General features: G+C 49.0%; 1 protein-coding gene across 1 annotated transcript; it reads right to left on the bottom strand.

Moving 5' to 3' along the window:
• Positions 1-7580: 7580 nt before the first annotated feature.
• GRIK4 (glutamate ionotropic receptor kainate type subunit 4) lies at positions 7581-118229 on the bottom strand (the record flags this gene model as incomplete). Its single annotated transcript, XM_080357828.1, has 19 exons — positions 118133-118229; positions 76952-77116; positions 70846-70943; positions 67920-68085; positions 62927-63105; positions 60158-60211; positions 48781-48942; positions 45099-45251; positions 43614-43718; positions 35787-35894; positions 34372-34575; positions 25545-25658; positions 19122-19231; positions 16517-16690; positions 15306-15471; positions 13327-13552; positions 11897-12025; positions 8755-8873; positions 7581-7946 (listed from the first exon to the last, which is right to left on the bottom strand). The coding sequence occupies exons 1-19, from the start codon at positions 118212-118214 to the stop codon at positions 7581-7583; spliced, it is 2880 nt and encodes a 959-aa protein (XP_080213954.1). The 5' UTR covers positions 118215-118229.
• Between the last annotated feature and the right edge of the window lie 4813 nt (positions 118230-123042).

Raw genomic sequence — 123042 nt, 5'->3', positions numbered from 1 at the left:
TGAAGGAAACCACTGGAATACGAGCACAGACTCCCCTAATTCCACTCCCATCTGATCTTTCAAACAAACAAACAAAAGTGCGGGTACTCTTGGAAAATTACCTGAGACAGAGAATCAAACGCAGCCTGTGAAAAATCAAACAGTTAATTACTCGCTATGTTGATAAATAAAAGCTGGCCTCATTCTAGTCGGAGTGAGGCTGCTAAACCCAATTAATCCCGACCCGCAGTAATAACACCTGACAGATCTGTGTCCAGGGGAGCGGTGTCACCGTCACACACGGGGACATGGACACACCGAGACTGTGGAATTTCTCCGTGTAGGCTCTGCTGCTTATCGCAATAATTTTCCCTATATTTTAATCACCAGAAGATGTAGGGGAGAGGATTTGAAACATGCGCAATTTTCTACCTATTTTCTGTAGCGTCTTGATGCGTTCGCTTCTGGGTTCGGCAACCACGACTTTCTTCATCCTTGGAGATTATTCTTCAATTCCTCAGAGAGCCTTCAATTTTCTCGCAAATCTCCCTTTCGCTAATTTAAACATTTTGGGGCAATTTCATGATTTAATAACGAGAAATAAAATTGGAGATTTACTAAAAGTTGAGCGAAGACCCTTCATTTCATCGGGGGATTAAGAAGGGAGTTAAAGGTGAGAATCCTGTTAGCCACGCTGGCCTAACCTGAGCCCAGTCCTAAGAGATACTGAGCACTTTCTGCTCCCATCAAAGCCGGACTCAGAGCACATTGCAGATTTGGGCCCCTTAGGACACAGTTCTAGCATCTAAATCCAAATCATCGCTGTCTCATATATATTTTACTAATAACTTTAAAGCTCGACTTCATTTAGCACGAGCGCCAGCTGATCAAGTCCAAGCGGCTTCTCGCTACACCATTAATTTAAGGTAACAATTCGCTAAGATCTTTGGTTCCGCGTAAGCGCTTCCCAAATCACTTCAGCCTCTGTCAATTATCTGAGACTAAGGCACCTTGAAGTTACTTTTCAGAGCAAACGTTACTCCACGGTCGTAATTCTGAAATATTATCAATAGCCAAAAGACAGGAACAATACAGCCTTCAGCTTTAGAAATTCAGAATGCGCATTCAAACACAGAAATACCAAATAAATCAGTCCTGGGGCAGTTGGATTTTCATAATTTGCCATGTTCATAGGACCAAATGGACCTTGAGCCTTTTATTCGTTTGATCTCATTTTGGGAATGGCTGCTATGAGATAAAGGCGGCTTTCTCAGGTAGCGCTGCAGTGGTGCTGGCGATCAGATAACGCCTGGCAAATCAAATCTCACACATCTCATCTTGGACCGTGTTTTCCAGTCTGTTCAGTCAGACAAAAGGGGCACAGAAATGAGTCCAGACATGAATTTTCCAGCTCCTCCTCTGCCAAATGCTCCGGGTTTGTAACCAGCCTGACTTTGGAATGGGACTTTGGCTGGGAGAACAGGACAAAACCAGAGTGAGACGCTGACTCTTCGTGTCTTGCGTGTCTAACAACTCCACCACAGGTCTGGATCGCGCTGGGAGAACCGCGCTGAGCATGTGGGCTGCCAGCAGCCCAAATAATTAACCGTTAATGTTAGCAAACACTTGGCACATCTCCCTTCACAAACACGAACAGATCAAACCTTGCCAGACCCCCTCCAGTCCTACGCGTTAATCCAAAGAGTTTCCTCCGCTCTATTCTTTGACGGGTTATTTAGTAAACACGGCGAGGTTGGGAAATACTCGGGTCATCCCCATTTTCAGATGCCGAGTGGAAAAGTGATGTCCCAAAGCCCCAGCGAGTGCTGCCGGTGCAGATGTTCTGGTCTCTCAGCACCTCAAATCTGGGCTTGGTGGCATTTTTGCCACCCTTGCTGCTGCTTTCTAACAGTTTTATGGACACGATTTTGTCCAAAAATAAAAAAGGGGGGGAGGGATTCATTACAGAATAATGATGCCCCCTTGAAATACAGAGTCCACATGGGAGAGTTGTAACGCAACGTCTTGGTATCACTCACAAGGGTGTTTGCTGGAGACTCTGGAAGAACAATGGGGTAGATCAAACATCTTAGTGCTCAGCTGGGAATAAGAGGTCTTATCTTCCCCTAGTTCTTCCCCTCATTTGCATTCGCTTTTGGCTTCGAAATAAATGGCCTTAAATCTCAGCTGGGCAAGAACTAAGCCTAAAAAGCCACAAGACTACGCTCCTGAACATTTCCAGGGAGTTGAGGCAAAAGCTAAGCCGAGGCTTTTTTTCTGAGACTGAAGAGGAGCATTTGGGGGATGAATAGGAAAGAGAAAGGTGCTTGGAAGACAGAGACAGAGGAAGAGAAAAGAAGGAAGATAAGGGGTTTGACAAAGCACAGGTCTCGCCCAAAATTGTCTAAATTGCCTCCTCAGCACCAATGTCTATGAAATTCCCCCTTACCCTGATGGGCCATGGGAAGAGCCTCCATCCACGCTTTAGACGCCAACACACATTTTCTCTCCCTTGCACCCTAAGCTCAACACCGACAACACAAGCACCACAATAAAAAACAACGGAAAGTCTGTACAGATCGATCAACGCATGAAAAAACACCACTCTGAAATAGCCTAAGTCAAGAAACAAGAATTGTTAGGCCTTTCCATTGTAATAGACCCGTATTCATCACACTGGGAAGGGTACTTTTTAAAGGCAAATGGCCAGCTAGTCCCTTTGATACATGGAGATCCTTCAAGATAGGTATGATATAGAAAACCCGGGCAGAAGATACGTGCTGGCTAATCTGACAGTTATCTCCTTTATGGCCAACTAGTGTCATTTCAGTCTTTGAGAACTGCCAGCTACACTGATAACTGCAGAACTGCACACAGCAGAAGAGAAAGCCTTTGTTAATTAAGCTGGCTTCATTTTCTTCCTGATGTGGCCTCAGCAGGGCTTCCAGAGCTGCTGATGGAGCGGCCACGTCTCGGCGGCGAGGCCGGAGATGCTCATCTGCTGGTTTAATCTGGGATAAAACATTGCGGTCCTGCCACAAATCAGACTATTAACTCAGCTTTCCTTGGAGAGAAAAATAAAATCTCAGTCCCTATTAATTTAGTTACTAATTTCCTCAGATTTGCAGCTTTTTGTTGATTAAGCTCTTACTCTAGTGCCCATACCCAGGTTCCTCTTCCTTTTTGTCAGCAACAGGACTAAATCTTGACGGACGCATCTGCACAAAGACAAATGGTAACTAGTGAGAAAGCACAAGTAAGACTGTGTTAGTGAGTGTAAAACTTCAGCTGTACAAGGTAACCATATTGTTAATGGCTTTTATATACTAAGACCATCAAAAAATACATGTTCTATTTGGGGTCTCTTGGAGGGCCCCAGGGTGTCTTCTCCGGACTGGAAAGGAGGAAATCCTCATGCAACTAAATGTTTGTGATTTCCCACAAAAGAACAATCTACAGGAATTTATTTGTTCGAATTTCAAGGTAATTTAAAAATCATATATATCAATAGTGTTGCTGATAATTAATACTGAGAAAATGGGTAGTAAATCATTGGAGGCACAAGAAACATATACTGGATGTGGTTGCCACCCCCAGTCTTTGACAATCCCCTTCCTCGGCACGCACAGCCCTGCCCATTGTTTAATGCCACTGACACGGGGCTGATTTTTGCCCGTGTAGGATCAGGTTCTGGAGGAGCCCGTTTATACCGAATGCATCAGTGCCGCTCTGCACCCAGAAAAGTTCGGCTCTGTGTTTCCAATCAGCGGCCATGAAGCTCTACTGGGGTTTCTGGAACTGCGGGTGCTTTATCTTGTTCGGCAAGGAGGGACAAAACCCGAGTATGAGCCCAAACTTACTTGTCACCATCTCTGATGGCTGTTTGCAGCTCCTTTTGCAGATCACTGGCCTGATTCTGCCTCTGCTTTTGCCTCTAGGTATCACTGGGCTGTTTTCCTTGCTTTGGAGAGTCTGCCTGGCTCCCACAGTGCTGCTTTTCCTCTCAAGTCAAAGCCATATTTTATGCACAAGAAATTCATCACGTTCATTGGATACACAAGTGAAGCAGAGGAGATACACACATATCTCAGAGCTAAATGAAACAAGAGCCGATGGAGGGGACTTTGGTCACTCATGCCAGCCTTTTCATAGCTAAATCATGACAGTGTCACCCCAAACACAACACCAAAGCAACCAAGATTTGCTTCTTGGTTCTTTCATAGGCTTAGAAAGCAGCCATCATGCAGCCCCACTATACAGCTCTCACCGGCAGGTCCCTTCCTTTTCCCAATGGTCTTGACCATTCAGAGTCATCCCTCAAGCACCAAACCCAGTTACCTACACTCCTGTCCCGGCCGCCCTGTGCCCACAGCCGCCGTTCCCGGTGCTGGGGTATCTCCACCAGCTTACACACGACTGCTGGGACTCACACCCCTTCCAGGCTCCAGAACTCAGAATCTCTATAGAAAACAAGAAGGCAAACAACAGCTCTTTTCTTTGCCTCTTCCTCCACTTTTGGGTCAGTTCCCTCTTCGGGTTCAAGGAGAGAAGCGGAGCTGACGGGGCAGAAGAATGGAAGATTTCTCTGGATCTGAAATGGTTAAAAGGATTCCTGCCTCAGGAATCTAAGGTCTAAAGGGGTCAGTCTCTATTTTATAATTTATAGCTCACCATCCTTCTTCCCAAAATCCTGTGGGCTCTCACAGTTCACAGAACGACCCTTTTCTATGTTGCTTATGCCGCTTAGTTCAGTAAATGCCCCCAGGCCGGTCCGAGCCTTCACCTACACAACCCCCAGGGAGAAGAAAGCTGCTTATCATCAGGTGAAAATGGAACTGCCGGGAATAACAACACAAACACGGGGTTTAGTGCATGAAGATAGATCCCCACTCTTCGTTAGGAGCCTCCCAGACTCCTGCCAGCCCATCAGGGTAGGAGAACCGGCTTGTCACCCAACAGGGGGCTCCAGCAGGATCAAGCGAAACAGCTAGAGGGGATAAAGCCAAGTATTGCATTCTATTTGATCTAATCTTTGGCTGCCAGTGGAATTCGCAGAGATATCTTACTAGAATTACTCAAGTTTCATCAGATGGCAATACCAGGAAAGTGCCTTTTGGATGGCGAACCAGATCCTGACCCACATTAGCATTGGGGCCGGCTGAGCAAAAGAGCCCCCACAATCGTTTCAAAGAGCAAGAGAGAACATGCGAGATGTAAACCCACCTGGGCACTGAAATGCATACGAGTGCACACCCGGGGATACGCACAGCGCTGTCTGCAGGGATTTACCGGTGAGCAGAAAACACAGGACCTACGGGGACACTCGAAAAGGCATCCAAGTGAGAGCAGCTTGTATCCACCCACCCCTCTTCTGAGGTCCATTTCTGCTCTGAGTGAAAACACTCCGAACGTTTGAAAAAGAAGACAAGAGGGGCATAAAAAATAATCTCTTTAAAATACAGAGCCGGATATAAAATCACCATACAGGCGGAGCAAGCTGGTGGGAGAGATAAAAAGCAAAGACAGGGAGAAACCAGGTGGTTTCTCATAATTTTTTCCCTGACATCTTCCATCTGAACAGACGACTGCGAGATCTTTGCAGAAGCAGAGAAATCATGTCTGGCTCTGTCAAGATCCCTCTTTATTCACCGCGGTGAAAAAAGCATCAGGTCTGATAAATGATTAATGGGGCCTTTTCTCCTGCTAATCTGTAAATAAATTTTAAAAAGCAGTTTCTTTTTGATGAATATATTCTGCTGCTCGTAAAAACGTGTCGGCCTTTAAACACAAGACAGGCGCGCTCAGAGAGCTCTGGTGGTGCTGTCAGTGCGTTTAAAGCCGGTTTTGCCGACTTACCTGAGGATCTGCCCCTCCGGCCCCACGCACCCCCACCTCATCTCACTGCTCTGTTTGCTCAGTGGGAGGCAAAACTCCCACATACTTATAAATAAGAAGGCGAGAAAGCACCTTAATGAACGTATCATATGATACTGTATGCAACAAGCTCTCCTGGTTGCACGAGCGCTCTCTGAATACACATTTTACTCTCGCCGTGCGGCAGATGCTTCAAACTGCGCTGCTCTCGCTCATGGTTCTTTCTCCCCTTACCACCACGTGTCTCGGGGTTTGTTTTGGCCTTTCTGTCTCCTGTTTCCGTTCAACTACAGACAACGGGCATGCTCGGGACCTGCGAGAGCCAAAGCGCCTCTTCCCTTGCCGCGGGGCAGTTGCTGGGTTGCTCCCTCAGCAGACGGGTCTCAAACAGTTTCAGGACTTTTGTGAGTGTGGACAGGGAAGGAAAGAGGGGAAAAAAAAAGCATGATTATACAAGGACATCTTTTATTTCAGTACATTCAAGACAAAAAGAAAAGAAAACAATTCAAGAACAGGATGTACCTTCACTCAAGGCTTTATCTCCCCTGCCCCTCTCCATTGTCGTCTCTTTCCTTTTACAACCAGAAATTGCATAGAATTTGTGTTTTTTTCAATCAGAAAATTAAACCCCTCCGTGTAAAAGCCACGTCAGTACCAAGCAGAGGGTGAGCTGCTGCTGTTGCTAGGGAAGTCACTGTTTTCCTCGCACCAGATCCCAGGCTAATGGTTTCCTTCATGGTCGCTGCTAGAGATGGGCTGCAAGTCACCCTTGAGTCTGATGATGCTCCATGGGCCACAGAGCTCAGAGTCGCTTGTTTGGGGACGTGCAGAGCGCGGGCCGCGGACGTTTGGTGGGACAGGGCAGCTCCCACCTCACCTGCCCCAAAAGGTTCCCCCACCCACACCCCAAAACCAGAAATGAAAATAAAAAGCAAAAGAGAACTCCAGAACTAAACAAAAGACACAGAACCCCTGAAATTCCAGGCGTTTCAAGGCCTCTTTGAGTTCACTGTGTTGGTTGGTTTGTTTTTGGCATTGTAATATATATATATATATAAGTTTGTATATATATATATTTATATAGATTTATTTTAACAACTCCTCAAACAGACTTTTCAGCAAATGCTGCTTCTCACAGGGAGTGTGTCCCATCCCTCCTTCCCTCCCTCGGTCCACCTGCCACGTTCCAAAAAGGAAGAAGAGTTCAGCACCTGAAACCTGGTGCCTTGGAGACTAGGTCCTGACATACCCAAAATAAACCCAAACAAAATAATGACTCTTCCCTTCCCATCCCTTTTCCACACCAAATAAGAACGCCCTCCCCCCCGCCCTTGGAGAACATCCCTCGGTAAGTCTATGTCCTTTCTCCTGGCCTGCGGTGAAGTTCCACGAGCCGTTCTTGCCCCTGAGTGGGCTGCATCTGCTACACCAGTTACGCACCAGGTCCCTCCGTCCTGTCCCGGAGCTGCGTGGTGGCACGGGGACAATTCTAGGAGACAGGTCAGCCGGAGGAACTCGCTCCTGCTTGGGGTTTCGGCGAGACGCGCGTCCCCTTGGACACCGAAACCAAAGCCGGGTCTGCGCCTCAGCCCACAGGTCCGCCTTGCTCTGGAGAAGCTGGGTAACTGCTTTTAATTTAAAAAACGAGTTGATATTGTACAAGTCCGTGTTCTGTAAAATGGAACAGGACCCTCTCGGCCCACCCCGGCGCCCCTCCCGCCCCAGCGTTACTCGGGCTCGCTGCTGTTGGTGGTTTTCTCCCACTCCAGGCTCTCCTCGCTCTGCGCGGGTGAGCCCGCGGACGGCCGTGCCCGGAGCCCCTGAAAGCGGCGGCACTCGGGGCACACTCGGATGTGCGTGCACCCTCGGGCGACCAGGGCGGCTTCTTGCGCCAGTCTTTGTGCCAGGGGATCTGGCTCCCCGCCACTGCACAGCTTCCCATTGCTGAGCGTGGTTGTGCTGCGGGCTCGGCGTTCCTCCGGGATAACGGGGCGAGTCCGTATCATCCCCCCTCGCCTCCGCCGAGGGTGGAAACTGTCCTTGCAGAGGATGATGTTGCGCAGCTCCGTCACCATTTCTTGGCACACCGACACCTGGAAGGCAGAGCCGAGACACACTGCTCACCTAAGCCAGCCACGAGAGCTGCGGCTGCTCTGGATTCCGATGCCAAAGTGTTAGCGACTCGGTGTTTAATCTGGCCACTGGATTTCGACACAAACGCTTGGATATTCATGCTGCATTTAACCCAACAGGTTCTGCCTCTTATCAGAGATCCTGCTGTATTCTGGATCCCCAAAACAACACAAGATCCAAACCTAGGGCATGTCGAAATGCTCAGATGATCCCAGAATGTTAGAGACTGGAAGGGCCCTGGAAAGCTCATCCAGTGCAATCCCCCCATGGAGCAGGAACACCCAGATGAGGTTACACAGGAAGGTGTCCAGGCGGGTTGGAATGTCTGCAGAGAAGGAGACTCCACAACCCCCTGGGCAGCCTGGGCCAGGCTCTGCCACCCTCACCCCAACAAGTTGCTTCTCCTCTTTCACTGGAACCTCCTGTGTTCCAGTTTGCACCCATTGCCCCTTGTCCTGTCCCTCGTTGTCACCCAGAAGAGCCTGGCTCCATCCTCCTGACAATGATAATCCCCTCTCCAAGAAAGGTACCTGGACATTGTACACATCCTTCACCCTTTCCAAAGCCCTTGCAGCATCCTTACAGCCTCGATCTTAGTAGGAGGGCATGAGAAGCTCATACATTTTAGACCCAGCCCAATGTACCTAACTTTTGAGGTCTCACTATTAGGAATGCTCACCTCAGCCTGGGTGCATGACTTGCACTGCTGAGCACCCCACACATAGCAATAAACAAGCACTAACCCCTCAGGATGCTTTCAGGTCCTACCTCTGACTGTTCAGAGTGCCGAAGGCTCCATAAAAACTCCAGCATTGCCATAAAAATTGCTACAATTAAGCCACAGATGAGAACCACGAAGATTCCACCAATATTCTCCATTCCCAGGCCTAAAATAAAGCAGAAGAGACAACGCTGTGGAGAGGCAGACACAACATAAATTGCAAGCACCGCTGTACAGCCATCCCAAGTCTTTGCTGTTTAGTTGGCATTGCAGATACCCAGCCAGGCGCCAAAACCACATCGCCAGCACCGTCCTATTAATAGTTAACCGTGTGATTCAGATGGCAAACTGAACGACTTGCAATAACTGCACGATCGAAGATGTGTTCGCAGAAATGATGATTTTGCAGATAAACAGCAAGTACATTGGAGGGAAGTACAAAGCAATTTGTGGACAAAACGAAAACAGGGGAAAAAAATGAGAGATCAATCGGGCACATTAATCCCTGCAAATTATTCACCCAGCTCGAGTTGCTTTGAACTTCGCAAAGGCAGATGAGCAATATTGTTAAAGAAGGAGAGATGAAGAAGACAAGAAAGGGCTTTAAGGGAAGCTGGCACCAAGAAAAGCTCCTTTGATTGCATTACAAAGTGCTGGTGAAAAATTATTGCAGCTGCTTGTACTGCAGCAGCAAGGAGAGGTTCCAAACGGGACCAGGACCCAACAGCCTCACTTGATTGCTAAAAAGCACGCGGTGCTTTGCACCGAGGTGACTGTATGAGGCCATTACTCAACAACAACATCTATAAAAATCTTCCTCTCCCCTCTGTAACATTAAATCAAAGTGTAAGAATCAATGATTTATTGACTTAATCTCCGCGTGGCTTTTAGACATAAAATCTCACCAAAATCCTTGTAAATCGCTGACCTGTTTTGTTCTAAAACTTAGCAGGTCACATTTCTCCCTCCTCCTCTGTCATTCTTTTGGCATCACCTCCGGAGCAATCTAGTGACTCTTTAAATCAGCCCCTTGCAGAGAAACATTTCCACTAAGACAGCAATTGCAGGGCAGAAAACACCCATAATCACAATTTAGACCCAAGATAAAGGCCATTCTCTCCTCCCAGCAGCTCTTGGATTTGAATTTAGGGCCAGTATCAGCCTCTACATCCTTCTGTCATTCTACCTGGGGGCAACCTCAGACATCCATTCCTGAGCTCATCTGAGAGGTATTTCCTTCCTCTGTGTACACACACCAGCAGGCTACAGCCTCCCTCACTGCCCAAACTGAGAAGGTGAACCATGACCAAGGGCACAAATCAGCAGAAAAACTTGTGCATGGTCACAAAACAAACTGAGTGGTGCCAGAAACAACCCAGGAGCCTGCTCGCAGCTCCCCTTCCCAAGCCATCTCAAACCAGCCCACAGACTAGATTCCACTTCAGAGCTGCTTTTTGCACAGTCCACGGAGGAAGAGACTCCCATGCGCTTGCTCACCTTCAAAAGTAACTCCTTTCATAGCTTATTGCCTTGCCCTGTGACCTGATGACTGACACAGAATCCCAGAGTGTCAGGGGTTGAAGGGCCCTGGAAAGCTCATCCAGTGCAATCCCCCCATGGAGCAGGAACACCCAGATGAGGTTACACAGGAAGGTGTCCAGGCGGGTTGGAATGTCTGCACAGAAGGAGACTCCACAACCCCCTGGGCAGCCTGGGCCAGGCTCTGCCACCCTCACCCCAACAAGTTGCTTCTCCTCTTTCACTGGAACCTCCTGTGTTCCCGTTTGCAGCCATTGCCCCTTGTCCTGTCCCTGGTTGTCACCAGCAGAGCCTGGCTCCATCCTCCTGACACTGCCCCTTTCCATCTTGATCCCCAGCAATGAGTCCCCCCTCAGTGTCCTCTTGTCCAGCTCCAGAGCCCCAGCTCCCTCAGCCTTTCCTCCCACGGGAGATGCTCCACTCCCTGCAGCATCTTGGTGGCTGCGCTGGACTCTCTGCAGCAGTTCCCTGTCCTGCTGGAACTGAGGGGCCACAGCTGGACACAAGATTCCAGGTGTGGTCTCCCCAGGGCAGAGCAGAGGGGCAGGAGAACCTCTCTGACCTACTGACCACCCCCTTCTAACCCACCCCAGGTCCCATTGGCTTCCTGGCCACAAGGGCCCAGTGCTGGCTCATGGTCACCCTGCTGTCCCCAGGACCCCCAGCTCCCTTTCCCTACACTGCTCTCCAACAGCTCGTTCCCCATCTCATACTGGAACCTGAGGTTGCTCCTGCCCAGATGCAAAACCCTCTACTTGCCCTTGTTATATTAAATGTTTCCCCGCCCAGCTCTCCAGGAACTCACTTACACTGGGCCAACACCTTCTGCTTCCAGAGCAAGAGCCAGGGCTGCCTGTGGCACAGCGCAGCCCAACGAGGAGCACCAGCTTATGGTCCCTGCAGGGTCTCGTCCAGCCTGGCTCACAAACTGCACACACAGAGGCACCTACACCTGCTGCAATGTCAGTAAAACCTGCAAGTAAAGCCTGGCTTGGCTCTCAGGAAGGTCACACGACCGTCCTTGCGACTGGGGGACCTGCTGGCCTCCCAGAAAACGCATGCTGAGGAAAGGGTGACTGTCAAAGCTAAAAAATGCAGCAACTGCCTTAAGCTGGCAACTGCTCTCACGCTGGGACATCAGCCTAATGTGGTAGCTTTTATAGCAATTTGCATAGCATTACCCGAAAGAATTTGCTCCTCAGTTTACAGATGTACTGCTAAAGTCCCCGTGTCCCCTCTCCCGGCTGTTCAAAAGGCGCTTTCACTTGGAGCCATTAACCAGCGGGCCTGTGGTGGAGATCCATCTCCCCTGAAGGAACCCCAGATTTTGGTCTGATCCCTTTAGCCATCCATTTTCCCATGTAATGCTGCAGACATTCATTAGAAGCTAATTTACCCTCCATATGCCTTCAATATTTGTCATTTGGTTGTTCCCGCTCCCTCTGCCCCAGGCAAAAACACACAGCATGAGGCACAGCAGAGCTGTTTGGCTTTCTCCTTGAATTGCCAAGGAAGGAATCTCAGCTCAGAAGAAGGGGAAAAAGTAATTCTCAGGCAGAAGACCTGGCAGTGCTCATGTGCAGATGGACGTTCATCCTTGTCCTGCCGGCAAGGACACTTCTCCTGGCTGGCCCCTTCGGCACGGCTTACCTTTGGCTCTGTGGTCCTCCTCTTTGGGGCACTTGCCTCCTTCCCACCACTTTCGCTTCAGGATTTCCAGGCGGTTGTTCTCTTGCAGCTGCAGAATGGCCAGGTCAAAGTCATCACGGAACACAGAGCCTGCAACACCGAGAGGTGCGTGCTAAGGCACTGCTTCCACCAGCCTTCCATCCCCACTCATCCCCGCCACGGTGCCCGACTACATCAGTGCGTGTGAGCCCCTGGAACCCACAGCCTCCCTCCTGGGACCATCACAACTGCTTAATGCCATTTGCAGACAATAATTTTCCGTGCCCAGCAAGACGCGCACAGGCCGTTTGAAGAGGTCTGTTCCAAGGGGGAGCTTTGGCTTCAGGCTCTGAACAGTCTCGCTCAAATCCTCCTTCCCTCCAACTGGTGCAAGCAGCACATTCAACCTACGCATAAGCCCAAGTGTTCACGCTATGGGAGGCTCGGTACCGAGCTTCCCTGCAGCCTTGATGATGCCTCTGACCTGAGATGCAGAAGAAAGGCCGTGGGAAAGACCACAGTTCTCCCCGTAACCCTGCACTATTGTCCCAGCGAGCAGCTTTCTGCTCTTCTTATCTGCTTCAATTTCACTGTTTAACAAGACAATGTCAGAACAAATTTAAGTCCTGAAAGTAAGGATTTGTACTCGTGATCAGGTTATTGTGACTTTACAAGCTTACGCATGTTAACTAAACTACAGTGACTGTTTGTGCGACTGTTCTTATGTAATTCAGCTTAACTTTGCATTGCTAAGTGCAGGTGCTTCGGGGTTAGGAACAAGGCTTCTTGAGCCCATCCAAAAGATCAGCCTATCGCTTGGAATAACAACCACTACATCCTTTTTCTGCGCTGCCCTGGGAGATGATGTTCTCTCACTACCTCTCCTGCTTGAAAGACAAAAACCCTGCATTTGTTAAACCTGATTACTAGGTGAGATAGGCACTGAACTGCCCAATTCTCTCTGTTCTGGAGTTTTGAGAACCACCAGCTGTTAAGAGACTTGTGCTAAAAACTATTCATACAAGAGTTGCAACAGCATTACTTTTGCAGTACTTCTAAGGTAAAACGAGGAACACGAAACGATTGAAAAACACTGGTTCAAAAGGGAAACAAGTCAGCAAAGAGCACATATGCAGAAAACAAGCAGCAATTTTGAAACATCTTTCACATGAATTATTTAAACAGCCGCAGTCGTGTGTCACATGGCTCTGGACCAGAGCAGGGTCTCGTACATCTGGCTCTGAGCGTGCACCTCGAGCAATTGCAACGGATTTGCTTTTCATTCTGAGATAAAAACAACCCTGGGCAGAGCTGTGAAACGTGACGTTGGCTTTAGAGCCGGTTCAGCCTTTGAAACGCTCCGGTCCTCTGCCGACAGCTGAGAAGGACTAGAATTTGTCTTCACTGCCTACCGACGGGCATGCCAATCCCGTAGCCCTTGGTGTCCAGAAGGCCCCCGACCTGCGTGAGGTTGCAATTGCGCTGACGATAATACTCGTTCATGGTGGACTCCAGCAGGAAGGCGTAATTGGAGTTCAGCACGCGCGCGATCCCTTCCTCCGTGCTCTTCACAAAGACGCTGGGCTGCTTGGAGTACATGTAGTTCCACATCCGCTGGTACGTCTGGTAGCGCGAGTTCTGCAGGAGGAAGGGGGCAAGCACAGCTAAGCTGGGAGCACCTCGTCACAAACTCCAAATTAGGCACCATCGTGAAAAGGCCGCAAAGGAGTCAAAGCAGATTTGGTGCTAAATTTAAAAAGGACTTAGATCCCCAGCCTCCATGTATTCCAATGAGATTTAGAGGCCCAGCTATCTTGGTGGACTCGAGACTTTGTTGGCAAAGCTGGGCATGAAATGCATACCTAATTTCAATAGGTTCCAGCAAAGCTCTTTGCATAAATTCAATTTTAGAAAAATACGTGTTTTCCATAACAGTCTATCAAAACCACACAAAAAAATAAGAAGAAATAGCTCGTGCGTGACTGATTTAAACCACTGAATGCTCCCTGTACAGCTCACATCCTATCATCTGTCACTGGGACCTTGTGCTTAACAGTTCATCAGTGTCAGAGCCAAACGCCATCACCCTGAAAAGGGCACGGAGGGCTGGGGGCAGCGCCAAAGCTCTTTGGAGCTTGTTACTCCCTGAATCCAGATTTTGTTTCACCTCTCATGGCGCAAATTGAAGTACCTGCTTAAGAAAACAGGAGCCTTTCCATTGACTGCAGTAAACTAGAGCTCAACCAGCCCCAAATCCTCAGAATATGGTGGTGGTTGAACCCACCTTGGTTTGAAGGAGAGAAAAGCCAACTATGGTTAATCTTGCTTGCAAAGAGCAAAGAGCAAAACCCGCTTGCACAAGGACTGAATTAAAACACACTCGGGTGGGCTCGTTTTCTGTGGCAGACGAGCGTTGCAAACGGTACAAGAACATCTTTAGCTATTTTTTTCTCCGATACCAGAAACTCCAGCGCCCGCCACGCAGCACAGAGCAACACGCAGGAATTTCAACTTGAAAGCCTTCCTGAAAAGAACTGAGTGCCTCATATACAAACCACCTTAATCACTTGGGTTCGGTTCAGCTCATTTTAGATGTAACGTTTTGCTTAGAAGTAGCTTTTTGCCAAATCCCTGAAGGGCGTAAAGTCGGGCTGAAAAGCTCAGGCCCACTCGAGGGATTTCTCAGACTTCCCGATTCAGTTCAGACTCAGAGGGGGGGAAAAGCGAGAAAAGCTTTCTGTCCCCTCAGAATTTCAACATGTAATAAATAAATAATCCTCAAGCAGTTATTTGTGCATTCAGAGCACTGCAGAAAAGACTCATTCATTTATTTATTTCCCTTCTGAATAGAAAAGGGAAGATAAAAATTAAACTGGGCTAAATGGCAAGCAGAAGTTTACATGCACTTGGCTGCTTTGTTTTCAGTGCACTGACCACACAGACCCCAGAACTTCCATGTATGTCATAGCCTACCTGCGGTTTGCAAATGTTTCTTTGCTTACCTACCCAGCCTGAGGGACTCTCATATAAAAGCCAAGATCACATCAAATCCACATAGAGACCCATAGAAATCTCACTGCAAATGGTCATTTGCTGAAGAATGCGTTATGCCATCACTGTGACACAGGGATGTGCACCATTTTCCCAACCACGCAGTGACTCTTCAAGTGTTAAAAGTTACTTTCTATGTCTGGGCAGGAAGGTTTGCTCATCCAAGATCCAGCAGAGATGTCCTGATCCCACCTGCTGCCCCACAAAACCCACCTTCCCTGCCCTCCACTATGTGCCCCCACCATCCTTCCCATCATCACCCTCTGCGGGTCTAGCGGTGACGTCCAAATCGGATTAAAGGCTGCACCCCCTGCCCAGTTAGCAAAAGAATGGGGTTTACTTGGAAGAAGGTCATGCTGGAGCCGCCGTGAATGGTGCCGTACTCGATGGCTGTCTGGTCAGCCAGGTCATCTACGGATTCGATGGGGACATCCATGCGCTGCACAGTGAGGAAGGCAGCCAGGTTGGCCGTGTAGGAGGAGATGATGATCAAGGTGAACGCCCACCTGGGGAAAGGGGGAGGTGAGATGGTGACCTGAGGTTCACAGAACCCCAGAATGTCAGGGGTTGGAAGGGCCCTGGAAAGCTCATCCAGTGCAATCCCCCCATGGAGCAGGAACACCCAGATGAGGTTACACAGGAAGGTGTCCAGGCGGGTTGGAATGTCTGCACAGAAGGAGACTCCACAACCCCCTGGGCAGCCTGGGCCAGGCTCTGCCACCCTCACCCCAACAAGTTGCTTCTCCTCTTTCACTGGAACCTCCTGTGTTCCCGTTTGCACCCATTGCCCCTTGTCCTGTCCCTGGTTGTCACCAGCAGAGCCTGGCTCCATCCTCCTGACACTGCCCCTTTCCATCTTGATCCCCAGCAATGAGTCCCCCCTCAGTGTCCTCTTGTCCAGCTCCAGAGCCCCAGCTCCCTCAGCCTTTCCTCACACGGGAGATGCTCCACTCCCTGCAGCATCTTGGTGGCTGCGCTGGACTCTCTGCAGCAGTTCCCTGTCCTGCTGGAACTGAGGGGCCACAGCTGGACACAAGATTCCAGGTGTGGTCTCCCCAGGGCAGAGCAGAGGGGCAGGAGAACCTCTCTGACCTACTGACCACCCCCTTCTAACCCACCCCAGGTCCCATTGGCTTCCTGGCCACAAGGGCCAGTGCTGGCTCAGCCACAGCACCGGGTATTCGCAGCTGGTCTCCCTGCTTAGCTTCCAAGATCACACAAGATCAGGCATTCTCAGTTAGTATGGCTGTATATATTATATATATGTATGTATGTATGTATGTATATATATGTAGGTATGTGTGTGTGTATAGATATAGATATAGATATATAGATATAGATATAGATATAGATGATATAGATATGTTCCCCAAGTATATCCTGATAGTATCTGAACTAAACCCTTTTTTCAAGGGCAGAGCAGAGGGGCAGGAGAACCTCTCTGACCTACTGCCCCCTGGCTTCTAACCCACCCCAGGTACCATTGGCCTGATCGCCATCCCCACCCTGCACCTGTTTCTGCCCAGAAAAAGACCCCCAGACCCTCCTTACCAGACGCCGCTGACGCAGCGCGTGGACAAGGCTTGGGGGGCGATGGTGGAGCCCTGCTGCATGAACCCCCCGACTGGAAACCACAAGCTGTTGCCGAGAGAGTATTGATTCACCAGGAGATTGCACCGGCCTTGCGAGCAGGGGTGGGGGCTGTACCACTCGTACGGCGTCAATCTGAAATGACAAGAAACGGGCAGCTGAGGTACTTGACTGCGAAACAGGGTAAAGCAAAAAAGAAAAGCTGTGAAGCCCTAACTCTCCTGGAGGCGGATTTTTCTGAGGAGGAAGCTCTTTGCTGTCAATTGATGCCCAGGGCTCAGAGCTGTGTGAAATGCTTGCTCTAAGATTCAGAAGCCAGAGGCTTTCTTGTAAAGATTTGCAAAAGGTTTCAGAGGCTCTGCTGAAAACCTGCGCACGGGCGGCAGGGAAGCCGGAGCCCTGCGTGCAAATCTGTAGGGCAGACAAAGCCCAGCCATCATTCCAGATGTGCACGGACTCGATGTGAAATGGAAATCAAACATCGTCGGCTGTGTTCCCTGCTGGAGAGCGAGCATCAACGGGGAGTTCAAAAGAGAAGAGTGTGAGACATGACTGCATGACACCATCAAGAAAAATAACTGTACTGGTGTAAATGGTTGCTCTGAGAAATACCTGATTGCCATGGCAAGGTCTACACCCTCATTTGAAGCCATGTGCCGGTGTTACAAAGCATCGCACCCTTTCAGTGCTCACAGGACAGCGCTGGGAATCTGAATTAACTAACAACCTGTCACTGAAATCACTGCAGCCTAGATCGCTGGGTTTTGCTGTTCCAAATTGTCAGTTTCTTGGTTGCTAAGAAAATCTTCCAGCTCCTGTGCTGCAGTTCATTACATTGCTAATGGTTAACAAAGCTGCTACCTGGGAGGGCTCTGCCAGCTCAGGCGGCATTTAACCAAAATAAGGTGTTTCCCTTCGTTTCTGCGTCTCCCACCTCGCGGAGACGCCAGCGAGGTGGACGATATTTCTCGAAGATTTCCTCTGGTTGGATCAAGCACTAGAAGTAAAACTCACCACTCTGGGAGAGTCTTCTGCAATTCACAGGGTCAAAAGCTCCTCACTGCTGGGCCAGGCAGAGAGCGGCCTCCAAACCTCCATCTCCAGCGGGAAGCCACATAAAGGCACCTTTTTTGGAGGATCTTGTTTAAAATATGAGGACGGGGCTAAAGAGGCGCCAAATCTCAATCTGCAGAGAGCATCAGGCTGCATTATTCAATGGTTTCTCCAGACCTACGTTTCTGAGGCTGTGATGGCATTCGAGTAAACCATTAAAGCCCTATCAGGATGACAACTTTAGCCATGCTAAGGAACCAAGTGGCAGCACAGCTCAATTTTTTGTGGTGAGAACTGGGTATTAACCATGTGCCGAAACAGCCTTCAAGTCCTGAACGTGTCTTTGGTACAGATTGCCAGGAGACAGTTTGTGCCTGAAAAGGCCCATCTATGTCACCGGTTTGTTGGGAGGTCAAGGAAACCAGCAACGGTCCCCTCGGCAGGAGATGCGCAGCAGAGAAGCACGCAGTGATATATTTTAAGGCTGATTTAAATTAGTCATAGGGAAACGGAACTGAGAGCTGTCAAGCAAGGCTCTGCACATCAACCAAGAGGCAGCTGAAAGATACTAATGAACTTTCTTTTTCTGTACCCGCTGGGTTTTACAGGGCCAGAGGAAGCAAACACCACTGCTGGAATTTGCATTAATATCTCTGAATGCATTTCACAGAATCCAGAATGTGAGGGGTTGAAGGGCCCTGGAAAGCTCACCCAGTGCAATCCCCCCATGGAGCAGGAACACCCAGACGAGGTTACACAGGAAGGTGTCCAGGCGGGTTGGAATGTCTGCACAGAAGGAGACTCCACAACCCCCTGGGCAGCCTGGGCCAGGCTCTGCCACCCTCACCCCAACAAGTTGCTTCTCCTCTTTCACTGGAACCTCCTGTGTTCCCGTTTGCACCCATTGCCCCTTGTCCTGTCCCTGGTTGTCACCAGCAGAGCCTGGCTCCATCCTCCTGACACTGCCCCTTTCCATCTTGATCCCCAGCAATGAGTCCCCCCTCAGTGTCCTCTTGTCCAGCTCCAGAGCCCCAGCTCCCTCAGCCTTTCCTCCCACGGGAGATGCTCCACTCCCTGCAGCATCTTGGTGGCTCTTTTTCTGCACACGCTGGTTTTACGGGGCCAGAGGAAGCAAATGCCCTGACTGATATTTGCATTAACATCTCTGAATGCATTTGCTGGTACCCACCAGCTTCCACCCTCCTGTGCAAGGCAAGCGCTTGGTTTATCTCTTGAAAACCAACCTCCTACAGGGACCAGCACCATTTGCAGCACCCGCCCTGCTCCCAAACCTTCTCCCACCCTCCCCACGCAGCTCCCATCACCGTCACCCACCGCTGTGGCCACGCACGCTCCCGCATCCCGGTGTCACGTCTGCACGGGGGGACACCGGAACATGCCCCCTCCACACTGGTGGCCTGGGGGATGTCCCCGTGTCCCCCACGGGTCTGGCAGCGTGACGTGACGCTAGATGGCACCGCGAGGAAGGAAAAGGCACCGCCGGTCACATTACCGAGCCACCAAGAAGAGGACGCAGCTGACGGCCAGGTAGGCGAGCAGCATGAAGAGCCAAACCCCGGGGGAAAAGGGATCCAGGAACGAGAAGTAGCCGGGTTTGCGGCCCTGCGAGGGAAACAAAGAGTTTGAGCTGCTTTATTTCAACAAATTAAACAGCCCGTTCTGAAAACAACACAGAAACGCACCTGCCTTGATGCTGACAACGCATGGGAGGGGAAATAAATGAAGCGGGGGTTTGCAAAAGGGACACCAAATGCAACAAATAACCGAGTCCTGCAGCATCTCCCTGCTGGCATCCGTCTCCCAAGACTGTTCTCCCCACCTCAACTGTTTCAAGCAAAGAAAGGGGTGAACTGATAGACAAATGGAGACAAAGGAGTCGTGTGCGGAGCCCTTGGTGGGCAGGAGGAGACTCGCCTGAGTTCAGAGGTGGGTGGAATGGTTTGCAAATTCAGAGGGGGGGAAATATCTTTTGTGCAAAAAGGGAGAGAAAAAAGATACATTTGCAATGTTTCTGGTTTTCTTTCTTCAGCCTTGAAATGTCTCCTCTCTACAAAACTCAATGAAATTATTACTTTTATCTCAGGGAGCGTGGTATTTTTATCTCCGAGATGCGTCAGAATTTCCTGTTTTTTCTCAGCAAACCACCTTTCCTCGCAAAGTTAAGCCTCGCTGCTAGAAAAAAGCAGGTTGGTCTTCTCTCAAAGCACCTTAAATTTTCACAGTTTCCACTGAAACCTTGTCAAATGCAGCAAAATTCGTGCAGAGGGATGCTCGCTTTCTAGAAGTATCTCAAAAGCTGAACGTCTCCCATTTTTGGTGACCATATTCTCGCCCCACCAGCAGCTCTGCTGGAAGAAGAGGCCACTAATTCACCTCCGAGCACACTCAGTGTCACCACGGGGGACAAGAGGAGAGGTGAAATAGAGCACAAGCCACAGGGCTGAAGAACTGTGTTCTCCCCTTGCTCTCTGTGCAACTTGTGGTGTTCAGCGCCCCCCTGAACACCCCGAATGCTGCAAAGCGCTCGGGCGATGCTCATCTATCTACCTTGGGCATCTTTATTGTGTCCTCTAAACAGCTCCCAGCAAAACCACGCAAATCCTCACAAAGGGCTACAGGCTTGATTAACCCTGCGGGAATACGAGCATCACAAAACCTCCAGCTGTATCTTCTGCCCCAAACCACAAAGTCAGTCCTGGCATCACAAAACCTCCATCGCCTGTAACCGGGAAGCTGCCCACAAGTCAGAGCCCCTGTGAAGGCTTTTACTGTAAATCCAACGTGGAAATGGCCTTTCAGCACATCCCGGCCAGGCTGTCGGTGTTATTTCTTACCGGCACCGTGCTCTATTGTGTGCTGAGAACATCGATCACTGTTTGCTCGCTCCAGCACGGCAGCTGCTCCGCTGTAGATCGCTCGCTTCACACAAAACCTGCTGCCGGGGATCATCTTTGACACACAGAGGCCTCATTTTTCCCTAGTTTGCTGCTTTACCCTCCCCATCTGTAACACCACATAAACCAATAATAGCTGGTAATAAATACCACCTAAACTCAATTGCCATAGCAAACCCAGAACCATCAAAGACCAAGAGCCCTTGTATTTTAAAGCTGTGCTTAATCCCAAGGTGGTAAATAATTTTCTGTTTTCACAAAGTCTCCAGGAAACACAGACTCAAGACCAGGACTTTAAATTCCATTTCTATTAAAAACCACTATTTTACTACTGAAGTATTTGTAATCTTATGCAAAAACTCAGTTTCACAAGGTCTTGGTGGTTCTTCTGAACGCTAAGTTGTTGCTAGAAAAGGCGATAGTTGTTGCACAAAAATCTTCCTCTACTTAAAATATCTCAGATACTGTGATATTCTCAGCTCCAGTCACCAGCTGGGACCGGAACATCCCAGAAACCTTCTCCAGCAAACTCTGCCCTGCATGAAGCGAAGAACCCCCACACCATAACCTCCTGTCCCTGTGTCCATAAGGACAAGAGGAGTTTGAGCTTGGGATCTACATGAGCTTTTTTAGACATTCTGGCCTATTAAGTCTTTTAGCAAATAAAAGAGTTAATGATCCACGGGTCAGACCTCCCTGCAGCCGTTCCCAGGTTACAGCCACTTCCTAAGAAAAGGTTCAGCTTCATCGGGGTATCATTTCAGAGCCTCTCTTGAAGACGCGGTCTCTCTTCTGTACCAGCTTATCTCACCATACTTGGTACAAGGTGAAGTACATAGAGTGAAAGATCCCGTGTCCGTTTGTCCTTCCTCCTTTTTGCTCAGTTGGTGCTGTGCTCTCCTTTCCCAGCTAAGCTGGCTCACTCGCCTCTCTCTTCCGCAGGTGGAGCAAGAACTGAGGCGCTGGGAACCTGCAAGGGGTGCAGTTTGCTCTCACCCGCCAAACCGGAGCTTCTCCAAAGCCGTTGCGGGCAGCCCATCCCTCCCCAGCACCCCTTGGCCGGGGCTCCCTCGCGAGATGCTCCTGTAAGCACGTGCCTTCCTGTAATTAAAGCCTTAATGTCTTCTCTATGCTTCTGGGCCAGTTTGTCAATAAATCACACTCGTTAAGGAAACTGCGTTGGAAGCTTTGAGTCTCAGGCTTGGCAATGACTCTCTCCCGTGACTTTACAGTAGTAGTAGTTCTGGTTCTTTTCAGCTACAGTCATTTGCAGGCTGCTGCTACATATTCTTTTCATTCACAGTTGTGGATAAGAATAAAGATATTCTGTTCCCACGGAGGGCACAAACTCTCTCTTATCTGTCTGTTTTGAAGATGGGAATGACAATATCTGGAGTCTGTCAGATATTTTTAGCCAGTCTCAATACAGCTTTGTTAATTGGAAGAGCTATTTTTCCCCTGGAATAGTAATGTTCAAAACGTCCAATAATTGATGAAGGCCTACTGCAAATCCTCAGATGGAAGCAGAAGAGGTTCATTTACCCTCCCTAGTTGTTCCTGGGAGTCTTCATTTTCACCCAGAGAGAACCGGTGTTCTGGGCAGATGTCACTTCTCGGGGTTTGTCCCTAAAAAGGCAGGTGGGAGAACTCGCTTCTGTCTCTATGGGTGGAGGGAAAGCAAGAAAGCTGCCCGGGAGGGCAGGAACGGGAGGCAGGTGAGCAGAGCAGCGCGGGGCGTCAGGAGGGATGCTCAGTGCATTCGCCTCGGCTGTTGAGCCTCCTCGGGCTGGCACAAAGGAGCTATTCATTCAATCCTCCTCATTTTATAAGTCTGCTGCAGCAATCAAGTAGAAACACTCCAAGCCTCGGTTCACTTGGCCTAAACTCAGCTACTCCAGCGTGCTCACCCCATCTGCATTTCCTCACCTTAAGGTAGAGCACAGGAATGATTTTCAGGGCTGATGAGCCAGAATCATGCGCTAGCTACTCCCTCGTTCCCCGCCACAGAGGCAGGTGAGCAAAAGCCTGTGTATGCCACAAATAAAGCTGATTTTCCCCACCTCTCCATGCAGAAACAGCACCGGGCACCTGATTCCAGCCCTGTGCCAAGCTCAGGACTCGTCATCCATCTCCTGCCTTCCACGCGTCCCACCAGATGGTCAGAATGGGAACATCATAAAACAAAGCGAGCGTTTTCTCTTAGCCTGCAACTCAGAAAGCCTATTAGAGTCCCCGTGTCAGAAATCCATACTTGATTATGTCACAACAAGTGAAATTGAGAAAAATGACAGCCCCATTTAAAGCTGCCATATTCGGTTATGCGTGATAAGAGACACACGCGCTGTGGTGGCTGGAGGGGGGAGGAGAAAGGGGGAAGAAATCATTTGCCACTGGAGTTGCATGGGAATGAAAATAAAATGTCATTGCGCTAGGAGGAGACCAGAGCACGGAGGCAATTTCTCCAAAAGAGATTTGTTGTTATTTATTAGGCGCTGTGATTAACATACGTCAGCTGCAATTCTTGACACTGCAGAGGAGTTTGTGGGGTGGGGAAGGGGAGGGAGGGGGCAGGAGCAGATGGGGCTGTGGGGCTGCTCTGTAAATCACAGCCGTAAAGATAAACCAGAGCAATCAGCTACCTTGCCTTGTTACATCAACATGAACCAGTTTAATTGCCACTCGGCTCTCAGACACGCTCCTCGAGCTGAGCAGGAAAGGTTTGGAAAAGAGGGGCCAAGATCTGGAGAACTAGAACTCCATATAACCAGAACTACATATAACTACATACTAACTACATGTAACTATAACTCCATATCTGAAGACAGTGGCAAAAGGAACAGACAAGCTTACCTGACTGGAAATAGTACTATTTTGTGACTTAAAGTTTCAAAAGCATCTTCAAATATCCAAAAGTTTGGGGTTTCCTTGAGTTTGTGCGTGTGTCTCCCGGGTAAATAAATTGGCTCCTCCCACCATTACAACCCTTTTATCACACTTAGATATATTTCAGTAGTGTGGTACTACTGATTTTAGTATGTTTCCACATAGAATGCTCTGTATTTTTAGGGTTACTTTGATGAGCTGGGGGTCTAAGATAAGTAAAGTATGACAGGATGGGACACTACACTTCATACTTATCCCTTCTTCTACTTGGTTATCTTGGAAGTGATGGAATCAGAGCAGGTGTTTTTGACTGCACACAGATCATCATCCACACAACATTATCTTTCCCCCTTTATCCATTCTCAAGCAAAGGGGTGCACACAATGACATGTGTAGCACATACAGAAAAAGCTTCCTCTGCTAAAACGTTATTCCCTTTGGCCAAGAACTAATCAGTTGATGTAAACGGTCGCCACGGATGCTCTGCATCCCCCTTGCCACCCTGCCTGGGTCACTGGGCAGCTCCACGTCCTACCTGGGTCCTTCACGGGGCTGTTTGGCAAACACTTTTAAAGACTGTAATTGCTAATCCTGCTCAGTTTGGGAAGGGCAGGCTGGAACGTGGCCGTGTTGCATTACTGTGGTACCAGCACAAGCGGCAGATGGTCCCTGCCCTAAACAACTTACACTCTAAGTGGATGTGTCAGACACGTTTATATCGGGTGCACAGAGAGGCAGCAGCAAACACCTTGGACTTACACGTGTAAACCATGCACTAATATTCCTGTGTTTCCTCAGGAGGGAGCAACTGTTTGGAGAGTGATGCCTTGTTAAGGTACTTGCTGAACGTTATCGTGGAAATCAGAGGCAGAACACACATCGTACGCAATCCCTACACTTGCAAAATGCATGTGAGGAAGCAAGAAACTCCATGATAATCCCAGCCAAGTGACACTTGCAGCAACACCTCACACATCCACGGGCAGGTGAAAAAGCAAGTATAACAGGACAGGGACAGTTATGTTGGATTTGGGGAGCTTGAGGAGTCTTACTAATCGATTCATTAACTCATTGGTGCTAAATTCCTCACTTACCAGAGGAAACAGAATCTTAACTAGATTGTAATTACTTATTTGTTCTTGGCAGGAGCTGTGATGTATGTGCAGGTTCGTTTGTGTTCGTACCAAACGCTGCATCCTTAGCAGCCTTCGGAACAGAGCAGAGGCGGCTTGCACTGCTTTATCCTTTTGGTTGCTGTTGTTGAGCTGATGGGAAACTAAGACTGAAATGTGCATCACACCCAGCGCCCTACAGAGCACATCTCCAAAAATGCAGATTGGGAATAACACAACACCCTGTTGCAAAGTGTAAGGGGTGTTTAATGAAGGAATGTTGTTTTTACAAAACTAAGGAGCCGGTGCCTGATCCCGGGGAGCGCGGGGGGAAGGACTGAGATACATCAGACTATAAATCCTTAATTTAAAACAAAGTCTCTTCAAACTAATCCTGGAATGCAACCGAAACCCGTATTTACAAGTTAATCTAGGGGAAGGAACCCATATTTAAAATTGATTGATAAGGGGAAGGGTATTGTTCGAATTAAATGAATGAAACAGGTAAACTGAGGCAGGGTTAGGTGGTCTGTAAAACCTTAAGTACCAACCACTGGGGAACAGGGAGGGAAATTGTGGCCGGGATTTTGGGGGGATATAAACAGGGGCTTTTTGCCCTATTACATGTGCCGATCTTCATGTAGAACACCCGGTCTTGCAAAACCATTATGAAAATATGCAAGAGAATCTACGAGAACTTAATACAAGTATTGTCTATGCGAAGCAGGGAGCATCAAAGAGCAAGGGCTGCTGAATTTTAGGGTGAACAAGTGAGAAAAGGGAAATTAGAGCAGGGAAACGGAGCATCCCGGCTCTGCCTCCCCATCAGTCTCCTCAGCCTACGTGCACATGGATGGTGACACAAGGCAGAAAGACGGCGAAAAGAACTAAAGAAAGGTCAAGCACATTCACGTTTGAATAAGAAACCAAAATATTGTTATGAGTCATTCATTTTTCTTCCGTAACGAGGCACGTTTGCAGGGAAATAATGGAGGGACGTAAACGGTCATAAAATAAGTCTCTTACCATATGAACTCGGTAGAGAATGCTAATTCCCAAAGTCATGAACGGCTTAGAGAAATCAATCACCTTCTCTCGCTCCGCCGTGATCGTCAGCCCCGCCACGGCCAGGTCCGCTTTCTGGAGAGAAAAGAGAGCAGAAATCAGTCCCAAGAGCCAGCAAAGGGATGGGGTGATGGCCACTAGTTCGGACTGCGCCCCTCTCACCGCGTGTTGCTTTATAACGTAGGTAGGGGAGCGTAACAGAGCAGCAGCATTACCCGCACAACCCCATTACATGAAGTTTACAAGCCCGCCAACCCCAGACTTCCAGAATTCCAGATCAGTTCTCCCCCAATATTCAGAGGAATGGCATCAAAATTTCCAAATTGACTTGCGAAGCAAATGAGATTAGGGGAAAAAATAACAATAATTTCTCCCAGTGTTAATACCATTGCAATACAGATAAGGGATTTGAATTTTAAATATTATTTTTTATGACTATAGCCCTTTTAATGTCTGTAATTGCTTTCTGTAAAAATGAAACCTCCTCCATTCTCTTATACATTTGTTTGCCTGCTTTGCAGGGTGATGATTATGCAAGTGGAAAAAGGGAAGAGGAGGAAAAGAAAAGCTACTCGCACTTCTCGTCCCTAAGTTTCATAAGGCAGAAGCCAAGGCACCGTCAGGCCCAAAGAACCAGCAAAATACGGCGCTTATCGCCCCGGATCCACGCGCTAATTGTAAATGTAGCGCACAAAGGCAAAGTGACCGCAAACCTGCCCGGTTCGGGTGGTGTTTCACAGTCCGCTCAGGGCTGTTCTGTTGTACAAGCCCACTGCCAGGTTTTTGCAATTGTTTCCAAGCAGCTATTACAGATTCCTAGGAGGTTCAGGCTGGAATGAATTATGAGCGAGGGAGAATTGCTGCCTTGCCAGACATTTACCCACAGGGTTTTTTAAAAGGCACCAATAATCACAACGTGGTGTGTGAGCAATTGAGCCCTATGTAAACACCAGCAGATTACTAAGATGGGATCAGTTCATCTGTGGAACATGGCGTGTGAGGAATTTTATCCGCAAGGAAAGCCTCAAGCTTGCTAAACCCCTCTTGTCTAGACTTAAAAGAGTTTCAGGTGCTATTGTCCAGGGTACAGCTCTCCCAGCAAGGGTGCTGTGAAGATACAGCTTATTCTGACAGCAGATTTCTCCTCTCAGGTCTCCAAACTGAACACCATTCTACCCGCAAAGTCGTAGACTAAATAGATGGTAAACAGGCCACATCAAAGGTGTTTCATGCAAAAGCTCTAAGGACATTTCCATTCCCACCCAGGGGCCAATATAAAGGTGCTGCTGAAAGGAGCGGCGCGGTCCCCAGGTCTACCCAGCTAAAGCACCACCAGGTCTACCCAGCTAAATCACCACCAGGTCTACCCAGCTAAAGCACCACCAGGTCTACCCAGCTAAATCACCACCAGGTCTACCCAGCTAAATCACCACCAGGTCTACCCAGCTAAATCACCACCAGGTCTACCCAGCTAAATCACCACCAGGTCTACCCAGCTAAATCACCGCCAGGTTTACCCACCTAAATCACCACCAGGTCTACCCAGCTAAGTCAAGGAAAATGCACTCCGGTTATTCCCTGTTATCCTTTGGGACCCTTCCAAATCCGTAGGTAGCAACATCGTGAAAGCTGCTTTTCCCTACGCAAAATATAATGCAAATCCATCCCCCTCCCTTTGCCTACAGAGCAGAAACTCAGTGCAGCAGAGTTTTGTTTCCAGGTCCCTTCTCTCACCTCCAGAGGGTCCTGCCATTCCATTAATTTCTGACAGCAATAAACTTTCCTCTGGGAACAGCACGCAATGTATCCTCTGCCTGAATAGCATCCATTTCGTGCTTTCGACTTTGCCTCCTGATGTTCACAAAACTTGGTGTGATGCACGGAGGTCAGTGTATCTTAGTTAGAGGGGAGCTCTGCAAACCTGAGTGCTCGCCAGCCCTCCTCTCCTCAAAACGGGTGGGAGTTGGCATTTTATAGGCTGAATCACGCGCTGGGGAAGAAAAGGATTTTGCTTTGTGCTTCTGCGCTCTGTCCACAGCTGGGCCCGGGGAAAGGGGAACAGGAGATAAGGGATGGGGGGAAGAGGGGCAAACACTGTCATTTTCATCCTTCCAGCACAGTTGTGGCTATAAATATCAGCATGAAATAGGCTTAGGAAAAGACCCAGAGCACTTTGGGAGTAGAGACAGGCGCTTCTTTAACAAAAGGCTGCTTAAACAAGGCCAAACTCTTGCTAGGTGAGAGGAAACCCAGGTGGGCTGGTGTCTGAGATAAAAGCATGAGCTGCCACCACCATACCTGGCATTAACCGTGGATCTGCCTGCGTGAGCAGACAGGCTCGCGCTGCCACTGGAAAGGGTGTTAAACACGGGGGCTGAGCCGGGCTCCTGAAGAGGAACAACAATTAAGCAGCCTTAAGAAGTAAATTGCAGGGACTGCCAGTCCGGAGGAGGCAGCCGCCTCCTCGCTGCAGATGCTGACAAGGCTCATCTGGGCGCTAATGGTGATGAATGGGGCCTGACGTCAGCCCAGCCCGGCAGAGCATCCCACGGAATGTCAGGGGTTGGAAGGGCCCTGGAAAGCTCACCCAGTGCAACCCCCCCATGGAGCAGGAACACCCAGATGAGGTTACACAGGAAGGTGTCCAGGCGGGTTGGAATGTCTGCACAGAAGGAGACTCCACAACCCCCTGGGCAGCCTGGGCCAGGCTCTGCCACCCTCACCCCAACAAGTTGCTTCTCCTCTTTCACTGGAACCTCCTGTGTTCCAGTTTGCACCCACTGCCCCTTGTCCTGTCCCTGGTTGTCACCAGCAGAGCCTGGCTCCATCCTCCTGACACTGCCCCTTTCCATCTTGATCCCCAGCAATGAGTCCCCCCTCAGTGTCCTCTTGTCCAGCTCCAGAGCCCCAGCTCCCTCAGCCTTTCCTCACACGGGAGATGCTCCACTCCCTGCAGCATCTTGGTGGCTGCGCTGGACTCTCTGCAGCAGTTCCCTGTCCTGCTGGAACTGAGGGGCCACAGCTGGACACAAGATTCCAGGTGTGGTCTCCCCAGGGCAGAGCAGAGGGGCAGGAGAACCTCTCTGACCTACACCACCCCTTGTCAAGCTACGGAAACAAAACACAATGAGAAAGTCCAAGGGGTGTAAGGGTTTGGGGCTGTCTCTGTGTCAAACAGAGGGAAAACCAGCTCAAAGGGCAGCTCTGGGTGCACAAGGCATGATGCAGATGCTTGTTCCCCTGGAAACCTTGCACTAAACACCTGGCAGGAGGTGACCCTGCTTTAAGCAAGGGTGACTCCAGAGGTCCCCTCCAACCTCTGCTACTCTGCGCAACTCTGCAAAACAAGCAGCAGCCACTGCACAGCGGTTTGGCTGCAACCTGCTCGCCCGGGCAGCAGCAATGACAGAGCAATCTCTCTGCATCTGCAGATCTGTCCCACGGCACGACGGGTACGGCTCGGCCGCCGGATCAATGTACACATTGCTTCTGCTCCAGCTGCCCAGCTGAGCTGACAGGAGCTATTTCGGGTTGTGCAGCTCCTCCCCCAGGAGCGAGCGGCAGCCAGGTTGTGAGCTCGGATGCATATTCTTGCATTTATAAGGAGGGTCACTCGAAGCTGCTGTTTGGTTTTGTGGGGATTTTTAAGGATGTGTACAAATTCTGCCATATGAAAAGCGACAGCTTGAAAGCCCTGGAGGCTGCAGCCCTCTATTTAAGCCACAATGAGGGATGGGATGACCAGCATCAGTGCAGACGTCACCGCCAAGCCTACCTTCACCCATGGACTGTCTCTAGGGGTGGGAGGAAAAGGGCTGTGCCAGGTGTTCCATGGCTAAAGCCAGTTCAGGCAAAGCACCAAGAACTGGGACCCTAAGCTGCCACAGAACCCAACCGGCTTCCAGCCCAGCCGTGGGTTCATGTGCGACTTTGGCAGAACCAGCAGCGCGGTGCAAACGCCGCTGCCCGTCCCCTCGCTGCGTTTGCTCGCCAGCCCACGCTCCCTCGCTTCCCCACTCCCCCTCACTCCCCCCATGTCACACTTGCCAGCGCGACAGCGTGCAAACAGACTCCCCCTCCTTTCCTTCACCCCCGCACAGCTCTCCTCACTGAGCACCCACCGCCGAGCCGAGAGCAGGACGCTGCCAGCTCTCAAATATCTTCTCCCTCCCTTCCCCTTCCTGCTATTCCCCGTCTTCGGAGCAGTTGAAGGGAGGGGGATTGTACAGCACCACTTGGTTACCAGCAAGAAAGATGGAAGCACCATCACCCCAAAGTTTCAACGTCCTTTCAGTTCTTGTTCTTGCTCCTCCCAAGGCCACGAGATGAACAACTATGTCTCCTTCACTTTAAAAAGAGCTCTGACCACCACTGGTCCCAACCAGATTCAAACCACTGGCACAGATAACAAAGATCCAGCATTATTGCACAGAATCTCACTCCGCAAATGATCCTGTGCAGAAAGGAGCTTGCTGTCCCCAATGACCTGCTCCTCACTCTGTGCCTTCTATTGCAGCACCAGGTACACCTGCCCTGGAAAGACTCACAGATCTGCTGTGTTACCATCACCCCACGTGAATACAAACCTGAAAGAAGCCTGGGCAGCTGATGCAGGCTGCACAAAACACACTCAGCACACTCCCTCTGGGGCTGCTTCATCCGTCCCATCCCCTGCACCCTGTCGCAGGCGAGCAGACCAGGTCCTGTGCAGAAGGGACCGTCACCTCCTGCTGGTACCCGACAGACAGGGTGCTGATCCCTGCTGCACCACGGGGAGCTTTCTCAGAGGTCTGGCAGCAAAACTGCAGCATCTGGTTCCTGCCAATACAGCTTCCTAACAAAACCGAACCACAGCACCTCCCCTGAGCTCAGCTCTGCTCTCAGGGGCTTTCCTGAGACGGGGACGTTCAGGAACTGTTGCTGAGGCATCTCTTAGACATGAGCCCGTCTCCTCAGGGAGGAGCAAGGGAGCCGATGCTACTGACACAGCAAGTGAAACAGAACAAGGAGAAAGCTGTCACGTTGCCTTAAAAATACATCCGTTGGCTTGTATCAGACTACAGAATTCATTTCAGCTCCAGGGTGTGCTGGAGAGAATGAGAAAGGGAAGAGCAGGCAACCATCAGGGACTCTGACCCGGAGACTGTACTGCAGCAGGAAGGAGCAAGACGTAATTCTTCCAGCCCTATTGCTCCCTAAGGCTGAAACACCAAAAATTAGGAGATGGGAAGATTTGCTGCTCCTGCTTGTTTGCTTGTTACAGATAGCACGCGTGTACGGTGTCAGGCGGACTGCTAGGGATGGCAACTGTCTGTGCGGGAGCCGGACGGGCTGACAGGGACCGGAGAGCCGCTTCACCCCCTTGCTCGCTCAGGGGATGCGCAGGGTGTTTGTCTCCCTGCTCCGCATGCGCAGAGGGACCAATTAGCTCAGCGTTTTCTGAATTTGTGGCATCTTTCACTCGGGAACGGGCTTGAGCCCTTGCAAGTGATTTCTCACCAGCCAGATCTCCATCAGCTGATCACAAGGTGCAGGTCTCCTGACCTGATGCTGAGTCTGCTGACCTGGACACAAGAGTCTCTACAGCTCATCCACTCACCCCTCGACCCATCCCAGTCCCCCTCTTCTTTAGCATTTCATTTAGTTTTTTGAGCAGGTCTGGTGAATTTGGGTCAAGAACAAATTTATGTTTATATAGCATCCTTCTCAATCATATCACAGCGCACAATTAGCTGTAATGGAATTTTCAGCACTTAGGAATAAATCAATAGCTGGTTAATTTAGAAGCAATAAAATGAAACACTTTTCCCATACAGCCTATAGTCGCTCTGAGGAGATTCGGTGCCACGGGGGGATAACGAAGACAAAAAAAGCACTGGCAAGGTATTGCATGGAGTTGGATCATTTTCCGACCCTCTGGTCCTGCACACTGAGTGCATGTGGGTCCAGCCTCACTGTCTGACAGCTGATCAGGGTCAAGAAGGAATCCATTTCCTATAATAATACAGCATTGCAGGGAGAGATAGATGCTGAGCTTCTGTTTTGGGTACAAAACAAGGGGCTGGAACTGAGAACAAACCCCCTTGGGCTCTGAAATGACCTCAGAAAGCAACGTCCCCAGCAGCCCTGAATAAACACAACATGGGCAGGTCTGCCCCGGCTGACCTGAGCCAAAGGCCCTGGGGCTGATCAAAGCCTTGCTGCAACCATTAAAAAAACTCTAAAGTGCCCAGAAAGAGCAAATCAGAGAAAGCTTTTTCTCTTCAATTTTTGATTCAGCTTCACACAGGCTTTGCCAGCTCTGCCCTGCTGAAATAGAAGTCAAAATCCTCCTAAATAAGGCTCAAGCCGCAAAAGAAACAAATAGTTTCCATGTGAAGCTGAAGTTAAAACACTTATCTCTACAGAAAAACATCCCTCCGGAAGCTCCCGTTTAACAGAGAGGCACTGCCGAGGTTAGTAGGCCAAAAACTCAACGGCTGTTCCCTTCCTTTGTTTGCGTAGATCACACGCTGCTCTCTGCACCTTCCTTCTTGCCTCCCAAAAGAAACCTTGCAGAACTGTAATTGTGCGTGTGTATACACGTACACACAAAGATATGTATAAAAACTATGCTAATAGCCCAGAGCATTTGCAAACAACTGTGCAGAAGGCTCTTTAGAAGACACTCACCCTTTATATATTGATCCCCAGGAATGAGTCCCCCCTCAGTGTCCTCTTGTCCAGCTCCAGAGCCCCAGCTCCCTCAGCCTTTCCTCACACGGGAGATGCTCCACTCCCTGCAGCATCTTGGTGGCTGCGCTGGACTCTCTGCAGCAGTTCCCTGTCCTGCTGGAACTGAGGGGCCACAGCTGGACACAAGATTCCAGGTGTGGTCTCCCCAGGGCAGAGCAGAGGGGCAGGAGAACCTCTCTGACCTACTGACCACCCCCTTCTAACCCACCCCAGGTCCCATTGGCTTCCTGGCCACAAGGGCCCAGTGCTGGCTCAGCCCACAGCACTCGCTATTCCCAGCTGGTCTCCCATCCAAGTACTGACCGGGCCTGGCCCTGCTTAGCTTACGAGATCAGACAAGATCAGGAGTTCTCAGGTTGGTATGGCTGTATATATATATATTATATATATACACAATCATGTATATATGTGTATATATATGTGTGTGTGTGTGTGTGTATATATATATATATAATATATATACACAATCATGTATGTATGTGTATATATATGTGTGTGTGTGTGTGTGTATATATATATAGATATAAAAATATATATGTTCCCCAAGTATATCCTGATAGTATCTGAACTAAACAGTGCTGGCTCATGGTCATCCTGCTGTCACCAGGACCCCCAGCTCCTCTTTCCCTACGCTGATCTCTCACAGGTCGTTCTCCAACTTATACTGGAACCTGAAGTTGCTCCTGCCCAGATACAAGACTCTACACTTGCCCTTGTTGTATTTCATTTAATTTTTCTCCGCCCAACGCTCCAACGTAAAGGAGGAGTGTCAGGAGGATGGAGCCAGGCTCTGCTGGTGACAACCAGGGACAGGACAAGGGGCAATGGGTGCAAACGGCAACACAGGAGGTTCCAGTGAAAGAGGAGAAGCAACTTGTTGGGGTGAGGGTGGCAGAGCCTGGCCCAGGCTGCCCAGGGGGTTGTGGAGTCTCCTTCTGTGCAGACATTCCAACCCGCCTGGACACCTTCCTGTGTAACCTCATCTGGGTGTTCCTGCTCCATGGGGGGATTGCACTGGATGAGCTTTCTAGGGCCCTTCAACCCCGCACATTCTGGGATCTTTCAGAGATGTTGCTCATCTCCCACAGCCGGGATGAGAAGCTCCAGCAGGACCCTGGAGCTGCAGGGGTCGCATTCAGGCCCTCGTTTCTCCGCTTTGCAGGAGGGACGTGCCTGTGTTGTGAGGATAATGACGGGGTGGCTCAGGGGCTCCTCACTCACCGTGGTGTGGATTATCACAAATACACCTCGGCGCGGATTTCCCACCAGCTGAGAAACTGTCACTGGGTTCTCACAGGTAATAACATGGCAGGGTAGAAATCAGCGAGCAAGGAAGTATTGGTTTAAACAACGTCAGTCTTAATGTTAGCTTTGGCTAAGCCTATTTTACTAGGGATCTCTGAGCATTTCCTGAACTGTAGTTAAGCTTCAGGATCCCCGGGGAAGGAGGAAAACAAAGAGCAGGGGGGGTAGCGGCTGACTGAGCACACAGGTATGCAGAGGTGTTGTCAAACCCAGAAAAGCATTCAGCTTTCAGCCTAGCTGCTGTGCAACAATACCACGAAAAGATCGCACTCCACGCGCTTCAAGCAAACAAAAAACACAGTTGTCTCCACAGACAATACTCAAAGTCAAGGAGCTCAACTGGATCTGCCAAAACTTTGCTGGGTAGAAATGTGATTCTTACTTTCTTCCCTCCCAAGCAGTGTGGGTTTTTTAAGTCTTCTTCAGCTTCTACCAACCCGTGCCAGAGCCTGCGTGTGTTCCTGTTTCGAGTTTTCATTAGTTTTTCCACTGGGAACAAAAAATAATCCATTTTGTAGCAAGCTCTTACGCAGGGACCTCAGAGTCCAAGCCTCCCTGTCACATCAACACAACAAATACATTTGCCATGGGGAGCACACATTAAATGGAGATGCTCTGGTCAAAGCCTCACAAATGGACTAAAACCTCCATCCATCCCTATCATCCTGGAGCGCTTAATAAAGCATCAAGGCTTTTCATTGCCAAGTCCCGCCAGAGCACAGTTAAAAAGAGCAGCTAATTCACTTACCCGAGCAATCAGCTCCCCGACCATCCCTGTCCATGTGCCGTTTGCCTCGGGGACTCCGTACACACCATCGCCAACGAGGTGGATCTTATAGTTGAAACGCAGGATCTCGGCCAGCTCCTTCAGCATGTCCACGCAGAAGCCCTCGTAGCGGTCGTTGCCCTCCAGCTCCTGATGGTTCCACTTCAGCATTAAGTAAGGGTTTTCCTGCAGTGAAACTGGGCAGCTGTCATTCCCATCTTAGCCGAGGCGTCCCAGCAGCGCGGCGTCGAGCACGGGGCAGCACCGGCGTGGCCAAAACCCTCATAAGGGGCAGCCAAACCAACCTCCCATCCCAATACATCCCCCTCAACCAGGGAGACATTAAAGCCATTTCACACAGAACACAAACCCCTAGGTTTGTGTCTCAGCCTCCAAGTTGAGCACCAAAACCAATACAACTGCATCCTTGCCTCCTCACATTACTGGGCAAAACAAATTCTTTCATCAATAACAATCCATCAGACATGCTCCCTTCTTTCTTCTTGTAATTCATTTGTAAAATTAACAGCACCGCATACATAACCTCCGAGAAAAATAATTGATCCCGCTGCCCTGGATAGGAGCCACTTTATGGGATGCTGGCAACGATTACAATTTCATGCATACATGCAGGTTTATGTGAGACGTTCCAGTGGACAAAACCAAAAGAGAATGAAAGAAAACAAAGCAGAAAAGTTATCGCCCGATGTAAGAGTTTATTTCTTTGCCACCTTTTGGACTAAGGAAAATTAACCATCTACTCGCTCAGCATGTGCTACCAATTAGTCGGACTAATTAATGGCAGACTGCTGGGAAACCGAGCAACATTCTTTATCAGCGTAGGAAAGAAGGCCAAGTTGGCTTCTGATGTTTAAAGTTACTTGCAGGAAAGAGATATAAGGTATCTTATAAGAGATAATCATGGGACGGGCAGCACCCAGAAGGAGAATTTGTTGACTATGGACAGGGTGCCTGTCGATGTGAAGTCTTGGTTCATACAAGTTCTACCCATCTTGGCCAATTTCAGTAATTTTATGGGTAGAAGGGACAAGTGTCCCTTCCAACTTACCAGCTGTACGTAAAACAAGAACATCGTTCAGAGATGAATGTAAAATGGCAACTTATTCCAGTCCCAGCCCTCTCCCCAGCTGCTTCTGAACTCATCAAATATCATTTCCATATGAAACATCAACTTGAGTTTAATTACACTGTCATGAATTGTCCTCAGTGCTGTAATTAGAGATTTGATCGGCTGTTCTTTATGAAATCAGTGTGCAATGCTGCATGCTGGGGGCCAAGGGGGGTAGGAAGAGGGAATAATATTCTAGCTGATTGACACCCCTAAGCGCTGGGCTGGCGAAGAGCTAACGGGAACTGTAGGTGACCCCCTCACTTACCAGGATGGTGGTGACAATGAGGGTGGTGTTGAACAGACTGTCTGATATGTTGGAGGAGAAGATCCTGTTGTCCATGCTGAGTCCTTCAGAAACGTGCCAGTGGCCGATCTGGAGAGATAAACAGCACAATAAGGGATTTTACAGGGCAAATTACTGCACACACCCGCCATATGGCTCTGGTGAGCGACAACCATCGAGCTGGCCCTGGAAGAGGTCTTTAGGAATGCTCCATTACCTTTACAGCGTACCCCGCAACAGGATGGCACAGAGATTAACCCGCCGGCACATGGCCCCAGCACACCCCTACCTGCGTTACAATGCTGAAAACTTTGTTCAAAGGCTGCCCAAAAGCGAGCAAAACCTCTTACTGTGAGTGTCACTGCCATTAGTCAAAGGTTGGTACAGGCACTGTGATTTCCTTGGAGGAAAACGCCACTTCATGGGGAGCATCAGAGCATCGCAGCTTCCATTGCAAGCCCAGAGCAGCAGTGTTGACAAGGGGCAGACGCCTTCCAGCTCCACCTTGGCAGCAGGTGGTGAAACAAAGCCACGTTCTCCGCGGTGCTGCACCGTGACTCATCTCCTCTATCTGTAATGGATGCCAACTACTATGATTAAGCATCTCCAAACCCTTTGATTCAGGCTCATCGCAGCCAACAGCTCCATGGACGGCCTAATTCACCCATCCGAGCATCGCTGTGGCTGCAGCAAACCTAATTCCCGGCGCCGGTGGGGGGTGGCAGTGCCCCGGCGCTTGGGAGGACATCGTGACTCAGCTGTGATGCAACACGACCAGCCGCTGCCTTCAGCCGGGGGGAGGAATATTCAACAAAACCTAATTTTAACTTCAAGAGCCTAATCTCCCTCCCTCAGAGCTCTGGGCAGAGAGATCAGCACCTCCAGCAGCTTGTTCGGAGCATGCAAATTAGGCTCTGGCTCTCTTATGCTCCCTAAAAGAGCCTGTGTGTTTTCTCATGGGCAGAGCGGTGGCTGAGGGAGGCCACCTCCCTCCGAGACACCTTCTCTCTCCTTTTTCTCCTGCAAAGCTTCTCTTCTGCCATACCAGGTCCCAGCCCTCTGTGTGCTGGATTCCTGAGTCCTCTGACACCACTGAAGCGAGCTGCTGTGACCCTAAAAGGTAGTGGGTGACCCCAACACGCAGGGGTGTCTTCAGGGCTCCTCCATAGCCATAGTGCCAGAGCAAAGCCATTTCCAGCTCCCTCTCGCTGACAGGAGCCGTCTCAGGCAGGTCTAAGGCAGGTTATCCTCTCACTGTGCCACGGTTGTCAGGGTGGTAGGAACAAATTGATTTCTCTTCCGTCAAAGAGTAATCTTATTATGTTCAAAGAGGTGGGTGGAAGGCGACGCGGAGCTCCAGGCCAGGCGGGTGCACTGCCGGGGAAATGAATGGGAGGCACGCTGATTTACACCGCCCCAGGATTGACTCCGTGCACTCAGTAGCTTTTCTTGGCAGCGCTTTGCCTCTGGCATGACTGATGGCTCCAGGACTTCAGAGTCACTTCCCAGCTTGTGCATCCGAGCCAAATGCGACCTGAAACTTCAGCTCTGCTGCCGTCAGCAGACTGAATCGCTCCGGACGTTGAGGAAAGGGCCAGGTCTTTCCTTCTCTGTTGGTTGCTGTTGGTGCAAATCCAGCCCAAGCGACTGAGAAGCCATTACAAAAGTTTCCAACCTGTGAGGTGTCCCAAATCTGGTCTCCTCATCATTACACACGAGGAGCCGCGGGAAGTGTGAACAGGACGGCTCACACTCAATGGCTCTGCAGAAGGAAAGCAGGCAGGGAAAGCCGAGGAGTCATTCGGAGATTATTCATGCGAACTGCCAGCTCAGACCCTTCTCACCCTCCTAAAAGTCCCTTCCATGGCAAGGACCTCTGAATGTGCTTGGAACTCAACGCTCAGAGGCTTCTCGGCAACAGGAGAAGGGGCTGGGGGTATTAGCCTCACCGACAGACAGGGAGACGGAGCACAGTGACAATATGTCGGAGCAGATCTTGGGCAACCTGTTCTCTTGACAGCTTGTAGTGGCTTAACTACCATCAAGCTCGTAGCATCACGTAGCGCAGGACTCATCTCTGGGAACAACAGCCCAAAACTGGGAGGTTTACCATGTACTGGTGGACAAGGAGCCCCTGAAGCGCAGCTGTAAGTGGCCTGTACAGGGTCTGCATCGGCGTGACGGGATGGATTTATCTCCGCTCTCCGCATAAAGGTGCTTGAGTCTTGCTGTGATTGCCGAACAACAGACCCTCTGTGGCGATTGCCTCTCGAGTGAGCCATCAGTCATAAACATTGCCTAATTTTTTCTTCTCCCACGTTTCACAACCAGAGATTAGTGACAGATTAACTTTAATTTTAACAGCCCTTGCTGTTCTCAAATTTGTCCCTCCCCTGCTGGCACACTGAGACTAATTGACTGCCTGCTCTGACAGCGCAGTGGGTTTGACCTTGCTTTAACACAGCACCAACGCCAAAACCTCCTGTGTTTCAGGGTTCTTCCACCCCATCCTGGCTCGTTCCAGCTCACCACTGTCCCCCTTGCAGTATGACAAAGCCACTAATTAACTCCTCAGACTGTTTTTAAAGTGTAATGTGTCCGAAGAAGCTTGGCATCCTCAGATCTCTCCCTCTCCTGCAAGATGGATGTCAAGGTGATTTTAATCATCTCTATCTACATATAAAGAGCCTCTGAAAAACAGAAAACATGTTCATCTGCAAAATGTGTTAGAAAACAATCAAATGCTCTACATGGACATGGATAAGAAGATCCTGTTGTTAAGGCTTTGGACTAGGACTTGAGTGTATAGGACTTGGGATTTTTTAGTAGTGGATGTGATTGGTCTGTATAAATACACCAGGTGGAGGAGGCCCATAGCAAAGAGGTAGAACAGCTTTTGAAGCTGAAGTGATAGCGTTGGCACAAAAATAAACAGATATAAACCAGCCAGGAATAAACAGGCTGAAAATTAGAAGAGTGTTTCTAATGATCAGAGGAGCTGAAGTGGTGGCATACACCTTTCCCAGAAGAGCAGCAAGGGCAATGCAACCACCTGGTTGCAAGTCAGAGCTCGCTACCTTTGCAGGATTCTATGCCCTCGTGGCCTGGGTGGAAACAGTTCCATTCACGTCCTCATCTCCAGGCAGGTCTGTCTTGTTGTATGTCCTTGTTATAGGCAGGGAGAAAACACTCACAGTTGCAGTGTGAACCAGCCCAAAGAGCCTCGGGCGAGCAGGGAAGTGTCATTGCTGGTGACACTGCCCCATCCCCGCGGGCAGGCAAGGTCTCTCAATTAGCTGCTCTGCAAAAGGCGTTGTTCGGATCGATGGCACTTAAAGATTTCGCATCTCTGCAGAAAATCACCAGCGGCTAACGCCGCGCCAGTGAGGCTTCCCCAGCTCGCTGCTTCAGTCCTTCGGCTCCTCCGTTCAGACGCAGCCACGTTAGCGATGCCTGGGCTTTCCTGTGGCGCGCAATGACAAAATACCACTCAAGCTAATGATTTTAATGAAGTCTTCTGCTCAGTGCCCCGCAGGCCTGCACGGCAGCCGATGGCGGGGAGAGACGACACAGCAAGACCTCTCCATAAGCTTCAGAGGCACTTCCCACCCCCACACCCCAGGTAAAAATTAAGGTAGAGCCAGCTCTGAATACAAGTGTCACAAAACAGGCAGGGGAGCACCACTGCAATGAACCCAGGGACCTTCTGGGCTCTGATTAGCACTGTCCTACAGATTGGGCTCATCACCTCACCTTCCTCTGTGTCGCCAGGAAAAGGAATGACTGCAAAAAGCTATCATCTCTCATCAAGCCAGCTTTTGGAAAAAGACTGTGCCAGGGCAAGATTGAATTAAGTAGGTACTTGGTACATGGTGCCCTCATTGGCCTGAAGAGGAGGGAACTGAGGGGCATCTGGGGAGGGAAAGAGCATAAAACAAATGAGGGAAAGCACTCAGGACACTGCACAGCTCTGCCATGGAGCTGGCACTTCTGAAGGACAGAACCGCAAGACTGACGCCAGCAAGGCAAGCGGGAGAAGCTTCCTGCACAGAAGTCAGCATGGAACACAGAAAACACCGTTAACACCTGTACAAACAGGAGACGCACTCAACCCACTCGAGGCCACACGGCAACCCCCAAGAGGTCACAAAATGGCCCCAGAATGTCAGGGGTTGGAAGGGCCCTGGAAAGCCCATCCAGTGCAATCCCCCCATGGAGCAGGAACACCCAGATGAGGTTACACAGGAAGGTGTCCAGGCGGGTTGGAATGTCTGCACAGAAGGAGACTCCACAACCCCCTGGGCAGCCTGGGCCAGGCTCTGCCACCCTCACCCCAACAAGTTGCTTCTCCTCTTTCACTGGAACCTCCTGTGTTCCCGTTTGCACCCATTGCCCCTTGTCCTGTCCCTGGTTGTCACCAGCAGAGCCTGGCTCCATCCTCCTGACACTGCCCCTTTCCATCTTGATCCCCAGCAATGAGTCCCCCCTCAGTGTCCTCTTGTCCAGCTCCAGAGCCCCAGCTCCCTCAGCCTTTCCTCACACGGGAGATGCTCCACTCCCTGCAGCATCTTGGTGGCTGCGCTGGACTCTCTGCAGCAGTTCCCTGTCCTGCTGGAGCTGAGGGGCCACAGCTGGACACAAGATTCCAGGTGTGGTCCCTTCAGATGACATGACTGACACCTGGCCTGGCCCAGGCAGGACCTGGTGGTGACACACACCGAGCTCGCTGGGTCCTGGCGGGGCAAATACATTCAGCTCTTGGCAGGATCTGTCCCTGAACTCTTGCTGGAGGTAACAGCTAAAGGGGAACAAGCCCTATCGAGACTGATTAGCCGCTTCTAAGTTAAAAAGGTTTGATGCAGCAGGGATTGCGGAGGGTCTCAGAGCCATCAGCCGGTAACTCATCCGTATCTCATCAACATGCCAATTAGACACCCTCGTCACTTCCACTGCTCTGTCTCGGGACACCAGCAAAGCATTCAGCTAAGTGGCAACTAATTGGCTGCGCCTCGGACCAGGCAAGAGCACGAGGTCACAGGCAGAGATGGGGACAACGTGACAGCGGTTTCCCCACCTCTCCTCTCACCTTCCTTGGGCTGTATCAATCACAGCCCCTCTTCATTCCCTCCTGCTGTTAAGCTGCCAGACCTCAGCTCTTGGTTTACTGCAGATCACTGCGCTGAAACCAGAGGGGTGTGCTGCAATATTTTTTAAAGGGGCAAAGAAAGGGAAAATATAAAAAAAAAGATGACATTTACAAGCTCAGTCCTTGTCAGATATATGGATCACCAACACATTAATGAGTCTGTGCTTTATCGCGCATCCTATGAACAGAGAGCAGCTCTCATATGGCTGGGGAAAAATTTCCACTAGTTAAGCTAAATCAGGCAAAGACACGTTTGGTGCGTTACATAAACGTATTAAAAATTGGATGTCAAAAAGCCCTGTCTCTCCTTGCCCAAAAGCAACAGCGAGTTAGAAAATCTAAGTGTCTGTAATTTGTTTGCTGGCTGGATCAGCTTCAAAATTTGGTGACTCCTCTATCGAAGCTGATGAGCTGGAAGTCCCAGCAGCTTTGATGGATGGAAGGAGAGAGATGAGCAGAGAGAAAGAGAGAAACGGGCAGCGAGCGTGAGCTTGATTAAAAATAAGGAGTGAACACGAGTGTTTCAAACAAGAGCCTGAGCAGATCAGTTCATATAACCCTTGGGAACAAGATTGTTTCCAGGATGTGAATTTCTGTTCTTTACCCCATCCCCTCACAGCGGGCTTAATTAAATTATTTCTAATTATTTATTTAGTCATTTTTATTACAAGAAGCTGCATTGCTGAGAAGAAAATAACCATCTATAGCACAACAGCATGTAACTCGTCCACCCCAGACTATGTTCTGTAAAGAGGTTTTAGACCTGTACAGTACTGCCATGAACCATATGTTGACCTAAAGAAAACGGGAAGAGCAACAGTATCTCCAAAGTGTCAGAAAATGTTAAACATTCAAACTTGTTTCCACATGGACCAAATGACGTGCCATATTCAAATACAAATCCTCTTGTCGTCAAAAGCCGTGACCATGTTAGAATGCACCAGTTCTTTGCATGCTATAGCAACGTTGCTGGTCAAGAAACCAGTTTCTGGCACAGTGCTATTTGTAGTTACTTTGGCTTTTTCTGAGAGACTGCAAATAATAAGACGGAGACATTATCCCCTTGTGAATACATTTAACTTTCCATTCAGCTATAGCTTTATGCAGCATGCCTGTAGATAAGGGTGGCAGCAAACAAGCATTGAAGCTTAAAGAACATTTTTAAAATAAGTACCAAGGCCTAATATTCGTTCTGAAACAGTCTGCTTTATTTTCAGGGAATACTGTTTACCTCAGTTGTCTTGATTTCCTCTTGGCAGTGACTGAGAGGAGTGGGCACGATCAGGAAGGGACTTATCAGCACCCTCTGATGGGAGATGCGCAAAGCTTAGTCCCAGCGCAGCTTTCCTGGGTGCCTCTGGAACACGAAGCTGCTTGTTTCCCGAGCCGTTGTGTGCAACAGGTCAAAAAAGGTTTGGTGTCAGCACGGCTTGCGGGGAAGAGCTGAGGGCAGATCAGGCTGCAGTCAGAGCTCCCTGCAAATCATTGCTCCAAGAGGACCTGTGTGTTCCATGTGAAGTCCCTGCCACGTTTAAACACATCAAAACCAGAGCTGTCCTAGCGAGGTTTACAGCGTTTTCTTCCCGAATGCACGCTCTTATTAATGCAGACGGGCTTGGATCTGTCACTTTTGCTCAGCATATGATGGGGTTGGGAAATATTAAAAGGGCATTGGTGCTGTGAGAGATCTGACTGTGGGGAAAACGCCACCCTGATCCCCGCTCGCGCAGCTAAAGGCGGCATCAAAGCTGAGGTGTGGCTTGACAGGTAAGAACCGGCAGGCAACATCCCTGCCAAGGCTAAAATTCACTGCTGCCCGACCAGGAGGGATTTCCCAACGCCAAAATGCTCTGTTGCTATGGGGTGAGATACAACAGCTTTTGTTCTCTGCCAGCATCGAGGAGAAGTGGCGATTGCTGAGAAAAGGGCAGGGAAATAAGACAGAAGAAAACCTGTTTGCTGAGACTTCCATTTTTTTCCAGAATGAGGTTTGGATTTACCAGGAAACCCCACATTTCTTGGGCTTGTGTCACATAATCTCAAGGGTTTGATATCTGTGGCCCCAAATGATTATTCTTAACCTCAGCTGAAGCCAGAAAATACCACCCAGACATAAAGAACAAGCAGAAAAGGGACTAACACCACGAGGAATCTACGAGCACTGAGAAAAAAGCAAATGAGAGTTTGAGCTCAGCAAACCCATTACAGAGGAACACGCACCATAAACCGGGAGGTGAATTATCTTGTACTTGCTTCTGTGCACCAGGCTGGGGAGAGACAGTGGAGAACATGGGAATGCCCCCTTTGTTTTCCCTCCCAAAAGCAGTTGTTCGGAAAGGTACATAAGTACCTTTTACTTTGGTCCATTTCATGGGAAATTATCCCATTTTCCCCCCATACAAACAGCTTTGAGTACATGTGTTTCCATAAGCTTAAGAACAAAAGTTTATGGAGCATGAGCTTGTATCTAGCACATGGTTTATGACCTGAATTATCTCCTGCACAGCAGGGTTACTGTGACAGGACAGATACTGGCTCTAACGTCACCACCTCCAGGGCCTGATACATTAGGTCGACTCTAAATTATCTCAAGACACGTCCTTGATTAAGTGAAACGCGCTGTGTTTGCCACCCCAGGCCCAGCAAGAGCTCTCGTGACGTACCTGTCGGAAGCCGCTGCGCGTGTGCTGCAGGATCTTCAGGGCGTAGTTGGATCGCTGACCTTTGCTGTTGAACTCGATGTGGCCGGTGAGACCTTCCAATTCTACCTGTCCAAGAGACAATGAGTTGGAATCATGGAATCATGGAATCGTTTAGGTTGGAAAAGACACCAGCTTTTCACTGTGTCGTCGTAGAATCATTTTGGTTGGAAGAGACCCTCAGGATCATCGAGTCCAACCATAACCTGACTCCAGCACTAAACCACGTCCCTAAGAACCGCTGAAACCCCTCCAGGGATGGTGGCTGCACCACTGCCCTGGGCAGCCCATTCCGATGCCCGAAAACACTTTCTGTGAATAACTTTTTCCTAATATCAAATCTGAACCTCCCCTGGTGCAGCTCGAGGCCATTTCCTCTCATATCACTTGTTACTTGGGAGAAGAGACCAACACTCTCCATGCTACAACCTCCTTTCAGGTAGTTGAGATATATATCTATATATAGATATATATACATATACACACATTGTCTAGGAGGATGACAGGCAGTCAGCATTTGTACTTCCTAACCAGTCACAAACTGTTCTGTCTCTTGTGCCATCATCTAGGAGGAAAATAAAAAACATCATAATTTTTTGGGGCACTATTCAAGGCACCATTCGCATGCTTAGTCCATCACTGTTAAGCCTTTGCCAAATTTGGTGCACAAGCAGAGGCCAACATGCTACAATTCCTGACCAACACACAATACGAGTCGCCCCATCAACTGCTCACAGGTTTAATGGAGATCACAGTTATTCATCACGTCTGCAAAACACACCAATAAGCCATAACGGCTCATTCCCTTACTTACTCGTACTGAAACGCTAGCTGGGGATTCCTCCACAAACCGTTACGTTATTTCGCTGCATCTCATGACCATTGCACCCCAAACAGATTCAGAAAACACTTTTCTTCTGCGTGGTCAAGCCCAGCTCTGAGGAATCACTTTGACAAACTCCAACTGTTTCACAAGGCTGAAATTTCAGGGTCTGAAATCAGAACTAGGTCTGAAATCAGAACTAGACTTGATCAGTTCCAGCAACCACACTTTTGAGTTCAAAGAACCTCAAACCTCTTCACAGGGAAACTCACCTCTTGCCACTGTGCTCTAAGCAATTGTATTGCATGACCTTATATCAACTCAAGTTCACTCGAAACGGAGCTCAAATCACTTAGAAGCATTCATACTTAAAAAAAATAGAAATCATTGAATTCCATTTTTTCTGCAGCAAAGCCTGAAAAACTGAGAGTTTCATGTCGTTCCAAGGCCGGTGACAAACCAGCCCTCAGATCTCCTCTCTTTTCATTCCCAGTTCTACCTTCAAACAGACCGGCGCTGTGCTCGAGAGCTGTGCCAGCACCAGCGTGTACATACACGCCTTTTGCTTCCAGCAGTGACGAGCGCTCCCTCCTATAACACACCAGCAAACTTCAGTCCCTTCTCACCATTCTCAGGTAGTTCATCAGGCTGGTGCCGTGCTGCCAGATCTGGGCAGACCCACAGGACAGCGGCTTCACCCCGATCTCCTGGCTCCGGTTCAGCTCCTGCACGGCGGTCACCACGGCATACACGGCATCGAACAGCAGGGCGGAGGAGAGCTGTGGGGAAAGGGATGAAAAATGCTGAGAATGGAAGGCAAAAACGGAGCTTGAAGAGAGGGCTCCATCCGCAACCTCAGTGGGGATCAGCAAGGAGCACAATCCTTGGCCTCCTCCATGTAGGACATTCTGCTCCAGCAAAACGGCACCCGTCTGAGGGCAGGGAGAACATAAGCACTTGCAGGTCTGAACTGCTGTGCCTGCAAAGGCACCACTGGGGAAGTGTAGTCCCATTGCCAGCCCCAGTCCCGCTCCCCGTATGTTACGTTTCTCCTCTTCTTTGCTTGCTTGCTTCCTTACCTTCTGCGCCTCTGCTTGCTTGCTCCTCAAGGTATCTTTATCATTATCATCCTTCTATCTTTGATGACCCCTGATCAATCCGATGGCCAGGGGGGAACACTCCTGAGAGCATGAAGATTGTGAAGTTCTAACAAAATAGGCGGCTGGGCAGAATAAAGGTCACGTGCGTGTGCCCACAGAAAGAAAGATGACTGTGTTGCTTCAGAGAGCTGTTCTTACCACTGCTACGGATGGCAGATCCATGGGAAATGAGGCTTTGCTAGATCTGCTTCTCATACAACTACGTCTTGGCTTTCGGACTCCATGGAGACCATCCGGTCCCTCCGGTTTGCTGCTGGCTGTGACCTGCTCTGTAATGGCATTGCTGAAGCAATGTCCAGAATCACAGGACTCGGCCCCTCTCCTTCCCACCTTTAATCAGATTTCTTTGTCCACCAAGCCTCCCAAACCACGCTTTTCACCCATGCACAACCGGTCCAATATTTTTATCTGGTTACTAATCAGCCATTTGCTCTCTCGTGTTTGCTGTTGTGACTAAGATTTCACTTCTGATTACTGTCACCTCCTGGCCCTGCTGGAATTAAGCCGTTGCAGCTCATTACTATCAAGGCTACATTTTCCTCATGGTTACTTCTGAGAGCATCCGCATCCTTTTACCACGCCAGCTCCCGCAAGGGGTTCGAGTCTCTAGCCCAGAGCTCCCTTCCCCTGTTTGTGACTTAGAGCACTTGAGCAGTATCCACATCCCCTGCTCCTCCCAAACCCTGACTGGGTTTATTCTCGTCTGTCAGTGGCCCTGCAGAGACAATCTCGCCCCGTTCAATCATCCCAACCAACCTTTGGCTTCGACTGCGTTACTAATTGCAGCAGAGTGAGCCAGGCTTAACCCTGTTTGATCTGACTCAGATCAGTGGTAAGATCATTGACCATAACGGCCTGGGATTAGGCAGTTAACAAGCAGCACAAAACATTATAATACAAGTTAAAAGACATGATTCCAGCCTCATGCTTGCGAAACCCCAAACACCGGCTCTAATAGCACCAGGAACCCCTCACTTTTCTAACCTATATTTACTCTGTCACATTTCTCCTGCATGGATTTATTGAATCCATCTTACACAAGCAGCAACCAAGGACTTTCCACTCAACTTGACTGGCACCTGTCAGTCTTGCATTTGACCCTTCTCCCTACCTTTGTTTGTTGCCTTCAGTACAAGTTCCTTTCTTAGTAGGAAGCTCTTTAGCATATATTTAATTTTAACCGTGGAACAAAGCCCATTCAGGTTGCCACATCCAACTAGCAAATGCCTTCCTGAATCAGGAACCACATAAATACAAGTTGACCAAACGAAAATGTTATGAGAGCAAACAAAACCCCAAAGTTTCACCATCTAATACCAAATGAGAACATTGGCCCAGCATTTTTAATTGTCTCCTGCTGGGTTTTCATTTCCATTTTCCCTGAGCAGTTAATGATCTCTTATTAGCTGGTTAGCAAGAGACTTGTAGATCTTAGCAAAGCATTTGACATTATTGATTGGAATATTTTACTCCTTAGCCTCGAACAATTTGTTAGGATTTCTGGCAGCCCCCTTACGATTTCAAGCAATTTCGGGTTTGCAGAGTGGGTTGTGATGCACAGGATCAAGTCCTTGTAGCAGCGAATACAAGTCCCTGCCGTACCCTCAACGTACCTCTTTTATTTTACTTTTTATTGCAGTTTTCCTCAGGAACATCGCATTTCCATTCAACTTTCTTCACGCCACCTATAAAATCTCGCACTACTACTACATTTTAAACCACAGCTTTGTCACCATGTCACCAAAAGCCAGTTTGCCTGTTAACTACCAGCAGGTTAAGCAGAGTCAGGTGGAAGATCCCACTTGATTAGTTATTTAAGGATATCTCCCACGTGAAGGCCACGTTTCACAGTGAACTGATCTCTAGGGAAATATGAACAGGTTTGGCTAGTTAGTGGTTTTTTTCTTCTCTTCCTAAAACATTATTATGTGTATCTTTGCCCCCAAACATAACATGAAGAATTAAAACCATTAAAATCCTGTGAAACAGACTTGACAATCTGGGTTTTATTCAATGACATAAACACTTAATTACAAACATCTGTTTTAGCCTAACTTCTAATTACCTAATCTAGCCATCTGTAATTTGAATGATTTTCTCTGATTTCCTTTCTTTGCGATGTGATTAATGAGAATGGCGTTGGAGCAAGCAGCTCCCTCCTCCTTCCTCAGACGCTTTCTCAGCTCGACCAAGCAAGCCCTGGGAGTTTGCGGCTCACAGGAACCCTCCCTCCTGTCACTTCCAGCTGTTGAGCTTGCTTTTCCCTTTTTAGCATGAGATATTCGCTTCTCAGCACTAAAGAGGGACGTTCTTACGCAGAGAGATGCGCTCTAGGAGCCACATTTCCAACGGCAGAGACAATCCATGGATCTTGAACTCCACGTGCAGCCAATAGGATGTGGAGCTCCGTATTTTGCCCGCTTAAGATCACTTTCTAGTGATAATAAGGACGTTTTCAGCAGCACGCAGCTGCCACAGGTTGTCAAGAGGACTCTGAGTTCATTAAAAATGATGCAAAAGGTTCCACTGCTGACGTTTCCTCTTTCCCTGGCCCCAGCTCCAGCTGTGGCTCCCTGTGGCCCCAATTTGGCAAATCTGCTTTGCAAACCTTCCCAGTAATGAAGGGTCTTTAGGGAAGGTTTCAGTGCTGATCTGCACACTTCTCAGGGAGAAGTTAGAGCACACAAGGCTACACAGCCCCTTGGCACCTGCCTAAGCCGTTTGCATCCACACTCCCTCTTTTCCTACAAGAAAACACACAGGGACAAATTTCACACTCAATCAGGGCTGCATCATCCCCTGCACTTACATAAAACAGAATTTAAATTAAGATTAGGCTTGAATTCCAGGCTGCACAGCCGTTCAAGTACAGACAAGCCTTCCAAAGCTCCATGTGGTGCGCCAAGGTCCATTTGGGTGACCAAAGTCTTTCAGGATCACTTTAATATTCTCCAGATCAGGAGGTTCCCCATAAGTCACAGCTGGATACCTCTCCTACCTCCTTAGCTAAGGTTCATGCTTCCCATTCCTGGAGCATCATCTCACCAAGACCTACAACCATGGGAGCCAATCCAAGCCTGGAGCTGTGCCTAAGCTCCTTAGTACAGAGCCTGCTTGGATTAAATAATTAGTGAAGGACTTTACTTACTGCTGGCCCGGTAAAAGGAGCGTGATCGCAGTTCTCCTGCCAGGACTGGTTGAGGCTCTGGACAAACTCTTGGAAGAAAGCGTGAGACTGGTTGAAAATGGAAAAGCCCAGGATGTTGACTCGGTCGTCCATCTGGCTGTCCAGGCGCTGCAGGGAAAACTCCTAAAGCAGCCCAAACCAGAAAACACGGTTAGAGAAGAAAACAAGCTCCAAAAATCTTCAGAAACACTCAACAGCTTTGAAGGGAAGACGGGACCACACAGCTACGAGAACCTGTGTGTGGAACCTACGTTGAGGCTGAAATCCACCCACCAGCGGGCACACAGAGCCTGGGTGCTAATGCCTGTCTCAGGCTTTTAATGAAGGTGTCAGCCAGGTCCAGGACATTATTGCACAAGTTCCACAGGGAGACCAAAACACCTCCAAGGCAGCTTTTCATTTCTGAGTGCTGGTTCCTGCAAACCACGTTCTTCTTTGAGGCTCATAAACCAGCTCACGTGGCAGACGATCCCCATGAAAACACGCTGTGCCTGGGTATTGCTGTGGCTGAGAGCCACGGACAGACAATGGTTGTCCACCCAAACCTGGGGCAGAAGGGATCCCCGGGCCACCGAGACCACCAGACTGCGGAGACCCATGTCTGGGGGGAAATTTATGTCCTTCCTTTACTATTTTTAGTAAAATAGTAGATAGCTGGACCCAAACCTAGACAGCAAACATCATGTGCTGAGTGAAGCTGCTCTAACAGCACCACATCCAATTCAGGACATCAAGTCTAAGCTGCTAAATGAAATGAAATCCTGTCCTGCTGCTTCGTGCCATCTGTGGATGGTGAGAAGCCGCTTTGCCTGCGAGGCTTTGGTGCAGGGCCCATCCTCTTGTATTTCTGAAGAGCAAAGTGGCAGGATGTATGTAAAAAAAGGGCAAAAAGGGAGAGCTCTGTTTTGCTACTCATGTCAATGGAAGCAGCTACACGACAAAGCCAGCTTCCTGGAGGAGAGTCCAGCCCTCCTTGTCCTATTAGCAGGAAATAATGGTGCCTTCCTCACTAATTTCTCTTTTGCTAATTGCTAAAATGGAGTGAGAAGGTGGGAATAATAGTTTCAGAAACTGCTGGATGCCCATTCTCTTTCATCACTAATACGGATGTCTTTTGGCTCTGTGGACTAGGAGATCTCAGTGAGTCAAGTCATTTTTCATCTTTCCCGGGTAGGAACAATGTCTGTAAACCTCCGAAACATGGAGTTACAAGCCTATTCCAGCACAGCGAACTCCCACGAGAACGCGATCAGACGCAGGATTAAGTGCATTTTGGACACAACCGCATTAACGTTAGGTAACGTGAAATTGCCTGTGAACTATTGATTCATTTGAATGATATTATCCTCCTGCCTTCCTGACAGGTTATCCGTTTACCCACAGCAGCCTGTCAGCCCGCGCGACGAGGGCAGATGGCTAATGAGGACCTGGGCCCGAGGAGATCCTGGATGCAAGCAGAGCAGCAGGAGATTTGTGGAGCCCCTGAACAATACTCCTTCCCCCCAGGCAGAGCCAAGAGGCAAATTGTGCTGGGCACAGCTGCCAGACTGCCCTCCTGGCTTCGGTAGAGCAGGAAGAGAATGAGATGTTATGTAGCAAAACAGCCACAGAGTCCACGGCTTCAGTCTCAGGCCAGACAACCCCAGTCTCAAGGCAGCTGAAATTAGTGCCTTTACTCACTACACCTTTTCTCCCCTGGAAACGTTTCTAAGCTTTCGAGGTTGCGGAGGCCCTGGCAAGTTTGTTACGCTCTGCTCCCCGAATCTGCGATTCCTGGGGAAGGGAACACCCTGCTGTCCTCACTTCCCATGGGGGAAACTGAGGCACGGGCACCACTTGGCCGGCCGCAGCAGTCGCAAGGCTGAACCCGCAGCATTAGGAGAAACGTGGAGCTGGCAAGTTCTAAACTCTACTCTTTGCTTTTCCACTGACTCTTCCAGTCGCCTCAAGCTGGACACGTGAATTCTCTCCCTGCTTCCCATCTGGTGGTAACATTTGATTACCGCTGTCACAAAGGCACCAAGTAGATGAATCTCTCAACCAACCTTTCAGCTTCTAAAGATCTCTACAAGTGCAAAGCTCTCTGGAGTATATTATTGAAACAAGTTGTCTGATTCCAGTTGTGTGTTCATAGTACAAAGCCAGAAACTTAGCCCTAGTTCTGCACCAATAATTTTACCAGAGTGGGAAATCAAGTGATCTAACTATTCTCGGAGTTCGGCACAGCTTTGGAAACAAATAAGCCATCATTTAAGCACAAGATTTCATACTAGAGCATTTTCTTTTAGAAGTCATCTTGCTCTTCTTCCCCACGGACACAACAGTTTGCTCGGGTTCAAATGTTAACAGCAGCTTTTTCCCAGCTCCCATTAGCGGCGGCTGGTCGCTGCAAGCTTCAGTCTTTTCCAGCAGCCAACGCTCTCTCTATGTGTCTTTTTCTAGGCAAGCCTCCAGCTGCAGAAACCCCTGCTCCTGCTGCTGTCACACTCATAAAGCATCCACCTCTGCAACACACATGGCCTGGATGCGACCCCGTCCCTCCACTGCTCCCTCCGCTCCAGCTCTGACTCTCTGCCTTGCGACGTTTTTCCATCAGACGTGCACAAGAGCGTTCTGCTGGCCCAGGTCAGAATCGAGCAAATGAGCCGCGAGCTGCCTATGCAATGAGATGGAGATAAACCATCCTTGGGGGACACACTTCATTTGCAATAGGATAAGAGAGATTTGGTAAGGTCAGGGCTGCTACGGGGGTTGAGAGCATCGAGGTACTGCAGTCGCTGCCGGCTCAGCTTCTGTCCCTGCTTGTTGTTTTTCCTTTCCTAGCTGGTCATTCACCACGCTTGACATTCCCAAACCCACGTTTTACAAACACAAACTGATTTGCCATTCAAGGCCTGCAGCGCTCGGGTGGTTTCCAGAGCTCGACACCCCATCCATCAGCCCTGCCCTCCGCATGGCGAGAGAGAAAAGGGGTGGAAAACCCTTCTCCTGGACATGATCTCAGACGGCTCCTCTCACCATGTGTTTGCACACAAGTCTTAACACATTTACCTTTTCAAACATCAGACGGAGGCAGAGAAATACTGCTCAGATTTGAGAAGCAAGACTCGGCACGTGAACGGCTCCGCAGCGAGCGCGCAGGGATTCTGTGTCAGATCCAAGGGCTTCTCATTGAGATGTACTGAAGCTGACTTTTGCCTAAGTTAGGAAGAATTTTAAGCAGCCCGAGCACAATTAGGATATACATAGCTGACCCTGACTGCTAGGCAAAGCTGGTGGGGCTGGGGCTTACACAGAACAGTTTCACGGCCACTTCTCTCCTCACACAGTCACTCTTCCTTATCTGCAGCGCGGGCGGATGCTCTGGCAGGCTGGAAGGTGGCTTTCCAGAGCAAGGAGTCATCATGAAAATAACTCACTGCTGTCAGCAGACTCTGGTTAACGGGCTCCAAGGCTGGTGTGCTTGGCCCAGGCTCCTCCACCTGTGCAAACTCAGCTTTGGAACCACACACTTCCAGGCAATTCCTGGTGAATTAAAGAGATGGGTGCACCCAGCGTCTCCCCAATCACCTCCTGTTCCACTGCCCATAACTTTTTCCCTGTCCTCACACTGAAAGAGGAGATGACCAGCATTTTGCCCATCTCAGACCAGCTTCTTTATGCCAAGCAGGGCAACCTGAGCTACAAAGACCATCAAAATACCACGCCAAGGCTAATTTCAGGTACATAAATCCTGGTTGCCTGAATTCTTCCCCCTCTTTTCAGTCTGGTTTTTAAAGCACCCACCAAAAGTCAATATTCTGTTTCCTGAGATCTCAGGAAAACTAAGCCCTGAGGGTCCGGCAGCCAAAATTAATGAACTTGTACAGAAGAAAGGTCCCCAGGCTTTGCTCAAATCACAGCAAATTCTGCAGCAGCACCAGACAATTACAGTGTAGATATTCTGACTTCTACTACAGGCCTGCAACCACTAAATATGCGGTGTTAAATAACAACACTTAGCAATTCTATAGCACTCTATATTTTCCAAGTGCTAGGCACACATTAGCTAATTGAATACAAAGGGGTTCCCTGGGAGACGGCACTGGAGGAGTTATTAGAGGATGAAGTCACTCTTGGGTTTCTGAGCTTCATGCGGCACTCGACCTGCATTCCCGCTTTACAGCAGCAGACAAAACCTACCGAGTGACCCGAACGTTTGATCATCAGGAGAACCTGGCTAATAAAAGCCACACAGCCACGTGCTGTAATTCATGATTTTAAAGCTTGGATTTCCTGGCGTCGCTCGCTGTGACTTACGACCAGGAGTTTGATAGGCTATAGCTTCCGTTCCGTTAGGAACACAAACTCATGAGGTACAAGCGTATTACCCAGTGCAATGTGTGCATCTGGATCACGTGCCAGCCGATCCCAACCAGGACTCAGCACCCGCAAACCTCCTCCCGCCTCGGGCTGCACTGGCGGGTTTCTGGTGGCAATCCTCCTCCCGCCCTGCCCGCTGTGCTCTGGCTCTGTAACACAACAGCAGCACCACGCTGCCTCTCATCTTGCCACAGCACAGTGCCACGGGGGCTCCTGCCAGGAATACAGAGGGGGAAACTGAGGCACAGAGGAAAAAACAGCAAGAGATTAAAAACCTGCCTAAGAGAGACACGGATAAAATACTGAGGCTGTGAAGCATATAACTAACGAAGTGTCCTCCCAAATCCGCACCTAAGTGTTCCACTCCCAGACTAAAGCAGACCTCACAAATCATGTCCCGCTGCCACACATCCTCCCAAGGATGGAGGCTTGGCGTGGAAAGGGCATTATTAGTGCCACACCAGGCTGCCTGATAAGCAAATGTTTTTGAAAGCGCGGTGCTGCGAACCCTGGAGACTCCCCTGCTCTCCCTTCGGCTCCCGGTTATTGCTCACCCCGCAGCGGCCAGGCGGCCGGTTTGCTATTCAGCGCTGCGCACCGGCTGCTGAGCCTCTTCCAGCTTTATCGATTTAGCCAGTGATATTGTTCAGCATCCCATTTGTGTGCGCGGAACCTCGCTCCCTGACTCGATTCTTATCACATTTTTAATAAGCCAGATCACCTGGGAGCAGGGAGGCAGCAGCCACTGCCCACACGCTGGAGACAAGCGGAAAGATGGGCTCGTTGCATTTTCAGGGACTTCAAGACCTTCCCACGCACAACGTGCTTGACCTCATTCCATCCCAAGCCCCTGGAAGGAGTAGGATTTGCTCAATTCGGCCTACACTGACACTAATATGTTCCCCTTCCTCCTTTCTCTTGCTCACACACACGTTTACCTTCCTCTAAATTACTGCAAGGACTTCATTGGATTTTTGGATCTGTCCCATTCCCCTCAGATCCAGGATCTGACCCTCTGATGGCAGCGAAGGCTGATTTACAATAGGCACAGGGTCCAGAACACGCTGTACTGTTCCTCCTCTATTTTTATGTGGGATGGGAAGGACAATACTGGGCCAAGGCTTCCATTTCTCTATTATTGAGCCCTCAACGCTGGCAAAACTTCCATTTCAAGAGTATTTGTCGCTTAGGAAAGCTGTCACCCTCCAAACACACGCAGTTCCCATAGTGAGACTGCCTGGCAGCTTTTATGCAGAAGCTCATGCAAAGTCAGCACAGCTCTAGAGGCTTCATTGCCGACACCGCCGGATGCCAATGATGTGCATCGTTATTCCCCATTTGAAGGCTAAGCAGAGAAGATAAAGTATTGGTTCTTGGGGCCCAGGGTGGCAGGACTAGTGGGCTCAGTCCAAAGGGGCAGAAAGTACCATCCTAGTCCTATTTACAACAAGTCACAGAATCACAGACTGGACTGGGTTGGAAAAGCCCTCAGAGATCATCCAGTCCAACCCTCGGTCCAGCTCCAGTCCATTGACTAGATCACGGCACTAAGTGCCATGTCCAATCTCAGTTTACAAACCTCCAGGGACGGTGAGTCCAGCACCTCCCTGGGCAGCCATTCCAATGCCTGACCACTCTCTGCACAGAATTGCTTTCTAATCTCCAGCCTCAATTTCCCCTGGCAGAGTTGCAGCCCATGGCCCCTTGTCCTATTGCTGATGCCTGGGAGAAGAGCCCAATCCCCACCTGGCTACAACTGCCCTTCAGGTAGTTCTAGAGAGTGCTGAGCTCAGCTCTGAGCCTCCTCTTCTCCAGACTGAACAAGCCCAGCTCCCTCAGCCTCTCCCCATAGGGCTTGTGCTCAAGTCCCTTCCCCAGTCGTGTTGCTCTTCTCTGGACCCTGGTGCAGCTGCTCTGCTATTATTCCTGTTTTCCCAGCTAAGGCATGACCACGCTGAGGCTGCAGCAAGACTCACGGACACAGGGGGAGCAGAAGAACCGCTCTGCCTCCAGGGACACCCAAACCAGCAGCTAAACCAAAGGTTCCTCGCAAGAAGCTTGAAAAGACCTTGAGGCTCCTGCGGCACCGAGGTGTTCACAGTTCTTCAGTCTGGCACCAGTGACCAATTTCTCCCCCGAGATCATGGCAGCTCCTCTGTTAGATGTCGCAGTGGAGAAGAGGCCTCTCTGGATCCTGCTGAGCCTGGTCATCGCTCCTCAGCTCCTCCAAGAACACATTTATTTATTTACTCAAGTGAGCATTATTATGTTAAGTGCTTTATGGTTTTCTTGAAAGGCTCAGGTTATTTATAAACGATTGACAGAGTCGATAGGTTTATAATGGGCCACATGCAAAAATCAATTTCTATAGAAGAAAAAAAAGTCATCACAGCAACAAATTGTGGCCTTTTAGTAGGTAAGTGGATGTGGGAGATGGACCCAAAGCACTGTTATTTGGCCATTCATGTAGTTAAAGAGGAATTGTGATCTCACTGAAGGTGGGGACAATTTAGCGGAACTGTCTATATATATAATCCGGTTGCTTGGACAAAGTTGATGCATCACAAAAGCATCAGAGTGTGCCATGTGTAAGGATGGGTCTTTTACCTCCTCATGCAAGGAGAGCTATTACATTTTGGAGGCTGTTCTTCAAACAAGAGCAATTTAGGAAAACACATTGCCCACACGTTTAGAAAAAGCAATTTACTGCAACTTCTCTGCAGGGAGCGTGAGGTTTGAAGAGTGACAAACCCTCAGACAGCAAGGAGGTCAAGTGCTAATGCTGGGACCTGGAAAGCACAGCTCGTGCAAAACAAGGGGTGGAAAGTCTGAAAGACAAATAGGACATGACAGCACGAGGGCAGAGGAAAAGAGAGAGGTTTGCTCTCGCAGCAGAGGGCCCGGGCTGTATGTGAGAGAATGATTTACTCGATAACTGGAAAGCAAGCACAGCATGGACTCCGAACAACACATAAAGAAGATCCAAGACAGGTAAGGTAGCACAGGCAGCAAAATGCAGAGAGGTACAGTTATTGCTCTGTCTAAATCCTCCTTTCCTCACGCTACCTCCAACTAGGAGAAATTGCTTTGGCACCCTCGCAAAAACCTGATTTGTGTGCCCTGCTACCACATGCCACTGGAAATACGAACCATAAATCCAGGGGATGATCGGGGCTCTACAAAAACCGTTCGCATCAGCTACCGGGAAGCAGGAAGGCTGGCTGGGCTGCAAGGAAAATTTGTCAAAGCGCAACAAGAGAGTCCGTGTTCTTCCCTCATGCTAGAGCGCAATGGAACGCACAACCTGGCAGAACCAGACACAAAAAGACACCAAGAGAAGGTAATTTCACAAAGCAGGACTAAAAACCCTCTGCTTTACACCATGCCCTCCTTCCAAGGGATGTTCCCATAATGACGAGCTACTAAAGAAATGTGTGATGTTGTCCGGGTGATTTGGATACTTGTTTCCCCTCCGGTTCCAACAGGGTACCCAGGATGACAATTCAGCTTTGGAAACCTCACCCTATAGGAAAGACCAACCTCTTTACAAGTCACTAAACACAGAATCAAAAACAGGAAACACAAAACCAAACGAAAACTGATTTATCCAGTCTCTGGAAATTGAATACGGCAGCTGTTTTATCAGCAACACCACCTCCACACAATATTGTCGGTGAACAAAACTGCATCTAATGAATAGACCATCTGACTCAAGGCACTAGTAAAACTCCTTTATACCTTCCTTCTTACAGTATAATTTTAATTGTTTCAATTATTTGCATCTAATCTCCTTGATAAATGCTTCGAAATTTAAATCCAGCCTGAGGTCCATATGTTAAATTAAAAAAAAAAAAGAGAGAGAAAGAAAAAGAAAACAAACAACAAAAACAAGAACAAGCTACACAGAATTAACAGGCTAGAAGAATTAATTGTAGCACAGGATCTTGGAGGCATCCAGCATCCCCCTCCTCTGCGCTGCCCATTTCAAGGATTCCCAGCACCTGGAGGAACATTGTTTTTCTATACACAACAGCCTGCTTGCAGTGGTCTATTTATGCACTGGCATTATGATTACTATTTCTACTATTATTATTATTATGGAGCACACCATGATTCCCTTACACAAGCACTATATTTTATATATGTATATATAAAATATGTACAGCCATACCACTCTGAGAATGCCCAATCCCATCTGATCTCAGAAGCTAAGCAGGGTCAGGCCCGGTCAGTACTTGGATGGGAGACCAGCTGGGAATAGCGGGTGCTGTGGGCTGAGCCAGCACTGGGCCCTTGTGGCCAGGAAGCCAATGGGACCTGGGGTGGGTTAGAAGGGGGTGGTCAGTAGGTCAGAGAGGTTCTCCTGCCCCTCTGCTCTGCCCTGGGGAGACCACACCTGGAATCTTGTGTCCAGCTGTGGCCCCTCAGTTCCAGCAGGACAGGGAACTGCTGCAGAGAGTCCAGCGCAGCCACCAAGATGCTGCAGGGAGTGGAGCATCTCCCGTGTGAGGAAAGGCTGAGGGAGCTGGGGCTCTGGAGCTGGACAAGAGGACACTGAGGGGGGACTCATTGCTGGGGATCAAGATGGAAAGGGGCAGTGTCAGGAGGATGGAGCCAGGCTCTGCTGGTGACAACCAGGGACAGGACAAGGGGCAATGGGTGCAAACGGGAACACAGGAGGTTCCAGTGAAAGAGGAGAAGCAAGTTGTTGGGGTGAGGGTGGCAGAGCCTGGCCCAGGCTGCCCAGGGGGTTGTGGAGTCTCCTTCTGTGCAGACATTCCAACCCGCCTGGACACCTTCCTGTGTAACCTCATCTGGGTGTTCCTGCTCCATGGGGGGATTGCACTGGATGAGCTTTCCAGGGCCATTCAACCCCTCACACCCTGTGATTCTGTGATTCTGTTGCTGACAAAAAGGCTCCCTTGAGCTGGCTGAAGGAGGCTGATAATGAATTTGCACACAGCAAATTAGCCCATGGATATTTTTACATCAGCCTGCTCGCCTCGGCTCCGATGGAAATGCGCTGGGGGCCGAGGTCTTCCTCCTCATTTGCTCCCGCTGCCTCCTGCCACATCTGCTCTCCCGCACCACGGCCTCCCTGGCTGACTCTACCGGCACTTGTTGGGCCCCGAATCGCACCCGTCACCCCCGAATCGCTCTCCCCATGGACCAGTGTCAGGGACCTGCAGCAACTTGCCTCCATCTAACGCTCCGCAGAGAGAAGCGCTGCGATACACAACGAGCTCTTGGCTGAGATGCGCTTATTAAATAAAATTAACGCTAGAAGACAGAAACTGAATTCCCCTCTAGTGCCACAGGGCAGGTGTTTAATTCAGCATTTCATCCCCTTTTCTTTTTTTTTCCTGAAATATTTTTCCATCTCTAAGCAGCTTAATGCTAAACAGACTGTCTATTCCCCTTCTGATGGGTTCTCCCTCCATTTAAAGCCATCTTTTTGCTTGCTCTCCTCGACAGCAGTTCTCTATGATTTTATCTTTTCTATTAGGCAGTGACTGCGAAACCTCAGAGGGTTCATTAGGAGCTTGATAATCCCTCCAGATTTATTAGTCTAAATTGCTCACTCCCATCTCTCATTCCCATTTAAATATTACTAATTTCCTTCAACGTCTCTTCCATCTGCCCAGGTTTTGCCCGATGTCACCTTTCTTTAAAGGTCCCTGCCAAAAATCCAGTTAGTTCTGCTGAGGGCTGGTCTTTTGGCCAAGTGGTGAAACAACGTGGGTAAACAGATTGATTTCCTGCGAGAGTGAATGGCAACAGAATTCATTTCTTCCCCACCTGCCATAACTGCATCACGCTAGATGAATGGGCCTCAAAGACAAATTTCATCTCGCGACCTTGAGCAAACGCTTCATCACACCCTTGGTCAAAACCAGCCTGGTGGTGCTGGTGGCAGCGGGGAGCTTAATTTTTCCAGTTATTCCTGTTGTCTGAGCACCACCCAAGAACACTGACTCCACCATTTCTATTTGCGCATCCACGGCGATGTGCAAATAAAATCCATTGCTATGTGCACAGTCCTGGCTTCGCCTGTCCCTGCTGCACGGGTACAGAGCAAGGTGAAGACCTACAGAGTGGGAACCAGAATGTGATTAGTTCAGGTAGGACGCTAGTAGATTTTTCTATTTCTTTGCATTTTTATCTCTCCTGACATCTCCTTTCTCTGTCCCCATCGCTCTCCTGGCTCTCACTCCCTCCATTTCCCTCCTGCCCCCTCCTCCTCTCCACTCCAGCTCTCCTGCCCACAGGTTTGGCTCCATCCGCTCCCGTCTGTCTCCCACCCAAACACAAAGCGTGATTCAGCTCTCGGCTTTCCTGGCACACACGCACCCTGGCATAAATATTAATAGAAATTAGAGAATATGAGTATCATTCGGGGTTGGAAGGCACCTCCACTTAATCATCCAGCCCATCCTGCCGCACTCAGGTTTCCATCCTCCCCACACCTACATTAATATCTGGTCTCGCTGGCGGTGGCGTCTCCCCCACACCATTTCACAGCCTGTTAAGAGCCTTGTAGCTCTGCAGCGAGAGAAGTTGCCCTGATGTTTATTCTGGGTTTCCCTCCGCTGCTGTCGAGGCCCATTACTCCTTGTTTAGCGCAGCGTTCAGGGATTTCACCGCGCAATTCCCCCATTAATGTTATTAGTAGCTATAAAGCCAAATCACCTGGGGCTGTGCTGAAGACGTACCCTGCTCTGACTCTGAGCATTTATGGTGCCACCCTTTGCCTTGCACAGCCGCGCTCAGAGGCACAGCAAAGCGTGCAGTGGCCTCCAAACACACACCCCAAGCCAAGGCTTGCTCTGAGCGGTGCTTGGGTTTGCAGGGAGACACCTCTGTGTGTACCACAAACACGTGGCTCTTCCCAACGCTCCCACGGGCTGGAGGGATCAGCTCCCATTAACATGACTCTACACGCACACGGGGGAAAAGCCGAGAAAAAACGTCTTACCAGATTAGTGAAGATATACGTGTAATAGGCAGACGCCATTCCCAGTTCAGCTGCCTGTGAAGGAGAGGAAAGGAGATTAGACCAGAGCCTGACAATCTTCAATCTCCACTCCGGCACGGCAGAGACCGGGCCACATTTGCTTTTTCATCCTTATCGCTCCCTGCAAGTGCAGGGAAGGGTGGGACACAGCAACACGATTTGACCCATGAAATTAAAGTCTGGGGAACCAATTTTTCAGCAGGACTGAGCCTACCTCAGGTCTCCTCTTTGCGACAGCACTGACAAAGCACCTGGCACAGAGAAACCACCCAACGCTGCACCAGGCACAGCTCCGGCCCCCCGGGACCCTCCGGTGTCCCGTGGGATGGGGGTTCCTTGGGTGTATTGTGCATTCGGAGGAACGTGAGGTTGGCCGGGGTTTGCTGCTTTGTTCCCCTGTGCAACTATCAACATCTTTTTGAACATAACGAGGGAAAGCAGCAGTCGAGAGAGCTCGGGGCTTGTCTCCTTTCACAGAGAGCGAGGCGGAAAAAGCTCTTCTGGAGCTGCAGAAAAAGGACAGTCATCCCAGCGGTGGCTTTCCCACGTGTATCAGTCAGATTTGGGCTCCAGTCCCACAAATTAATCATCATTAATGAAACCTAGTAACTCAGACTGTTCTTCAGAATTTAGACAGGGTAGCGATAGCCACAAAACTAGACAAAAGAGGGTGGAAGTGTATGGAGATGCAGAGACAAGGACACAGATTTTTCCATGAGATGATCTGTTTTATAGACCACAGACCAGATCATCGAAGCCCATATCCAAAATTCTCAGTATGCAAGGAGCTTATTGTGGGAACAGATGCTCAGAAAAGTGGGGGATTAATCTGCAGATCCTCCTGAAAGCCAATGTTTCACTGCCAAGCACAGCTGGTCTCAAATGATGCTTCCGGACCTCGGCAAAGAGGTTTTTGCATCACCCAGGACCACACAGAGGAACTGGAGGCTGGGAGGGAAGGACCAGCATCCCCTTCCTTGCTTTTATTCCCTTTCCACCTCTCCGAGGAAGCTTCAGGATGGCAACAAGAGAGAAAGAAGGAAAGATACAGAGGAGAAGCGGCTTGGATCACACCTCTCCCTGTTCCTGCCTGTTCTTTACCCATTTCTGTGCAAAACCAAGGTCATCACCATTGCGGTGGCTTAGGTCTGGCTGCACCCAGCCTTTTGGTTGCACATTGTCACCCCGTCCCTTGCACAGGTGGCAAACCGGACACAACGCTTTGGCCACAAGAGCACCACGACTCCTGAGAAGGCTGCCGACCCGCCTCCTAGCCAGCTTTCCAGCCAGCTGCTGCGTTTTGAAGCCCCTACACAATAAAACCTGGCACCCACTTCCCTCCCTTCTCCCCTTCTGGAGCCAGCGATAATGTCAGCTCTCCCTCTGACCCACTTTGAAGTCGGCGCGTTCGATTTCAAGGGCAGAAAATCAAAGCGAGCGACAAAGAGCTTCCTGCGAGCATCGCTCCCACCATTTCACGTGCCCGCTGGCAGGTGGGCGAACGGGACAGGCTGGTAATTGAGGAAGCAACCGTGTGTCTCCAGCCCATATGCGGAGGCTAAGAGATGAGAAAATGCAATTTCTCTCGCTGTCCGAGGCCAGGACTGGTCTCCTGAGACAGGTTTGACACAAGGCACTTTCAAATCAATAGTGCAGGGGCCAAGGATGCACCTATTTGCTCACCACGACTTCATCCCCTGTTCAGTTTGTAGCTCTGTAAAGAAAACACTTTGCAGCCCTCCCAAGGTGCAAGGAGTTGCCAGATCAGCTCATTATTTATTACCTTCCATCCCTCCAATCCTCCAGCCAGGAAGACTACATTAGGTTTTACTGAACTGCTGAAAAATCACGGCAATCTCTGACATCTTTATCAGGCTTGGCAGAAGGATGCTGGAGCGGGGAAGGGATTGCGGTGCCCGAAGAGCGCTGTGGGAAGTCACTATAGCAACAGAGGAGGGGGACAGCCCTCAGCAGCACAAAATAGGGACCAGGAGACAGAAAACAAACAAAAGGCCACCAAATGCTCCTTCCCGCATAGACAGGACCCCCCAAAAAACCCCAAACCTACCGATTTAGACGTGCAAAATTGCAAGCGGCAGAATAAAAATCTGTTGGGGGGATGGGTGGGAATAATACAAACAGCTCTAATGGGGGAACCCACTGCTTGGATCCTGCCTCCCTTCAGCAAAGCGCTTCTTGTTCCTTCCAGGATGTGGGAAACTCTGCACAACTTTAGACTCCATCTGGAGCCACTGCTCAGTTTTGAAGTAGACTATCAAAACAAACGCTAAAAACTGCAGCAAGAGACCACTTCAAAATAAACACGATTAAAATAAAATCTCGCTTAATAAGACAACAAAAAAGGAAGCAAAAAATTAGAGAAAAAGGGAAAAATATTGCAATGATTGACTAATTTCAGAACGCCAGGCAGCCCTCCACGGCTGTTTGATGGCAAGCACGTACCACTTTGAGAGAGCAAACGCATCAGCTCAGAGCAATTAAATCTTTGCTTCTACAGATACAGTTCTGGAAAGACAGAGCACATTATTTTCCCCAGAAATGCCATCAGTGGCAATTCCCCTCTCAGCAGAGAGCATTTCCAGTGTTGCTGCGGGGATTTTTCCAACCCATTATCATACAACACCTGGACACACATGCTCCTGTACTACACAGCACCTCGTTCGGTGGAAGCAGCCGCGTGTACATCAGTGACACTTTCTAGACGCTCACCTTCTGCAAAATGGTGTGGGACATGGAGGCGTTGGCATGGACAATGATGGTGGCTGTTTTGTCGTCTCGGATCTCTTTTAGGAGAGGGGTGGGATCCCGGCTGTCATCCAGCATCCGAACCGAGAGCGTGTCCTTGGAGATGAGGAACTGCCGAAGCAACTTCTCTAGGTTTAAAAGGCCTTCAAATAAAAGGGGGAAAAAAAGACACCTTTAAATTTTATGCTTGGGAAGAGAGAAGATTGCTGATACATATTTGCTCAGGACCCCAGAATCAGGACAACTTCTCTATTACCCCCCTATATACAGAGTTGTTCTGGCTATCGCTGGTTGCTGGGAATGATTCCTCCTCGTAAGTGTTTGCATTACGAGCTCCCAAACTAAGAGCCATGCAAGGCACAACTTGATACACTTTGGACAACTTGGAGCACTCTGATGGGGAGCCAATAATAAAATAAGCAAACAAACCAGCATATTTGGTGCTTTATGGAGAAACAAGAGAGGAAAGTAGGACAATGTTTGCAGTCTAGTGGCTCCATCACTGGGCAGGGTCTCTGCAGACCTACCTTCCTCCTCAAAGCCCTCCTCCCTTTCTGCCTCGCCATCTGCATTTGTGCCTCCCCTGTGCCCCCACTGAGCCCTCACAGAGTCATAGAATCCCAGAATGTGAGGGGTTGAAGGGCCCTGGAAAGCCCATCCAGTGCAATCCCCCCATGGAGCAGGAACACCCAGATGAGGTTACACAGGAAGGTGTCCAGGCGGGTTGGAATGTCTGCACAGAAGGAGACTCCACAACCCCCTGGGCAGCCTGGGCCAGGCTCTGACACCCTCACCCCAACAAGTTGCTTCTCCTCTTTCAGTGGAACCTCCTGTGTTCCCGTTTGCACCCATTGCCCCTTGTCCTGTCCCTGGTTGTCACCAGCAGAGCCTGGCTCCATCCTCCTGACACTGCCCCTTTCCATCTTGATCCCCAGCAATGAGTCCCCCCTCAGTGTCCTCTTGTCCAGCTCCAGAGCCCCAGCTCCCTCAGCCTTTCCTCACACGGGAGATGCTCCACTCCCTGCGGCATCTTGGTGGCTGCGCTGGACTCTCTGCAGCAGTTCCCTGTCCTGCTGGAACTGAGGGGCCACAGCTGGACACAAGATTCCAGGTGTGGTCTCCCCAGGGCAGAGCAGAGGGGCAGGAGAACCTCTCTGACCTACTGACCACCCCCTTCTAACCCACCCCAGGTCCCATTGGCTTCCTGGCCACAAGGGCCCAGTGCTGGCTCATGGTCACCCTGCTGTCCCCAGGACCCCCAGCTCCCTTTCCCTACACCATTCTCCAACAGCTCGTTCCCCAGCTCCATGCCCAGCACATCCCTCCAGCTCCTCGGGCAGCGTCTGGGCAGGATGAGCCACGAGAAGGAGCCAGGACCCTGGCGACCCCGGCACTGCCCATGCAGTCTGCAGGAACAGGCTCTCCCTTCAGCTGGGAGGCGAAGGAAAGAAGTTATAATTAATTAGTGAGAACCCACATAGATGAGTCCCGACTTCCCTGGACTTGGGCACTATTGCCTTCGGCGCTTCTGATTGAAGTTTCTTCCTGCAGCTAGGTCACTGCAAGGGCTCCTTCCAACACAGCTTCCTTGATGTCTAATAAGATGTCAAAGCTCCTGCTGCAGCTTTTCTTAGTCAAGAAAGCATATTTGAAAGAGCCTGTCTCTTCTATCCAGCTGCTGATTTTCATCAGGAAATAACCTCCTGTCAAGTTTGATTGACCAGAGAGACCAGCAGATATAACCATTAGCAAGACACAGACAGCTATCGTGGTCACATATCTGTCCCCACAGAAAGAGAATCCAAAAAGAAGGGGGAAAGTTGAACCGAAGGAAACCGAAAAGCACAGAACTACCGGCACAATCACATCCCAGCCGGCAGAGGGGCAGAACCCCTCCTGAGTCAGAGCTCCACTCTTAACCTGACCAGACTTCTGACTGCACGAAACCGCTCGTTCTCCAGGAGGTCAGGGGCCGGGGAAGCGATACAACGCGATGTGATTAGCGTTAGAGAGCGCTGCTCTCAAGGACTCCCAGCACTTCACCAAGGTAACAAAGCAGTGCGTTTAAAAGGATACAGCCAGGATGAGGAGCCTCTCAAGGGAGAGTTTTTCAGCAAGCCAAGTTTGCACTGAGCTCTTCACAATGCATTCACCTCTCAGCTTTTCTCTGAGTGCAGGCAGCAGCTCAGCAAGAACTATCTCACCAGCAGCCAGGACTTCCCTGGATCACACAGGCTTCTCTTTCCATCTCACCAGCCAGTGAGTTCACTCTGTGTACAAGACACATGGACTAGACCTCACCTGAACGCTTTTTTCAGTGCTAGCTTGGTAAATTTTAACTAAGCCCTTCATTTGATCCTCACGAAGATCCTTTCCTAAGCACTGGGTGTTATTTCCTCCCCTCTGACAATCAGAGCATACAGAGCAGCTCCTGTCAAGTCCACACATCCCTGTGTTTGCCTGTGGTTGTCTTTTCATGCAAAGGTTTCTGTGGAATCACACAAAGCCTTCCATGTTAGGACTTCAATTCACAAACTAGCTTCTTGTTCCACGCCACAGAGAAACTGAGTCACATAATCTTATTCTATTCACCACTGCATTACACTTAGGCTGGCTTAAGTCCATTGGTTTTGCAGGCCATTTCCTGCTTCTGCCAGAAGAAATTATAACCAGTCCCCAGAGGAAGGATGTGACTCCTTACAGTGATAGTGAGAGCACGACAGGGTAGGACCCGGGAGTCCCATCACACTTAAACAAAAACAGCTACGACTTTCCCTCCCGAGATCTAAATAGTAACATCTCTCAAATGAGCATTTTCCTCACTGACAGCGCGTATGCTCCATCCCCTTATTTGCCTCCAGGGAACCTTCTGAAAGCCCAAAGTGCTTCGAGTTAGTTGTTTAAAGACTGTGCTTAGGAGCCCTACTTGTCCTAAGGGAAAGCGAGGGCTTGTGCTCCTACGTGAAGCTGGATTATGCCTTTTCTGCACTCTGTTATCGTCAGAGCATGTTGTGCTCCAAGTTCAGCTCAGATTAAGTCCTTTCTGAACACGAAGAGCAGGATGCATGAAAGGCACCTGTCCCACTGCTTCTCTGGGTCTGAGAAAGACTTGGCTTGCACAACACATCCTAAATATTGAGTTATCCAGGAGCACCAGAGTAAAATAAACCAGACTGATCCAATTAAAAGGGCGTTATTTTAATGCAAGTGATTTGGCTCCTGAGGTTTTGATCCAGTTAATTGAAGAATCATATGAATACCAGGGAGGTATTAATATTTCAGTGAGGTTTTGGCACATGCCTGGGCAGAGGGGCAGGGGGCAAGGGCTGTGCTGATGTGCATGGCCGCGCCATGCCTGGCAGCAGCGTGAGGACAGAGCTGTGAGCGAGTTGCACGGCAGGTAAGAAAACCTCATTATCTTCTTTTATTCTCCTTTTTGCTTAAGGTTAGACAATGAAAAATTCCAGCACTAGAAGTAACGTAGGAAACCATTTGCATGCTTCTAATTGCGCAATTTTGGTCCTCTGCTGGGGTAAATGTGAGCGTGCTTACCGAAGGCAATTTACTGACATGAGGATGTGGTCTCCTCAGGGTACACAAAGCAAAAAGAAAAGGCAAAGACACTCTTACTCCTCCCACCCCTGTGCAGGCGTCTGCCACAGCACTGCGTTACGAGCACGGCCGATGGCGTGGGCTTTGCCCAGGGTCAGCTGGAAAGGCTGCTCCTTTCCTTTGTACCTGGTCCCATGCTCAGAGGCTGCTGAGCGCTTGCCAGGATCCCCAAAGCTCTCCCTGGATCCACCTGCCTTTTCAAAGCCCCTCTCCTAGGCTTGTTTGTGCCCTAACTCTAGTGCTAATGAAACTAGATACAGAATAAAACAAGCAAAATGGATGTGGCTACAACACACCAGCTACCTACCCACATACACACCGACCTCGGAAAGCACAGGACACACTTTAACCCTTACAATGCAGAGCCTGCTCCTGCCGTAGAAGAATTACGCAGAGATGAATATGGTCTTGCTGAGGTGAACGCTCCAGCATCCAGATGCACAATTACCAACAGATGTACGGCTGCAGAGCCCAAGAGGGTGTGCAGTGTTGGACTATTAATCAAGTCCTGCTTTTAGGCCACAAACTGCACGTGGGTTTGGGAAAGGTGTATTTCAAAAAGCTCTACTTGCCTAAAATAACCTCCAGAAATAAGCCTAGGCGTTTTTGGTTCTTGTTTTTGTGGGGTTTTTTTCATTTAAAAAACCCATCTGTGCAAGCCAAACACTCTTCAGACTGTCAAACAGAAGGCAGGCAAGTCTCTCCACGTCCTCTTTCCTCCTCTCGCAAATACCACAAACACCTCCATGGGACAAGAGGGTGGAAAACCTGCCCTGCGGGTCCCCGCTGTGTGAGGCTGCTCTGAACAAGTGCCCGTCTGCTGCTGACAGCAGAGCCCCTGCCAGCACCAGCACCAGCAAGGAGAACACACTGGGACGTACCAGTGAGGAGAACACACATCCTGGGATGTACCACTGAGAAGAACACCTTGGGATGTACCACGGGTGCACCAGGTGACAACGAATGGTAGGACAAGGGGCAATGGGTGCAAACTGGAACACAGGAGGATCCAGTGAAAGAGGAGAAGCAACTTGTTGGGGTGAGGGTGGCAGAGCCTGGCCCAGGCTGCCCAGGGGGGTTGTGGAGTCTCCTTCTGTGCAGACATTCCAACCTGCCTGGACACCTTCCTGTGTAACCTCATCTGGGTGTTCCTGCTCCATGGGGGGATTGCACTGGATGAGCTTTCCAGGGCCCTTCAACCTCTCACATTCTGGGGTTCTGTGGTTGTGTGAACACCCCGAGGTGCCCATGGGACCTTCTCCACCAGGCACCCAACATGCAGGAGGAGATGGAGAGAGGGCACTGGGAGCAGAGCGGTGGTGGAGCCACCCGGGCAGTGACTCACATTCAGCTTTGGCACAGATGAGGCAGGCGGTGGTGCAGTTAAAGAACTTGAGGATTCCTGCCACGGCCACGCTGATATCGGTGTTGCTGGGGTGGAGGTTGAGGGTGGTGAATCGCTGGAGCTGCAGCTTCAGGAACTCCTCTGGTGCCACTTTGAAGTGAGGAACCTAAGTGGGAAGGAGGGGAAAGAAAACATGATTAAAGAGGAAAGAGAAATAAAAACAAGTAAATCTACCATAAAGGACCTTTGGTGTGAAATGCGCAGCAGGCAGAAAGTGAAATATCGCAATAAAACTGAAGGAGCATCACCAGAGTGAAGAGAGGAGGGTGGGATTTGTGCAGTAGCAGAGGAAAATAATTATCACAGCAACAAGAAGCCACAGGAAGGAGTGGATCAGGAGAAGTCTTGCTGAGCCACTCAGAGAAAGGCAACGGGGGTTGTGATTACAGCACAGGAAACCATTCCAGATGAGTTCAACTTAATTAGCTTGGGTGCTAATTGTAGCCAGGCCCACATTTCATTTCGGGCTTGCTGCCTGGGTAAATATGAAGGATGCTTTGCAGGCACCCACAGCCCGTGCTGGAGACCCGCAGACCATTGCTGCGTGCTGGATGGATGAAGTGCTGCGAATCCACCTCTGCCTGCAGCACCGATGCGTCGGCAGGTAATTAGGAGAGATTAAGGGAAGAACAAGATGACCCCGCTCTGGCAACGCTCTGGAGAGAGAGGAACAGACGCGGCAGCCAGAAGCTTTGGGCTTTTTTTGATCAGCAGAGAAGTAACAGGTGGCCGTATGGTGTGCAAACTCCAACGGGACCATAACCACGAGTCCTAATAATGCTATGCTTGTCATTAATAGAGCAGAGAAGGAGCGGGATGACGCTGTTTCCCAAGGAGCGGGGAGAAGAGGCAGCTCAGCTGCACACCTGGCAGTGCCGTAGACAGTGAATGAATGGATAGGCAGAGATATCAAGCTCAGACACTGGGGGTTCAGCCAAATCAGGAGAAGGAATATTGTTTTCCTTTTGCTGAGTGAATGATTTGGAAGAAACAGAAGACAGAGAAAGGGAAACAACTGCTGCTGCTTCATTAGAGGAGTGTCAAGTCCTCTTTTCCTCCATTATTAGTCCTTCTGGAAGCTACCGTCCTCTGCCTCCCACCTCTGTCCTCTTGGGAAAAGCTATTAGTAGCTTGGGATGGCTGCTTTATTGACAGCATAAGCTGTTTGGTTAGCCATAGGAAAGTTAAATAGTAATAAGCTGCTATCTGCCTTGATTTCACTCGGCAGCCCTCACCCTGGGCTCTGTAACAGGGAGAGCAGCAGACTGTAAGCGAAAGGCAAATTCCTTTAAGCAGAGCAGACAGGGCAGCTCTGCTACGAGTGTGCTGATCATTTTGGGAGCCAGATGGAGTCTGAGACTTGCAGCAGTAACCGCTGCCAGAGGAGAGATGGGGAGCGAGGTGACGGCAGCTCCTGCGAGCGGCCAGAGCTGATCACAGCCCTGGTTCGGACTCACATTTGGTTCCAGAACCCTCCTCTCCTTGGCAAGAGCTCTGGAAGGAAATCTTTGGGCTGAAGACACTGGAGGGGTAACGCAGGAGACACAGGTTCTTTTACTGTCACTCCCCCTTGCCTGGGACGGAGCGCGTGTCTGCGGCATTGAACTGGAGAAAGCACCACAAAATATCCTCAAGAGACCCATCTGCTGTAGCCCAGAGCACTAGGTCTAAAGCATCTCTTCCATCTCTCCAACAATTCTGATCTCAGGGAACAAAGAACAGATCTGTGAATGCAAGTTATTTACAGTGCTCAGTTCCAGGCACTCTCCTCCCCCAGAGAGAGACCACTAAATGGCTGGGAAATGTTATCTGGCTTTAAAGGGATGAACTATGAGAAGAGAACTCAATTTCTTTTCCCGTGAGCAGGGCCAGATCAGTGTAAGATGGTTCAAGGCTTATAAAATATTAAATCAGTCACATAGGCTGGACACAGATAAAAAGGGGCTTGTGCTGACGGAACAGCAGCAAACAGAAATAGGTGCAGCTTTCCAAGTGTGTGCACAAAGTACCGTCACGCTCAGGAGTTCTGGCCAGGGTTTGCATCTGCCAGGGCAACCTCTGGGTTTTGCACCCCCAGTGAGAGGGGACACGTTTCACACCGGTGTTGCGTGCCAGGGAAGCTGAAGAGGTGATACAGATGAAAACATGGACAAGGGAGGTGGGAAAGAAAGAGGAAATGGCAAAGGAAGAAGCTACAAGAATACGTGCATTAGAAGGGGTGATAAACCAAGCTGTTAACTCTGACCATTAGAAGCTGTAAGGAACATTTAAGGAAGGAATGTTGTTTTACAAAACTAAGGAGCTGGTGCCTGACCCCAACGGGGGAGAAGGACCGAGATACCTTGGACTACGGAATCCTTAACGTAAAACAAAGTCTCTTTGAACTCCCAGAATGCAAACTGATACCTGTATTTACAAGTTAATCTAGGGGGAAGGGCTGCCAAAGAGCCAGGATCCCATATTTCAAATCGATTGATAAGGGGAAGAGTATTGTTAAAGTTAAAAGAAAAAAAATATGTAAACTGAGGCAGGGTTGGGTGGTCTGTAAACCCTGAAGTACCAGCCACTGGGGAACAGGGGAGGGAAATTGTGGGGGGATATAAACAGGGGCTTTTTGCCCTATTCTGTGTGCTGACCTTTAGGTAGAACACCCGCTCTTGCAAAATGGTTATTAAAATCTGCTTTGCTGAGAGATCCCGCCTGGGCCTATTCTATCGGCAAGGTAATTGTTTCCTACACGCCTCCGCTCTCACCCCAGGGCTGAAAGAGCTGGGGCTCCTACAAAACCCTCCCAGCCCTGGCAGCCGCTGGGGACAAGTCGGCACAAAGGCACAGAGCAGCTCCAAGACAGAACGTTCCCACTTACCTCTTTCTCCCCACAGATATTGCTGATAATGGAGCTGGAGGCTGGGCTTGAGGAAGGTCCCAGGACACCCACCACTCCTTTGGGGAGAATCTGGCACACTGCAGGGACCAAGGAGAGCAAACATGCGTTAAACTTCACCCTCAGCTTCCAGCAGTCGTGTTAGCAAAAGGATACATAACCACGGACGTAGTTATATGCGGTGCTTTTATTCCAGCGCTGGGAAACCAGGGGTTCGCACCCAAAGCTGGCTTCGACCACCCATTCAAAGTTCACTACATTTATACAACTTAGTTACATACATATTCATCACAACTCTTAACAACCATTAGCATATTCCACACCTATTCTAACACAAACTGTCTATCTAAGCGATGCTAAGTAACATTCGCATGTTTATCAGTTATTTCTAAGTTACCTGTTTTAAGAGAATATGTCATAAATCTATGTCAATTTGAAGAATAGGGTATGGTTATATAAGACCATGCTTGAATGCACATCTCCCTGGACACAGTCTGAAAACTTCAAGATAAGGTAAAAAACTTGGATACAGCATCTTAGATACAGTTTACTAAACCAAGAATCTTAGATACAGTTATACAGTTTACAAAACTAAGAATCTTAGATACAGTTTGCAAAACAGAAAACTAATTCAACTATAAGAAAAACTGATTTCAACTATAAGATGCAAAACTAATTTCAACTATAAGATGTAAAAACTAATTCAACTATAACAGTCGTGCCTACAGTAACCGCTGCACCTTACTGAGGACATGGTATCACCTGCTTCACACAACACACTCCCTGCCACTCATGTCCCCAGAAAGTCCCTCTGAAGTGCTGTCACCCCGCCTGCAACACCCTCCTGTCCCACCTTCACCCAGCCGCCATAAATCCCACCTGAACCCTGCTGTCCTTGTCTCTGACTCAGAACTGGGGTCTCTCTCTTATAATGTCCCTTTTTGGCCCCATCTGCTCTGCTCCGAGATAAAACATTAACCAAAGTTTATGGAAGGTGCTAAATACAACAGTAACTTAGCTTCAAAGCATCGTCTAGCAGCAAACAAGCTTGTATGAATTTCTTCCTCATCTGCTGTAGAGCTGAGTGGTAATAATAAGAACTGCATTACAGCTTTTGGTATATTTTTTCTGGCAGTAGTTAATCCTCTGGCTCCACATCACCGAGGTGAGCAGGACAATAAAAAGACCTTGCCATAATGAAGAAGTTAAATCTCTTCCCTCAAGCTACTCAGGTTAAACTGCAACCTTTTGTCCTTTTAATTCACAGCACAAATTTAGCCAAATGGCCTGAATCCCTGGGCTCCCAAAGGCTCATCTGAACTTGTGCTTGTTCCAAAATACCAGACCAGCCTCACACTCCTTTCTCCCCCAACAGACCAAGATTCATTTGCTCAACAAAGATTCATTTGCTCAACTGGCATCAAGCGACTGCTGTCTAAAGAAAGATGAGACCCGAGGAGAAAGGAGGTACCAAAACTACTTATCAGTTCTGGCAGCGTTTTCAGATGTAAAAACTAAACCACTGCATCACAAAGCTGAGGTTTTAAAGATAGTCTCTCTGCACTCTGTTCCAGAGCATCATCCTCACTGCAGGTCTGTGTCAGAGAAGCTTGTGCGATGGTTGTAAGAATTACGTCAACCAAATTCAGCAGCTAGAAAAATTCAAACCAGAACGTATTTTTTTGTGCTGAAGGGGCTTCATAATGAAAACACTCATGCTACAGATCAGACCAAGTTTTCTATCAACTTCAAGTCTTTAAATCAAGACTGGACATGAAACAAGAGCCCATAATGTGCTTGAAACAGCAAGGCATGGGGCTGAGTGTCGCGTTCAGCATGGCAATATCTAAAGTCCATTCTCTGCAAAATATAAGACCAGCTAGTCAAGGTGGTCACCTCTGGCCTTGGACTTTAAGTCCCCATGGCCTCGTGACTGAAATACGACACCAAAAGCTGAGGAATCACTTTGTCACTTTGGGGAACTGGTTTTAGTTCTCTCCAAGCGCTACTTGTAGGGAAAACTTCATCTATTAGTAGGTCCCTTTGCACACTGATTGCTCTGACTTCTTACAGAAAGTGCCAATGGTATGAAAACCTCTTCTCCTGAGTTTCCTCCCTTCCAAACTCTCTCACCCTCCAACCATCTCAATCTGCTACACAACGAGTGATATTTTTCTGCGGCATCTTCAAAGGAATCCAGTACTTTGCTTTTCCTCTGTGCTTAAAAATTTACAGGCACTTACACCTCTTCAGAAGATCCTTTTAAATAAGAGCAGCAGCAATTGGAAAGCCCCACATGCTATCTCAGCTGCACCAGACGCTTGGGTGCTCTGAAATTCAGCATCTAGGAGCAAAGAGCTGCTCGAGTCCTCTTTATTGTGGATAAAGTCATTAGGGCAAAAGTCCTGGGGGGGAATTTTGTTGTGCAGGGGAAACTTTGGTGAGCATTTCTCTTCTCATCTCTGGCACTGAGAACAAAAAGTGGGTTAAGTAGTCATAGCAACAGCATTGCAACAACTGTCAGAAGAAAAAGACGGGGCTTATCACTCCAAGGGCAAAACATCCAGTAAAATTAAGGAAAATGAATGGAAACAAAGTGGAAGTGCCCGAGGCAAAGGTTTTGACCACATTTAGAAACCTGCTCCTCTTGTAATCCAAACACATTTCCTATTGCAGAACATTACCTGATGCTGTTAGTTGCCACAGGGAGAAAAGGCTCAAGCCGCTATGGTTGTGGGCCCTGCGGATTCAGATGAGCGCTTGTGGGGACGTAGAAATGTTGGCCCTTTACCAAAAATGAATCCCAAATAACCGCAGGGACTATACCCACACACACCTGCCACTCGCACCTCTTGACACTTCGCCACACAGGTGCCACGTAAGCTACGCGCACGACACATTTTTAATTTCTGCAGACGTACCTCTGCTCAAGATTGTGTCCAATTTTTATGCTTTTCAGGATTCAGCACCTCAAGAAATGCTGGACATTGATGTCACGTGCGTGTGGAGGTTCAAAACCTCTTGATCCTGAGCGTCTCGGGGCGCTTGGCAATCATTTCCACGAGCTCTCCCTGTTCAAAGCATGTGCCCACGGAACAGAACACAGCTTGCGCTGCATGGATACCCGATACGAGGGTTTCAAACTGCATGCAAAGAAGATTCCTACCTCCAAGGGAAAATAAATGAGCAGGGAAGGTATGCAATCACCCCAGCTTCTCCAGGATGGCAAAATGTACCAGAGGATCGTGGATGGCAGGGGCTGCTCAGGATGGGATTATCATACAGAAAACACTAAGTGTATAAACGGAGGGAGTTACATCCTGCACCGTGGTAGCAAAAACCGCAGCATCCTTTATCCTTCCTATTAGGAACCCACAACCAGAGCAAGTTTAAGCCTGAAATCCACTAAAAATGGTGGGACAGCGAACAGCACATTTGAGACAATGTCACTAAATGGATGTAGCAGGGACTTGTGAATAAACAAAAGTTTTAAATCCTCCAGTTGCTCGCTCACATTGACCACTGACCTGCCCTGAGATGTTTGGATTAACAACACAAAGACGCTTAAAAGACTGATGAGACGATAGGGGACGAGATGACAAGTAGGAAAGCTGTCCCTCCCCGAATATCAAAAAGAATAAGGTGTTTTAGATGAAGACATGATTAAACAAGTCACTTTGGATCTCCATAAAAGGAGCTGAAACATCAAACACAAAGACAAAACAGACTGTACTTATAATGACAAAAAAACCCTTTATCCATAACCTTTTGCTGCAAACTCGTTTCAAAACACAGGACGCCACAGCTGTTGCATACAGGAACAGGCAGTGTTTGTCTTCATTCATATAGAAAGCTGAAATAGCAAATCATGCATGAATGTGATTAAGACTGACTCACATTTTACCTGCTATAGCAATTGTGATTTTGTGGCTCGCTAACAGCAACACGCCTGAGTCAGTCAGCAGGAAAAGCAGAACAACAGCACAACACTCAAATAAAGACTAACTCGCCAAATGTCTTTATTCTCTTGAAGCACTAATTGTACACAGAATATCGCTGATGGGGTGGAATCACAGCACTCCCAGATCAGCCGGCTAAGCTGTGATATTTAAGGGTGATTCAAAGGGCGTGAAATTTTAGAACGGTATTAAACAGATGTATAACAGCTTTGCAGTCATAGGTTAAAACATCTAAACTGCTTTTATTAATATTACGTGTGATAACAAATATCAGTGAGTATTAAAGCTGAGAAGTCAGACATTTGAAAGCCATGAAAGCCTTTAAATTTGAGTTAAAGTATCTGATTCTCCTCTGCTACTGGTATAAATCAAGAAGAACTTCAGTGACATTAATAGCACAGCCATGCAGAATGCAGATTTGTCCTTTTGTAAGGAATGCTTCCAGACATTTTTCCCTCTGAAGGGAAGGCAAATAACATATTGCAAAATTATGCCACTACTCAATTCACCGAAATCAAATTAGTTTGCTCCAGTTTCTACTTGTTACATTCTGTAAGTCAAAGTCAAGAAAACAAAGAAAATCACCCCGAGGTGAACATTCAAATGGAAGATTGCCCCTTTCTCACTTATCCCATTCCAGTGTGTTCCCCAAACACCACGTTTGCCGAAATCAACAGTTCCTTGCATAATGCTTCAATCTCAGCAAGTGAGAATTCTTCTGCTTGAAAAATGGTCCAACAGAAGCATTTCTGAGCAGCGGTACAAGAAACCCCGCTCACGATCTTCACCTCCGCTCTGGGCTCACTTGGCGTTCAAGCCCATTTCTAAAGAACACAAACACCACTACATGCAGATTTATGAAAAGGGGAAAAGAACGGAACTAAAAATGCTACCGGTTCTTTCAAAGACCAGTGTTCTCGTTTCCCAGGAGGATCGCTGGGAGATCTGTGATGCTTTGGAGGGCGAACTTGGAATGGACTCGGAAAGTCCCATCCAATGAGCCTGGATTTGCCCTATTGCTGTGAACGCGGGATGTGCCCGATCTTAAGCAGGTGGCAAAGACCAAGAAAACAGTTAAAAGGGATCTAAAAAGGTGGAGAACTGCTGTTTTAAACACTCCCTGCGATGCCGCATGTGATGATCTTAATCTAGACTGCCTCGTGAGTGACGGGCTCTATAAATAGACAGCCAGGACCTTGCTGAAATACACTTTATTAACTGAACGCTTCTATAAATAATGCAAACGCTAACTCAGGAAATGAAGGAGCAATCTGCTGATCTCACCGGGCTATCGAGCCCCTTCTGCCAGGTACCCAGAGCCCTGCACGGGATGTGCGGCTCCGTGGGGATGCTCAGTGCTGCGCAGAACAAAGAACAAAGCTACGGGAAAAAACAGTCTATTCTAGAGCACAACACACTGTCACAGCTTCTGGGGACACCCTGCAGATTAGCCAGGCTTGGAACAAAGAGCTGTTGGGAAACGAGTCTAAAATCCCTATTATTTAAAAGGATTTCTCCAGCTTTTTCAAGTAATAAAAAATGATAGTCCTCCCCTGAACTCTAAGAGCTGCCTTAAAAATTATTCAAAAGGGAAGCTATTCCATTCCAAAGGATTTTCGCTCTCACAGAAAGAAGCTTTTTTAGATCTTTCTGGTTTCTTTCCCTTGGGCACCTGCGAGGTCTTTGGGACACTGACCACAGCATCAGCATGGGGCTGACACGTTGGAGCATCTAGAGTAACAACAATATGAGAGACCTGTTTGCATTAAGGGAAGTAAACTACTCATTCAAAATCAGCTTTTTTTAATCCACATAACTCTAAATATCACTTGAAAACTTCACTTTGTTTAAATAAATTCACCGCCAACCTAAAGCAGCAGCAGAGCCATCATGTTTGTTGATACACGACATTCCGCGGGGTTTTGAAAATAACTTATTGCACTGAACTTGCCCAGAGTCTCTTATTTGCACATCAGTAAGTACTTTACCAAGGAGCGTCACCTCCTGTATCATTACCTCTGTTTATTGACATACACATGAAGGAAAATAATTTGTCCCAAGCCACTGACACCTGCGAGCCAGCAGAGAGGAGAACTGGGGAAAGACCACCAACATGGAGAGGTACTTACTGGTTTCTGCCGTCTCATACTCGCTGTCCCGCAGCAGCTCGAAGATGTCCACCTCCACTTTGGCTTTGCCCGCCCGCTCGGGCGCACGGTTGATGCGGTTCTTGGCCAGGGTGATGGAGAGTCTCTCCCCTCTGCTGCACTCCATGGGGTCATCCAGGATGGCGGCTGCGGGGACAAAGGCAGCGGTTAGACTCGGTGAGACCCCGCTCAGCTCTGTGCTGCCCCAAACCCAGCACCTCTTCAGAATCCCAAAGTGTGAGGGGTTGAAGGGCCCTGGAAAGCCCATCCAGTGCAATCCCCCCATGGAGCAGGAACACCCAGATGAGGTTACACAGGAAGGTGTCCAGGCGGGTTGGAATGTCTGCACAGAAGGAGACTCCACAACCCCCTGGGCAGCCTGGGCCAGGCTCTGCCACCTTCACCCCAACAAGTTGCTTCTCCTCTTTCACTGGAACCTCCTGTGTTGCCGTTTGCACCCATTGCCCCTTGTCCTGTCCCTGGTTGTCACCAGCAGAGCCTGGCTCCATCCTCCTGACACTGCCCCTTTCCATCTTGATCCCCAGCAATGAGTCCCCCCTCAGTGTCCTCTTGTCCAGCTCCAGAGCCCCAGCTCCCTCAGCCTTTCCTCACACGGGAGATGCTCCACTCCCTGCAGCATCTTGGTGGCTGCGCTGGACTCTCTGCAGCAGTTCCCTGTCCTGCTGGAACTGAGGGGCCACAGCTGGACACAAGATTCCAGGTGTGGTCTCCCCAGGGCAGAGCAGAGGGGCAGGAGAACTTCTCTGACCTACTGACCACCCCCTTCTAACCCACCCCAGGTCCCATTGGCTTCCTGGCCACAAGGGCCCAGTGCTGGCTCATGGTCATCCTGCTGTCCCCAGGACTCCCAGCTCCCTTTTCCTACACCGTTCTCCAACAGCTCATTCCCCACCTTATACTGGGGTTGTTCCTGCCCAGATGCAAGACTTGCCCTTGTTATATTTCATTAACTTTTTCCTCGCCCAACGCTCCAGCCTGTCCATGTCTCACTGGATGCCGATCCAGCCAAACCTCCACCGCCACGCTGCCGCGTCTCCTCCCGCTGCCGTTATCATCAGCGCATCCTCCCTCCCACACGCGGCCTTTCCCGCCGCTTCGCCCACCTCCCAGGTCTCGCCAGACGCGTGGGCGGTGAAATCTCTGCGGCAGCGGCTGCGTTACCTGCCGGTAACAGCACGACAGGGCCGCCCACGCTGCCGGGGCCCAGCACCCCCTGCTCAGCCCCAGTGTCCCTATATTGGGACATCCAGCCGTGCACCCCAAGCCACCCTTTGTCCAGGCACTGCCTCACACACCAGTGGATGAAGAACGTCCCCAGATAGCCCCGGTTCGCTCGTTTAGAAAGCGTCGGAACGGTGCTGATAGCTGGAATATTTCAGGAAGCGTGTGGGCAGCCGTGGGTGGGAAGGGACAAATATTTTTCAAACAGAAAGCACTTGACTCTTGAACTTAGCTCCTGGGCCTGCCCACTCAAATCTGTTAGGCACAGCGAGATAGTGTGGGGTATTATTTTTATTTTCTTAGACGGAACGCAAAAATAAATTGGAGTTGAGCACTAATCACAGCTATGAGCTGGCACAGCTCCTGCACCCTGCTGGGCTTATCCTGGCTACGAGGAGGTCTAGTCCCAGAATGCAGCTATTCAGTTGTACCTGGGGAAGAGCAGCACTGGTTTTCATTGTGGATGTGAGAAAGGCACGGAAGAGGAAGAAAGCTGGATGCCTTGTTGAAGTTTTGAAACGTAATTGTGCTGCGGCAGGTTTGGATTTGGCATTTGGGGGGTTTGGGGATAGAGAAAACCAGAGTGAAAGACGTAAGTCAGCCGGCAGCTGAACCAAAGCACATCAGCTGGGAACACGATGAGTGTCAGGAGGATGGAGCCAGGCTCTGCTGGTGACAACCAGGGACAGGACAAGGGGCAATGGGTGCAAACGGGAACACAGGAGGTTCCAGTGAAAGAGGAGAAGCAACTTGTTGGGGTGAGGGTGGCAGAGCCTGGCCCAGGCTGCCCAGGGGGTTGTGGAGTCTCCTTCTGTGCAGACATTCCAACCCGCCTGGACACCTTCCTGTGTAACCTCATCTGGGTGTTCCTGCTCCATGGGGGGATTGCACTGGATGAGCTTTCCAGGGCCCTTCCAACCCCTGATGTTCTGGGATTCTAAGAGCAAGGGCAGAGTCCGAGGATACACACATTTGCAAGGCTGGGACCACTGCTAAAGATGCATGGTGATGTTGTGCTGTAGGTGGGACCGAGAGCTTGTTCCTCCGCGGGCTGGTTTGTGCCTTGAAAGATCTCACTGCTCCCCCACTGCTTCACGGCCACCAGCACACAGAGCCTTCCACACAGCCCAGCCTAACGCGGAAATCTGCCTTGGGTTCAGCCTCCTTTTACTTCGGCTTTCCTGTCTGCGAGGTTTGCTTTGAACCAACCCGAATCCCAAAGCACAGTTTCAACAACCAACTTGCATCCCATTTCAGGGCTGTTTTCTCAGCTCATCCCGGCGAGATCTCTTCTCCCACGACAAAACCGCAGAGCATCTCTGCTTCCCCACCCTGCCCTAACCCCGGCTGTGGAGGGGAACTCAATACCTAATCCACTGGTGAAGCACAGGCAGTCCACACTGACCTGATTTACTCTGTATCCTGATGGTATCAGTTTAGAAACTCCTTCTCTTCCTACTTTTCCCAGTTTTACGGGAGCTAAACTGAACTACACGCAGCAACACTTGCACGATATGCACAGATGTCTCGGCGAACAATCCCAGCCCTTCAGGCGACACCATCTCCTCTAACCCGCAAGCACCATCATTATCTGCAAAGCTAGGGTAGTTAATCTTAATCTCATTAGGCAAGAGAAAGGTTGTGCTTTCCGTTAAGGCCAGGACTACGGATCACAGGTTTTTTAAGGCATCGATATGGCTGGTGACTGCTCTTAATTACAAAGAAGCTGGAGACATCCAGCACCAGCTTGTGCAGCTCCCGGTTCTCCAGGAAAGCAGCAGCAGACAGAGAATAAAGTCCCGAACAGGCTCCAGTTTCTCATGATACAAAACTGTGTAAACTTCGCACGACAGCCCCGTTTCCAGGAAACAGTGAAGCGATGTACTAAATGTGATGAACGTCACCAAACGCTGCTGCCGTTCCAGGTGCTGACACAGCAAAATTAGAGATCAGTGGTGGGGAAGCCTATGTCAGCATTCTTGGATTCATTATATTCTAATTTAAGGCTTCTAAATCACTGCATTGGACAACATTTTTAAGTATTATCTTCAATAGTCTGTTTTCAAACAAAATCCACTTCCACTAATGCACAGTTCAATGCATTTTAAAAATAAAAGGGTTGAAATGGAAGCATTTCAGCTGATTTCATGAGAACACCTAAGCAGGAATTGGTGCACAATGATTTGTTTGTCTCTATTCAGGATGGGATTTTCCATTTTTCTTTTTGGAACTCTTGAAAACTTTCCTACAGCTGTGGAAAATATATATATATACATATATATTGGGATATAAGTAGCAGCGTGTAAACCTCATATATATATATATATATTGGGATATATATATATCCCAGACACACAACAACAAAACCAAACCCTTCTCCGTACTACTCTGATGAATTCGAACTTTGCAGCAAATACATAAGGGGGACAAGATTTAGAAACAGCCTGAATCCCATGGAGAGAAGGTGGGAGAGTAGTTAGTTTTGCCACATATTAAACCAGCCCCCGGAACAGCCAAGGTAATGAGCCTGAACTAATCTTTATTTATTAAAGCTAGTGGATGAAAAAGGTCGTTTAATGTTTAAAAAAGGTTGGTTTAAAAACTTCACGGCTTGGGACATAGTGCCAAAGCTCATCTAATAGTGGCATCATTAAGTATGAATGAAAAACCTTTATAGAAATTCCCTTTCATCTATTCCTGACTATTAAACATGAGAAGATGCACCGAGTAAATCGTTAATCCTGAAAACGTACAGCAAAGCCTTTGAACTTTGTTGGTCTCAAAAATCGCTTCTGTCTTCCCCATCATAATAAATGTCTCCAATTTAGACTGAATTGTGAGGAAAACATTCCAGAGGGAGTCAGGAGCACCTGGGTTTGTGGCACCCAATGCTGCTTAGGATTTCATATGGACTAAGAGTTAAACAACTTTGAGCAAAGCCAACAAGGACCAGCTGGAAACATCTTTTTCTATGGGATATTCCAACCTTGACAGATAAACATCCTTTATAGAGTAATAACCCTTTTTGATTTTAATACGCCCAGGTTTGCCTTACACTTAACACGAACCCAAGAAGCTACAAACCAGAATAGATTATGGCTTTGGATACGCATTGAAAATAGTCATGTTACGGCTGCTCAAGATTTGAGCAACAAGTGACTTCAATTGCAAATTTCCATCAACCGCCAATTTTAAATGCAAAAACTAATGCTCAAAATTAATGGCTTAACAGCAAGAACTAGAAACAAGTTATTAGTGGTAGCCAAATAAATACAAGATGACATGACGGTGCCCTCTAATGCACTTGCGAGCTTTACTACATATCTCTGCTTAATTCATGATCCAACAAAGACCTAATGAAGTAGTGTTTTTATAACAATAACAGGGAACAGATGTTACTGGGAGGTTTACACGCTGCTACAAACAGTGTTCAGCTGACCTTTCCCTGTTAACTTTATCAAATATCGCTACGATTTCTCAGATGTTTTTCATGCCATTGAGATGTAAAGCCATGCTCGGAAATACAACCGCCATCTCAAGTAATCTCTTGAAGATGTAGATTTAGCAAAGCACTGGCTTAGTAAACACAATATTTCATGGCTCATAAGCTGTCACTCCAAGTTAAAAAGATATAAAGGCATCCGCAATACTTCTCAGGTGTCTCCTCTGACAGGTTAAGATCACACCTACAACCTCTTCTGATTTATACTGTACGCAGTCCTCAAATCCTCTGTGTTCCCGTGAGGAACAGACTCCCAGATTAAGAACTGGAGCCTCAGTAAAACCAGGCTTAGACACCGAGACCATCCTGCACCTACTGCTGGAGCCGCTAAGTCTTCAGCCACAAAACCATGAACCCTTCAGACTAAAGACACACCAGCACAACTTAGTGCTCTGTAAGCAGCAAAACCACAGGGTTTCGGATGCATTCAATGGGGCAGTTGAATAAATACAGTCGCAGAATTGCCTTATTTTGCACATTTCCCCTCTACTGAATACAGAATCAGGCTGACAGCGCGGTAAAGGATGAGAAATTTGCAGGTTTCCTCATTACGAGGCTGTCGAGTATTGCTCCAGCGGAGAAACAGGTGGGATTATGTTTCCATTATAACCTCTGAAGTGATGCTTAAAAATAAAATAAAAAGTCGTCAATACGCTATTACTCTGAGAGGAAACTGGATCTCATCAAGGAAAAAGAAAATCAAAAACCATAAACTCTCCTCCACAAAGAGACTTGATAATGTTTGTCTGATCAGTGCAGCAGAGGGCTATTTATTGCTCTTGGCTAACATTGGAAATCTGCATTTAAATGGAGCTTCCCTATCATTTCTTCTATCCACAGAGAGTTAATTCAGGGGAGAGAGAGAAGGGGAGACACGATAAAAACAGCTATGGGCTTTAGTTCCTACTGCTTGAAACACAACCCCTCTTTTCTCTTCTTTAATGATTGCTTTGTGTACATAAAACCAGAATAACGTTCTCCAAGACCAGGAGTTTCCAGCAAGACAGAGGATGCCATCACACTCCTCCTCTGTCCTCCCTGAGCCCGCAAAGGTGACAACCCATGAATCACAGACACCTGAGGCACGCTGCGCCTACGGCTAAAGCATCCAAACGGCGTGTTTGCAACCACGTCAGTCCTACCTATGGGAAGAAATTATTATAGCTCTGAAAGAAAGGGACCTCTAGTAAGGCAGGCTGCAAGAACGAAGCAGAAAGGCTCTCCTTCTCACATGGGCAGGGTTTGCAGACAGAAAGGGGAAGGAGGTGAAGGGCTAACGCTGAAAGGGGAGCCACAGGAAGGCACAGTGGGACACGTTTCAATGGAGGCATCCCCAGAGCCACAGAACCCCAGAGTGTCAGGGGTTGAAGGGCCCTGGAAAACCCATCCAGTGCAATCCCCCCATGGAGCAGGAACACCCAGATGAGGTTACACAGGAAGGTGTCCAGGGGGTTGGAATGTCTGCACAGAAGGAGACTCCACAACCCCCTGGGCAGCCTGGGCCAGGCTCTGCCACCCTCACCCCAACAAGTTGCTTCTCCTCTTTCACTGGAACCTCCTGTGTTCCAGTTTGTTTGGGGGAGGAGAACAAGGGAGTGACCCCTGAGCTGCCTCAAAATGGCGGCACCAGAATCACCTCAGGGCTCAAGATGGCGGCACCAGAATCACCTCAGAGCCTGTTTCTGCACACGTGCACCTGGTGTGGTGAGATACCTTTTTGTTTCCCTGGAGCAGGAGGTGTTCATAACAGATTTGCTGCATCTCCGAAAAGCCTGTCTATCAAACTGGACCGCTGTTCGCCACAAAACACGAGCTACTCAGTGGATACTTATGCATATCCACATAAGCTCAGTTTAAGTGCCTCAATCTTATTTTCTTAGGCGCCAGTCTAAAAACACTGACCGAAGTTAGAAACCTCATTTCTCTGTCTTTTGTTTCAATCATCCCCAGTTGAGTTTCAAGAGGAAGGTTTTCTGCCCATTCCGCGGTCTCGGGTGAGCGGCAGCAGCTGTGGTTTTGAGGAGGAGAGCACTGGGACGCACCGGTGGGGCCAGTAAACTTGGCAAGACCAGGAAACAAGCAAGAGCTTAATTAAGTCAGCGGAGAGCATAACTACAAGAAAAATAACCACACAAACCCCAAGGGCCAGCTCCAGGCAGACAAAAAAGCTGAAAAACAAATGGGGAAAGTCCGCTAGGATTTATAGTTGTAATCATAGATTTGAGAGATGGCGACGCACAGCGCGGCTGCACAAGGTGAGGAGGCGCGGAAGGAAATCGCTGCGGAGCCCCGGCCGACTCGGGACGCTTTTCCTGGTGTCACAGCCACGATAAGCACGTTCTGCAGCACAAAATCCCAGAGCTCCCCTCTCTGTGATGCAGAGGCAGCCAAGGCTGCTCCAGCACACACGCAGCGCTCGGGGATTTAGCTGACAGCGATGCGAGGAGAGCCAGCATCTCCAGCACTGACACTTCGCTCTTTGCAGAGAACCGTTTCTTGAAGCGCCGGTATCCTTCAAGATTAAGGCACCTGGAGCCCCTCTAAAGCCAGTGGATTTCGATTTATGTAACTAGGGCCTTTAGTGACCACTTTCCTCTTAACCCTTCCTGGGATTTCAGCATTTACAGTGTGCTCTTTCGGCATCCTGCTATTTCAGCCAGCTGATTAATTGCATAGAGAGACAGCAAATAGCGTTGGCATGTCCCCAGTGTCAAGCTGAAAAGGGGAGGAAATGCTGTTGCCGTAGCAATGGGATCTAGGGTTTTGCTTTCAGGTATTTAACACGGGCTCTGTTTTTGTTACAAATCATCAGCCATTGTAACTTTTACAAACCTCTAAAAGATGGATCCAAGGACCTCCCATGCTGGATGTAGACACAATGACAATCCCTTTCAAGATACAAGACAGACAAACGATAGGTGGAATTACTTTCATTCTCTTCTGATGGATGAAAAACAGAGGTACGAAGAGATAAAGTGACTCCGCAAGGTTTTGCAAGACCACATGGCAAATAAACAGATTTAACGCGCCAACAGACTTCAGAAACCCTTGTTGATCACCAAGAACCTGAGTAGAAGACAGACAATGGCGGGAAAAGGTGACATTGGAAACCTCACCCCTGTCGCAGAAGATCCTGATGTATTAAACTACAGGAAAGTTTGATCCAATTATAAAGCAATGACATGCAAGCCCTTCACTGACGTGCCTTGGGATTGTTTTCATCTCTTTGCTTTACTGGTAGAACAAACATCTTTTCCTGCTGAGTCACACTGAAATTAGATGCTAAAGAGCTGCCACACCAGATGTGGAAGCCCTTCAGAACCAATATCCATCAATCTACGCAGCCTCTATTCATTTATTCTTTGCCACTCAGCCTTCAGCAATTTAATAGGTTACTTTAATGTCTTCCTGCCTTTCCTCTGTAGTGTGCTCTGCTCACTGCATTTTTTCCCCTGAGGACCTTCTTCCCTTGGCTTCCGGATGAGAAAACAAGCCAGGAACTTTCTTTTCCCTGGACTCTGGCACATTTTTCCTCCATTTCCATCCATCTGAGCAGCAAACTGCTAATTCATCTGACCCCAGCTTGTGTGCTTGTTTGCTAAGAAAATGACGATGAGCTACTGGAAGGGAACGGCCTTTGCTTTTTTGCACTGAGCTTTCCGGCGCCTCTTGCAAACTGCGGCATCTCTGACACAGCCTGGGAGCTGCTGAACTATTCATCTCGGTGAAGCAAAGGAACACGACCAAGTCCATTTTGAAGGACTCTCAGCTGGATTCTCTCATTTGGAAAACAAACCCAAAACAAGCAGTTTCACTTTGTTGTGAGATTCCTTTTCGAGAGAAGGGATCTACAGAGTCCTAAGGGTCCTGTGCTTGAAGTGCTGCAAAAGTAACACCCTGCTCTAGGTAATCTATCTCAGACCATCCCTACGTGGCAGGTCAAACAGTGCCCGGAGAATCCTTGGCACAACACAAAATAACCACGAGATGATTGAAAGTTACTCCAACTTTTCCCAAAGAATCTCTGAGGTTTCCAGTACGACTGTAGGTAAAGAACAACTTTTAGGCAAACAGCTTTTGCTTTCAGCTTGGGAGCTCATTACAGATTCCCCTACATCTGTGCAATGTGGAGAAGTTTTAAACATGCCACAGAGAAACGGAAAAGGGCGAGTGAAGAGGAAGAAAGGAAAAGGCAAGGATAAAGAAAAAGCTCAGCTGCACAGACTAAATTAAATCAGACACAAAAACTCTTAGTGAACAAAGTGAAAGAAACCCAAAGGAAAAGCTATTCCAGCCTCCCAGATGCCGGGCGTGACGGAAGCAGCAGCATGTCAACGCGGGAGGGATCAGAAAGGAATCGGTACCCACATCGGGTCACAAATGAGACAAACCAGAACGAACCACACCGCCTGGTGAAGCAGAGCAGGAGTGGGGTGAATTACATCCCCTGTAGTTCATTACGGTGCTTCTTAGAGAGGATATTGAATTAGTTACATTAATGCAGCGAGGAACTGGATCAGGCTCACGGTGATAAGCTTAATTAAACAACAGAGTTATCCATAGGCTGGAGTTTATGTTATAAATAAGCAATGTTTATGCCGATTAATTAATTAACAGATCATTAAATCCTCCTACTTTTAAGCATCTTAACGGGGATACCTGTAAGAGGCGAACCCCACCACAGACTTTCAATATAAATCAGCACAAGGACGCAGCGGAGGGGAGGGCGGGAGGACAGGGGACCATGCCAGGGCACAAGAAGACCTGTGACCAGCTCACATTGCAGTGCAAGCCCAGGTTTCTCTGCTTAGTTCTCAAAGTCTGTAAAAGGCACCTTAACACACCGCTGAAAACATCTCGGAGACAGCGAGCTGTGTCAGCTGCCCTCATGGATCCGATTCTTTTTCATTATCCCAGCGAGCAGAACTCGCCTGGAGAAACAAGGCTGCTTTATCATCCTCTTCCCACACAAGATATTCAAGGGACAGCAAACTGCCATCTCGCCATGGACACCCAGACCTCTCCTCGTCACCCACTCCCTGCCATCCCTCTTCACTTTGTGCATCACAGTCCGCGCCTCCACACACACAGAGCTAAAGGCAAAAAACCCTGGCCCTCGTGAAATATGGCACTCCTGACGCTTGAGGTTTAAAGATAAAATTCCCATGGAAGCACCGCTCTGAATGGGGATGAGTTGAAGCTCACATCTAACACTTATTCTAATTGGAATATTATGGAAAACCCTTTCTTCCCTCTGCTCCGACCTCCCAGAGCCTGAGAGGTTTCACCCAGCTTTAGTGTCTCAGAGCCCCGTTGCTCTGAAGTGCAAAGCTATGGTTTGCTCAAGCTCATCTATCACATCTGCTCACAAGCCCAGTGGTTATTAAAAATTAGAGCTTGTCAAATCACTGTTATATTTTGACCACAACGAGAATATTATTCGCATCCTTCCCTGCCACCCTCAGCCCCTCCGCATGAACCATTCATCAATCTGTCCTGATTCCCCCGCACTTGCAGCGAGAGCTTCCAGCACCATGGATTCCAGGTGGAGAACAGGAGCAGTTCTCTGAGGTTCAAAGATCGAAGCACCTTTTTTTTATGCTGCTCTTTACAGGATGTGAATCAACGATGCTGCAATTGGACATTTGACATCGACTCTGCAGGGAGCCAAGACAAGGCCCTAAGTCACTAACGAGCCCATCAAATGGTCCCAACGAATCCTGCAAGGAGGGTTATCAACTCCTTCATCTCTCCCAGTCTTTTCCCTTTTTCTTAACACAATCGTACCAGATTGGGAACTGACTAATAACGATAATACTAAAATAAACCTCGTTTACGATCAGTTGCAGTATTTGAGCTATTTCCTCTATTCACCATCACAGAAATTGCCTTTTAAATGGATAACAAGGGTTGTGAGGGTCAAGTTATTACCTTGAAAGCTTACATTTTGATACAGCCGACGTTATTGCCTTATATAAATAACAGTTATTACTGTAAAGTTATTTTCCCCCTTCTGTACTTCCAAAGAGTTCCTGCAGGAGACGGCAAAGAAAATGGGTTCCATTAATACTGAACTCAGGCCCTGTTGCTTTCATACTTTAAGTCCCATCGTTAATCTTCTAAGGTGTCTTTAACCAAATGTCATTGATTCCACAACTCTCTGGCAGCTGTTCCTCCCTGTCTCCTCTCCCTTTCCCCCAGTACCTCCCCGTGAAGCAGGAGCTCTTCCTCCCCGACCCATCAGCGGGCGCTGCGCTCCGGCCACGCAGCAAAAAGCCTTTCAGCTCTTGCCCGGGCAGTTTGCTGGTAATTACAGGAAAATATGAGACCCCGCAATCAGGAAACACACATCAGAATGAGCTGTGACAGGCGGATTTCTGTCCTCCCTGAAACCTTGCAGTACGGATCACAGGATGACTTTGCTCAAACTGATCCTAGGGTGGCAGCAACCTCGGCAGAGCTGGGTCCTTGTGTGGGCTCCCAGCTTTGCCTCGGGCGCACAGCATCCTCCTTTGAGCGCACAGCATCCTCCTTTGAGCGCACTACAAACGCATCTGCCAGACGCCGCTTTTATCTGATTTGGTGACGATAAACAAGGCTGTTCTTTTCATTACGGAATCACAAAGCAACTTGAGGCTGCAACTACTGACTGCTAGCACAGGAGTCTCTGAAACAGCCTGTGCCCCTGTCCGCAGCGCTGTGAGACAGCCCAGTTCTGCAGCGGCATTTAGATGCCAGTCCTGTCCCCGAGGAGGTAAAACCCACCTATTCCAAGGAGCTGGTTTTGCAGTTTTGTTGCAATGGGAGCCGTGCACTTCGGAAGCATCAAGGTCTAAAGAGAGAGCGAATCCAACATGCACCTTCCAACCCAGCAGCAGCCATTGCCTCCAGCAAGGGGAGGACACGCTGACCTTCTAGCAAAGGCAAAAATAATGTTTCCCAGACTCATGAAGCTAATTAAAGCTAAATACACTTTAGCCATGTGGCACATGGAACTACAGCTCCAGGAAATGGTGCAACTTTCTGCTTCCAAGCTCTGTGCTTGAAGACACAGCAGCTGCAAAGCCATCTCCCTCTCCTCATCGATGTTTGCCGGGAGTAAATGGTGCCCCGATACCATCCACAGGTGCGTTAGCTACAACATTCTCAACAGAGGAGGATCCCTCACCAAAAATCTTATTTCCATAAACGGGTTAACAGCAAGACCAAGCTATGATGCAAACTGGGGATAAACAAAAGAAGCTTCGCAGGTTGCCCACCTTCAAGTTACCAGCTTTCCCACCTCCGAGTGACCAGCTTTCCCACCTCCGAGTGACCAGCTTTCCCACCTCTGAGTGACCAGCTTTCCCCTGCATCCACCACCTCTGACACCAGAAATAGCAAAGATTAATGTCTCAAGTTACCTCACGTAACTTCTGGACATCTGGACCGTTCTGTTTTCTCCTCCCCCACCAAGAGTTATGACATTCTCTCTACCCTTTCTCAGTTACAGCCTCTTCATTATCATCTGTCAAGTCCAATTAACATGTGCACTGACATCAGGGAAGATTATTTCTGAAGTCTCCTATGAGAGCCAGTTGACAGGAGCCTCCACCCTCGAGAAGCGCGAGCAAAATCCCCAGCAGATTGCCACCGCTCTTCAAACCGTCCTCCCCAGGGAGCCCCGAGCACGCAACGCGCGTCTTGCAGGATTTGCCTTTGGTGCACCGGAGGACGCTTTGCACGTTGCAGAATGTCTGCCTGGGGCTGCTTTCTGACTCTAGAAGCCCAGGATGTCACAGAATGTCAGGGATTGGAAGTGACCTCGAAAGAACATCCAAGAACAAGGGAGTGACCCCCAAACTGCCTCAAAATGGCAGCGCCAGAATCACCTCAGGGCTCAAAATGATGGCACCAGAATCACCTCAGGGTTCAAAATGGCGGCACCAGAATCACCTCAGGGCTCAAAATGGCGGCACCAGAATCACCTCAGGGCTTTAAACAGCAGCCCCAGGGGAACCAATTTTGGTTTTTTTGGCCTCAATGCAAGACTCTACACTTGCCCTTGTTTTATTGCATTAAATGTTTCCCGTCCAGCTCTCCAGCCTGTCCAGGTCTCTGATGGCAGCACAGCTTCCAGTGTCACCACTGCTCCCAGCTCGGTGTCACCAGCAAACTTGCTGACAGTCACTCTGTTCCCTCGTCCAAATCACTGATGAATATATTGAATAGTTCTGGTCCTAGTTCTGGCTGATCAACCAGCTGATCAACGCTTCAGCAATCTTGAGGTTTATTAAGGTTGGAAGGAGCAAGATGTCCCACAACAGTTTCATTCTGCATTAAGCCCTATGCAGAGAGGTACGTGTGACATCTCTGCGTCACTATATCTCTTCAACCAGGGATTAACAGAATAAGGTCTGGCGCAAAGCACCGGGTATGATAACTGTTTGACATTCAAGCGGTCACCCCACTCTTGCTATGATCGGCTGCCGGTTTTACACCACCGCTTCACCCCAAAAGCCAAAAGGGGCCCACCAGAGCTCGCCAGAGAAGCGCTGCCCTCCTACCTTTAGCCAAAATCTGACCCCTGCTCTGCAGAACCACGTCCCCCTCCCCAAACAGCTGCCTACTGGGATACAACAATTGCGGGCCAGCAATTTGGTTGTTTGCAGGTTGTTCTATTCCCTCCAAATTCAACGCGCCTTTCACAAAAAAACGCTTGGCCGCGTTTCTCCACGTTCCTGATGAAGCAGTTAATGAGGAATCTGGACAGTGCAAAACCAACACGAAATTACGGCAACACGAGCCACGACAACTCTCTTATTTTAAACAACAGGATAGGGGAAAAAACCCAAACTACTTCCCTCAAGAACAGCGGGAAAAGGCTACAAGGGAAGAGGTGAAGTGCAAAGGACGCAGGCTCATCCTGGGGAACGGATACCACGGGTGTTACACTACAACACATCCTTAGCACAACGGAGCATGTTAATTATTAGGAATATTACCCAGTGCTAAGTAATAGCCTGAGGTCATGGGGAATAGATTCTAATAGCGCTGGTTCTGGCTGCGTCACTTCTGCGAGAGGTCGGCATTGCTGTTTCTTTAGACGGGTAACTTTGCTGCAAGGTTATGGGTTTTCTTTTTTGCTTTGTTTGTCCGCTAGAAAAAGGTCATAAAAGGAAAAAAAAGAGACAGACTCAGATAATTTTTTGGCATGAGAATCGCAGACAAGGTCTTTTAGGCCCAAGCTGGTGAGTTTCAAACCACACGCACACAAAAAACCCCTCATTAAAACAAGTCCTATACACAGTTCTTTCAAAGGCATAGAGAGGTTTGTTATTACACTAGAGGCCTCTGAACACGTTTGTTGTGTGTGTTTCGGTATTGGTGCACGACCGGAGTTGTGAGATGCTACTAAAGCACAAAACAAAGAATATTAATCCCTTGGCGACAATTTCATTTTTTACATCACCAAAATCTAATATGTATGTGTATATGTATAAATAAACCGCAGAAAGACAACTTTTGGTTAAAATCAACCACCGAGCTAACACGACTCTACCAAGAGCATCAAAGTTGTGTCGCTTTGCTCAGGGGGGCTCAGAAGCAGCAGCCCCGTCTCCCTCCCTCGTGAGCCCCAGACCGCAGGACGTCCGTCAGTCCTTCCCCTGCGCGGTGTCAAGAGCAGAGCACGCACAGCCCATCCCCTTGCCCCAAACGGACATTAAAATCCACCTAGACTGAAAAGGCTGACAATACCCACGGCTCAACGTCGAGAGCTTCAATTAAATCAATTAGCATCCCCATATATGGCTAATATTGGAGACGTAGGAGAGGTTTTATTATCCAAATAGAAAATCAGTTTGTGTGTCCAGATGGTCACTGGAGGCACCGTAATTACCACACTATCACTGTAACTCGGCGTATTTGGGCCCGTTTCAATGGCACCAGCCCCGTTTATCTGCTTGGAGGGGAGCCCGTGCCATCTGGGCAAGACGAGGTTCATTGTCTGCCTGGCATCCACGGGATAAACACCGCTCCCTCACTCGCTCAACTGCCATTTATTCATATGGACTCTGAAAAGGGTGAGAGCGGCACGAAGAGATGGGAAATTCAGTTTAAAAACCTCTCGGCACAGAAGGATCCCCTGGGGAGGTGCTGGACACCAGCAATGGGCTCCCCAGCCCCAAAGGGATGCTCGGGGCAATGGGGAGATGATGGGGCAAGGCAAGGGCATGGTTTGGATTGCGGGGTGACAATAAAACCCTGGCAGGTGTATTGTTGACCCCCTCTCCCTCCCAATTCGGTCCCTCCCTCTCCCCCCTTCCCACTAAGCACAGGCAATTGGGAGGGAAAGAGGAACAGAGAGAAGGGAGTTGGAGAAATTAAATACGTTTTACTAATGCTACTAATAAGAATAGAGAAAATAATACAAAATATACAAAACCAATCTTGACAGTCCCAGCAGCTGAAGTCCTGGACTGGACTCTGCAGCCAACCGGAGCTGGATTCAGTCTGTCACTGGCCTCAGTTCGCAGGGACCACTCGCAAGGCCCTCTCCTAATGTCGCCATAAGGAAAAGGGATGAGGTCCTCGTGATCTCCCACTTTTATATGAGTTATCACGTGAATGGGGTGTTACACTCAGTTGGTCAGGTTTTGGTCACCTGTTTCTCGTTGCCCGTCTCGTGGGATGTGCATCCGCTCTTATCAATGACCTCGCATTCCATTGCTATGGCTACCAAAACATGTATCTGGCTTTTCAGGCGAGTGCATCTAATAAGGCTTTAGCTGACAGGCAAATTCACTAAAAGCGAAACTTGTGTTACCACACTCAGGACAGGCAACCCTGGCCAAACCACAGCCCCAAGCCTCCCGTTCTCTGCTCCTCACCATCACCCTGCAGGCACCGGCGGCCAGGAGGGCTCCAGCTGCATGCGCCACCGCCTCCAATCCGTTCTGCAGGTAAACTCATCTCTGAAAGGCAGGACACAGACTGCTGAGCCCCATGCGCCTGTCTGTATCGCTCTTCCCTAGATGACACAGCCCCGAAAAGGGAAGGAGAGAGCGGGAGCCTCTGAGGCAGCTAAATTAACCACCTATGCTTCCTGTGCTACAAAGGCACTTAAAAATAATGGAGGTCCAGCCCCAGCCATCAAACAGGCAGAACGCACACAGGACAGGCTCAGCAATAACTTCTGAAAGCACACCAGCTCCTGCCTTGGATTATAATGCCCGTTAAATCTCTAACTATGGCTAAAAACCTCCCATTAGTCTCCTCATGTCATCTCGCTGGCTGCAACCGGAGGGGGATAATCCTTCTGTTCCCACACGCTTTATCTGGTCCAGCCCGTGAGCAGCAGAGATTTTTCCCTCATTATGCATTAACACACCTGGTTAACGCGCAGGACAGTTACCGCAACGCAGCTACCAAAATCAGTGACAAAACCAAAACGTTTGCATACGGATGAAAAAAAATACTATGAAAGGAGCTTATCATCTGAAAGACGACGGGGAATAAATCTTGCAAGACGTGAAGCCCAGTGTAGCTCTAAGAGTGGAACAGGTTACAAAAGCAAGCCTGCGAAAAGGGATGTATCATTCCCTCCCGACACGACATTGCCTCAATTAAGTTTTCCTATGGAGGTAACCAGCGGTGGCACAGTGAGGGAACAGATGGGGACGCGCAGGGTTTTCCCGTCCGCGGTTACATAAAGCAATTTATTGTTCTTTTTCATTTCCCCTCCCGCATTCAGCGTTTGTGACGAGGTCGATGGGGAGGGAGCAGCCACGTTCAGATTTCACACATCAGAGGGGAAACAGCCAACTCGAAGAAGCGACGGGAGCGGTAAGTGAGAAATTACACATGTGCTTTTCTCACCTCCGGCCCTACTTCTTTATTTTCTTTTAAACTGTCACATTAACATAGTTTTCAAGAAAAAAAAAAGAGATGAGCCAGAGGATTTCCTTGGCTCTTTTAGGTACTTTTTCTCCTCACTCTGTGGCCCCACCTCGCACCATCCAGACCCTTTTCCTCATTAGCACAGACAGAAATAGTTTCCCCACCAAGCAGAAGCAACTTCATTTCCCGCGCATCTTTAATTTTAGTCTTGAATATATATTGCTTACTTAAAGGGGAAGGATCACACGCCCTACCAATCAGTAGAAGTACAAGTGTAATACTCGGGTCACTAAGGTTAATTTAAAATATGAAAACACACAGACAGAAGAAAAGGAGAAAAGAGAACACTACATTTCTTGCTCCTAATGTTATCGCACTAAGTTAAAGTAATTGAGACAACAGAAAACACGACAAGAAGTATAGGTTTGCTAATACTATCACTTGCTGCAGGGCCAAGGGGAGACTGGAGAAATGCACCTTCTCCCAAGTCCGGCCAAACAAAGCGCCGTTCTTTATTGATTTCTGGAGTGGAACTACAATTGACAAATATAATTAGCCCAACGATGGCCAAAGGAAAATATTTTCCTTCTAGATGCAATTATGGACGCTGCTCTGTGTTTGATCCGGACCAAATCTCTGCCTCTGAATCCCAAGCAGCCGCGGTTTGGTGCTGAGCCAGTCTCAGCATCATGTGCACGTTAAGCCTTATGTAGCACAGATTCACAGAACCGTCACCCCATGGCACTGTGCAGCAAAGAACTGTCTGAGGCTACCGCATGAATAACAGCACCTACAATCTCTTTATTGCTCCTTTTTAAAAGGAAAAAATAAGTGACATCTCTTTTCATCTCTGCTACCCAGCAGCCTGTCTACATAAACGCTTGAAATAAATACATTTAATTTCATTTGAGGCTTCCCATTACAAAGTACTGCAAAATCTATAGCCTGGTTTCAGCCTGGGACAGATCCAAAGATGAGCACACAGTGTTATCAACTATAAATAAATGTGGAGGAGATCTCCATGAAGTATACTTCCTTTGGGCGCTGTTCTCTGAAGCATTTCAACCTAGGAAGCTTCACAGCAGTTACCTCCTCCTCTCCATTTTGAGGCACAAATATTAGGGGCTCAAATGCTATAGATGAGGAGCCCAGGTGTTGTGTCTCTGAGGCTTAAGGCTGCCCCTCTTATTATAAATGCACCCATTCCACCCTAAGCCACCTGGTGCATTGAAGCTGGACCACAAGCATATTAATGCAATAGAACAAGGGCAAGTGTAGAGTCTTGAATCTGGGCAGGAACAACCCCAGGTTCAGTGTAAGTTGGGAATGACCTATTAGAGAGCAGCGTAGGGGAAAGGGAGCTGGGGGTCCTGGGGACAGCAGGGTGACCATGAGCCAGCACTGGGCCCTTGTGGCCAGGAAGCCAATGGGACCTGGGGTGGGTTAGAAGGGGGTGGTCAGTAGGTCAGAGAGGTTCTCCTGCCCCTCTGCTCTGCCCTGGGGAGACCACACCTGGAATCTTGTGTCCAGCTGTGGGCCCAAGGCTCTGGGTGACAGCAACATGACTTGGGCAGACATTTAGTTATCTCTTTGTAAAACCCTTTTCTGTTTTATTCCCAGCTCTTTTCACACAAACTTTATGATCCCTTCAGCAAAGCTCTGCAGCAGGTTATATTTTGCAATAACCAAGACAAATGGTGTTACAATAATTCGGACTCCAGGCATGGCTATCGTTAATGTTCTTGTTTTTACTGCAAGTGTGCTGTGTTCACACAATGATTTTTTAAAAGCCTGTTTTGTTGGCCGATGAGTCTCCCCAACTTCGATCCCTGAGAGGGGAAGGGGAGAAGAACAGAGGTTTTTCCAGCTCAGCTTTTTCCTTGTCCCACCACCTCAGTTACACCCAGACACAGTTTCTGGTCCCTTGGATCTAAGTTTTTCATCACATTTCCCAGCTCACACATTTTCAGTGGCACCAGCACCAGCCTCGCGGGCGGAAGAGGAGGGAGCAGAGACTTGAGGGCATCAATAGAATCATTTCGGTTTCGGTTTTCAGGATCATCGAGTCCAACCATAGACACGGAGAAAGATTACGCCAATATTAAGAAAGGAAAATCACCTCGCTTCGAAAAGATGAAATCACAGTGAGTAACAAAAATGGGACGCTGGATTTAAAACATAACCTAACTTGTTAATGAAAAAGTGCAAACGCACGTGTTAATCATGAAGGTGCAGCAACATTAGCCTGTCCCTGCGTCTTCGGATGCGGTGCTGGCTTTGGTAAGCGTGAGCTTCCAACTGACTCCCAGGCTCCCGAATCAGACACGATTAAACATGAATTAAACGTCATTTTAAGGAACTTGGCTCCAAGCTGGACCCTGCGCACCCCCACGTCCTTGGAAGTTCTACCAAGAGCTACAGCCGCCATTCTCTTCTAACACACGTTGATAAAACCACCAGTTGTAGCGAATGGATGAAAAGCCCGAGAGAAACGTTGGCAAGTATTTAATTACTGCACTTTAGAACATCTTTGTAAACGCAAGTTTTTACTTTTATCCCGTTCCTAATTTCAGACTTCAAGAGCTGAGCTCCAAATAGGAAAGGTTGGTTAGATAAAGCTCCTAGAAAGGTAAGCTAAAGCACAAATCATTCAAATAATCACAAATAATTCAGCTCACCAAGCACACAAACGGTGACACCAGAGCTCTCAAGGCAGCCTGGGAATGTCACAGCTTCTTCAGCTCCACGAGCAGAGGGATATGTCTGTGTAACTCGGCTGTAACGGCTGGAATCGAATGGAACGGCTCGAGCCACGAGCGGAGGTGAATTCTCTACCCCGTCTGACTCTAACGGGGCTGGTTTATCGTGCTGTCTCACCATCTGACAGTAGAAACTCCCGCTTCCCTCCCTGCCCGGGTTTGTACAGCACCTAACAGCAAACGGGGCTATTCACGTGCTGGCTATAAACAGCAGCCATTTACCAACAGATTCAAACAAGGGTGAAATGGATTTATAAAAACCACCCGTTAACCCAGCACAACATCTGTTGCCTGTGTAGGATCTTGGCTGAAATACACTTGCAAGAGATTCACAGCCCTCTCCCTCTGCCTCCACACGGCTCGGCCCCCACCGCAATGTTCACAATAGCTCCATCCGTCTCCCAGCCGTGCCACCAAAAGCCATCCTGGAAGAAATAACGACAGCGAGTTCTGGTGCAGTGAAAGCGAGCATTAGCCAAACACTTTGCTCCATATTTTTCTTCCCCTTTTAAGCTGTCTCTGTTGAGAAAAGACAGTTGAACACTGCGGGAGGAGGCGGTTATGTGTCTCTCTGGGGCACGGGCAGGTGTTCTGCACGGGCGACATCCAGATGTTTCTGCCAGCAGCACAGGTAGCAAGGGAAAAATGAGTCAGATATTTACCTGCAGCCTATTGAACCCTTTATTCCCACCACCCAAAATTCCCTTCAGACCTTCTTCACGAAACTGCAGCAGCATCCTCAATTAAAGTGCCACTGCCATAGATTATGTTAAGACAAACTACATTCAAGTGTTCTAAGCAGAAAAGATGACAGGGGCCTTGTACCATCGCCAATTATCACAGAAGAGTGAATTAATAACATAAATATAAGTGACAAGGGCCATTTTCTAAGTATGCCATGCAATTCTGTGAAACGGAATCCCAGAGTGTCAGGGGTTGAAGGGCCCTGGAAAGCTCACCCAGTGCAATCCCCCCATGGAGCAGGAACACCCAGATGAGGTTACACAGGAAGGTGTCCAGGCGGGTTGGAATGTCTGCAGAGAAGGAGACTCCACAACCCCCTGGGCAGCCTGGGCCAGGCTGGAACAGGTTGTTCCCCACCTTATACTGGAACCTGGGGTTGTTTCTGCCCAGATTCAAGACTCTACACTTGCCCTTGTTATATTGCATTAATATGCTTGTGGTCCAGCTTCAATGCACCAGGTGGCTTAGGGTGGAATGGGTGCATTTGTAAAAAGAGGGGAGGCCTTAAGCTCTGCCACCCTCACCCCCAACAAGTTTCTGCTCCTTTTTCACTGGAACCTCCTGTGTTCCAGTTTGCACCCACTGCCCCTTGTCCTGTCCCTGGTTGTCACCAGCAGAGCCTGGCTCCATCCTCCTGACACTGCCCCTTTCCATCTTGATCCCCAGCAATGAGTCCCCCCTCAGTGTCCTCTTGTCCAGCTCCAGAGCCCCAGCTCCCTCAGCCTTTCCTCACACGGGAGATGCTCCACTCCCTGCAGCATCTTGGTGGCTGCGCTGGACTCTCTGCAGCAGTTGCCTGTCCTGCTGGAACTGAGGGGCCACAGCTGGACACAAGATTCCAGGTGTGGTCTCCCCAGGGCAGAGCAGAGGGGCAGGAGAACCTCTCTGACCCACTGACCACCCCCTTCTAACCCACCCCAGGTACCATTGCCTCAGGATTGTTGCTGCAGTGTGACCATGGATTGGAGTGCTAAGAGTCACACCTCTTGGGTTTGCACGTTATGAGGAGATGGCACCATGGCACTATGCAGTAGGCCAGAAGAAACAAACTATCACAGATCCCACCATCTTATTTCATACCAGCTCCCAGCTGCACCAAACAGAAGATGAAGCATTGTTTTACTGAGCTCATTACCAAAGCTTTAATAAAAATGCTCAACACCTAGGGTAAGATTCATCAATATAGATTATCAACCATGTGTAAAAAAAGGGCTAGAAAGTATTCTTCATATTCTGTGCAAATACCAAGGTCAATAAAAGATAAATACAGGCTTTGAAGATGGATAGTCTGTGATGACGGAGTTCTGCAGGTTACATTTAAGCATGGTTTGATTAGTAATGTGTTTATAGCCACTGACTCTACAGACTATCCAGGTAGGTGACTAGTATCATTAATTTATTCTCCTAGAGGGTGCAGAAAGCCCACCAGGGTTTAGGATGTGCTTAGTGGTATAAGGACTGTGTGTATAAGGACTAATTATATCTTGAACCAAAAAACTCAGTATCTTCCCTTCACCACCTGTTAATGCTTGAAAACGTCTGTACAAATACCACCGTAATATATTGAGTCTGGCCAGGCTAAAATCCAATGATTGCATTATGCACTTGTCCCAAAGGCACTAAAAAAGAAACTCAATATAATTCACTTACAAGGGGAGCACATTTTTAAACAGCATTTTATTTGCCTTATTTTCTTCTGAATATTAAACCTTTCGATTCCCAGTCTGATTTTCCTTGCTGCTGCATACATTATTAAGAGGGGATTTTAAAGCCCACCAGTCAGCTTTTGGATGGCAGAGCGGGGCTCATTTTATCGCTCTTCTCCCTCCGCAGCCATTGGTTGGGGTTTGTTTTCTTTTCCATTAATTACTGTTATTATATCTGCTCCGTGCCAGCAGCTGCCCAGCTCCATGGTTCTGCTCCACTGGACCTGCCCAAGTCGCTTGGCGAGACGATCACGTCACTGACTGAGCGGTTTCAAACAATTAGTGCTTCATCATCTTAATGTGCAAGAGGAGCTGGAACTCCTCCTCCAACCCTTTTTAACAGGAAGAAGTTTCTAGATCGGCTTGTTCAAAGAGGCGTCTTCAGCAGGTTGGCCCAAGGGCTCATGCACCTCTGATCTCCCTATATATTCCTCCCTAAATAATGGGGTGCAGCCAAAAACACACAAAACACCCCAAAATGCAGCTTATGAATTGTGACACATCAGCCAGCAACAGTCTCCCGCTTCCACCCCTTGTAAAGAGGAATCCATTAAAAATTACAGCGGACACACTGACATGTTATAAATGATTGCACTTTGAGTCCAGTCAATAATAATAGTTTGCATTACCAAAATACGGTTTACAATCATTTCTCATCTGAAAGCTGCTTAATCTAAGTAGTAAACACCATGCTGCGCTATGGAAATGTTTCATGTGTTTCCTACATACCCGGCTCCTGGAGCTACATGAGACTGTCCAGCCCACACAGCTAAATAAATAAGTTGGTCTGTGCTGCAGGGGCACTTGGACATAAAGAGAACTGATGTACTTCTCAGCATCACCGTCCTACCAAAGCATCTCTGCTGTTTCCCATAGCACTGATGGGCCAAGAGGCTGCAGCTTGGATAGTTTATAAGATACAAACCTAAAGATATTTGAGTTTAGAGGGTAAATTTTCAGTGATCAGCTTGCAGAACAAACCGAACGGACTAGATGCGCTGCAGCAGGAGGAGGAAACACGACGCACAGATGTCAGGCACCGGTGTCGGTGTCGGGTTAAAGACACTTTGCAGCGGGGGCAGGGAGGCTCTTCTGCAAGGCAGAGCTGGGCAAAAAGTCAGAACAATACGGACAGGTGGAAACGCAGGGACTGGAATGCAGCACAAGCCTTTGGCCCATGTTCCCGAGCTGGCTGTAATACAATATTGCCAGAGTTAACACCGATGCCCTCAAAACGAACAGTTTATACCTCGCTCTTGTTTATCCGTGTCTCTATTGCTGCTATTAATATTTAATGTCTCTGGAGTGAAGGTTCCTCTCCGGCACAACAAGCCCTGGCAGGATATTGCATCCAAGCCGCTGCATCTGTTTCTCCCTTGGGATTCTTATCTCCTCCCCAAATCAGAAATCAAAAGGGGGTGAGTGCTTTCTGCTCCCCCGGCCGGGGCGCTCCACCTCTTGCCAAGTGGTTTTCATGCTTTTCATGTTTTCTTGCTGTCCCTTTTAAAAAGCTCCTTGTTCAACTTTATGTGGTTGCTCAGATCCAAGGGCTCCCATGAGATTAAAAGCCCTGAACACATCGGTGAGCCCTGAGTGGAGCAAGTGATGGGACAAGAGGAAACGGCCTCGAGTTACACCCGGATTGGATATTAGGAAAAGATTCTTCCCCATTGGGCTGTGGGGCATCGGAACAGGCTGCCCAGGGCAGTGCTGCAGCCACCATCCCTGGGGGCGTTTCAGTGGTTCTTAGGGACGCGGTTTAGTGCTGGAGTCAGGTTATGGTTGGACTCGATGATCCTGAGGGTCTCTTCCAACCAAAATGATTCTACGACGACACGGTGAAAAGCTGGTGTCTTTTCCAACCTAAACGATTCCATGATTCCATGATTCCAACTCATTGTCTCTTGGACAGGTAGAATTGGAAGGTCTCACCGGCCACATCGAGTTCAACAGCAAAGGTCAGCGATCCAACTACGCCCTGAAGATCCTGCAGCACACGCGCAGCGGCTTCCGACAGGTACGTCACGAGAGCTCTTGCTGGGCCTGGGGTGGCAAACACAGCGCGTTTCACTTAATCAAGGACGTGTCTTGAGATAATTTAGAGTCGACCTAATGTATCAGGCCCTGGAGGTGGTGACGTTAGAGCCAGTATCTGTCCTGTCACAGTAACCTCCTGTGCAGGAGATAATTCAGGTCATAAACCATGTGCTAGATACAAGCTCATGCTCCATAAACTTTTGTTCGTAAGCTTATGGAAACACATGTACTCAAAGCTGTTTGTATGGGGGAAAAATGGGATGATTTCCCATGATATAGGCAGGGTCTCTTCCAACCAAAATGATTCTACGACGACACGGTGCAAAGCTGGTGTCTTTTCCAACCTAAACGATTCCATGATTCCATCTCGTTCTCTCTTGGACAGGTAGAATTGGAAGGTCTCGCCAGCCACATGGAGTTCAACAGCAGGGTTAGGCTGGGTTATGGCTGGACTCGATGATCCTGAGGGTTTCTCCCAACCGAAAAGATTCCAAGACGGCCCCATTCCCAGCCTGGTCTCCGCACAAGCCAGGACCTGAACCTGAGCCTCCGCATCCAGACCTGCATGCCCAACATTAAACTGCTCACTTGATCCTGGCCAGAGGAGTCCAAGAAGAAATGAGGCCACAAAGGGTGACCCCTGCCCATCTGGAAGCCACAGAGCTTTATAAAAGCTTATTTGAACACGGCTCTGCTCCCATTAACGAACCCCTTCTTCTGCACACATAATGGGCAAAACCCTTAAAGAACAAGGGTCAAAGGCTGATGTTTGATGGCATCCCATTTGCCCCGGTCTTAAGTATCTAACTCGGATAACCAGAGTTTTGCACTTTGATTTAACCCGGTGGAAAAGGCCCTGCTGAAGAAGAGAGCACAAAGATCATGAGATGGATCAAGGGAGCAAGAAAATGGGATCATTAGTTTCCACAAACCTGCTCTTTGAGACAGCCTCAAATCCCAGGTGCGGACTACAATAAATCCAGCCCATCACACAGGGATTTCTACCTTGCCTTGGCTACCAAGCCCCCGTGGCGGACACGGCAGGTCCCCTATAGCTCTGCAGGGCACAGTGGGACGGCCGGTTGCCATCAACAGCCCGGGGGATGTGACGCTTGTTCTGTTTGCTGTATGAAACGAAGATTTTTCAGTCTAGCCCTTCTGATCGGTATTCAATTGAATAAAAATGCAGTTTGAGAAATGATTTTCTTTTCTTAAAATATGTAAAACCACTCCCTGTTGTTTCAAGCTGGGCTGTCAAATCTTGGCCCTGAACTTCAGGGCCAATTTCTCCTTTATTTACTGAAAGCTTACTCTAAATCTTTTCATACTAGAAATGCCAATCCTCCAAACAATTACTCTGGCTGAAACGTTAGTCATTTGTTGCATTTTGCATCGGCATTACTCATTTTATGGCACATCATCTTTGCTATAACGGCATCCGGGCCATCCCTTCTCTCTCCTGTCCTCCTCGGTGCTTTTCTACCCACGGCCGCCCAGGTTTCACCTCCTGGCTTCATCAGACTTTGTGTTTCTCTCTCTTCCCAACCACCAGGACAAATCAATCTGTGCGTGGTTCCAACCAGTGCTGGTCTCCTGGAGATTAATACCATAAACACCACTCTACTTTGCAGCTTCTTGCAGAAGCCCAACAGCGCAAAGGAATTTTGAAGGCTGGAAATGCTTTAATTACCATCCCAGGGACGGCGGGAAGTCCCTGCAAATCGTTTCACAACCAACAGTGAGATTCCGGCCAAGAAACCAGACTCGAGCTGAGTCAAGAAGAGGCAAAGCAGCCGCATGTGGCATCAAAGGGGCAAGTTCTGGATCTATTATCGGGTACGAACGCAAGGAGAACATGTGAACTAGGGGCCTGTCTTATTCAATATATTCATCAATGATTTGGACGAGGGAACAGAGTGACTGTCAGTAAGTTTGCTGGTGACACCAAGCTGGGAGGAGTGGGTGACACTGGAAGCTGTGCTGCCATCAGAGACCTGGACAGGCTGGAGAGCTGGGCGGGAAACATTTAATGAAATAGAACAAGGGCAAGTGTAGAGTCTTGAATCTGGGCAGGAACAACCCCAGGTTCAGTGTAAGTTGGGGAATGACCTATTAGAGAGCAGCGTAGGGGAAAGGGAGCTGGGGGTCCTGGGGACAGCAGGGTGACCATGAGCCAGCACTGGGCCCTTGTGGCCAGGAAGCCAATGGGACCTGGGGTGGGTTAGAAGGGGGTGGTCAGTAGGTCAGAGAGGTTCTCCTGCCCCTCTGCTCTGCCCTGGGGAGACCACACCTGGAATCTTGTGTCCAGCTGTGGCCCCTCAGTTCCAGCAGGACAGGGAACTGCTGCAGAGAGTCCAGCGCAGCCACCAAGATGCTGCAGGGAGTGGAGCATCTCCCGTGTGAGGAAAGGCTGAGGGAGCTGGGGCTCTGGAGCTGGACAAGAGGACACTGAGGGGGGACTCATTGCTGGGGATCAAGATGGAAAGGGGCAGTGTCAGGAGGATGGAGCCAGGCTCTGCTGGTGACAACCAGGGACAGGACAAGGGGCAATGGGTGCAAACGGGAACACAGGAGGTTCCAGTGAAAGAGGAGAAGCAACTTGTTGGGGTGAGGGTGGCAGAGCCTGGCCCAGGCTGCCCAGGGGGGTTGTGGAGTCTCCTTCTGTGCAGACATTCCAACCCGCCTGGACACCTTCCTGTGTAACCTCATCTGGGTGTTCCTGCTCCATGGCGGATTGCACTGGATGAGCTTTCCAGGGCCCTTCAACCCCTGATATTCTGGGATTCTGTGATTCTGTGAAATTGTCTTTGCAACTCATCCTCTTTGTTCCAGAGTGGCCAAGGACTGGAGTTATCCCAAGAAATCTGCCCATAATCAGAAACCTTCAAAACAAGAACATCCAATCTAAGCACGTGGCTTGTCCTGCATCGCTACCAGCTCAGGAGCTTCCACCAAACCAAACCCCACCATTAACAGTATGTGACGTGGGCAGCAGAAGAAAAAACATCAACCAGTGCTGTCTTTCTGTATACATATGTCTTTCTGTATACATATGTCTGCTGTCAAAAAGGCAGAGCAGGTCACTCTTAAAAGAGGCACTTCAAATACCAATAGTCCCTGTCATCTCAGCTTTCCATCAGAAAACGAGTGTCTCCTGCTTCAAAACAACATCGAATGAAACCACATTTATCTCCATCTTGCTGTAATCGTATTAGACAGTTCTACTAATTTAACTTTATTGGTTTCTTAACTGTCTGAAAAAACACGTACAGATCAACCCTATGTGTTTTACTACACAGAAACAGCATCCAAGGGTCAGTAAAGAGCCTTGTGTTTGGTTCCAGACGTCCTGCGTAGATCTCATTTTCTTTAAGTGATTTCTACAGCTTTTGAACACATCAGATTTTGCTCCAGCAAAAATTTGCAACATGCGCGTGGCCATTAGAGGCACAATTAGTAATACTCGTCAACTCATCAGTGTATGATTGCTTACCCGTAGGAGAGCTGGTACCGACACGTATGAGACTGTTGCAAACTGCTTCTCAGGCACCTAAATGACGTTCCTGCTTATCCTGACAGAGAGGAAGAGGCAGGAATACGTGCACTGAGGTTATTACAACACCAGGGATTTGGTTTTGCAGCAATTATTCATCCGAAGGGCTGGTTTTCAGTAGCACGTTCCCTGCATGCAGTTAACCTTTGCTTACTACAACCCCTCCAACCTTGTTCCCTGTGTCACCTCCGCGGTTTCCCTGGGGATGCAATGGGCATGTCCCACAAAAGAAGAAAGTTGATCCTATTCTTTAGAAGAGAGAGTAGCCCATTTATTTCCTGCCTTGGTGAAAACCTTGGCCAGACCATATTTAATCTCTGTGCCAACCTACTGGTGGGGGATAAGCTTTCCTGGGTGCTCTGAGGTCCTGTTTGTCCCTTGAGTGCTGAACTATGGAGAACAACTTCCATCCTGGAAGGAAACAACCAGATTTATCATCTCCTAAGAAAAACTGGTCTGAATTTCTCCTCAGATTGCGGTGTTACCCCCAGATTAACCACTTTAACCAGTTCCATCATCTGTCATGGCCATCAAGGCTCTCTTGGACCCTCTTACTTCCACAGTTTTCATACCAACTGTGTAGCCTTTGTGCAACTAAACCAGGTATGTCTTTATAGCAAATCACAGAATAGTTTCTAGCAGTATATCACGTCAGTAATTGTTCTACTCTGCCAAGGGGTCCTGACTTCTTGTAAATAGGGTTTACAAAGGATTTGTGATGCTGCTGAGATGTGTTCTTACTCTTACCAACGGGGGAAATGGCAGCGAGTGTTTTCTGTGCTTTGTCAAAATACAGTCCCTTTCCCATTGTATTGCTTCCAAAATGTGAATGTTAATAATGCATTTATAGCCATTTAAACTGTCCAAATATTTATATGTTATCTACACGATAAATTTTTTAAGACTGTTTTTTGGTATTAGTGAGTTGGCTTTTCTTGCTCAATAGACTGTCCCCTCAAGTTATTTGACGAAAAATGGTAAACGAGTATATTCTAATTGTGCCCAACATCAAATGATTGTGAAAATTATCGTCTAATCTATTTCATCATGTCATTACTTAAGATTGGTATTAGCAAAACAAACTTAAGGGTTTGTTAGAGTTATTGATATCGGTCTCTGTAGAAGATCCGTAATGGCAAGGAGAGTGTTGTGGGATGCCAATGGCTGGAGATACAGGCTGGGGATGGCACATCTCTTGGGTCGACAATTAATAATATCATCATATAGACACCTCCTGCTCCTGATGGGGTGTTTGAACACACGCCGCGCTCACAGCAGGCAAAGCGCAGCTAATTAGCCAGAACATGGATGGGAAAAGCTCCGAGTGGTGGTGTTTTCATAGCACCAAATTAGACTCATCAGGTTACCTGCTATGGGCAGGATGATTTTTTAAGTGCTCCTCTGAGGCAGATAAAAGGTAACAGAAATTATTGCAGTGAAGCGCTTCGGGCTATGGGGCTATAAGAAGCTTTTGTCTCCTATGTGAGTCAAGATAGGGCAGATCCTACAGCCACAGCCCCTTTCTCTGCAAAGAGCCATACAGAAGACAAATGATACCAAATGATACCAAATCAAATCAAGTGATACCAGTCAAATCCACCCAACATCATTTTTTCTCTGCACATTCCTAGCACAAAAACAGGCTATGAAAATAGGTAGCTTGGTTTTCAGCATTCAATATCTCAATTTTTCTTTAGTAAGAAGGCACTGGCATCAATAAGAGGACAAAGCCATTAGGCACAATTTGTTCATTGAAATTAGTGACAAGGCCACGTCAAAACACCAGCCACCCACGGCCCTGATCTATGCAGAGACCTGGAGGCAGAATGATTGACTGAGCTGCCCAGAGCCCCTTGGTGACCTCAACAGGGTTTGGACGGGGTCACTCAGGAAATGATCCCAGATTTCCAAGGCCCGGCCTCCATCGCGACCCAACGCATTGTCCTGCCAACAGCAGGGGACACACGCTGACGTGTAGGATAAGGGATAAAGGATTCCCTGGGGATCCCTCCTGACTGATACAGCCTTCAGTTCCTCAGAGCTAGGATCAGAGAACCCCAGAGTGTCAGGGGTTGAAGGGCCCTGGAAAGCTCACCCAGTGCAATCCCCCCATGGAGCAGGAACACCCAGATGAGGTTACACAGGAAGGTGTCCAGGCGGGTTGGAATGTCTGCACAGAAGGAGACTCCACAACCCCCTGGGCAGCCTGGGCCAGGCTCTGCCACCCTCACCCCAACAAGTTGCTTCTCCTCTTTCACTGGAACCTCCTGTGTTCCCGTTTGCACCCATTGCCTCTTGTCCTGTCCCTGGTTGTCACCAGCAGAGCCTGGCTCCATCCTCCTGACACTGCCCCTTTCCATCTTGATCCCCAGCAATGAGTCCCCCCTCAGTGTCCTCTTGTCCAGCTCCAGAGCCCCAGCTCCCTCAGCCTTTCCTCCCACGGGAGATGCTCCACTCCCTGCAGCATCTTGGTGGCTGCGCTGGACTCTCTGCAGCAGTTCCCTGTCCTGCTGGAACTGAGGGGCCACAGCTGGACACAAGATTCCAGGTGTGGTCTCCCCAGGGCAGAGCAGAGGGGCAGGAGAACAAGGGAGTGACCCCCGAGCTGCCTCAAAACGGCAGCACCAGAATCACCTCAGGGCTCAAACCAGCAGCCCGAGGGGAACTACTCTGGTTTTCTGGGCTGCTGCTCCTGCAGCTGTGAACTGGCACTGAGTCGCTGCCACTCCAGGGAAAGGGGGAGCAAAGCGACCTTCCTGTTGCTGATTCACCACCAACCCCCCACGTACCGCAAGCTGTCTGCTCCGCGCCCGCGTGTCCTCCCGCAGCACGGGAGAGGATCCTGCTCCTGCCACCAAGGTGACACCAGCAAACATTATTTTTTCCAAGCAGCGCTCTAAGCGGCACTGAAATTTGCATTTCAATTTGAATCTGCTCTTATGGTTCAAATGAACTTCTGAAATACCTCTTGGCGTGTGGTTAAGAAGCACGCTCTCTCACTCTACTGATATACACACACATATATATATTTTTAGCCTTGATCCCTGCGTTGGAGAAAGTCACCCTTTTTAAAGAGCGGCTTTATTGCCAAGCGATATTAGCACAATGAAGGAAATCACTCCTAATTTTTATAAATTATCTCATCATCTGCAACTAATTAGCAGCTGCCGAAAGCTGGGAATCGCTCATCGCCCTAGAGAGAGCAGCTCCGAGCTATGCACAACTCCAACTAATGGTCAATGGCTTCAGGAGAAGGTTCCAGCTGGTCGTCCCACCAGGTGAGAAGCGGTGCAGCCCCAGCACCTCCAGCATCTCTGCTGGGAGGAACAGTTGTGATGCAGCTTAGCTGGAAACTTTATTACAATCCAATCCAATCAAGCTGCTGCGACTCTCCGTTCTCCTTACCCTTGCTCCTGGGCGCTTGTGCCTCTGTCTGCGCTGCTGTAAATGTGTCTATAAAAGTAAAATGAGCAAGCAGCCAACGGCTAAATGGCACTTAATCAGAAGAAAATGTATACCCTGGTGGATAGCAAACTGCTATTAAGTTGTGGGGGGAGACAGAAGAAAATAATAAGCTATAAATGGACAACCAAATAAATCTCCCGCCGGCCCGAGTGAGCGCACATCTGGTTAGATGCCGCCTCCAATGAGTTGTGAGCAAAATGTTTATTTGCCGACAAGTACCTGGCGGCAGCAGCGGGAGGGGATTAGGGCCTGGGGAGCAGCGCGGCTTCCGGCAGCACAACCTCACCCGAAAACACCGAGACTGTGAAGCCACAAGCTGCTGGGTCCCTGGCGTCACTGCCCAGGCTGCGACGGCGCCCACGGCTGCAAGGAGCCTGAAAATGCTGGAGCGTTGCTCGAGGTGGCTTTGAGCTGCTGTGGTCCCTCTGCTGCCTTCGTTCCTTTTGCTCCTCGTTGCCGGGCTCTGGGTGACAAGCTGCAGGGTGTCCATGGCTGTTTGTCCGCCTGGGACTCTCATGTCATCGCAAGGAAGCGGGCAGGGTTTTCAGGCACTGGCTGTAGCACAGACGCTCTTGGAGCACAAGTGTGTTTGAGAGACGCTCAGGGAATCCATTCACCTCAAAGAGATGTGGTGGCTCGGTTTAAAGCACACTGCCTTTGAGAGCTGCCTTTGCTGCTGCTGGCACAGCCCCCTCTAGCATGGAGCGTGGGTGCTTTCTAACGCCGAAAGGTGAAGTGAGAACAAAATAACCACAGCAAAACTCCAGAAGAAACGCGAGAAAGAGCATCTGTGTGACTAACAGCCTCTGAAAAACAGTCATTTGCTGAATATAGCCGTAGAGTTTTGTTTTAAATGTCCTGGCTCTAGTGTCTGCTCTCCCCACCCCGCTGTCTGGAAACAATCCAGTGTTATTCATGCTGGGAAAGGCAGCGCTGGCTGTCGGTGCTGAGCTGCCCGAGCTGTAACCAGCACCCGTAGGGCTCTGTGCAACAGGTCTCTGTCTGCTGGCTGCTTGGCCAAGGGGGAGCAGAGCAACCCAGCAACATAAAGCACCGACGGCTCGGGGTGGGACTGAAGGGCGCAGGTTCCTCGAAGTCGGTCTGCCCCTGCACTGCGCCCTGTTCCTGTGAACGCTGGAGGGTGCTGAGCATCGTGCAGATGACAGAAGCTCTCCTTTTGGCTGGGATTATTCGACTAATCTGATGATTATGGTGATAATCCCCTTTGCAATGGTGCCCGTCTCTGAGGATCTCTTCCCTCGAGGAATTCCGAGTCCCAAATCGCGTTTTCTCCTGATGGCAGAGTATTAAATTAAGGCGCTCTCAAGGAGCAGAGTTGGCGTATTTATAACATCTCAGTCGCTGGTGGTTCATCTGTTGCATTATTGACTGTCTTAGGGCCTGGGTAGGGATGGAGGCTGAGGGGCTCTCCTGTTGCGTTATTGTACCACTATACTCAGCAAATGGCTGTTTTTCAGAGGCTGTTAGTCACACAGATGCTCTTTCTCGCGTTTCTTCTGGAGTTTTGCTGTGGTTATTTTGTTCTCACTTCACCTTTCGGCGTTAGAAAGCACCCACGCTCCATGCTAGAGGGGGCTGTGCCAGCAGCAGCAAAGGCAGCTCTCAAAGGCAGTGTGCTTTAAACCGAGCCACCACATCTCTTTGAGGTGAATGGATTCCCTGAGCGTCTCTCAAACACACTTGTGCTCCAAGAGCGTCTGTGCTACAGCCAGTGCCTGAAAACCCTGCCCGCTTCCTTGCGATGACATTGAGAGTCCCAGGCCAGCAAACAGCCATGGACACCCTGCAGCTTGTCACCCAGAGCCCGGCAACGAGGAGCAAAAGGAACGAAGGCAGCAGAGGGACCACAGCAGCTCAAAGCCACCTCGGGCAATGCTCGGCTGCCCAGCACTGTGGAAGGTGTTTTCCTCCTAACACAAGGCACTGAAAAGCACCGGCCCGGAGCCCCCCTTGCTGCTGCCAAAAGGCTCCTCTGGACCATGAACGCTAGAGCTGCCTGACATGAGCGAGAGGCTCCTGCTTGATGAACAGCGGCTGCTCCTCCAGAGCAATTACAGACTATTAAGCAAACGAGATGTGATATGGCAAAAAATATTTTAAAAAAATGTATTAAAAGAGAAGCCTCTGTTTACACAGGAGCTGTAATAACCCCATGGTTGCGTCGGCTCCACACGCTTGACAAGACAGACGCAGGCGAACTTTCGAGCCTCCTGCCTTCTCTTAATTTCCTTTCCATAAAGCCAAGCGCAGTGGCCACAGATTAATCTCTCCCTCTGCCTTTCTCTTCCTGGACTTACCTCGAGATGCCTCGATATCGCTCAAGCAGAAGCTGGGGCTGGGGAGGTCTGCACGTCCATCTGTAAATACCCTACACAGCAGAGCCCCAGATGGCCACGGGATCAGCTATGCAGCTGAGCTCCGCAACACCTTCACACCCCGCGTCTTGCTTTCTTTTTCTGAGCTGTTTATTCTTCCTCCCTCTAGCCAGTTAAACGCAAAACATCTGGCAAGAAGCTGGTTTCAATGTACCCTGGTTTTTGCCAGCCTTTTTGCTTACAGCTCGTTTTCTATCACCTGTGGAGAACTTGCAAGTCAAGAGATGGCAGAGAACCAGTCGTGCAGCTTTACTGCAGAGGCAGATGCTACCAAGAGCCCTCCCAGCGTCCACTCCTGCCCCAAATACTGAGCGTTCAGAGACAGCACTTCCCAGAGGTGCTCCCACATCCATCTGTGGGTTCTGTGCACCATTTCCCGTGGAAGCAGCACAGGATCCCTCGTACCCCTTCTCCGAGCATGGTTGCACGTTCCTAACCTACGCACACACACAGCGTCTTCCATTCATTTTGTTCCCAGCGTCAAGGATTCCACCAGCAGCATCTGCAGAGTTGTAGGGACTGAAAACACACAGAAATAGAAAACAGTAACCTAGAGACGGGGAAGGGAGGGAGTTCAAAGCGCTCTCCTGCTAAATGACAACCCGAGCTGCCTGCAAATCAAACTCTGGAGCTCATGAAGTAACTCTGACCACTGAGGGTGCTTACTAAAGATTACTTTTCCACAGCTCCGCTCGCCTAAGGCATCATTTGTTCCTAATGAGATGGTCATTGGGATTTAAACGGGTGAGCGAAGAATAGGCTTTTCAACCACAGCCGTTACAACAAAAACAAGCTTTTCTGCTCCAAATCGCAGCTCCTCAGCTCCCCGTCCTTCCCAGGTATTGCTCCTCGGCCACGCCAAGCTGGACAACCACGGCGCTTTGTTTCTGCCAGACCCACAGTGTTACCGCTTACAGACTGGTCATACTGGGGATTTTGGGCACAACTGGGGCAGCCGGAGCAGCTATTGCATGAGATGAGCTCTGCACAAGAACTGCAAGACACGCCAGCGCCAACTGTTCTTTTGTCTCGTGTGATCACGCAGATCGGGGTATTTCTGAGCATGCCTGGCATAATAAATGACTTCTTCCCACTGCACCAGGGCCCCTGAAGAATGCCAAAAAATTCCACGTGCCACTGAAACAGAGAGAAATAATAAATGCTAAAGGTCTGCAACTGCCAAGCTGTCTTCTGTGCAAGGGACGCGGAACAAAACGTTCTCCAGTGCGGAATCCAAACGGCAGAGCGGGTTTCTGCTGCTGGTCAAACATGAAGATGTGCTGAACAAGGGCAGAAAAGCACTCGCGGGGGTGAACGGAGGAGTGAGATTCGGGGCATCCTGCCAGGGGAAGGTCAGATGCCTGTGAATGAGATGTGGTGCACGGCAAGGGTGATGGAACAGCACACACCTGCAGCCCTAAGCACCAATCCTGCAAGGTGCTGGGGACTACAAAACCCCCCGGCAGCTGATCCTATGGGATACAGGTTAGTGTATTGCTCTTGGCAAGCAGAACCACCACAAATCAGGGTTGGGAAGGGGGTGGAATCTGTAATGAACGTGGAGATCCTCAGACAAACCCAAGCTGACACCACATTACAACTTTCCCGACTTCGTTATCCCTTGGGCTTGGCAAGGAGATCACAGAAGCCTTAAGCTCATGTGGGATGAGCCTCAGGCAAGATCTCAGGCGTTCATCCTGGCCTCTATGATGTGAGATCGGGAATCACTCCAGAGGACACGGCACGCATGGAACGGCTCCAGAGAGGCTGCTCCACACTACAGCACGGGGTAGTGAACAGCAAGAGAAAATACACGGGCAAATAGAGCCCCTTCCTGCTCTCCCAGCTCTAACTTCTGCCCTGAACACAATTCTAGCAGCATAAGATGAACAATCTTGCAGCATTTATAGGGACCGGGTTGTGTGACAGGGCCAGGAAAAGAGGCCAAGCTGCAGGATGGGAAGGCTCTGCCTGCGAGCTGGTTTTATGGGCTTTTCTAACAGCAAGAGTTGCCTTTGAGCAGACAGGAGCACAACACAGGTCACCCACAGGCTGCTCCAGGGGCTGCAGCGTGATCCTGGGTCCCGTCCGAGACTCCCGACCCACCAATCACTTTGGAGTTGATTTCTCTCTTAAAACCAGCTTGAAAATTCTTGAATCTTTCCAGTACAGAACAGAAGATATTCTGAAACCTCAGAGTTATGTGAATAAGAGAGAAATCAAGGCTCATCCCTCCCTCTGCATTAGCCTTTTGTACTATTGACAATTTTAGAAGCATCTGGAGCAGTTACGCTTTCATGGCCATCACTAAAGAGAGACAGGTCAGAAATATATGTGAGATGACAGGTGACATCTGCATTAAGTCAGGTCACCAGCTGAAGTTAGCTCAAAGTACCTGGTTGCTCTTCTGCAACAGATCAGCTCTTACAGGAGGAGACAATCAGTACCCATTAGTTATTAGACTCTATCTTCCCAGTTAAATTGCAGCCCTTCAGATTTCCAGTACTCTCTTTTTCTCTCCTAAATAGAGCAAGAGTTCGCTCCCTCACGGCACTCAAGGAGAGGTCTGACAACTTTTACCCCAAGAAGCACGAGGTGCTGCTTGTCCCTGCGAAATGCTCCCCAGGGACACGTGGTACCCAGAAGAACTACCCAAGAAGCTTGAACGAAGATCAAACCACCTACGAAGCAGCAAATGAGATCCTCGTGAAGGTACAAAGCACTCAGGGGCAAACTATTACCACTCCGTGACTCTTATGGCTCCATTCTGGAGGGTGACAGCACAGCCAGTCCTTCCCCTTCGCCACATGCGTGTACCCCCATAGGCTAAGCTCTTCCTTCAGGAATCCCTGCAGTAGAATAAAACTCAGTTTATTAAATAAGGCACTACTCCAACAAGGGCAATCCACACATAATTTCACTCATTTAAACCTTATTTCATCTCAACCAAGTAGACTTATTTCCATTTAACAATCTTAATTCTTTTAGCGCTTTCCGGCTCCCAAATTGACTTTGACAGCAGAATTGACATCCAGCCATCATTTTCACATAAAGTTCTATTTAGAATCTCCAAACCCCTCCAGCGTCCAGAGGTGCAGGAGAAATTCATTAGTAGCATCTTTGGGAAAACGAGCCATCCCTCCCTGCAGCCTCCTCACCATCACAGCCCTGGTTTGGCAGGGTCGAGGCAGAGCTGGCGATCACTGGGCTGAGCTGCTGATACCCCCTGTTGCTCCAACTCCAGGCTCAAATCCACCCCTGTGCTGACACATGAGCGTTTGTGTCTTTGCTTCTCTGCCGGCTGAGTCACAGAATCCCAGAGTGTCAGGGGTTGAAGGGCCCTCAAAAGCTCATCCATTGCAATCCCCCCATGGAGCAGGAACACCCAGATGAGGTTACACAGGAAGGTGTCCAGGCGGGTTGGAATGTCTGCACAGAAGGAGACTCCACAACCCCCTGGGCAGCCTGGGCCAGGCTCTGCCACCCTCACCCCAACAAGTTGCTTCTCCTCTTTCACTGGAACCTCCTGTGTTCCCGTTTGCACCCATTGCCCCTTGTCCTGTCCCTGGTTGTCACCAGCAGAGCCTGGCTCCATCCTCCTGACACTGCCCCTTTCCATCTTGATCCCCAGCAATGAGTCCCCCCTCAGTGTCCTCTTGTCCAGCTCCAGAGCCCCAGCTCCCTCAGCCTTTCCTCACACGGGAGATGCTCCACTCCCTGCAGCATCTTGGTGGCTGCGCTGGACTCTCTGCAGCAGTTCCCTGTCCTGCTGGAACTGAGGGGCCACAGCTGGACACAAGATTCCAGGTGTGGTCTCCCCAGGGCAGAGCAGAGGGGCAGGAGAACCTCTCTGACCTACTGACCACCCCCTTCTAACCCACCCCAGGTCCCATTGGCTTCCTGGCCACAAGGGCCCAGTGCTGGCTCATGGTCACCCTGCTGTCCCCAGGACCCCCAGCTCCCTTTCCCTACACTGCTTTCATCTTTATCTCTGGGTCACAACGCTCTCTCACTCCTCTCAGCCCTGTTGGGTGTCTCTCATTCAGGAGCTCTCATCTCAGGCTGTTGGGAGCTGGAGTTTCCTTGCTGTCCTCCTCCTCCCATCGGCCACCCTCCCGTTTCCCTTCACAGAAAGGTTATACCGTCCCACGCGTACCGACCTCAGCTTCATCTGAACTCACCATTAGAAACTTGGGCTGTTACGTTAATCCTCCACATCACATCCTGAAAATCACCTTCAAACTCAACCCAGCTCCTGTCCCCATCCAAAACATCTCCTGCTCAGTTCAGGCGGTTCTTCAAATACAAGTTAACTGGTCCAATGGGGAAAAAAAACCCAATGGAAACTCAAAGTGTTGCTGGTGCTGGCACCAAGTTTTCAGGTGATCTGAGCAGCCAGAACAGCTGCTCTCTATCAAGTGAGCACTCGCTCCAGCAAGGGTCAGCTGAGGAGAGTTAATCCAGGCTTTTCTGCAGTTAAGCTCACCACAAAGTGTGTGAAATGCACCCTTTCCCAATTGTCCAAGCAGACAGCCGCGGGCGGCAATAATCTGTAATGCAGGCGAATGCACAAGCTGATCTCACACCGCACCGGAGCTTGCTGCAGAAATTCCAGCTTTGCTGAGCTTGGCTCAGAGTTTGAATTCATTTTGGCAGCTGTTTAGGCAGGGAACCAAGCATCTTTCATTCATGTAATTGATTTTTTATTCATAGATATATATATATATATATGAAAAAATAATGACAGAAATGACAGGGTAGCTCTTGCTATGCCTAGCTTTCACTCTATGAAACCAAAATATCTGTATTAAGCATGGCTCAGTGGCTAAATACACAAAGTACTGCCCAGGGGCAGTAACAGTATTTAGATATAAAACAGGTTTTATAGCTCTCAGATCCTGATCCTGGGCTCAGGAAGAACATTGGATGTTCAGAAACAAAAGTGAAATTCAGACCAACTAATTCACCGAACAAAAAACCCTTTAACGCCAGAGCTGCGTCTTGCCCTCTGTATCAATTCTGCAAATTCGGGAGGCAGAAGGAGGGAAGGGGTTTGGATAGACGGACGCAATTACAGGAGAGAGCACTTCAAAGCAGCTGAAGGAGTTTGTCAGTAGATCGTGTGTCGGTGCTGTGTCTGCTGCTAGTTAGGGCAACGGCACGCGTAACTACAACCTTGCATTTCAAATGAGCTGTTAGTACACCCGATGAATCTAGCAAGAGAATCCCAATTTAGGCCTCTGATGTTCTGCTCTGTAAGACCAAGTAAATAACTCCGTAAATAACTCAAGTGGATTTCCTGACACTTTATTGAGCGCGAGTGAACAAACAAACAGCAAAGCCAGGATTACGTTGGGTTTTGCTCCCGGGACGTTCTGGTAGGACATGTATTGGCTCTTTCAAGGGCTGCAGGGTGGATGGAGCCAATTCCTTACGTACCTCCTGGAGCTCTTGAGAACTTCTGAGAATACACCCCATCCTTCCTGCTCCTCCATCTGCCGATCACAATAAACTCTTCAGCATCTATGGAGATAATACTGCACCAACTCAGACCAGGCGAGCTGACTGATAACCGACATTCTTAGAAAAAGCACACATGTGGGCCAGGTGTTTTTCCCACAAAGGTCTCGAGAACAATGTGAATTAAGAGCTTTTCTCCAGGATGGGATCAGAAGGGAACACACAGAGTTAAAGCAGAAGACAAAGACTGAAAAACAATGATTGTGCCAATGTTTCTTTTCCTGTGTATCAAGGGGAGATATAGAGCGTACAATAGCCTACAGTTCCTATGCATGCCAAAGGCATGGGGAAGGTCACCCTGTAGCTTATATCCTGCTCATTTTTTGCACAGATAACGCCTATAAAGCTCTCTGCAATGCAACACTCATTGCTGCTCCTGTCCAATCAAAGATTAAGCAGTTTGCTGCCTAGAAACTCCACGGAGAAATACCAGGGCCAAGATCCACCCAAAGCCCCAAGAAAGCAGCAGCGGGGCAGCTCGGTGCTCGGTTGCAAAGCAAGAACCCCTTCTGGCAACTGGGTGAAGAGACCAGGGATGTCCTGCGTTCACCTCACATCACTAACGGCGCCACTGTGCACTTGAGCAGTCCACTGCCAGATGGCTTTTGGAATTATTTTAAATGTTAGCTTGCATTTTCTTCGAATATTTAAATGCTCACGCTGCTCTGTTTTCGTTTTGCATGCAGTGCATTGATTTATGTTGTTAGATACCCCATCTCCTTGCCTCGCCAAAAGCATGCATTCGGGAACTATTTCAGGGCTGCTAGTAATATTTTGTATCTCTTTTTATTTTGCACTTCATTTTTATTAACTTTTTCGGTGGATATATTGTTAAAATAAAAGTGCGCCTTGAAGAAACACAACCAAAACTCAACCCCCTCTTCAGCTCTTTGCCCATCTGCTTCAGAAACCATTTTCAAGAGCTCTGTGGCCACGAGCAAAGCAAAAGCCGGGGATGTGTACTAACCTACCTACCTGGGCTTCCCTGCTCTCAATAAGTTATCGCTTTGGGCTCATGTTTGGGAATCAACGCACTCCAAGGTCTGGAGACACCTGTGGCTTGACTGGAGGCTTTCTGGCCACTCTCACGTTTAACACCATCTGGCACAGAAGCTGCAACCCGCGGTAGTTTTACAAGGATCAGCAAAGTTCCTTCCCGTTCCCTCAACAACATTAGTTCTTCCTTGAAATCTTGACTTCTTCGTTGCCTTTGCGACACCCCAACGCAAGCTCTTCAGCCCTAGGAAGATTCAACACAAAGATGTGCGCTGCGTCCACTGCGGAAATCCAGCATTTCCAGCCCGGAACAGCAGCAGGGCTGTAGGTTTTAAGAGCAACTGTGTCTGGAGCAGCTCCATTAGTTTTGCAAAGGGAAGCCAGAAGCAAATCATTCCCAAATGCAAAGGGATTTGAAAACTGGGTGCAAAGGAGAGGGTTGAGAACCGTGCACCGAGCGGACACCTGGAAGGCTGCAGCTAATCCCGCCTGGTAGCTGTTCCCATCAACAACAAATGCGGAATGTGGAGCTGAAACTGTGCAGTGTGAGTGCTCCAGATGAATCACAGAGATATAAAGGGGATATAAAACACCCAGCGACCCTTCCCAGACCCTCCCTTGCACTATTTCTGAGCTGTTCCATGCTCCACGAGCAAAGGAGAGAAGTAATTTTACTTCAGGTGCCACCTGTAAAAATTGCAAAGGCGACGGGAATACATCAGCTTCTTAGCTGCAACAAATAGTTAATAAAACCAGGTAGCAGCTCCCGAGACAACAGCCAGGAAAAGCAGCTTCCTTTCTAAACAACAAAGCGCCGATCTACAATGCAAGTCTCTTTGCAAGGTTTCTGGATGCGTTTCTTCACTCTGATCGGCACGGGCAGCGAATGGAGATGACGGCGCCTCTTCCTCAACACCTTCTAATAAAGCCCAGAGGAGACTGCATGCATCAGGCTTTCTTACTAAGGGAGTTATTAATGTTCTGTGCACCACTTAACTAGGTTCAGCTTGGGCTCAAACAATGTGGGGACAAATAAATCTGTGATTAAATACGCTACGTCCTTTTGTGCGGAGCTCCGGGGAGCACCAAGGGGGATGAAGGTTCATTCCTTCATGGAGCAGCTTCCAGTTCAAACTCATATAGAAAGAGATTCCCACCAGGCAATAAAAATCAATGCAAATACGTACACTTGCAGTAAACCATTTTGCTTACAAGATGAAGAACATTTCCAAAACACAGGTGGGACACTGTACATCAGAGAGCACAGCACCAAGGAGCCCAGGAGAGGCTTTTCTAAGCACGTCAACGGCCCCAGCGAGCAGAACGATGGTTAAATGCGGGTCAGAGCAAGCTCTGCACTCACCGATCCTCAGGGAATGGGGGCTGGCTGCGATCTTCATCAGCCACAGCAGAACGAGCACCAGAGGCGCCAAGACACGGGGCATCTTCTATAAATCCTCATGGAGCCCTTTGGTGGTCTGGGCATGACATAACTCTGCGGAGAGAAAACACGCAGCACGTGAGCGTCTCCGCTCCGCACGCAGCAGGATGACACCGCGCCCGCTTGCCAAGCGCTGGGGACAAAGAGTCTATTTACCGATGGAGGAGGAAGCTATTTACAGGCTCTGAATTATTCAGGAATCGAAGTCAAACTGGGCAAAGAGCTCCTAACAACAACAACAAAAAAATATGGAAAAGAAACACAAGGAAAAGTCCAAATATTTCATCTTGGCATTTTTAGCACTTCCACAAAAACAAGTGGAAATCAAGATTGAGTCACATCTCTAATTTGTTTTCTTTTTCCCCTCCCGCTTCTACTTGAAGCAGCGTGTAATACTGACTTCTGTTTGTAGGACAGGACAAAACGTTTTCATATCGAACCATAATTTGAGGGATGGGAGCTGGAGACAGAGTCACCTCAGCTACCAATCTAGAAACCGATTATTGCACTGCAATTATTTGTACCCCAGTGACAGCCACCACCCCTTCTATCCCGTCATGTATAAGAGGATTCAGGGTCAGACCATGACCAGACCATTTCATTTCTCCTCTTACAAGGCAACACCGCTCCCAATACTCTTTGAAAGCCCAAACACATCAATAAGAGTAATCAATATGGAGAATCCATAGACCCAACAGATACTCTGCCCTGGGGAGACCACACCTGGAATCTTGTGTCCAGCTGTGGCCCCTCAGTTCCAGCAGGACAGGGAACTGCTGCAGAGAGTCCAGCGCAGCCACCAAGATGCTGCAGGGAGTGGAGCATCTCCCGTGTGAGGAAAGGCTGAGGGAGCTGGGGCTCTGGAGCTGGACAAGAGGACACTGAGGGGGGACTCATTGCTGGGGATCAAGATGGAAAGGGGCAGTGTCAGGAGGATGGAGCCAGGCTCTGCTGGTGACAACCAGGGACAGGACAAGGGGCAATGGGTGCAAACTGGAACACAGGAGGTTCCAGTGAAAGAGGAGAAGCAACTTGTTGGGGTGAGGGTGGCAGAGCCTGGCCCAGGCTGCCCAGGGGGTTGTGGAGTCTCCTTCTGTGCAGACATTCCAACCCGCCTGGACACCTTCCTGTGTAACCTCATCTGGGTGTTCCTGCTCCATGGGGAGATTGCACTGAGTGAGCTTTCCAGGGCCCTTCAACCCCTGACACCCTGTGATGCTGTGATACTGGCACTGGCTGTCCCACAGCAGATTCCCACAGCACAATTAAACAATTCTTTTATAAATGCCATTTTAAACAGCTACGTAGAAGGTACATTTCACTCAAGTTGATCATTTTGTCTCCACATTCAGCAATGTCCTTAAACACTGACTTTGAGTATTTCATCTATTACCTTACCTCTCCCTTCTCCAATTTGCTGGCAAACTTTCTCACGCGATTCCATTTGTCTAATTATGAACTCCTGACGCAGGCAAAGTCTTTACCGTGAGTTTTGTCTGAGAAAGATGCAGCTTTCTACTTGCAAGGTTTAAATTCAGCTGGGTTTTTATTACATTTAGACTCATGCCATCTCAGCCCTCCCCAAAGGGGTTATCCCCTATTTATACAGACAGGGAAGGGAGGCGGAAGAAATACTGAGATGTGGCCATAGAAACAAAGGCAGTTCAAGAAAACTGCGGGACCCCACACTCAAATACCAGCTGGACAAATATCAGCTGATTTCAGAGGCTGTGCGATCAACACCTTTTTAAACAGCAAAAGCTGCCAAAATCCATCTGGAAATCATCAGCCAGCTCTGAGAAGGGCAATGGCAATTTTACCTCTTTTTTAGCGAGAGTTACAGAGTAATTCCTAGGGAGGAAAAGCCCTATAAGGTTAAGCACATGGTAAATTGGTTACTTAGAAGCGCTGGCAGCGGCAGAGGCAGATTGTGGAGCAACATATCATTTGAACGCTTTGAAGCAGTTATTTCTAAACTTTCCAAGTTATTGACAAAACAGCAGGATTGCATCAAATTTACTCACACCGGCATTACAGCCCAGGCTGGGGAACCCGCGCCTGCAGCACCGCAGTCACACACGCACCCTTAAAGCCCTTCCTGCAGAGCCAGAGACGGAGCCGGGGCACCTCCACGCCTTATGGAGCCCCAAAAAGGTGCTGGGGGCTCCTCCACGCCTTATGGAGCCCCAAAAAGGTGCTGGGGGCTCCTCCACGCCTTATGGAGCCCCAGAAAGGAGCCGGGGGCACCTCCAGGCCTTATGGAGCCCCAAAAAGGTGCTGGGGGCTCCTCCACGCCTTATGGAGCCCCAGAAAGGAGCCGGGGGCACCTCCAGGCCTTATGGAGCCCCAAAAAGGTGCTGGGGGCTCCTCCAGGCCTTATGGAGCCCCAAAAAGGAGCCGGGGGCACCTCCAGGCCTTATGGAGCCCTGAGAAGGTGCGGGGGGCGCCTCCAGGCCTTATGGAGCCCCAGAAAGGAGCCAGGGGCACCTCCAGACTTTATGGAGCCCCGAGAAGCTGCACCCCCCTCCGGATCAGCTCCAAAGCTGCTCCCCAAGACTCATAGTCGTGGTTTCCTTCCTCCTTTAGGTCCCACTTCTTGCAGGGCTACCCTAGATGTGCTTTTGGTGCAAAAAACCATCCCGAGCAGCCCTGGCCAGCCGGAGGTGATTGACAACTGCACCCCAGCAAACAAAGCATCTCTTACAGGGCCTCGGATGTGTTTTGCCTTCTTCCTCCTCTGCTGCCTGCTCAAGGTAGTCCAGAAGAGACAACCAGAGCCATCGGCAGCAGAGGGGCAGAGAAAGGCTTCAAAGGCATCTTGAGACGCGACTGAGACAACCGGCAATTGCTCGTGCATGCTGTTCTCCCTGCTGCAGCCGGCCAGCGGCTGACACATCACCTCTGTGCTCAATGAGCAACTCGTCAAAGTGTTTGTACCCGAGCAGGAACAACCCCGGGTTCCAGTATGAGTTGGGGAACGAGCTGTTGGAGAGCAGTGTAGGGAAAGGGAGCTGAGGGTCCTGGGGACAGCAGGGTGACCATGAGCCAGCACTGTTTAGTTCAGATACTATCAGGATATACTTGGGGAACATATATATATATACACACACACATATATATATATTTATGTACAACCATACCACCCTGAGAACGCCTGATCTTGTTTGATCTCAGAAGCTAAGCAGGGTCAGGGCCGGTCAGTACTTGGATGGGAGACCAGCTGGGAATAGTGGGTGCTGTGGGCTGAGCCAGCACTGGGCCCTTGTGGCCAGGAAGCCAATGGGACCTGGGGTGGGTTAGAAGGGGGTGGTCAGTAGGTCCGAGAGGTTCTCCTGCCCCTCTGCTCTGCCCTGGGGAGACCACACCTGGAATCTTGTGTCCAGCTGTGGCCCCTCAGTTCCAGCAGGACAGGGAACTGCTGCAGAGAGTCCAGCGCAGCCACCAAGATGCTGCAGGGAGTGGAGCATCTCCCGTGTGAGGAAAGGCTGAGGGAGCTGGGGCTCTGGAGCTGGACAAGAGGACACTGAGGGGGGACTCATTGCTGGGGATCAAGATGGAAAGGGGCAGTGTCAGGAGGATGGAGCCAGGCTCTGCTGGGTGACACCACCAGCCTCCTCCTCCACCAGCGTGTGCTTCTCATCCACAACATCAGCCACATCCACCTAATGTCATCTGACACGGAGTTTTAAGATCATGCCAAATTCCAGCCAAAGCGGCGGAGGGAAACGCCTGCCCTGCCTCTGTCAGAGCGTTATAGGATCCCCTGTGACTTTCGACTCCGAGGGACAGACCTCGAGGTCACCTCTGCTGTTTGCAGCCTGGTTTGGCGGATTATGAGAACCCCAGAGAAGCAGCTGCCTTTGCATCACCAGCTTAGAGCGAGCAGCGAGGCTAAATAATAAACACCAGGCACCCACTGTGCTCCACGGCGTGAGCGGCAGGGTTGTAATTACCTAGAACATGGAGCACAGAGGGATACTGTGTTCACCTAACGCATTACCCACTGCTAAGAAAGGCTTCCCAGCACTTTGATTTTTGAGCACGGAGCCACGGAGCAGCTGCCAGCAATAGAAATACACCTTGGGGTTCAGCAAACTGCAGAAACACACAGGTTACTACAAGCCGTGCCCATAGAGCATCTGGTTGATGGAGGTGCTTGTAAAACACCCAGGGAGCGCAACACAAGGACAATTCCCCACCAACAAGCTGTGCCACCCAGCAGCGGGAACAGGCGCTGGAATTCAACGTGTAGGATGGAAGAGAAAAGAGAAAGAGGGTTTTTATTCCCAGCTGAACATCAAGGTTTCTGCTCTCAAAGGAACAAAAGGCCTCGTGGCTCTTGTCACTCCCCCGTCCACAAGCTCCTACTCTGGAAATTCAGGCACAAAAGGGTAGTAACCACAGTTCAGCTTCATTGCAAAGTGATTTTTGCCTTGCTGAGCTGGCCATCCTCCCAGCAGCTTTTGCTTCCTTACAGCTGCAAGGTGCATCTGTCGCTCCCTCGTCTCCTCCTGAGAAGCCATAAAACATCCTTTCTGCCCAGGTGCAGTAACGATCACACATACGACTGGGGTATCGACTCCAGCGCAGCCCGAAATTCCACGCAGGGAGGGCAGGAAACTGACATTCTTATTCACGCGACACAAAGCAGAAAGCCTTAGAATTCAAGAGAACAAGGGTATTTAGCAACTTGCCGCACTAATTCTTGTGCACGTGAAGATGACTTGTCCCAATTCACCCTCAGCACAGCTTGCTGCAAATAAATCAAAGCCAATCTTTGATTGGAAATGAGAAGTTTTGTCAGCCTGTACATTTACAGCTACTGCATTAAT

The sequence above is a fragment of the Nesoenas mayeri genome, assembly GCF_963082525.1.
Source record: "Nesoenas mayeri genome assembly, chromosome: 22".
Lineage (NCBI taxonomy): Eukaryota > Metazoa > Chordata > Aves > Columbiformes > Columbidae > Nesoenas > Nesoenas mayeri.
The sequence above is the reverse complement of the archived record's forward strand: the minus strand, read 5'-3'. Positions and strand labels throughout refer to the sequence as shown.